The sequence below is a fragment of the Bactrocera oleae genome, chromosome 5 (assembly GCF_042242935.1).
Source record: "Bactrocera oleae isolate idBacOlea1 chromosome 5, idBacOlea1, whole genome shotgun sequence".
In the NCBI taxonomy this organism is placed as follows: Eukaryota; Metazoa; Arthropoda; class Insecta; order Diptera; family Tephritidae; genus Bactrocera; species Bactrocera oleae.
In genome coordinates, this window is record NC_091539.1 from 26117088 (window position 1) to 26251618 (window position 134531).

At 37.6% G+C, this 134531-nt stretch overlaps 2 protein-coding genes across 4 annotated transcripts; both read left to right on the plus strand.

Annotated features, from left to right (window-relative positions):
- The first annotated feature begins 15170 nt into the window (after positions 1-15170).
- Positions 15171-53613, plus strand: Dok (docking protein homolog). The gene is made up of 2 exons (XM_014243207.3): positions 15171-15390; positions 50829-53613. Exons 1-2 carry the CDS (start codon positions 15295-15297, stop codon positions 52605-52607), a joined length of 1875 nt encoding a protein of 624 aa, XP_014098682.2. The 5' UTR covers positions 15171-15294; the 3' UTR covers positions 52608-53613.
- A 454-nt stretch (positions 53614-54067) lies between these two features.
- Positions 54068-120348, plus strand: LOC118680364 (uncharacterized). 3 transcript variants are annotated; one of them, XR_011396741.1, is made up of 2 exons: positions 54068-54467; positions 113650-114593. XR_011396741.1 is itself a non-coding variant. In XM_070110664.1 (2 exons), the coding sequence occupies exon 2, from the start codon at positions 119418-119420 to the stop codon at positions 120036-120038; it is 621 nt and encodes a 206-aa protein (XP_069966765.1). In that variant the 5' UTR covers positions 54068-54467; positions 119412-119417; the 3' UTR covers positions 120039-120348. The 3 variants fall into 3 exon arrangements, 2 of the variants coding, with proteins under 2 accessions (XP_069966765.1, XP_069966764.1); XM_070110664.1 differs by lacking the exon at positions 113650-114593 and adding an exon at positions 119412-120348; XM_070110663.1 differs by lacking the exons at positions 54068-54467; positions 113650-114593 and adding an exon at positions 118734-120348.
- The last annotated feature ends 14183 nt before the right edge of the window (positions 120349-134531 follow it).

The window sequence follows — 134531 nt, forward strand, 5'->3', positions numbered from 1 at the left end:
CAATAACGATTCAGAAATGTCTTGAATCGGTGAAAATGAAAATCGAGTGCAGTATCGTGTTAATCTGTCACTCTCGGAAATGAATTTGGCAACACAAATATTTTTGCCTTTTATGTGCTTTGTGGTAACCTGTCTTGCGCGTGTAGCTTCTACAGGTGTAATTTGATTTTTATCGTCATTAACCATTTTTGTTTTGTTATTTATTACTATATGTGTCAAAGTTAATTAAAATTTTCTCAGTGTAAACTGATTTAAATGCAGCAATAAATGATAATTAATACCGAATACTATTTTACGTATATACGATTTTTTTTTTCGGACTAGATAAATATTAACTTGCGAAATAATTTTTTAATTTGTATTTTATTTTAAATATATATTTGTGAGCGTAATTTAAATTTTCTTAATTTAGTTATTAAGAATGGCACTTTTAATTTAAGAATACTTATTATATCCTTATGTTGATGTATTTAGGTACACCCTAATACACGGATTTGTTATTATATATTTATGTGCTCGTGAAATTGAGAGCTCGTTGAAGAGATCAATACACTTATACACAATACAAGTATGCACGGATTGTTTGTGCGTATGTATGTTTATTTTCTAATGCAATTGAGAGCTCGTTGAAGAGATCAATGTGCTTTTTTTTTGTATGCAATCCTGCTTGTTTGTTACAAGGGGTATTGCCGGATAATTGCCTATGAGGACTTTGAATATATGTAAAATTGTAAATATATATGTAACATATGAATGTAAGTATGTTGTTGGAAAAAATGATTTTTTTTTGTTTTTAATAATTTTAATATTTTATAAATTCGTTTATCATATATTTGTTTTATCGCCGTTTGATAATATTCGAAATTTATGATAATTTTTTCTTTTTTGAAATGGATATTAAATAACTTTATTAGGTCCCAAAGTAGGGTATAAAGTTACAGATATATTAATCGCCGTTTGTGTATATAAATGTGTATATATACGTATGCATGTAGGCTCGCACAGCGAAGAGAGCGCCAAAGCAAAGTAAATAATGTGCAGGTATTTGACCGTATGCACTTTGTAAATATATTTTTGTATGTATATATGTTTATTAAAAATATATATTTAACGATATATAGAGATGTGATATATAAGCGTTATTTCGATATGCATATATGTATGTTTGTTTGTTGTGTTTTTATTTGTTTCTCTGTCTTGTTTTAGATTTTCTATTTTGCCTTTGCTTATTTAATATGTGCAATCCTGCTTATTGCTTTATTAAACACAAGGGGTATTGCTGGAGAAATTTGCAAGTATATACTTGAATTCGTTTTTGATTTTTGTTTCTTGATGGTGTCTTTGAATACACGAAGCTAAGCATAAATAGGCATTGAATTATTGTTGTTCTTAATAATACATCTTTATGTTGGTATATATATATTATATATATATTTTACCGAACTGTTGTAGTTTGGTGAACGTATTTGTTATTACAGGTTCTATATATAATATATAAAACTGTAATCTTTACATACATATATGCATGATAAAATAAAGGAATAGGAAACGATACGACTCACTTTGGGGTCCACCAAGGGGTTTTGGGGACAATATTGTATACCATATGTGTGTATGGTATACTTGTGTGTTGCTTTTTCCGCTTGCGGCTCCCAATTTCTGCTTCGCAGTGCTGATTTAGGCTGGTGTGGTTGTTGTTGTGTCAATTTTGAGGTGATTATGTTTTTTTTTGTTAGTTTTGACTCGCGCCCGTTCTTGTTTTTTTTTTTTGTTAATTATGTATGTATTTTTGTTGTGGTTTTGTTGCTATTCGCGCTCGTATGAAATTTTGTGTTATTTCGCGCCCGTTTTTTTTTTTATAATTGTTGGTTTTTACCTCTTGTACATATGTTTGTGTCACTCCACACTTTCTTCTTCTTTTTTTGTTTTTTTAAATTAACTTTTTAACAATCTGTTTTTTTTCTTCTATGTGTATATGTATGTCAGTTCACTCCACAGCACTTTTTAGTCACTTGTTATATATATATATACATAGTTTTTGTTCGTTTGCATGTATATATTAACGTTTAGCCACTTCACTTTTTTTTTTTTTTTGTTACTCCATAGTGCCGCTCACTATGGCTCGAAGGACCATGAATAATTATGCTACAATGTTAGCACTCACGAAAGACATATTATTTCCCTTTTTTAATAAAACGCTCTTTTTATGTTTAAATTAAAAATGTTTATTTTTTTTTATTAAATGTTATTTTCACAACCTTTGAATTAAACGTTAATACCACGATTTTAAAAAGGGCGGTAGCGCAGATAGCGATTATACGGTGACGTTGCGCAAAAGAGATCGGAATTATTTCGAATGTGTTGAATTGAAGATCCAATCCCTCTTTTTATAGATTGTGTGGGGTGTCATCGTGTATGGTGGTAACTTCTGTGTTGACATCGTGTGCAGTGTGGTCTTTATGTTGTGAGTGCGTGTTGTGTTCCAAGGTGTGGTGTGTTGTATTAGGGTGTGACATTATTTACCCTGAAGAAGCGGTGTAGTTGGAAGGGGAGTTTATAGTCATTTAAACACTCTTGGTCAATTCCTTGACACTCTACATTAGTAGAGCCAAATGCTGGATCGAGGGGTCATTCGACCCGTGCCGAGGATCAACTTTGCTGGGGCCCCTTAATAGTCCAGTCTCGAACATAGTTTACGGATACCTGGCGCCCTCCATAATGAGATAGCCTTACTTCCCCTACAGTCATGGGTCCAAAACATGAACGAACTCAACAACAAAAAAGAAACAAAGGAATCCGGATCTCATATGAAAAAGCCGGAAGGGACTAGTTTCGAAAAGAGGGCAGCGTTTGCAACGAGCTTGAAACAGTGATGACGAGAGTTCGATTCAGACTTATAAGACCGCAATAGCCAAGGTTGGGGAGCCATACACCGAAGCCAGGCTCGTAGCGGTCGATAGAAAAGACATCCCATTCCGACTTAGAGCGAAGGTATGGATCCCGGCTGCAATCTCGCAGACGGACCAGATATTGCAGGTCATCAGAGCCTTCAACTCAAATTTTCCAACTATAGGGTGGAGATTCGTTAAAGCCTTCGAAGATCCCGTAGCAGAATCTGACGGGGAGCCTAAAGGGCAAAGACATTGACTTTTCGAGTGATATAGATAGCTTCTTCGTGGTCTGAACTTGTTGACAGACTCTATAAATTATATACTGAGAGCGAGCTTCTGAGCGACTCTCAAGAAGATGCAGATAAGACTATTGTTAATGGATATTCTTCAAATTAATCTCCACCATAGCAAGTTAGCTTCTCTAGCCCTAATTAACCGCATGGCGACAGAACAGTCTGAATTCATCTTCTTTCAGGTGCCATGGGTTAATGAAGGGCGCATTTGTGGACTGAGGGCACCAAACTACAAACTATACAAGGCTAATTGCGAAGGTAAGGTTAGGACATGTATGTTGGCTAAAAAAAACCTTAACGCTTTCTTGTCACAGGAGCCAAGACACCCCAGCCATAAGCTGAGAGATGGACACAAATAAATACTGCTGCTGGTGTCATGCTATATGCCATACAAAAAGGAGGAAGTACTATCGCAGCAGATTAAAGAGCTGGTACGAGACAGCGAATCATTCAAGTGCTCGATTATACTTGAATGCAACTCCAACGCACACCACACACTATGAGGTAGCACTGACATCAACGAAAAGGGTGAGTTGCTCTTTAATTATGGACAATATGACAACATTTATAACAAGAAATAGACCATGAAGTATTAGAAATAACACTTGTGTCGAAGAATGACCCATTGGAGAGTTCTTGAGGAACACTTCTTTTCGGATCACCGCTACAATGAATGTAAATTTGAAGAAAATGTAAGCAGGGTAGAAAATTTCAGGAATCATAGGAAAACCAACTGGCAAGTGCACTCATAAGAGCTGTAGAAACGTATTCCTATGATTCCCCTATTCCACCCCAAGAACATAGAGGACTTAAAAATCCTCATTGATCAATTCACCGTATCATGTTGGCAAGCGTGGAAAGAGAAGAATGAGATTAGAGAGCAGTTTAATCTAGCTAAAAAATAATTACACAATTGGTGAATAGCATTAGATACCTTCAGCCGGACCACAACTGGACGATATCCAGTGAAGAGTCGTTTGGCCTTCTAATGGATACCCACTTCCCAGGCTGCTCTGATAATCATTCGGTTGAGTATACACAGCACAGTGGAGTCGAGATAGATTCCTACAGATATAGTGTCAGAAAGCAATGTATATTGGGCAATAAGAAGTTTCAGGCCCTTCAAATCGACGGGACCAAACGGTCTATGCCCGGCACAACTAATGATGAACTTCATCAGAAGCACCGGATGGTTCAGAAGGTAGACAATAGAGTGAGAGGATATTAGTCCCGATGGTATCACAATCGGCCTAGAGCCAAAGTCAGGCAGCCACTCTACCAACCTACCTATATTGCTTTTGCGTATAAAACTTCGTTAAATGATTTTTTGCAAAAGCAGTTGTTCTATTATTTTCACTTTAAATCTCATAAATTTTATTTAGTTATTTCCACTTTCACTTAGGTTGAATATGTTTATAAAGGATTTTAGTTAAAATTTAACTTTCACTTATGTTTAATATTTATATTTTAGTCCAGTATGATTGTTTTATTTTATAAAATTTAAATTTATCGGAGGTAATTTTTATTTTCATGCTCAATGTCTATATTTTTCTTTTCCATACAACTTTTACTTTTCAAATAAAATTTTTTTACTTAATTTATTAATTTCCTTTTTTTCAATTTTAATGTTCAAATTTAATTTTTTTTTACAATTTAGTTTTTAAATTTATTTATGTTTCAAATTTCTTTCACTTAAATTTTAACTTGCATTAGGGAATTTGGTGTGGTCGCTTCTCCTGGTAACTCGGATTTGTCCCTATTAGGGATCCTGCAGAATAAACAAATGTAGAGGATGCCCTGCGGGCAAGACTGCAATCCACCTAGGGTCTCGTTCCTCCTGGCTTTAGTTGAAGGAGTCACTCCAGTAGTACGAGGGCTAGTGTGTGGGGCCGGGAAATTAATCCCCAAATCTAACTTAATGAGATTATGTCAATTTCACTAGTCCCTGCTCGGGTGCCTGTTAATTTTAAAATAATTGTGTATTCCTTTATTGTGTATAAAATTGTGACTGAACAATAGTTTCTTAAATTTACTCTAAACTAGCTGTGATTCAACGGCAGTGGCGTTGGAATTATGGGTGGCGGAGTTGAGCACTTTACTTTGAGGGAGTATAGAATGTTCGCTTACACCCGAACTTAATTAGCCCTTCCTTACTTGTTACGTGTTTATTTTTGTTTCTGTTTAAATCACTAGAAGAAAATTGTTTTGACTAGAATTGTTTAATTCCTGAATATTACTTGATTTGTATATATTCATTGTTGTCTAACTTAAATTTAAATTTTTTTAATCGAACATCCAAAAAAGATCGGTAACGCGCCAACATTGCAATCTCAAAGATGGTGAGGAAGAGCAATACATTTTTATTTTGAAAATATTTTTGAAAGTTGTCATTAATATATTATATTGCACTCTTTTCAATAAAATATCTGATCCCGAAGTGTATCAGTCTCAGCTGTGTACAAATTTTGATAACCATGAATTATATTGTAACGAATACGGATGCCAGAACAAACTATCATTCCTTTCACAGTAAGGAGAACTTTTCCATACCTGATGAAATAAAGTATCTAGGGCTAGGGCTAGATTCAGAGTAACCATTAATCTTGGGGCTTTATTAAGCCTCTTTTATATGACTGGGTTAAACGAAGTGGTGTGATAACAGGTCTCCTTATATCGTGCTGTTCCGATAAAATTAAGACTTAAAGTAGATGGCTCTTAGCAAGAAGATCCAGATTTTAAAAGTGTAATGCATGAAATTGAGTTCAACAAACGTACAAGGAGTGAAGAAATTGCGTCAGAAAGTCCAGTCGCAAAAGCATATTGAACAGAATATAGCAGTTTAAAGTTGGTGTGTGGTTGCAACAATAAAGGAAAGGTAGGTTGCCTAATTTTGTGCTTGGGGAGACCATTTACTTACATTGTCTTGTCGCCTCTAGGTTGTATTGCCTTGCAATTTGCAGCGATCCACTCTTTGCAAGAAGCATGTAGCGAAGGAGTACCCTCTGTCAGCCGAGGCGTTCGAATGTTTGGTTGGTGATATTGGAACGCGTTTTCAGCAGGCATTAGCCTCCCAAATGGCATTTACCTGTGCTCCGGATAAAACACTGTCATAGTTCTCATTTAATAACATTCATAAATTCACTGCATACATGCACATACATGCATTGTACTCGTAAATCTCTTTTTATTATTTTCTCAAACTTTGTAAAGAGAACAATATGTATATACTGAAATAAATCATTCGCTAATGAATTGCTAACAGGCGCATATCAATGTTCGTTATTCAGTCGGTCGATGGAAATATAGTACGGTTTTTCCACTTTGGTTCTTTTGCACGTTTTAAAAAAGCAAGGAAAACGTTGGAAACGCGCCCAACGTGGGGCATGTGGGTTAAACAACAGACTAAATTCTTGTGCAAAAGAAAACTGTGTAAAAATTTTAAAAACTTGATTGTGCTTATCGAACAATATATTGCATCAATTGCAGAGAAAGATACCAGTGTATTTTAAAAGACAAAAAATAGATTCGTGCATTAATTTAATTAAACCATAATTTGAATGCGTTAATATCATCTTTATGATCGCGTCGATAACAATTTATTAGTGTGTTGCTTTATATATTCGCAGTTGTTGGTAGTCCAGGTAGTGATTCCCGTTGAATTTGCACATTACTCTTTTGAAATCGGATGATTTGTCTGGTGAGATAATAAGGTCTTGTAGTGTTGCTGAGTTTACCGCTCACTGGAAAGCGTTCGAATAAAAACAAAATTACTTTATTAGCATACATATGTACGTCTACTCGTTTACATGCATACATATTCGCTACTTTACCGATTGGAAAAATTTGGTTTTCGGATTTGCCTTCGCTGCTTTTGTTAGAAGATAGTCGCATACTCAGCACAAATCACATTTCTCTGCCTACACTGCACTGCTCAGCTGAACGTTCGGAGCTCTACCGGCAATTGGAAACGTTACGCGCTTGACTGCTGCGCCGTCGTCGCTATTTTGCCAATTATAATTCTCTTCGCTTTACATTAAGCATATCCGAAAATATACGTAAAAAGGATAATGACTCTTGAACACTCCAAACCCAAACGCGCCAATATAAAACGCAACACTTGCCAAGGTTGTCGCTGCTTATCTTTAGCGAGAATTGTGCAGAATACAAAAATTTTATTGCATCTTTCACTCAACTTATCGCTCGTGAACCCAGACTTTCAAATATAGAACGATTTAATTATTTGTTGTCCTGTCTTAAGGGTTCAGCTCTGGAAACCGTACGAGCCTTCCAGGTAGGCAGCGAAAACTAACCAAAGGCTTTAGATAGACTCAGGGAACGCTTCGATAATCCCACTCTAATTTTGGAAGGTACTGCCTCGCTATTTATGCTGCAACCAGCCGATAAATCGAACAATTGCGTAGTTTGATTGACATGGCATCAGCTATATTTAGTTCGTTAGAATCGTTGGGCACAAGCGCTCCAATATCGCGGAAGCAATGCTGATTTACATTGTCATTGGCAAATCTGGTTAGCAAACTCGTAACAAATGGAACGAATCGCTGCACTACAAATCGCTTCCAACTTGGCTACAATGCACCCAAGTTTTAGAATGCTACTGTCAGTTTCTGCATTCATCCGACTAATTATTACGCCATAAGTCCGATTTCACCAAACAGATTCGTTACACTACCCGTGAACAAAACTCATCGGTCGCAATCACTAAGCTTTCTTGTGTTCTAGCGATAAACACAAAACGATTGGTTGCTCTCGACTTAACGACATGAATACAAATCAACGCATCTTCATTGACGGCATCAAACGTCAAGAAAGTAGCTCAGTGTGCGTCAAAACATCGCTATCAATGATTTGTTTCAAACTTCGTCGACATCATATTCAAACAAACTTCATACATACAACCAGCTAGCAGTCACACATTCGCATAAGAAGACATCGGACCACGGACAGGTCATTTAAGCAACAGCTTTAGTTCTAGTTAAAGATTCCATGTTTTCGTACAAACTTGGAAGAGCTCTTCTGGACTCTTGTTGCCAAGTGAACTTCATGAGTGAGGAATTCGCACAAAAGGTTCACCTTCGTTGAGAAAAGTATCACATTGGTATTCACAGCATAGGTCATTCCACCACAACAATTAAGTGACGCACATCAGCACTTCAACTTTGAAAATGAGACAGTAAACTGGAATTTGCCAGCCAACACAACTTTGGCCGACGAAAGCTTTTTCAAACCTCAACGCATCGATCTGTTGCTTGGAACAGAGGCATTTTTTGAGCCCTCGCTGTTGGTCAAATTGAACTTGGCCCAAATTTATCTACATTGCAATAGCATTATTTGGCTGGGTGGTTTCTGGAAGATACCAGCCCAAGCACTATACACCGTCAAAGTCATGTCTGCTGTTTAGCGAAGACTCTATCCACACAAATATGCAACGCCTTTGGGAGCTTGAAACTGTCGACTGGCCACCTAAACCTATTCAACCTGATCATCAGATTTGGGAACGTCACTTTATATCCACAACACATCAAGATACTACTGGACACATAATTGTGAGGCTGCCATTCAGGGATAATCCCGCTGTACTTGGAGCCTTATTCGACATCGCTCGTCGCCGATTCTTTCCAATCGAACGCCGCTTTTTTCATTCGCCAGATACTTATTCCCAGTATGTCTCGTTCATGGAAGAGTATGAACGGGTTGGTCACATGTCTGTAGTAAAGACGCCGAACTTAGATGAACAACACTATTACATTCCACATCAACAAGTATCCTTGAATATAAATTTACGTAAATTTCATTATATTCTCTGTCGAGCTTTTCCAGACGCAGATCTTCTCACATACCATCTCAGCACTGTAACATATAGCACTGCCTCAGCCTCATATCTAGCAGTACGAAGCCCTCACTACATAAATAGATATAAGATAAACATATGAGTGAAGTTCCAATAGGCGCTGCGGCTGTAAAGACTTCGTTTTGTGTTAATGATCTTCTTTACGGTGTGGATGATACTGATGCCTTACACACATTAAAGGCAGAAGTTATTGAGATACTTCGACGCGGTCAGTTTCCTCTATCCAAATGGCATTCCAATCATCCAGATTACATGGAAAGCCAAACTATGAAAAAGCTAAGTATTATCGATGATTCTATAACAACTGCACTTGACGTGACATAGAATCAACGCAACAACACCTTGTTGTTCACATTTACACCGAACCAAGTTCACAATTCTGTTACAAAGTGCGCAATACTGTCTATCGCTTCATCACTGTTCGATCCACTTGGAGTGCTCACCACTCGTGATAACCTCTAAAATCATGGGTCGCACCAGCAAAAAGGCAGTGTCTTCCAAAACTCGAACTTTGCCCTCGATCGCCTGTATGCTAAGGTAAAGGATATGTTCATTTCTGTTCCCGTAACTACTTTCTTTTGGACTGACTCGCAATTATTTCTACATTGGTTAAAACAACACTCTGTTACGCTGTCAACGTTCGTAGGCAACAGGGTATCTGACCTACAGGAACTGACAGCCAGTGGACAATGGAGGTATGCGCCTTCTAAGGAGAATTTAGCTTAACTTGTATCTCGAGGCTGCCCTGCTGCTGAGCTGAAATGTTCGCTATGGCTTTCTGGCCCTAAGCTTTTACTGGAAAACACACTAAAACGCGATATCGAGCTAGCCATGGACATTGTGAACGTAGAGAAACGCAAAAACACATTTGTTGTAGTTAAAGAGCCACATTACTTGATCGATGTCATTGATGGCATAAGCTCCTATTTTCATTGCCTGTGCCTCATCGCCTGGCTTTTTCGGTTCAATTATAAATGCAGACAAAAGCTTGCGGTAACCACCATATCGCCATCTCCTGAACTATGACGCGCATCATGTTACATTATCTTCAATATTCATCAACAAAATACTTATTTCAAACGACATTAAATTGCTTCGCAAAAACCAAGCTATAAAAAGTAACTTGAAGTTTTTTTTCCTGGATAACATAAACGGTTTTAAGTTTGTAAAGGTGGGTGGATGTCTGGATTATGCAGACATACCAAACTCCAAGCGATTCTCAATTTGTACTAAAGCACGTTTGATACCTACATTTACGAAATTTTCACGCAGGCCCAAGTTCATTGGTTGCCCTTATTAGATTAGAAGTTTGGATTTTTAACGCTAGAGATATTGTTCGTCGTATGGTTCGTTCCTGCGTACATTGTGTTCGTTACAAGCCGGTGCTGTTACAACAGGTAATGAGCCTACTACCAGCTACACGCCTTACACCTGCACGCCCATTTCAACGCTTCGGAATCGACTTTTGTTTACCGATAAACACGTATCTTCGAATTCTAACTAAAGCGGTGCTCATCGAGGTGGTCACCGATCGATCAACAAACGCATTCCTAAATGCATTGAAGCGAATGTGATATCTTTTGCGACAATGCTACCAATTTTGTGGACGCATGTAACCATTTAAAAGACCTCAAACAAGTCTTATTCAAGAATGAAACGTTAAATGAAATCTATAAATATTGTTCCTCTGATTTTATTAATTGTCATTTCATTCCACCCAGGGCTTAAGGGTTGTTAAATCACACATTGGCAAATACTAACATGTAACATTGTTATGTAACGGATTTCTCGATAAATCGTCTACCTTGTAACACACTCTTGAGTTCGATCACTGGATTGTTAAACAAAAGTCCCAATTTAATGCTATACATTATCTTTATATCTAATTCCAACAACTTAACACTTATTGCTCGTTATTCGGGTTTTCTTCTTACTTATATCTCAATTGCTCTGTCCCTGCTGCACAATCCGGCAGCCCTTATTTAGTAAATTTTTAACACAAGTTCGCTACTAGTACATTCTGGCAACTACGAATTCGTTGTCTAGTTGCTTCTGGCAGTTTATCGTCGATTCTGATTTGTTCTGGTATTCGTGTTCGCCACACTGCCCTCTACCTAAGTTTGATCGTCCCGATTAGACATATTTGCGGTACCAAACGCTGCAAGCCATTCCAGATGAACCACCTTCATTTTATTCCTTGGTCTTCCAATGGTCTGTATGCGATACACTACATCATTGAGTCGTTTAATAACCTCGTATGGTCCTTCCCAATTACGCTGTAATTTGGGAGATAACCCTTTCTTTCGTTGTGGGTTATGTAACAATACTCAATCGTCTTCAATGAAACACTCAGAGTTCACTTATTTTCATATTTTGCTTTAATTTTATCGCTCAAATTTTGGTGCGCTGTCTCACCATAGCACGTGTATCCCTCAACACGTCTTCTAGGATACTATTGACTTCCTTAGCATTCCTTCCTCCGTTAGCGTTAATATCAAATTTTAAATCAATCGGTTATCGAAGATCATTACCAAAAATCACCCTTGCTGGAGTCTGCCCTGTTGTTTCATGTACAGCAAATATTCTTCAAAAGTTCGATTTAATCGTTCTACCATGCCATCGTCAAAATTTCTCCCTTGGTCAGAATGTAATTCTATGTAATTCTTAGTTAGTAATTGTGTATACCTCTGGCCATTTGCTGAAATAGTCCATGACTACCAAAAGCCAGCTACATCCTCGGCAATTCGCTCAAACGGCGCTTCCGAATTTTACTGCTTCATCTGACAATGTCTCCTGGACCGCGACTTTTTAGCAGAGATGCACTCGACACAATTGGCGATTCACTCCGTAACTGATTGACGACAATCAACCCAATTAAATATTTCTTTTAATTTCTCCAAGGTTTTAGAAATACCCATGTATCCTCCACTTGGACCGTTGTGCAGCTCGTTGAGAACTTCGGGAATTCTTACTTTCGGAACAATCATCAGAGCTCGATGCAAGCAGCCAGACACTAACTTTAAGCTATTCTATTGTGCCCGTTGGACGTTTATTAATCTCCAATCCGTGTATTACCCTTTTCAAATCTGGATCTTCTTGCTGACATTTCCGTAGCTCCTCCGGATCCCAGTCTGATGTTATAGGAATTAATCGGACATCTATAAAGACTTTTTTAGTCTCAGCCTTTAAACAATGTCTGCATTCCAAATTACATGGACGGCGAGACATGGCATCAGCATTTCCATGACTGATCTTTGCGATGTTCTTTAAAGAAGTGGTAACTTTGGAGTCTCTCAATTCACCGTGTAAACTGTCTTTCTGGGTTCTTAAAATGTACAAGCCAATTGAATGTTGCATGATCTATCCTCACCCGAAATTGCTGGCCGTAAAGGTACTTATGAAAATGTTTGATGCACTTCACCAACGCCAGTAATTAACTCCGAGTAACACAATAATGTCTCTCTGCCCATCAATGACTTGCGATAGAACGCCTCCTACTGCAAACCCACTACGATATGCTAACATTGGCGTAATTCTTAATCGTTTCTTTGGAATTTGGAAAGCTCCTGTTCCCTATTCCAATCAAAAACTTTGTTATATTTCGTGAGTTCATGGAGGCAAAAATCGTCCATAATAAGTGCACAGTCCAAGGAAACTCCGCAATACATGTAAATTTTTAGTAGTCAATCGTTTACTGCCTCTGTCTTTTCATTGTCTGTGCAAATGCCCTCCGTTGCCACTTTAGGGCATAAAGGTGTTCATCGAAATTGTACCAAACAGGTTTTTCTGTATAATCCTTTTAATACCTGGTCCATAAGTCTCTCAAAAGTAGCAGGAGCGTTACAAAATCTAAAGGGCATTACGGTGAATTTTCATAGACCATCTCCAACGCTGAAAGCCGTCTTTTCTTTGTCTTCTTCGTTTACCTCCACTTGCCAATAACCACTTTTTAAATCAAGTGTTAAGAACCATTTTGTGCCTGATAACGAGTCCAGAGTGTCATCGATTCTGGGTAGAGGTTAACTGTGGTACTTTGTTTCATCATTCAACCTTTTATAGTCCACACAAAACCTCATGTTTCGATCTTTTTTCTTTACAAATACTACGTCTGAACCAATGGACTCGCTGATGGTTCGATTACGCCGCTTTCGGTCATATAACGTATGGTCTGGCTTACAACTTTATGTTTTGTAAAGGAACGCTTCGAAGAGCCTGGCGAATTGTTAATAAAATGTTTCACAAATTTGGTTCTTCCTGGTTTGGAATCGTCTTTATCAAACATGGATGAGTATTTCAAAGGTTGTTTAGCCTTGTTTTGATGATTTACCTTTAGTTCTTCGGTGCATGCGTTAATTTTGCTCGATATGCCGTTTTTGCCCATGGAATCTTCTTTAAGACTTATTTCGACTTTTGCGCTTCGCGGCTTGGGTGGTCGAAGGCGCTGCCCTTTCACAACCCTGCCTTGCGGCCCAAGTTGCGTTAACCGGGCGTTGGCTTCGATTACCGCTATTCCGTTTACTGCTGGTCACAGTATTGCCACCCTTCCGCTTCTCCGAGGCAGGGGAGGCATTGTTTCCCCTCACCATCTTACGCGCCAACTTTTCGGCTTCCTCCGGAGTTCTTCCCCCTTAAGGTGCCTCAGGTATCACTTAAGGCTGGCACCACTCATGCCTCTCCTCCTGGGATCATCCTGACCGCCTGGACTCCCAGTTGATTGTAGAGGGTGTAGTCTGCCTCCCCTCTTCCGTTTTGGTTTGCGAGCCCCCACGCTAGATGCCCGTTGTGAGTCATCCGAGTCCGAGCAGGTGATCCTGCTCGAGGGAGACTCGATGAGGTTCGCTTTATAAGCGCCGGCCGCAGTCAATTTCGCCTGCTGAGCGCCGCTGCATGAGGGCATGTCGTCGTCATCGTCCCTTCCACGCTTCTTGAACAACGCCCGCTTTTCTGGCGACAGGGCGTCCAGGAAGCTGAACTTCTGTTTAGCCCCTGAACCTCCCTTACCGGCACCGGTGCTTGTTTTATTGGCCTTGGCCTTGTCCGTTCGCTGTTGTTGTTGCCTTGTTGGTAGATGTTTGTTTGTTGTTATTCATCTTGTTCTTACGATCACGGGCTGGACGTGGCGTCCGGTCAACGTTTTGTAAGGGGCGCGCAAAATTCCACCGCGCCAAAGCCGCATGACGCGGTTAGGCCAGCGTTACTTCCCAATGCGGCCCAGTTTTGGGAAGGCTCCTTTGAAATAAAGCCGAATTTATCTTCTGGCTGCAAATCATCAAATGGGCACGGGAGTCGCATAACACCCTGGATTAGGAGGTGGCAGCTCTTGGTTGTCGCACGCATGCATCTTCTGACAACCTGTGTGAGAGGTGCTAGGCAGCACATCTCACCCCGGTTGGGAGGTGCCGAGAATGCCTTGCGACCAAAGCCCCTGCACCATGGTAAGGTTCCTGCCATGGCAGCCCTTATAGTAGATCTTTAACAAAACTTCTTCTCTAGAACATTCTGGCAACACAAATGCGCTGTCTAATTGCATCTGGCATATTATCGTTGGTTCGATTTTGTTCTATCATCCGAGTTGGTCACTTTATTATTATTACTTAACACTCCCATCTTAATTTTAGTTTAATATATATCTGAGATAAGTACCTAATATTCAAAAAAGCGTCAATAGCTTTACTTATTTAGAGTATCATTTCTGTAATGAGTGGAATATATAATAACATAAACAAAAGAATATTACCAAATAATAACATATATTATAACTTACATGTTTTGTATGCAACGCTTTCTTTAAGAGCAAACAAATGTCCTGCAACTGTGGGAAATATGAATATATTGTTTAATTCATGGATTGATATTAATATATACGTATTTCAATCCGTTATATTAATTATTTCATGCGAAATTTTCAATAATTTGAAGCGGTTTTAATGACGTCGGCATATAGAAACTATTGCTTATCAAGTTGCTTTTAGCCTACTACATGGCTGTTAGTCAGTTTAGTCGAATAGTTTTGGTATTAACCTGAAGCAAGTTTTTGAACGTGTAGCAGCAGCGTAATTCTCGTTTTAGCAATCGATATAAAGCTTCTTAATCGATACACAATTATACCCCATCTTCAGATGAACATTACATATGTATTTTCATATTAAATTTGTTTTCATTTTTAAGTATCTTAATAATATATTCAAGAAGTATAAAAAAATCTATGAATTTATTAATATTCTATGTATAGTTTTAAAATATGGAAGGAAAAATGGATTTCGAAGTTCCTGTTCTATCCGGATATCTTAATGTGCCAATGCAATCTAGTTTTTCTTTAAACCGAATTTCTAAAAAGGTTAGTGGTGCATATCAAATTCTTAATCAACCACATTCTTATAAAGTTAATAAGTTCTGAATTAATGTTATGATTATAACGAAAGTGGTCTTATTTTCTACAGAGAAAAAAATATAAATAAAAGGCTTATAAATCGAAGTGCTCGTACAAAATGTTTAATGAAAACTATCTTCAAAATTAAATATCATACCTGGTATATAATTTAAAGAATAAGAATCCCCGAATTCGTGGTTAAAAGCAGGAAAACTTTAATATACCATCCCACGCTTTCAGGGTTAAGAGAAGGGGTATAGTTGGATAGAGGATATTCTTTAGATCACGAATATATATAATTATTGCCGCCGGAAACTTATAGTTTACGAGATATTTGCATTTTAAGTTGAAAATTTTATCTTACAATTACCTATTCTTTTATATTATGCACTTATTATACATTAACACTTCACTACAATGTTTCTAAATATTTATTTTATATTAATTAATTTAATATTCGCTTTAAACTAGCATTTTATTTTAACATAATTTTTGTTATATGCACAATAACAAATGGGTTCCATACTGACAGAAAATAAGTGTTGCCATATCCAAATGAATGAAAGCTATCAAAACAAATGTAACAATATATGTTATAATTCGTTATAGAAAATTAAATTTGAAGAGAGTGATATACCCTCTGTAACCCGTTCCCACGACAGTCGGATCTACGTAACCGGAACGGACCCGGATTTATTCCGGCCAAGGACTGTCAACTCGGTAGAATTCTGCCGCTACAACAACAACAACAACAACCCTCTTTAACATAACTATTTTATGCCTATTTGCTTTGGCGGCCTTCGGGCGCGCTTCTAAAAAGTAACCCTAGGCGATCCAACACCGTGGTGGTCGTTCTCCTGTTCGTGTCCTATTTCTTTCTGCATTAGCGGCCTTCGGCTGCGCTTCAAAAAATATCACTTGCCAATCTAATACCACGGTTGATCAAGAGAAGGGAATGATTAAAATTATGGTTCATGTATTTGGTGTATAATCCTCTATTATTCATTTTAATTCGTTTGCAAAATATATATATATAAAATAGATATGGCAACACTTATTATCTGTCAATATGGAACCCATTTTTTATTGTGCATATAACAAAAATTGTATAAAATAAAATGTTTATTTAAAGCAAATATTCAAATAATTAATTTAAAATAAATATGTAAAAACAATGTAGTGTAATGTAAGTGCATAATATGAAAGAAAAAATAACTATAAATAGAGAAATTGTAAGATAAAATTTTCAACTTAAAATGATAATATCTCGAAAAATATAAGTTTCCGGCAGCAATAAATATATATATACGTGATCTGGAGAATCTCCTATATCTAACCATAATCGTGGGATTGTATAATAAAGCCGAACCTTGCAATTTCTCGATTTATAGCTAATTTTCCTGTTGTATAATTGGTAAATGTATAGTTTAGGTCCCCCAACGAGGAGGCATCGAAAATAAATTTAAAAAAATTAATTTTTACAAAAAATTACACACATCCTTTCTGCACTGGCGCCCATTGGCCGCACTTAAAAAAATTAACCCTGGTCGGTATAAAACCGGGGTGTTCATATTTCATTCGCGTCGAACTCATTTCAGCACGCAAAAGAATTATGGATACGCCGGTGTTGGACCGACCAGGGTTATGTTTTTTAAGCTGAGCCAAAGGCCTCCAGTGCCGAAAGGACTTCGGCGATCTCTTCTATTCGTCCATACCATCAGATTGCGACGTAAAAGAAATTGTGACTGCTACATTTCATCAGCATTTTTTTTCACAAGAGAATGTCTTTGAACGTGTAATTACAGCTAAGCGATCGGAATTCTACAGAATTCTGCTGCTACAATAACTAAGTTACTTAAAAAACATGTGCAAAGTGTGTTAAATATATATTTATCTAAAAGAATACATAAATTATTGAGGACCTAAATGATACTCTTATCATATAATTCACTAACACTACATTGTTTCTACTTATTCAATTTATATTAAGTATTTTAATATTATATTTGCTTTAAATAAGCATTGTATTTTTTACATAATTTTCGTTATATGCATAATAAAAGGGGTTGACAAGTAATAAGTGTTACCATATCCCCTTTAACATTACTTTTTTTTGTGGTGAGATTTACCTTATGCATTGGCTGCTGTTGTTGTTGTTGTTGTAGCGACAGAATTCTGCCTAGTTGACAGCCCTGGCCGGAATAAATCCGGGTCCGTTCCGGTTACGTAGACCCGACTGTCGTGGGAACGGTGCATTGGCTGCCTTCGGCCGCGCTTAAAAAAAATAACCCCGCGGGATTCTTTGTTCACATTTTTCAATTTATATATGTACTTAGTGAAATATTTCGAAAATATAGATTTATTGTGCTTTTTTAAGAGAATAAATATACTTTAAAAATTACTTGGCACATTAACAGTTTCAAGAGATTTGTGTGCTTACATTTATGACAAATACCAGTTCCACACTGCAGAAAGGAATTCGACGAAAAAGAACTATGGACATTCCGGTGTTGGACCGACAAGGCTGATCTTTTTGAGGCGCGGTCGAAGGTCGCCAATACAAAACGAAGTTCAAGGCGAAAGAACTATGAACACCCCGGTGTTTAAAAAACCAAGGTTATTTTTTTTAAGCACGCCGAAGGTCGCTAGTGCAGAAAGGGGTTTGACACAAAAGAACTCAACTCGCGCAAAAGTCGGTGCTACGATACCCTGTTTGAATCGGGAAGTAATAATACTGTCATTATTTTTACAGCAACGCCTAGCAGCAGGGTTGCTCCGTATCCTCCTGATCGGTGCTGGCATTGAGTTGAACCCGGGCTCGATAATGTTTCTGCTGCGTTTGCACCAGAAGGCTCTACCATAATTCTCCCTCTGTTAGATGTAATTCATGCAATGGTGCCAGCTTAAAACCTGTTTAGTCCTTAAGACATAAGGAGTGGTCCACACGTTATGTGGCGCCATGCTGCCAACGTACTACTGCGATGGTAATCTCTACGGCCGTGCAAAATGCACCTAGTTCGCGCAACGTTGCGCCGAGTGCAAACAAGGAACCCCTACGGTCCGACGGAGCGCAACTAAGTATCATGACTCCCAGTCTGATGAATCCAAGCCTTTTGAGATATGCTGGTTTCAACGTGCTACGTAACGATCGCTAGCGAGATGTTGTTGTTGTTGTAACGGTTATATAGTCCCTTCTTGGATGATAAGTAATAGTTTGGTTGTAGTCGAGGTCATCTAACGGGAGGCCCAAGAAACAAGATGTTTCGACGTGGTCGGACCATAGGGAAAAGGGTGTTAGATGAGCTGGGTTTGTTGGGCATGCAAAGTTGCTCCGTATCCTCCTGACCCGTGCTGGCATTGAGTCCAACCCGGGCCCTGAGGAACTCTTCTGAGGCATTTGTGCAAGAAGGTTCCATCCAAACTCCACCTCGGTTAGGTGTAACACATGCAATGGATGAGCCATCTTAAGAGCTGCACAAACCTTAAGTCCCATAGGGAGTGGACCACGAGTAACGTTAACCCATGCTCCCGACGCAATACTGCGTCACCAGCCTTGACGCCGTCTGTCAGACCGTAATACCCCGGAACGTCACATCAGTGCAATTCTTGTGCTGGCTGGTGTCACTTTCTGTCGTGTTCTGGTCTGGGTACCACACGTGAGTGGAGTGCGTCGTATGTTGCTCCGTGCTGTAGGAGTCTGCCCCCGCAATCCCATATAGTGGCGTCGCCAAACAACACCACAAGCCGGGAACGCGTATCGATAGCTGCGGTCCAAGAAACCAAGTTCAACAGCCGCTTTACGCAAGGATCGCGAGCGAGATAAAGGCGGAGTCCTAGCCTTCATACTGCACAACACCGTGCAATATCGTCCAATCGATGTTGACATCGACCGCACGAACACTACCCTTGAATGTCAGGGTATAGCTGTAAATTTAATATATACATCCCCCCAGTTACATGTTGACCAACAGGATATCACCAGAATATAGGTGCGCTACTTAGTGGTGAAAACCGTTTGGTGCTAGGTGACTTTAACGCGCACCACGATCTTTAGCACTCCTGCCTGTCAAACGATCCTAGGGGGATGGAGCTGGTGGAACAGATTGACGATTCGACATCCGGAACAATGAATGCCGAATTATGGGTGCCTGTAATAGCTCGCCAGATATTACCATCGCTAGCGGTGGTCTGATAAATAGCGTAACCTGGCGACCTATGCTAACTCTCGCATCAAAACATCTGTCCATAATTATCTCGATCGAGAAACCTCCCGACTTTATTTCTGTGGACAACCGCACCTTCATCAACTTTTAGAAAACTAACTGGGTCGGCTTCACAGAATTTACCGAGAGCACCTTCAACGCACTACCCATTCCTACGGACGTCATTGTTGGCGAGCGTCAATACCGCAAGGAGATACCTGCTACTTGCTTCATACCGGCTGGAAGAATCGCAGACTCCGCCTTAATTTCCCAGCCGAAGCAGCTGTGTTAGCAAACGAGCGCGACACCTCACGCCATGCCGATCCCTGTGATCCTCGAATAAGAGATCTTAATTTGGAGATTGGCAAATGGTAAATCAACATAAGCGGACAAAATGGATAGAGCACCTGAAGTCCTGCAATCTCTCCACCAATTTAAGTAAGCTTTGGACTACTGTCAAGGCCTTGTCTAATCCGAAGAGACATGACGACCGGGTTGAAATTCAATTCGATGGTCATGCCTCCTCGGACCCGAAGAAGTGCGCGAGCTATTTTAGCCGGCAGTTTACACTGCACGGTTGGACTGACAAGGCCAAACGATGTGTTACCCGACGGCTGCGCAAAATGCCAAAAGATTGCGCACCACTTACTTCACAGATGGGGAGGTTGAGAGTGTCATCAAAAAGCCTAAATCGTCTAAATCCATAGGCCCTGACGGAATAAGCATGCTGTTGCTAAAACATCTGGGCTCGACGGGAGTAAGCTACCTCACCAAGGTCCTCAAATTGTCGATGGCCACTCTTCAAATACCCGATGTGTGTAAAGTCGAAAGAGTGGTCTTACTACTTAAACCTGGGAAACTCGCCAACAAAGGGGAGTCTTATCATTCGATAACTCTCCTTTCCCCAGTAGTGAAGACACTTGAGGCCTTGCTACACCCAATATGCACTCACCACCTGAGTCTAGCAGACCATCAGCATGGCTTCCAAAAATTGCACAGCACCACCACATCACTTAGCGTCATAAATTCCCAGATAGTTCATAGCCTAAACCAGAAGCCACTCTGCGAGTAGACGATCCTCGTAGCGTTATACTTGTCAAAAGCTTTTGACACAGTCAATCACACAACGCTACTTTAGGACCTAGAACAATCATTGCTCCCTCCAGAGCTGAAGCGATGGACTATGAACTACCTGAGCGGTCGGTATTCATCCGTACTGTTTCGAGGTCAAAACTCCAAACTTAGAAGAATTAAACAGGGAGTTACGCAAGGTGTCTTCAGCCCACTACTTTTTAATTTCTACATTTCGAAACTTAACCAACCATCTGCAGGAATTTCCGTGAGTCCTACGCTGATGACTGCACGATATTGCCGTCGGGCAATGGAATCGATAGCATGTGTTCAAAAGTAAACAGCTACCTCTCCGACCTTCCTCGCTTCTTCTCTGCAGGGAGTCTGACACTCTCCCCCACTAAATCCACAGCGACCATATTCACAAACTGGACGAAGGAATGCAGACTGGATCTGAACATTTCAGTTGATGGCACAAAAATTCCGACAGTCAATAACCCTAAAATTTTAGGCGTTACATTGGACAGTCTGTGCTCCTTCACTCCTCATACGACCGCGATAACTGCCAAAGTACAGAGCCGCAACAAAATCCTCAAATCGCTTGCCGGCAGCTCTTTTGGCAATCAGGCGGCCGGTCTTATATTATGCTGCACCAATATGGTCGCCAGGATGTAGTGCAACGCAGACGAAGAAGCTTCAGACCTGTCAGAACACTGCACTCCGGACTATCACGGGATGCCTCTTGATGTCCCCAATCGAACAAATACACCTCAGTGAAGCCCGTATGCTTCCGGTTAAGGAACATACCGGGCTTCTCTCTAAGCAGTTTCTGCTGGGATGTTTTCGCAAAAATCACCCCCGCAGTCGTCTGCTTGAAGAGGAACCGCCTCCTAGGAACATCAAGAGGTCCCTTCTTGATTACGTCGACGGCATTAGACAGTACGCCGACCAGACTTCGGACGAAACGAACTTTAGACAAGCACTGACCGCCATTTACAGTGGAGCCATTAACACCTTCACCGACTCACTCTTAGTGAATGGCGTACTAGTTGTCAAACCACCACCCTTAACAGACATAGAGCTCGAGTTGCCTTGCAAATCCATAGTGACCCTCGCGCAACTTCGTTTTGGATATTGTTAGCAGGTTAAACTCTTTCTTATCCAGAATAGACCCGACATTCCAAACATATGTCCTGCGTGAAATGAGGCTCCGCATGATACTAACCACCTCTTTGCATGCCCAATAAACCCCACTAATCTGCACCCTTTCCCTATGGATTCCTTGCCCTCCAGTTAGATGACCTTGACGACAACCAACCTATGACTTATCACCCAAGCGGGGACTAGGTAACCGTTACAGCAACAACAATAGGTGCTAAACCAACTAGGGACGATGTTTAATATATTGTCAAAAAGATTTAACCTGCTTACCTGTTTTTGTAAAATAAAAATGAATAAATTTAAAAATAGCTCCCTGGCCTTGCCCCGTAAATTACTCAGAGAAATACTGTAAAATAATTCAAAAGGATCAGTGCAGTAGTGGACTGATGGGGGGAAACGCTTTTAAGTTTTATTTTATTTTATTTCATCAAAAAAACAAAACGCCAATCGGCAATACACATAAATATTAACATAACTATGTTCATTATTTCAAATAAAATGACACTGGTTAAAATAAAGTTAAAAACATTGGCTAAAGTTTGTAATATTTATGACATTGGTGAATAATCGAAAAAATAAAGTTCATAACGATAATTATTAAAATTCTGTTTCTTGGACCATTGCACACATATTTTTTCATAGATTTGAGAGTATCAAATAATCTGCTGCCTCAAACCCGGTCTAGAATTGCTAAAACCAGACCCATTCCCATTTTTCTAAGACCCATTATTTTAAGATTTGATGAGTTGATGTGATCATTAATAATTTTATAAAAAATCCACGCAGATAGTCTGCTAAACTTGATCTATGTTGCACGCTCTCTTACGATATGCAATGTATTTACATAGCTTGTATACTATTTTTTTTCGATATTGTGTACAAGCACATATGAGCAGCTGGATCAAATTGTGGAGCAGTATTCAAGAATCGGTCTTTCTAGTGCGTATTACAACTGTAAAAGTGACCTATTATTCTTGAAATCTGTCCCAGCTTTCAATATGTATCCCAACGTTTTGTAAGCTTGTGAGACTATTTTAGTGACGTCATATGAGAACGACACCAAGGTCAAAGATTACTCCAAGGTCCTTTATGCTCGATAAACATGCTAGACGGTAGTCCCCAATAAGATGGTTAGCACAACGCAATTGACGATTGCTGGAGACCGACATGATTGCGCACTTGTTGATGTTAAGCCTTAGCCTGTTTCTTGTACACCAGTCATGCAACATGTTGATGCCTTTTGGAGTAGGTGGGATTTTTTTTAAATCACTCCTTATCGCTCTAAGTATCTTCATGTCATCCGCATAAAGCAGATATTCCGAATTTAGGTATTTAGCTATGTTGAATAACGAGCTGACTTTGTATTCGACGGAGTTGTGGTCTACCATGTCAAACGCCTTATTGAAGTCGGTGTATAGTGCGTGAACCCCCGAGATGTAGTTCATTTAGTCGTATAAATTCATTATTGTAGATCTGCCGCTGATGAATCCGTGTTGCCGAGTTGATATAATCCCTTTAAAGGTAGGGGTGTGTGGTAGAATAACTTTTTTGAATCATTTAGCAATTGATTACTGACGGGTCTACAGTTATTTACGTCAAAACTTGATCTCATTTTATGAATAGGGCATATGTAGGACAACTTCCACGTTGAGGGGAAAGCGCTGAGCTGCAGTGATATGTAAAATAAGTGTGTAATTTGTTCACAGAGATTTGCCGCACAACACCTGAGGAGTCCGGCTCCTTTGGTAATGTTGAAAGAAATTTAGAAACTTCATCAAACGTAACTGTCAGTGGTTGAACTCACTAAAGTTTCTAAATGTCTTACCGCTGGTGGGGGACAGAAAAATACTTTCTTGAGTTGAGAATATTATTATTCTGGTTTTATTTTACTAAATTCTTGGCTTATATAATATATGTATGTGCACATGTGCACTTGTAATCAATTGCCTAAACATATACTTAGGTCAACAAGTTATCATATGAATACATCTTAACCTAATTAAATATGTTTGTATTTTTAATTGTTGAGTGCATGCGTATTGCATATAAATGCATTCGTGCCTCATATAAAGGTATGCGTGTTGCATATAACTGCATATACAAGGTGCGTTCCAAAGTAAACAGTAAAAAAGTAACAAAGTAAACTCTAGTGGCGCCATCTATATGTCGACTAGTGCGTTAGAATCTGCTATCCTTTATCGACTTCCAGTAAAAATTTCATGACATTTCATCTATTGGAAGTGAAGTTATTCCATTTTAAGTGTCAGTATGTTTTTGTCATCGGTGCAAAAATGAGCTTCGAACAAAGAGCCAACATTAAATTTTGTTTTAAAATTGGTAAAACTTTTACCGAAACGTTTTAATTGATGAAACAAGTTTATGGCGATGATTGCTTATCCCGTAGCAGAGTGCACGAGTGGTTTCAACGTTTTCAAAGTGGTCGTGAGGACATAAATGAGAAATGAGCCGAAACCCAAAAAATTGCGCCTGGAGAAGTCAAAAATGACGCCAATGTTGATTTGTTTTTATGATTCCAAGGGTATTGTCCACAAAGAATTTGTTCCACCCGGCCAAAACATTAATGCGATATTCTACCTTGGAGTTTTGTTGCACGATAATGCGCCGTCTCATCGATGTTGTTGTTGTAGCGGCAGAATTCTACCGAGTTGACAGTCCTTGGCCGGAATAAATCCGGGTCCGTTCCAGTTACGTAGACCCGACTGTCGTGGCAACGGCCGTCTCATCGAGCGACGCTTGTGGCCGATTATCTATCTTTGTGGACAATACCCGTCTCATCGATCGACGCTTGTAGCCGATTATTTGACCAAAAATCACATTTTAACAATCAACCACTCCCCGCATTCACCTGATATGGCATCGTGCGACATCTACCTTTTCGGAAAAATGCATTTGCCGATGAAAGGAAAGCGAAAAGGAGACTATATAAATAAAATTAATTGATTTTGCCGATAAAACCATTTGTTCTGTCTTTTTTTTTAAAAGTCCTGTTTACTTTGGAACGCACCTTGTATGTTTGTTTATGTATCTATGTCTGTTAAATATATTTGAACATACATATTTAAGATTAGTGGACTGTATTTGTTCTTACATGTTTCTTATCTTCTTCTTGAATCAGTCCATACATTTATTTATGTATGCATGCTTATTGCAATATAAATGCATATACTTTTATATTTGTTTATGTCTATACGAGTATGTACGTTTTGTGCTACCTCAGCATATAAATATATGATAAGCATGTTCAAAGATATTTGAACAGCCAGTGTCATAAGATTCTTTTCCACAACATTGTGTTCTCTGTCAGCATGGGGTAGAGGTGCAGTGTTGACGTCTGAGTTAATAAATACTTTCAAAGTATGATGCAAAAAGTGAGCTTACTTCTTCCCCGTTGCTAGCTGTGTTATCGTTCCATTTCATCGTGGATGGGATATCTAGGATATTGCGTTTCTTATTATTAACGAGCTTTTTAAACGGTGAAGAATCAGTCTGGATTAGGTTTTCGACTTTGCATAACTATGTATCATAGCATTCGGTGCTGACTTTCTTACATTCGTGTCTTAATTCTCTGAATTACTTATATGTTGCCTTGGCACGCTTCTTCTTATAATCGGCATGTGTCTTATTCTTAAGTTTAATTTTATGCTTTAGGTAGAGCTAGCAAGAGAAATCATGACTTTTATTTGTATAAATGGGTACAAATTGCGAAATACTTTCGTAGACTATTTCATAAAAGAATTTTTCATCGACTGATTGGAGCCTATAGATATCGATCCTGTTAATCTGTTTAGTTCGTGGTAATTTGCATTTTTAAACAAGTAGTATGGAATTATACTGCTTTAAATTGGCCTTATGATTCAGTTGGATATTTATTAATGGATGGTAATCATGTTCATTAATTATAGCTTTGTCTTTGTCAATGTGTACCTCTGTACTGAAACAAAGATCAAGTGTGGGACCATTGAGGTACTGAATGGTATTCTTTGGGTACAACCCAGCAGGAGCATTTCGTTGTAGAGTAATTCAGCTATGTTACCGTAACAGACAAAATATAACTATTGTTGATTGCAATAGAAGTTAGGAACTTGTTTAGTTTAGTTCTCAAACCTCTTGCATTTTGATAATACAATTGTAAGCACTTCCTTTCTTGGCTTCTATTTTACTTTAAGGCACACTATTGATAAATCGAATAGTTTTGGGTTGTTCACCACTTCTTGTTGCCTTATTAAGTTTAGCACGTAAGTCATTTAAGGGGCACTCCTAGTGGGACAGCCTAAAAAACGTTTATATTTGGGAATTAAAAAAAAAAATTTTCAGGGTACATGTTTCAAAAATACACAGTGAAATTTTTCAAAAACTATTTGAGATATCGATTTTATATGTTATTTCTAAAAGTATAAACTATCGATATATGAAAAAAATATATTTTTCAAAATTTCACGCTAGATGTGCCCCTTAAATGTCGTTTTAATCCTTAAAATCGTTTTAGCATCTTGAGGCGTGGGTGTATCAAGTATAAGAGGACGGATTTTACCTTCAACAGCCTTACCAAGTTGTCTCAACCTAATGTGAGGCATTATATGCGTGAGTTCTTACGGTAGAATCCCTTCAACCCTTCTACGGTCATCTGCTTGACGTTCAGTACCCATGATGATTTTATCTGCATTATTTTGTCTCTGGATCATCTCCGATATTAAATAATCAGATGTAACTGACTCACTACCAACATGTTTAAGTTTGTTCCCCACTGCACTGACTCTTTGTTCTAGTTGTTTAGTTGAAGCCTTATTGTCTTCTAGCTAAGTCAGGCCGGTCAATGAAGATTCAAATGTCTTGATTTTTTCGGTGAATGGATCAATATATTTTTTAAACAATGCCTAAGACACATCTTGTCGCTTTCCTCTCCTCATTCAGTATGTAATCCCATCACACTAACCTCTAATTGACATGACTGGCAATACCAATTACAAATGAAAAAATTAAAAAAAAATTTTTTAATAATTTAACTACTATAAATCATAACAAAATATTTATTATAGTTTTTATAATAATATTTGAAATTAAAATTATTAGTAAATTTAGTGCAATTTCAACATTAGAAATTAGAAAAATAATTATAATTAAAATGTATCGTTCAGCATCAGATATCATTAACAACGATTCTTTACTGCTGGACAACGAAATAAATATGATCAAATCAACGTTTACTGGTAATACCTTCTCACTGATACTTGCGGCCATTATAAAATCATATTGCATTGACAATTACTTCATCAGTCATTGTTGACACCTTACTTGTGGGTGGAGCCACTGTGTATTCAGTACTTAACTGACCTTTGAGTATACATACAAATCCGGAACAAAACAAAATTGCATTGTAGTTTTGAGAAAATGTAAAATTATTATCTAGAATGAAGTATTCAATTCAAGCTCTTGACAAGTCCCTGAAGTATCAGTTATTGCTACTGACTGATGATTTCAGATAAGTATTACCCGACATATGCCCTATGGCAAAGTGTCAATAAATTATGCCTTATTCTCAATAAGCTCGTTTAATTTCAAAAATATCCTTAAACTTCAGGATTCTCTGAAGAATTGTTATTGTAGATATTAGCAATGGTAAAATTGAATTCTTGAAGATACACAATATATTCGAGTCCCAAGAAATTGTTGCATCACGGTGGCTATCAAAGATAAGTTAATATGAGTACGTAGTAAAGTATCTTTCCAGATTTGCGACATAATTGTACTAATTATGCATGTTATTATCATCATTTAATGGTGCAATCAATTTCATAATACAACAACTAGTGTGTGGTAATAAAATTACGTTCGAATTAATTGTCAATTGTTTTGTTAATGCTGATGAAATTGTCAACTATCTTGTAGAGTTTTACAATTTACTGGCTCATCTGCAATTTTCTACCAAATTTAAATGCTCCGAAATTGTGTAATACTAGGAGACTAGTCAAAAAAAGCATTCTTGAAGGCACAATTTTGAGAGCAAAAATTCAAGGTTAAGTTGTATTCCTACCTCTAAAATTAATTCAGATTCACCTATGCCGTTTAAAAGCTTGCAATTTCTAAACCGCTTGGCAACAATGACAAGAGGTTGAAATATACAAATTAAAGAACTGTGTACGGAACAACGTCCGTCGGCGCCCCTTCTGTATAATTCATATTCAGTGTATGGAGCCTAGATCAGGTTTAGAGTTAATTATGACGACGAATAAGTATCATTTCTAATTTCAGCCCGATTAAGATTATAGTTTAACAAGGTCAGAGAAATATTTTATACCAATTTAGTGTAGTAGTTGCTTAGATAAGCAATTTGCCTAAAAGAAGTCAGATTTGTAGTGCAATTTTTACGGTAAAATTATTTTTATATATTGGTTGAGGCCCGATTGTACACATCTCCAATATAAACATTTCTAAATTGCCAAAGGACACATCCGCAAAGTTTTATCAGGAAATCATAATTTTTACTCAAGTGTATATTACATAAGATTGAAAATGAGGTAACTCTATATCAGCTATGCCAACGTCATCGTTACAATTTTGCGTATGTATTGAGTATGCTGCGTTGATACTTTCGCAAAAGTATCTTATAAAGGTGTTTTATAGTTTTTAAGAAGTATGTTAGCTTATGTTAGTCTGGAAGACTACTGAGCTACGCATAGGCCAGTTTTGGAGTAGTCCATGAGGAGTAGTCAACTTTTAGGTGCCAGTGCCCTCACTAACAATACATCTTCCAATGTCTCACGCCGTGTTGCCTCCAAATGCTTAAAATATAGCCTTGCCAATGCGGGACAAATTCACAAGAGATGCTTCATTGTTTCCTTGGTGCTTGGCTCTTGACATTTCATGCAGTCTTCTCGTTCTGCCAGCCTTAGACTGTGACCAGTGAGTATTCCTATCTTTGCCTACAGTCTTTCTATCGAATGATAGTAGGAATTTGGTATATTTCCGTTCTACCTTTTTCATATGATTTTTGCCGTTTTGCACCCAGGTAGATCAGTTTATCGATTTGATTTACCTTGCCATGCTCCTGTCCAAAACGTCGTATAAACAATGCATGGGTTAATCAATGTCACGTTTTTCAAAGTAACGTTTTCAGATTACAGCCATATAGCCACACTGTCCACTATTGTCTTGCTTTCCAAGACACTTCTAGCCGATATGCGAAACGAGGTTAAAGCCTTGATGATCTTGGCTGTCCATGTAGATGTTAAGTCTGGAGTTGTCTGCAGATGCATTAGAGGATAGGAGGACTTTTTCAATAGTAAAAAAATCTGCTTGATATATACAGATTGTGTTATGCCTAACTCCGGACAGTATATCCCCGCGACAACTCCGACTTGCATTTTCGAGCCATCCGTATAAATGTTTGATGTGTTACGTGCAGCTACCATGTTTTTATGCCAACCATCTCTTTCTAAGTTTACTATAAATCTTCTTTCCCTATTTATTTTTTGTTTAAACTCTTTACATTTATATAAAAATTACCAAATGTTACGGGTTTTGACTCAACATTTATTTTAACACTTAAAAAAAAATTTTCGCTCCACCCTAATGTATGGCAACACAATATAAAAAAAAAATTAAAATTGGACTCGAAAGCCGCGAAATTTTAGAATTCCCGGTATTTTCTGAAGACACCTCGTATAATATTCTTATTGTATTGAATAGTTTATTATACAAATATTTAATGTACCTATACCATGCTGTGGCTATGTACATATGTATGTATATATTTCAAATTATGCGAGTAAACTGTTTGATTCTGTATTCTTTCTTTCAGCCATTTTAGCATAAAATTTTGTTTATAAATCTTTATTGAGCTCATGGTAACAGAACAGTAAACATTTTTATGACTGTCTGCAAGCAAGTGTTGGGAAGGAGGTACACCCGTTACTGATCTACGTTTGTGGATAAGTTTCTTTATCCGTGTTAAGATTATATTAGGTCAAGTAAAAAGTTCCTTCGGTTTTTATCTAAGAGATGGCGTTATTGTCCATAGTACTAGGGTTACGTGTCGCATCATGTCATACTATACGGCGCTGAAAACGTGTTTATTCGCGCTAAAAGTTTGTCTTTGACAGTTTTTCGATTGATTTACTCAGTTCGTTGTGAGCGCTAATTTAGTTTATGGGCCCGATACTGTAAACGACCGTGTAGCACAAAAGTGATTTGCTAGGTTCCGTTCCGGTAATTTCGATGTCAAAGATGCACCACGCGTCGGGAGGCCTGTCGTCGAAAATTGCGATAAAATCATGAAAATAGTGGAAACAGACCGTCACGTGGGCACTTATTTAATTGCTGAGGAACTAAAGATAAGCCAGAAAACCGTTTGGAACCATTTGCATAACCTTGGATTCAAAAAGGAGCTCGATGTTTGGGTGTCACACGAACTAACGCAAAGAACATGAACTAACGCGATGAAAAATGGGTCACTTATGACAACATCGAGCGCAAACGGTCGTGGTCAAAGTTCGGGGAAGCGGCCCAGATGGTGGCCAAGACCTGATTGACGGCCACAGGAAGGTTTTGCTGTGTGTTTGGTGGGATGAGCAAGGAATCATCTACTGCGAGCTGCTCCCCTATGGCCAAACGCTCAATTCGGACTTCTACTGCCAACAACTGGACCGCTTGAAGGCAGTACTCATCCAGAAGAGGCCATCTTTGATTAACAGAGGCCGAATTGTGTTCCATCAGGACAACGCCAGGCCACACACGTCTTTGGTGACTCGCCAGAAGCTCCTGGAGCTCGGATGGGATGTTCTTATGCACCCACCTTATAGTCCGGACCTGGCACCAAGTGATTACCATCTTTTCCTGTCCATGACGAACGCGCTTAATGGTGAGAAGTTGGACTCAAGTGAGGCCTGTGAAAATTGGCTCTCCGAGTTTTTTGGCAATAGGGACGCAGTCTTCTACGAGAGGGGTATAATGAAGTTAGCAGTCTTCTACGAGAGGGGTATAATGAAGTTAGCATCTCGTCGGCAACAAATTTACGAACAAAACGGCGCATATTTGACTTAAATCGAAACCGAACGAATTTTTTACTTTACCTAATGTTATAATTTAAAGGCCCATCAGTTTCCTATTATGGACGAACAAATAAGGAGTCAAGGAATGTTCACTGGAAAGAAATTTACTAACAACGATGACGAAATCACCGTGACTGAGGCCTAATTTGCAGTTGAATTATTCCATAATCATACAATGATTACATTTATAAATCTCCGGATCTTATTAGTTTTTGTACCTAGCCTCGCAAATAATGTGTTTATAGCTGTATTCGTGAGGTTTGAAAAGAGATGGCTTAACTGGATTGTTATTCCTTTATTCCAATCTTCTGAAATCTGATCTTTCTTGGAAAGCTACTGCCCTTTTAAATCTTTTCGAGCATATATCATTCATTTGAAGCGTAAATAGCAGCATTTTTTTTCAAATATGCCGAACTTTGGGTTTTGTTTTGGAGTTTTTCAATACTCTTATAGGAACAAAACCTCAGCCGAAGGTCATTGTATTTTGGTGCAAGTTTATGGTGAATATTCCCTAGCTAAGCGAAATAGAGTTTGGGCGACTTAAAAGTGGAAATTTCGGTTCCCTGGGCGTGAGCCAAAAAAGTTTGAAGATGAGGGACTGAAAGCCTTACTCGATGAATATTATTGCCAACACAGAATTCGCAGAATATTTAGGAGTCACTCATGCATCCATTTTAAAATGTTTAAAATCAGCCGGATGTATTTAAAAGCAAAGCAGAATTGATGTTTGAAAAACAAGTCGATTTTGCTTCGAATTGTGATCGGCTATGAACTAAGATTTTCCTGTTGTCTGGCTATCACTTAGTATAAATATACGTTCCATGCAATAGAAGACTGTCCTTCATATGCGGACCAACTGTGAATACTTTCGGCCATTGACACACAGTCTGGTTCCGGTCCTACTATAGCGGCGCAAAAACCTTCCTCTGATTCCGTGTCATTGAATGGTTAGGCTAGGTTAAGAGGTCGATCCAAAGAGGGATCTCACTTGAACTGTTTAGAATGCCGGTTCATTGTGGTATCAAAAAATCTCCTATATGCTGGATCATAAGACCCTTACAAATTGACAAAGCACTTAGAGCCTATCACAAATTTGTTGAAGTTAATGTTACTTTCGGGTATGTCTTTGGCAAAGGCTGGATAATGGAGGAGAAAGTGCCTGGATGTTTCTACCTCACCATCCTCCATAAAACTTTAACAACTAGCGTCCGACAAGATTTTTAGCCTTACCTCATGAATGTTTAAAGGACAGTGTCCAGTAAGGACTCCTACGATTGCGGCTTTGCTCAATTCAAATTTTTTACATATGTATATACAGTATTTATTCTTTTCCCCAATCATTCACTCAATTATAATTTGTTAATCTGCATTTTTGTTAATGGGATCTGTTTTGCTGCTTTCTGAATTATGATATGTATGTATATTGGAAATGACTTTGTTTATTAAGGCATATTGTAAGTGGGTCGACGGGTTATTGTACGATAATGTATTTCGCGTTAAGAAATAACTATTAATTGTTTGCATTAAGCACTTGTTTAGCGGAAGAGTTTGGTCGGTTTTGGGTTACAATAAAATGGTTTGGCAATATTATGAACTATATAGAAAGTAAGTAGGTTTTTTGGAGCTCTTGAGTCGTTATATTTGTAATTTCAATGTGATTTATTTTCTTGTTGAGAAAGAGTATAATAATAAAGGCCGTTTAAAATTATTTGGTTTTTCTTATATGTATTATTTAGTTTGACATCTTTAAAAATTGTAAGTAATAAACTTGCTTCTCTTATTTCTATAACTTTTGAATTGTTATAAAAAGTTTTTAAACACTTTTTTATATGTTATTCATTGATTATAATATTTTCAGGTCCACGTTTTCTTTATATACTAATAAAGAATTCATAAATCTAACAAATTTTAACAAAGTTCTTTTTGCATCTATCTCCTAAAGTTATAGTTTTAAAAATAGGTAAATTAATTATATCTCTTCTTATTGGGAATATAATGCGCCCCCTTTTTCATCAATCAAAGTGCCTACTTTGATGTTTTGTAGGTTATTAAAGTCTACATTGAAATATTCAATTTCGTCATTTTTTAGCATCTTGCTGTGTGCGATATATTGTCTTGCAGAATCTTTATTTTTATCATGAAACTCGTTAGTAAATATGTTTTTGGTTTTCCTTTTCTTGTTTTCTGATAAAATTTACGGTTTTTATTATTAATTCCCTATCATGTTCAATTAATGATTCTAGTTTTGAATATATACTTATTTGTCGCTTGATTGTTTTAATAGTTTTGTGGTTATTAATTATAATTATGTGCAAATGTTCTTCCACTGTCTTCATCATTCATGGTTCCAAATATCCATTTTTTTGCCCTTCCTACTACGTTTATTAGACTTCTTTTGTGGCGATGAGGAATATATGTTACTTTTTTCTAATTTCTAATTGCATTTCTAGTGGTTGGGCTTTCTCTTTCTCTTCTGGTTGTTGTATATTGTTCTGTAGATTTTAAATACAGTACAGTGTCGTATGTGTCCGCATAATTCACGTTACCTGTTGTTATTTTAATATATCCTATCTCTTAATCTCCATACGTCCATCAATTGTTTTTACCGTTAGTAATATTAATATCATTAGGATTGAACATACCTGCAATTAATATATATTGTTATGGTGTATATTGTTAAGCGGTATCTTTCTATACCTAGATTCATATATACCTATGTCTAACTGCCTTATAGTTCTTAACGTATCCATCTTGTTCAGTATTTCTAAAGTTGTCTCTATTTTTATTAAATTTTTGGATAATGCGCATTTTATTATTAAAAAATTTTTCATGTATCATATTTTATCCTTCCTATTGGTCTTGCTCTTGTTGTTGAATGAATAGAATTATTATAGCATTTAATACTTTGAAAAACTTTTTCCTGGATTGTCAAGCATGGTTTTTCAATTTCTAATACTCTCACTAACTACTATGAAATCGTTCTATATCTGCATTACCAGTATGACTGTCTGGTTTGTTATGAGTCTGTATTTCCTTTTCGTTTAAAAAATGCTTAACATTAATATAATTTAATTCATTATCTAAAATCATTAGTTGTGGTCGTCATCTAATCGATATGTACTGTTTTAGTTTTTCTTCAATAGTTATGCTATTCCTGTCTTCAAGAATAAAAGCAATTGTTTTGAATGTTATGATAAATTTAATTTTTTCTTTTTGGCTATAAATATCAATAAATTTTTCTTGCAACCTATTATATTGATGGTGATTTAGTTCCGAATAAATTCCTACTTTTCCGGATTAATTATTTCGTCGAGGAATATCTGATATATCTTTTTCTTGGCTTAAGTAAATTATTTTATTTTTTTTTTCTCTGAACTACTTTTTTTGGAACGCAGTGCATGATGTCTCAAGTTCTACTCAATCGATTTACTTGAAATTTTATACAGAGCTTATTTATACATTATACAGTCGCACTACGAGAGGATTTTTTAAAAACCAATTTTTTTTATGTTATTAAAAAATTCCGAACGGAAAAAAAGGGAAGATTTTTCAAACAGCCGCCATTTTGTGAAAAAATATTTTTTTCCAAAATCCTCTCGTAGTGCTATAACTACGTCCTTCCTCTTTAAGGATAAGGAGTATTAAGTAGTCCTGATATCCTGAACACCAGGACACGCCATTTTTTCATCTGTCCCACTTTGCCGGCCTGGAACTTTAAAATTTTTTTTTTTTAATATTACAAATGATTTGTACTCATTAAATATCAATAAAAAACATATAAAAAAATGTATGCTAAAAATATTTCTTGTTTTTTTTTATCGAGTCCGAAAAAAAAACTAAAATTCGGGCTTCTAAAGCAGAATATTCCCTTAATTTGTTTATGTGTTGTTAGTAACTTTAGTTACAATACCCCTTTAACTTTCTCAGGGTTTGTCTTAACCCCTTTGGTGGTAAGTACATGTACTAAGAAGTTTGTTTCTTTGCAGCAAAAATTGTATTTATCTAAGTGTATTTTTAAACAGAGTTTTCTCCATTCGTTTACATTTTTCCTTTAACTCTCCACACGTTCTTGTAGTAAAGTACAATACAAAATATCAAAATATCATCAACCAAGGGGTTACATGGGTCTTGATACTTAAAACAAGGTCGTTTTTCTGGATTTGGTTTTTAACAATATTAGTATTAAATTTTTTTCTTGTACGTAAGTCAACATCATGTACAAAAATTTGCATTTGAAAATATTGTAAATTCTGTCGTTGACAGCGCTTTAATTAACCTCAGCGTTAGAAATGTGTCGGTAGTTACTGTAACTTAGGTAATTTTTATCTAAACTTCGACAAACCAAAGTTTTTCTTTTAGTAAGTGAGTATAGCAACTGCTTGAGCAAAGGATTTAAAAAAATTTTTTTGCAAATCATATGCACTTTTGAACAAAATTTGGCCACGTATTACCCTCTCAACTGAATTGTAAATGATGAAAAATCCTTCGTTCAAGCAGTAGTCAAACATGTTTAAAAGATGTATGCAAAATTTCAAGCCGATCGGTTCGTAAGTTATCGAGAAATTTTGACTACCCACTTCAAAGAAGCAGTTTTGAGAAAAACGCTTTTAAAGTTTCTGAGAGTCAAGGTGATTCGACCGTAACTACGAGCTTTAAATGTCTATATCTCTGGAAACTTGGCTCGGATCGGCTGGATATTTTCAGACAATATTCCTAATGAGTTGTACAATTGAATAATAAAAAAATGTTTTGAATTAAAAAGACGCATGTATCCTCTTAAGATATTTATGAATAGCACTTCTGAATAAAGTTTGTGCCTTTATTTTATATCCTCACACCATGGTTAAAAATATTATTTTCTGACAAAATCGACGATGATAATTCGTTTCACTATGCCAATAGTCAGAACCCCGCGCAGACGTCTAAATGGCCCTCTTCGGAGGGGTGCTGATAATGATGTGTGTGTTTCACCATAGTTTAACATCAGCGGACTCGGAAACTGCAGTATTGAGCTTTTCCCAGAGAATGTTAAAGGATAACAATAAAACAATGGTTAAAGTGGCCGCGATCCCAATTTCGAAGTTCTTATGCTAAAGACAGGATGGTTTCCGTACAATAATGTGTACTAAAATAAAACGTCTGTAAACCACGTATCAGCATAGTGACACACATATGGTTTTCTATAAGAGTTTGACACTCATTAGCTGATCCAAAAAATAATAAGTCAACTAAAAGATAACAAATATAAATCAGCAAAATGAAGCCAAAATGCTTATGACAATCTTAAAACATTTTATTACCTGACAAACATTTTACACTATCTCTATGGGCATTAAAAAGGAATATCAAGGATTAATTCCAAGAAATGGGGTTTGCAACATTCTTTCCTTTTTTTTTTAATTTTTTCGGGAATTTTGTGTTATATTTATTTTTTTTGTCAAAATGAGAGTAGGGATGGAAAACACGATTTCGATTCTACTCGAGAATAGATTTTTTTCATAAAATAATCGATTTTTCGGACTCGACCTTTGCCTTCCGAAATCGATTCGAAACCATGAGTTAGATTTAGAATGCAGTATACAAACTTCGCATAACCTATTTAGTAATCTGTGGTAATCTGACACTCATAACCTAACATAGCGCTAACGATAATTTTATTAAGTTTTTGATAAAGTTTGTTTTGTTTTAAAGACTAAGAAGTTTGTTGTTTGCTAATAAGTGTTTGTTAATCACGGTAAGTTCACAGCTTAATATCGATTTTGGGTAACTTTTGGTGACTACACAATATTAAAATTTGGTATACATGGTTAAACAGAAAATATAAGGGAGTAATTTTTTATTTTCAGTAGGATTTTCGTTTTTGAAAATGCCACCAAGCAGACGACAAACTTTAGGTACAATATATACAAAGGGTTGGCTACAATATTTATAACTTATGAACGGCTTAACCGATTTCACTTTAAATAGGTGAGGGGATAGCATAGAATCTTCTATTTTTAATAATTTGCTACTGTTGTTAATGTGAATGAAAACGTAAATTATTTAGATATACTCGGAATGCCATCACATAATCTTTGGTTGAAAATTATTCAGAGCTATTTCAATTCACCTCAATTATGCAACGGTACAACTTTGATAATCAAAAAGATTACAAGAAATATTATTGTAGCAACTATTTTGACTGGAAAATTTAATGGAGAAATGGCCCTCTTGCCACGTTTTCCAACTGTCAGAACGTACGATACAAATAGAGCTTAATTAATACAACAATTTATTACGCATTATCCGATAGTATAGTCAACTATGGAATTATTGCCTGGGGAGGTAGTTATAAGAATGTTACAAAATTGTTAATAAAAATACAAGATAAATTAATTAATCATTTATGTGATAAAAACGAGAGAACACCCGTACTGGGTATTAAAAAGAAGTTTATTTCTGAGTCACTATGTTATCATTATTCTGATTGTAGAGAGGTATTTAATGAATATAAAGGTAAGGCTAGAGCTAAACCGTTACAGTTACCAAAGATTAATAAAAATATATCTTACAAAGACTCGAAATATGTAGCAATTAAATACTACAATATGTTACCGCTGAGTCTAAAGTTGTTAAATATTGAAAATAAAGCAAGCAAAAAGAAAATAACTGAGTGGATTGTAGACACTGATATTTAAAAATACTATGTTTTCTTTTGTTTTTCAATTATAAATGACATTTGTTATTAATACATTTAGTACTTAATTATAATAAACTAATATTACCAGGCCTATGTACAGGTGTTTTGTAACACCTCTATAGGTGCATACTTTGTATGTAATATGTACTTTGTATCCTGGGATAAATAAATAAATAAATAAAAAATAAAAATAAAAAAAAATACTACAAATATTATTGTTAAAAATTAAGAAAGATCAACCTCTTTCATTATTTCCAACGTTGTCTACTAACAACTTTGAAAATTACTCATTTGTTTAATATTTTAATATAAAATTAATAAAATAAAAAAATCAACATATTATATTTTATGTTTATTTGTGTTTAATAACAAATCGAAGGAAATTAGTATTAACCATTTTCAACTTTGGAAGTGATCCGCTTGGTTATTCTTACAATGGAATTAACGTTTTCGTTTTCTTTCATAAATACAATTTTACTGTATTAATTAGTATGTAATTAATGTATACCTTAGTCCACTAGTTTATTATATATCTATAACTTTATATTATTGATGTTTTTAAATATAATCGATTAAAATCGAGAGAATCGATTCTTGTGCTCGAGTAATGTGTTAGGCTCGGAAAACATAAAATCGGAATCGAAAATCGATTCTTCATAAAATGTTTCCATCCCCAAATGAGAGAAAACATGATTCTGACAGAAGAGCATTAAACTTCGGATGTGTTCTGTGCAATCCATTGTGGTAACAGTGATAAATGGATGACCAACTTAGTCCCAGCTCACACACAGACTCTTTTATCGCCTAAACCGGTTTTATGATGGCGAGGGGACGACAATGAAGACGAAGGAATCGTGCCACTCGTGCTCGATTGGCACGCATTGAGTTCTTGTTCGTAACAGTTTACTGCTACGCAATTCAGCATTACTTTTCATTTTGAAACTCTTTTCATGGTTGCAATAGCGCTAGGTTTCAAATGAATATATCTTTTTTTGGATGAAATAGAATAATAGAAATATTTTGACAAAATGTGAATCAGGATAAAACTCTCAAAAATATTTAATTTAAAATTTTAATAAGATTTGACAGTATTATATGTAATAATATATACATACATATATAAATGAATTCTAATAAAAATGGAGTAACTTTTACTTATTTATAATTACATAAAATATTAAGATGCTTACATATTTATTCATTTTAACCGCAAATGATTTAGTTAGAAGAAATGTAATTACTTCATGAATGTTTTGTAATTAATAGAAAAAAAGTTGGAGTAGAACAAATACGGACTTTTAATAATTCCCGATAGATAAGGAAATTCTTGTCTTACATTTAGCCTTAAAAATATAATATTAATAGCGGGTATTTTGAATATTGTTATACCACTTTCATAATTCTTTATAAACAAAATATGAGACCACCATAGCAACATACAAATGAACTATGCAATATATTAAGTGTCGCGTAAAGGAACCACACACACATTTGCGAAAATTTTATGAAAAGGAATGACAGTAAAACTATACTCGAGTTGCAGGACTCTTTTCACTCGTGTGCAAGCACAAAGCGACACAAAAAGAGAATTTGCCTATAATGTGCCACAAAGTGTTAGAGCGCCTCAAAATTAGCGTTTTTTTTATAAAGTTGTAGTCAGATCATACAAAGTAATAATTTTTGAACATTTAAATGAAACACCCAAAAATTATTACGATTAAACATTATTATATATTTTTCGTTTAATATATGGAGAAATTCTTTAATTTTGTTTATGATTTTCTGTTATATTAAAACAACTATTTTGAACTTTCAATACTTATTAAGGGTGGGCTTTAGTTTAGCATCCCACGATTTCAGGGTTAAGAGGGTTATGGTTGGATAGAGGAGATTCTCCAGATCACGAATATATATAATTATTGCCGCCGGAAACTTATAGTTTTCGAGATATTTGCATTTTAAGTTGAAAATTTCACAAACTTCATTTTACAATTTCTTGATTTATGGTTATCTTTTCTTTTATATTATGCACTTATTATACACTAACTTTTCACTTCAATGTTTCTACATATTTATTTTATATTAAATATTTAAGTATTTGCTTTAAATAAGCATTTAATTTTTACACAATTTTCGTAATATGAACAATAACAAATGGGTTCCATGTTGTCAGATAATAAGTGTTGCCATATCTATATACCTATATATTTTGAAAGCGAATTAAAATGAACAATAAAAGAGGATTATACCCCAAATACATGAACTATAATTTTGTTCATTCCCTTCTATTGACAAATTATGGTATTGGATTGGCCAGGGTTATTTTTTTAAAGCACGGCCGAAGGCCGCCAGTGCGGAAAGAAGTTTGACGCGATTAAATTATGAACACCCCGGTGTTGGACCGACCAGGGTTATTTTTTTGAAGCGCGGCCGAAGCCGCCAGTGCAGAAAGAAGTTTGACGCGATTGAATTATGAACACCCCGGTGTTGGACCGACCAGGGTTATTTTTGTGAAGCGCGGCCGAAGGCCGCCAGTGCGGAAAGAAGTTTGACGCGATTAAATTATGAACACCCCGGTGTTGGACCGACCAGGGTTGTATTTTGAAGCGAGGCCGAAGGCCGCCAGTGCAAAAATGAGTTTGACGCGATTAAATTATGAACACCCCGGTGTTGGACCGACCAGAGTTATTTTTTTGAAGCGCGGCCGAAAGCCGCCAGTGGGGAAAGAAGTTTGACGCGATTGAATTATGAACACCCCGGTGTTGGACCGACCAGGGTTATTTGTTTGAAGCGCGGCCGAAGACCGCCAGTGCAAAAATGAGTTTGACGCGATTGAATTATGAACACCCCGATGTTGGACCGACCAGGGTTATTTTTTTGAAGCGCGGCCGAAGGCCGCCAGTGCAGAAAGAAGTTTGACGCGATTGAATTATGAACACCCCGGTTTTGGACCGACCAAGGTTATTTTTTTGAAGCGCGGCCGAAGGCCGCCAGTGCAAATAAGAAATCTTAACAAAAAAAAAGTAATGTTAAAGAGAATATATCACTCTCTATAAACTTCAAATTTTATTAAGGATAATTATAATAACAGTGAAGATTTTGAAAATTTGATATATGAATACATATGGCGTAAAAATATAGAAAATCAGCATCATGATCCATTTGTGAAATTATCAGATGCAATAAAACATACGTTTAAGCCATAAAACCTTTTTCTTTTATTAAAATGGAAAATTAAGTTCATAATATTTTGTAGAGGATGATTGGGTTTTTTATTTATTTTGATTGCTTTCATCCGTTTGGATATGGCAACACTTATTATCTGACAACATGGAACCCATTTGTTATTCTTCATATTACGAAAATTGTATAAAAATTTAATGCTTATTTAAAGCAAATACTTAAATATTTAATATAAAACCAATATGTAGAAACATTGTAGTGAAGTGTTAGTGTGTAATAAGTGCATAATATAAAAGAAAAGATAACCATAAATCGAGAAATTGTAAAATGAAATTTGTGAAATTTTCAACTTAAAATGCAAATATCTGGAAAACTATAAGTTTCCGGCGGCAATAATTATATATATTCGAGATCTGGAGAATCTCCTCTATCCAACCATATACCCCTCTTAACCCTATGCTAAATTTAAGTTTTCCCCTTATTAAAGTGACTTAAGCTTGTTAGCTCTCAATTATTAAATGGTTTTAATAATTTTCAATTCAAAATTAATACTATGATGCATCACATTACAAAACATTTTACCAAATACACTTAAATTTCGCACTTTCTTTAATTTTCATTGTTTTACATTTTTTCCTAGCGATATTGAACTGCGTCAAGTATCTCCGTTCACATATATATTTGGCAGAATTTCAATCTGGCCGTCCCAGTCGTTCCAATTGCGAAACGTCAAAACCTACCCGATCCAGTCAACTGTCACAGTCGGGTGGGTGAACTCACCATTTCCAATGACAGGAAAGTTGGGCATCTCATTATCTCTGGTAGCACATTACAGAACACCACATGATTTCAATGATTTCTTGAACACTATTGTAGTACAGAATTCCATTTGATTTGGAAAAAAGTTTAAAATATATATATCAGATCGCCTGAACGAAATCTGCCTTTTTTGACAAAGAGATGTAAATAAAAGGAATATGGTATAAGAACTCTTTCGTGAAGAGGTATTTGTTATGGAAAACATTAAAAAAAAACTCAAAAGTTTCTAAAATATTTTCTAAACAAAACTTTATTGCATATTTATTGCTTTTCCTTACCACCTCTGAGCGCGTTGCCGATTTTTTTTGAGTGTTCGATTCTCCAGACACTCCGCCGCGTTACGCCATATTATTATTAACAAAAAAAGATGATTTCTTAATTTTATTAAGGTAGGTACCTACCATCACTAATATATGAGGAGTAAGGTCAGCCGGATGTTTCAAAATCCTGAATATCAGTTTTATAGGGGTTAGGGAAAGTAAAGGAAGTATTGATTCGGTTCAATCCATATTTGGCCTACAAGTATAATATTATCAGGGAAAGACTTTCGAAATTCAATAACGTATTTCACAGATTGACCAACACTTTCGCGCAATACGAACTGGGGTTCACATATTCGGTAGCTGGGAAATTGAACAGTTGTAGCCCAATTTCGACAATTTTAGGTCATAAGGGCTCACAACTCAAAGGCACTTTTTGTGCACAGTTTTATCCGAGTACGTTGAATGGTACTTTATTTATATACTGGAAAGTGAACGAATCAGAGGGAATTTGTGATTGTGTTATATCGGAGGTGGTTGTGCTTTTGTCCGATGTAGCCCATTTTTGCACTGTAATGTAGAAAGGATAATATTACCTGTCGAATTTGATTGAAATCGGTCGAGTAGGTCGGGAGATATTGGTTTTGACTTAAATGTGGGCGGTGCCACGCCCATTGCCTTATTTAAAATTGGCTAAAGCCCTCTTGTATCATCTTGGGTGTATAATTTAATGTCTCTGACACATTAAGTTATTAATTTATTGCGCTTTTTAGTAGTTTTTACCAAAACAGTTATATGGGGAGAGGACGGGGTAATAATCCTAAGCTCGTAAGCTTCTATGCCCCCATTAATTTTCGCTGACGGAAGTAAACTATAGTAATAATATTAAGTGAGTCTATGACCTACAAAATAAGTAGGTAAGCGCTTATATATGAATTAATAGTTCTAAGGACTACGTCGTCCTCTCGGTTTTAATATATCATATTTATATTTTTCAACAATTTTGGATAATAGATCTCTCAATTTAGTACAATATTCCCTAATATTTTGGTTATTTGGAATACCTTCTGATAAAGGAAATGGTATGATGCCTTACTACGTCCAGTGCTGCTCCCTGTATTTTTATTAATTATTATTCTTTGGGACACATACGTCCACCGCCACCTTGATAGCAGCTACTTTTGCCTGAAAAACACTACAGTAGTCCGGTAGCCTAAAGCTAAAATTGACGGAGAGCTTTTTATAGAAAACTTCCTCTCCAGCATTCTCTCCTAACTTCTGCGAGCAGAGACAAAGTGGGCTCTGCGGCGCAGTGATACAATTTTGAAGGAATATAATATTTCGGCGTGTCCTTGTTCGGACCCCTTCATATACCCAACTTCCTTGAGCAGCATACACCTGCCGGCAATGTCCTCGGGAGCTATGTTTAAATTGGCATTAAGTGCTTTTGTTGGTGAAGTCCAATAGCCGCTTGTTGTTGTTGTAACGGTTATCTAGTCCCCGGTTGGGTGGTATGTTTCAGTTTGGTTGTCGTCGAGATCATCTAACGGGAGGCCCAGGAAACGAGCTGTTTCGACGAGGTCGGACCATAGGGAAATAGGTGTTAGATGAGTGGGGTTCGTTGGGCATGAAAAGAAGTAATTAGTGTCATGCGGAGACTCTTTACATGCAGAACATATATTGGGTATGACGGGGTCGATTCGGAATAAGTAGGAGTTTAACTTGCTACAGTATCCAGAACGAAGTTGTGCAAGGGTCACTCTAGATTCACGTAGCAACTCGAGCTCTACGTCTGCAATGGGTGGTGGTTTGACTCCTAGTACGCCATTTACTGAGAGCGAGTTGGTGAAGGGTTTAATGGCTCCACTGTGAATTGAGGTCAGTGCATGTCTAAGGTTCGTCTGGTCGAAGATCGTGGAGCGCGTTAAAGTCGCCTAGCGCCAAACGGTTTTCACCACGAAGTAGCGCACGTATGTTCGGGTGATATCCTGTTGGGCAACATGTAATTGGGGGGTGTATATATTAAATATCTCGAGCTCGACATCGTCTGACCGGACAGCTATACCCTGACATTCAAGGGTAGTGCCTCTCGCCTCATTCAGATTTTCACGTCTTCAACATATAAGAATATGGAGGCTAAATATTGGACAAACTCAATCCGAAAAATACCATAAAAACAGTCAAAACCGGAAGATGTGGTGTTAGTATGGGAGTGTCTGTCCAGTGCTGGTGTCGGAAACCTTGTTATAATCGATGAAATAAGGATCTAAGAGATTAAGCTTAATTTATTGAAAAATAATTTGTTGCGTGTGGAAAAAATGGGGATAAAGGAAGATTTCTACCTCCAACAGGACAACGATCCTAAACATACTTCACATATTGTCAAAATGTGGCTGATACATAAAGTACCTCACGTTTTGGAAACACCTCCACTAAGTCCTGATGTTGACGCAATTAAACATTTATGGAAATACTTAAAAGATAGAATTCGAAAACATGAAATACCATCAAAAACTCAACTGAAAAAAGTGATTATGAGAGAATGGCACAAATATCATCAGATATAAAAGAAGAAAAGTTAACCCACTTCATGCCAAAACGGTTAAAACAGGTTATTACACTTAAAGGATACCCAACGAAATATTAATTTTAAGTGCCATTGGAAATTTTATTTTCTCTATTAAAATTAAATACTTGTTCTTTAGCCGTACTAAGACATCATATTTTTAATGGACTTTGGGCATTTTTGTTGTTATTGAGAAATAAGTCATTTTGTTTTTATAAGAGAAATAAATAATTAAATAAAAAAATCCTAACAACTTATCCGGGTTATTATCGTTATTTTTTTAGTAATATTACCAAAAAGAGTGCAATCAACCAACCGTACCTTAACTTATGTTGTACACTGTTCGATTATTTTGAATGCGTGGCGGAAACAGTTCACAAAACCAAATTGTAAACACGCAAAACTATCTAAACGTCATGAGCCATGTATACATATTCAGACGAGGACTCGTTTTGAATTTGAGGAAAGATGAAGAGACCCTGCCGCTCGTTCTTGGTGGCACGCTTTGTGTTATTTTCCGTAACATCTCGCTGCTACGCATTTCGGCATTCCTTTTCATTTTGAAATTCCATTCATGGTTGCAGCAGTGCTCGGTTTCAAAGGAGTATTTACCTTATGTTTGGATATTTAAATGTTATTACTCTTTTTTGTATGTAATGTGCATATATGAATGCCTAACAAATAATGTTAATGATCGGAAAAAGAATCCTCGTCTGAACTCCGGCTATGTTTATAGATTTTACAGCTGAAATTGCTTGTTCTGGTAAGAAACTAACCCAGACTCTTTCTTTTGGTAAAGTTTACCAGAACTTAACTGACAGATGGTTGTTCACCAGATATTCGGAAAACCATTTTTCAACATGTTGCCGATAAAGTTCTCGTTAAGCGCTTAACCAGACATTAGAAAACGGCCTTAAACAAATGCGCCAAAAGCATTAAATTTCACAACCAAGATGGAAGTCAAGGAGCCTATGTTTCAGGAACTACCCGACCCACTTCAATAAAACGAAACGGTGCATAACATTAACCTCAGACTCTTATGTTACAGTGTAAAAATCGAACTACGAGCTTCCATATAACACAATTTTAAATTTCCACACTTTACTGTAGATACCATAATGACTGATTTATTAGCAAAAATATCGGTCAATCTATATTTGAATTCAGACAAAATCTTGTGCTTTTGTCAAAAATGGGTAAAATAAGGTGAATACTTCCCCTAGCCCCCATATACCTAATTTCCTAACTTCCGGTTGACTGTGAGATATCTTAGAAAAATTAAATACGGAAAATGTGCGAAATCGGTGAGCGAATTAACCCAGCTCCCATATACCACATTTTTAGATTTTCGATAGTCTAACCGACTTTATGTCAAAAATGGTGATCAGTAAGTGAATAACAAAATTGTGATAATTGTAATAAAATTGTATCTCGAGTATACTTGAATAATGCCAAAAGCTACTGCAACCAGTACAGACCTTCTCCTACCCTAATGTGCATTATTTAGTGATTTCCGACCTTTCAACTGACGTTAAACCGATAATGTTGATCATAATAGGTACATAAACTATGTTCGAACCGACATTGAAAACATGTTTCCGTAGCAAAAATTGGTTTCCGCCCTAAACTTGTGTTTTCATCCATGTAAAATCTGTCTAACGAAATTACAGTTTTCGCTGAAAACTAGTTGAATACCCACATTGCACTCATTCTAATCGGGCCTGTTCTAGTTTAATCGATATTATTGGAAGACATATTTTGCCCTCCCTAAATTGCCACCATTTATTTATTTTACATTTCGTATTGTGTTATAAAAAACATGGAAAAGAAAAAATAGAAGAAAAACGATTTCATGAAGGGAAGAGAGTAAAATTAGTAGGCTTCGCTAGCCAAGAAAAATAGTCACATCATTTAGGTAATTAAACAAACTTGGGGTAAAATAAAGTTTTCTTAATATAATATACCATATTAATATTATGGGGAAAACTTTAGTATAATGGGTATGGAGGGATAGAGGAGATCCTCTAGATCACGAATATATATATTTATTTCAATATTTAAATAGTACTTAAATTTTATTATTTTGACAATAACAAAAAGATTGGAAAATCTCAAATAACCAGTGTTACCTTATCGACATCTTTTGTAAATGAACTGAAATAAATGAAAACAGATTATAAATACAGGAATCCAAAACCTAGAAAAATAAAATATTAAGGAATTATTCCAATAAAATAAAACGTGTGTATTATTGCCTCAATCAATTTAACAAATGACTCCTCATGCTTATTTGCCATATTTTTCCGCCAAACATATTCAATAATCAAATCAGCAAAATTTTCTGGATTACTATAGTTATCCCTGGCGAAAAATCTTTTGATTACCCGCCACTTCTATCCGTTGGGTATGCGACCTGTGTTCCGCCACGAACGGATTGTCAGGATCGCTGTGGTTTACGCGACGATGCTCTTACCCGTGAGTATTGTGACAGGCGCAACATGTTTTTCAATTAGGGGTTTGAGCACCTCAGCAGACCTGACATTATCAGGACATACCTCCAACCGCAGTGACCTTCCACCCTCCTGCCTGAAATAAGAAAATTTTAAGTAATTATGTATTATTGTTTTGTTTTAATATTACCTTTGTTAAATTTCCTTTTTCCAAATTTGCTTTCATCAATCTGGACTATTTTGACAGGGCCACCAATTTTACCCAACTTCTCCTGCTGATCCACTTGGTATAATACTACAGCTTCACGGCAGTAGTTATACCAGTCGCGTATGGTAGCGCTGGATAAAATAGGTTCCCTGACAAAACTATTTTTACGCAACTCCTCATGCGACCAATGCGATGAAAAGCAAAACATTAGATAGAATATTTTATTTAAGGGTATTTTGAAATTCTCGAACCAAGTACCCTTAGACCTAGATATTGCCGAACGCATACGGCATGATCCTTTCCAGCATCTAAATGTTTCGACGATACTGTTCCCCGCTATAGACAACACCATCGGGATCTTATGCATGCTGCAAATCTTATGGGTTAGTATGAGCCCTTGCTCTTCAGCAAAGGCTATGCAGCTCTCCCGTGTTTCGAAAGTTTGGAATACTTTTCTCATGTTCCACATTAACTTCAACTAGGCCACGTAAGTACATTACTTCCGCGCATCACGCTACGGCTGGTCGATTGTTCTTCAAAATCTAAATTTTATTATTAATAAATATTTAAAAAAAATTTAGAAGTATAATAACTTACATCTTGAAATAGCACTCATTTATTTAATCAAAAATTTAATAATAATGATATGAAAAAATCTTTTTACACAATTTGCACTAAACACGTTTGAATTTTATTTGCCAAATATGAAATAAATAGCAAATGGAAAAAACGAATCGGTACTTTTCTTCAAAAGTAACAGTAATAAAATCCGTTAGAGAGCATTGATGTTAAGGATTATGCTATACCCTCTATAACAATGCTACTTTTTTGCGTAGAACTCCTTTTTGCGTTAGCGACCTTCGGCCGCGCTTCAAAAAAAATAACCCTGGTCAGTCCAACACCGGGGTTTATCAGGTGAAAGAAACTAAAATATTTATTAGTGTCCATCAACAATTATGGTTCCTGTATTTAGGGTATAATCTCTCTTTTTATTTTATTTTTCTCCGTTTCCAAAATATATTAGTATGGCAACACTGGTTATTTGATAGTTACAACCTTTTTGTTATTGTCAAAATTAATAGAATTGAAGAAATTTTTAAATTTTGGAATAAAGCTATTTTGCTTAGCGCTGTGCTTTCGACACATATTAATTACAACACGGCTTAGTGGAGGAAAGCTTTCAAAGTAAGAGATATGTGTTTTTTTTAAATTTAGTATGTTATTTATATTTGCCATGCATATGTACATTTTTAAAATGTAATACTTCAATGTCCAGTTCCACTAACTCCGAACCACTACGAATTTCGGTAGCATCGGCTGCGCCTTCTTAATTTGTTGCTGCATCTCCATTGCCATCACCGGTTTGTTTACCTTTGACCTCAACGATGATGATGTCGCCAACCGAGTCTTCATCATTGGCCATGTCGTCACCCAAGCCGTTAGAAATGTGCGAATCTGGAAATAAAAAAGGAATCATTTCCAGAGTTTAATTCTGAAAAAATTTTACAAAATAGAAAAACAACTGGAGAGGGCAAATCGAGATATATGAAACAAGGCGAAAATGGTGATAATGACAGAAAAATTAGTTGAAAACGACAATAAAAAACACAACAGATGAAAGAGTATATAAAGTGGACACAAAAGAAATAAATAACCTACTCCTTGATTTTCTAAAAAATAAAAAAACAAATTAAGAGGTTTTCTTTTGGGGTTACTACTTTATCTTTGTTTCACTATATATGAAATTTTGTAACATGTAAGTGCTGTACGTATCGTTTTTTCCATTAATTGGGTATTCAGATGCATATAAAACATGCCTGGGCTTTTTGGCGTCTAGACTCCAATTCTTCCAAGGCGCGTAACCGATTAGAGTATCGTTGTATAAAGTTGTCAATTACTTTTCCAATTAGTCAAAAGCGGTCCTTGAGATGTCCTAAAGCATTTTCAACAACTCTTTGTATTTTCGGAAGAGTGTAGTTGAATACCTTCTCACGATGAACTTGATTTACTCTAAATGGATACATATTCATTAGTTGTTTACTAAATCCAGAAGCCGAATTGCCAGTTATAAATACTGGCACATTTACGCCTGAAATTCCCCGGTCCATTTCGCTTGGTAAGGGATTCTCCATTTCTTTCTTAAGTGACGACGCCTCATAATTTTTAGAGTCATTACATCGCCCGGGACTCCCGACATTTATACATTGTATACATTATATATTTATGTATATGTATCTATATTGCGTTTCAAAACTTTACTTAGCATCAACTAATGCCATTAAAACGGTGGAATACCGCCCTATGGAATTATAATAATCCACAGTTTCTTCAGATCATGAGTGAACCTCAAAGTGGCATCCCTCTGTAAATAAATATTAGGTCATTGGCGTAAATTTAATATTTTATAACCAATTTTTCCTAAGCGTTGTGGGAATCCAAGTACTTCGAAACCCGTCATCAATTCTGTCATGCTTTCTCTAGTTATTGGCAACTTATTGAAACAGAATATTTGCCGTAATCTCCAGATTTCGTTGCAAAATTTTGCAAACCGTAGATTTTCCTACTTTGAACATAATAGCGATACTCCGGAGGATGTCGCATAATTTCTTAAATGAACTTCGGTTCATGCAAAAGAATTCTCTAGCAGATCCATTTTGTTGGCAATCGTGTTACCAAAAATGCTGCTTGCATTGCTGGAATTAAAATATTTAATTTAAAACTTTTGCAGTGGTAGGAACCTATACAAAGTTTTGTCCAACACGATTTAGTCGGCATCCCAATGTCCTTTGTTATACCTAGGATAATTAAACGTTGTTTTTTCAACTTCGCTATCTTTTTCGCAAGGGCAAGGTGCCTGCTGGTAATAGTCCTTATCTCTTCTCTTGCAAAATCGTCGCTTCGCAAATTATTTATTTGGCTTTAATAATGAAAAATTCATTGTCGGAATTCTATAAAACACGATCTTTATCAATAATTGAAAGCAAACATTAAGATTCCAAAACTGACCATTATCGTTGCCCAAAATATAAACAAACAAATAAATTTGTGAACTGTTAATGAAAACGCTGTTTGAGCTGTTTTAAGCTGAATATTAATGAAATTTTTCTCCCTTTTCCCCATCCCTTTTATCATGATTTACGATCATCTGGTTGACTTTTTCCTTAAATATCCAATTTTAAATCTAACTTCTTGTTATATTCCATTCATTCGATAAATTACTCATTTGAATATGTTTCCTTGCTTTCTAAAAAGTTTCATGTAACCCAATTAAAAATGAATTTAAAGAAATTTTTTCTAGGATTACTTAGCCGCTGTGCAGATAAAATTTCTAAACCACTCTTATTCTTTTTTTTACTTAAAACTCAAATATTTTAAACATTTTTAATGATATTGTAATAATGTATAAAACAAAGTAAGATCATATATACTCGAATCCTTTCTGTTGAACGTTATTAATTAAAGTAAAATCTGATAAATTATCACAAACAAAAAAACTTTATTTTTATTAATTTTTTTATATCAAAATTTTCCAATCAAGGGGTTAGTACTTGTAAAGGAAAAATTTACACATAGAATTTATAATTGATATTTAAGTATCCTAAATGTGAATCAAACTTCGGTATCTTGGTGTTTATACACATATAATATAATGTGTAATTCATATACATACGTATGAACAGATGTATATAATATTATTAAATGTATTTAACGGATTCTTTTATTTCCTTCCATTAACAGAAAAATTGCCATAGATATTGTCAATTATTCAATTCAAGTCGTCATGGTATTGAACGACTCGAAATTTGCGAATCTAAAGATGACAAGAACCCAAAAATAGTAACGCTCGAAAATTGCGTCAAGATAACACAAGAACCAGCTCCGGCCAATCACATACTAGTTATAAAGAAAACAGAGTCTCTGACATTAATCGCTTTATCAGAAGAAGACTTGAAAGAATGGACAAATGCATTACAAATGGTTGCTTTTCGAAATAAAAACAGTTTAAGCGTACCGCAAGCCGCGATAGAGGAAGATAATGATTTATATTGTAGCTCTTTTGGTGATGGGTTATTTGTTATCACACTTATTCCTTCAGAAACGTCGATTCGTTGTAATCTTGAATCCAAATCGTATATTCTTCATCTGACCGCAACTGAACTTCAACTAAAATGCACTGAAGATCCTAATGAAATAAGAGCTAGATGGCCATATCGATTTATTCGAAAATACGGTTACCGTGATGGTAAATTCACATTCGAAGCAGGTAGGAAATGTTGCACTGGAGAAGGAATATTTACACTTGATCATACCAATCCCCAAGAAATATTTCGTTGCATGGCCGCAAAAATGAAATCTATGAAGAAGTTAATAAATTGCGACAATCACAATAATGACATAAATGAAAACCATTGGACCGTTGCCGCAAATATGGAGGCGGGCTCTCGATGCCCCTTGACACCAAACAATCAACAGTGCATAAGTATCGAAAGCAATTCTCAAAATAGTGTTTCTTATAGAGAGTTTGCGACATCTAGTGATTCCCTTATCAGCTGCTTTACAAACTCTAATAACAATTCCATATCGACATTACCATTACTGCATCCCGTTTTAAAACAAATCCCGAGTAAGCCTCCCCGAAAAATACAATCAACAGTCCCCACTTCCGGAAGTTCTAATAAAGCACAAATGCTTGCAACAAACCTAAATTTTCAGCTAAATGCTGACAAATTGTGCAAATATCAGAATTATGAGGTAGTTTCGATAACAACATCAAGTGATCCCAATAAAACGATTGGGTCAACCCTTGTTATAAAGCCGAACTCTCCAGAGTGTATCCACAAACAAAGTCTAACATTTCTTAATAATGAAACTTTGGGAGCTGAACGAGACTATGAAAGCATAGAAACTGTAACTGATGCTTGGAAAACTCTTGGGATAGATGAAGTACAGCATAAGGAACGTGTTTTGACCAAACATTGCGATGAGGATTTTAAAGAACCAAGTTGGCAGCGTTCTGTCAACACTTGTAATCGCTCATTAAAGGATACATTTTTACCGTCTAAAGTGTCAAGAGTAATAGATATTGATATCGGAGAAGGGGGAGGAGGGAGTGGCAATTCAAGTACTTCAAGGTGTATTGATGATTCGTATGATCGTCTAGATTTTATGTCACCTGATAACAAAACATCCAGCGGTTATAACACAATTATATCTGTCATTTCGCCTATTCGTAAACGCTGTGATTCCCCCTCTCTGAGTGATTATGAATTCATAGGCAATCCGGAAATTGACTTATCCAAGAAAAACGATACAGACAAAACTGGAAGTATCCGACCTTTTAATCCCAATGTACCATTATGTCCAACTTCGATAGCATTAAAATGTAACATAGTTGGAGCAAATTATTTCGAACCGTCCGTAAGTCAACAAGTGTATCAGAGTGCAAACATATCACCTACACACGAAAATTATAGTGGCATAAACTATACGATAGTTAGTAAGCCTAAAAGAGTTTGATACTGAATTTTTATACAAAAATCCCCTTTCAAAAACTGTGATTGTCGTATCTGAATTAGAAATATCTTATTCGATCGATTTGCAAAATCTGTAAATCCATACTTATGTATTTGCGCCATATGAATATATCTACAATATTTAGATGTCTTATAAGAAATTAATAACAGTATAAAAAAATTTAAATGAAATGTTTTCATTTTAGTTTGAAAAAATATATTGTTTCTTTTAAATTAATGTAAGATATATATTTAACAAAACTTACACCGTCGAACAAGTAGTCTTCGCATCAATATTTTCTAGGACAGGTACATAACATTTAACGATTTCTCCGAAGTTTCAAAGAGTCAAATTCACTAAAAAATTGGTGGAAAAATTATACATATAATTTGATTAAGCAGATTTTTAATCATCACTATAATAGAAGTACAACAGTCATGTATTGGCATACCCAACCCAGAATATTTTTGGCGCACATAACTCAGGAATAAAGAAATGAAACAAATGGAGATACTAATATAGTAAATAATCGTTATTTTTTACGATACGTTCTAAATCGATATGGTCGAACCAAAATAGAAGAACGTAGAAGATAAGTTGGCTTGAGTGGGCTGATGTGGTTAGTGTCAGGTCGCGCTTTTAATATGCGATAAGAGGTTTTGCGACATCAAAAATTTCATTTAAAGAAAAATAATTTGTAAAGTCCTTTTTGAGATTATGGCTAACTTCGAAATGATACTACTGCAAGAACTGATGCAGTTTGTCTCTACTCTCAGTTGATGTCACGTTCCAATGATTTATAATGGTGGCAGAATAAACAGAGACGAACTTATAGACTTATTTTATAGCCCAAAATTAAACTTTCCTAACATAGGTTTGATTCACTAGTTAATATGCAACGAAGCTTAATAACAGTACTTTGTGTTTATTGTACATTCTGTCAATTTTTTCTAGACTATTTTGTTTCAGTTAAAGCTGATAAAAATAATAAAACTACTAATAAAATTAATTACCTCGGTTGTTGTTCACTGCGCACTAACTGCGGAAACTAATCATCGGAATCTTCAGACAGAGGAGTATTGGTGGTAGGAACACTCAGAAACACTCACGCTTATATGTGACCTGCGTATTGTGGTAACATCCACTTTTAGAAATTTCTCACAGCAGAAATCTCATTCGAGAAAATATACGCATTATTTAAAGGAACATAATTTATCTTTCTTTTCGTGTTCTCCAATTTAGCGACATTTTATGCTTTTTTTCGGTTCAACAGCGTATCGCGTATTATATTATTATTATTATTATGGCTCGTTATAACATCGGCCAATTCTTGGCATGTACACCAGTAATACAAAAAAAAAACCACTGCAAGTGTTTTCCCCACGTATCGAGCACACGGCTATGCAGAGAAACTTTTTAAACATTTTGCTTTACATTTCATTTATTTCACTTGCGTAATTAGCTCTTGTGATTCGTGTTTTCTTTTAAATAAAACAAAATCATGCCATGCTTTTATTATTACTTCGTTGGCTGATCCAAAAAGTCTATTCGTAAAATAGCAGCACAAATACATTTTAACGAAAGTCTAGTGTGACGTTTTATGGAAAAACTGAGAGGATGAAAGGTTCAGGAAAATAGGGAACACTTAAATAGCCGAAGTTCGAAATGCCGACCCATCAAAATACCTACAAAATTTAAATATACAGATAAATCGAAATACCAACAAATCAAAATACAGACAACTCGAATTGCCGACATATCAAAATATGTGTAATACACGATAAAATATTTTTGAAAATTATTTGCAAAATCAAGCTATCAAGCCGTAGATAGGTTTTTTGAGGGTTAATATCTTCACAAAAGGTAAGTAAAGTTGTAGTTAACAAAAAAAAAAAAGAAAGTAGTTCGACGCGAAATACATCTGAACGCCTCAGCGTTGAATCGACCAGAGTTATATTTTTCAAGCGCGGCGAAGGCCACCAATGCAAAAAATAGTTCGACCCGAAAGAACTCTGAACACCCCGGTGTTGGGTCGACCAGGGATATTAAAGTGCGGCCGAAGGTCGCCAATGCAGAAAGTGGTTCTACGCGAAAAAAAATTGAGTACATCCCTTTGTTAGCTCGACCAGGGTTATGTTTTTGAAGCACGGCCGAAGACAGCCAATGCAAAAAATGAGTTCTATGCAATAAAACTGAGTACACCCCGGTATTGAACCGACCAGGGTTATTTTTTTGAAGCTCGGTATTTCGACGCGGAAGAACTCTGAACACCCCGATATTTTAAAATTTTTCTGTCTTTATTTTGAATTGTCAGCATTTTGATTTGTCGGTATTGTGATTCTCGGAATTTTATATATCGAGGTTTGGTTGTCGCCATTATGTTATACACCCAGAAAAACAGATGCACTAGCTTAAGAGAAGACCGTTCTATCTTAAAAACAAGTTTACAAGGTCGATTTAAAAACGCAGCTGTATTGCAGCAATCCTTTAGTAATGATATTTCAACTCGGAACAGTTCAAAATCGGTTAAGTTGGGCTAAAAATAAACTAAAGTGGCCATCTGTAATGTTTCCTGACGAGTCGAAGTTCAACCTTATTAGACCTAATGGTTGTCAAACAGTTCGTCGTAGACTTGGTAGACGATTCGCAGAAAATTGTATTCTTTCTACTGTGAAACATTCTCCCATCCGGCTCGCATGTGACGCCAGTAGGTTGTGACTTGTCATTATAAAAACAACCGTCTTGTAGTCTTTTCGAGACTGTGTGAGTAAAAAGCCTGCATGTTTTTCTTCGGAGCTCTAACATATAATCTTAGCGATCCTGCTTATTAAGCCATTCCATCTCGCACTACTATTTTTAGTGACTTCCATATTTCCTGTTCGGGTTCGGTAGCCAGACGGATGACACTTTTGGCACCCTCATCATCTATTTTGTTTCACGAAATTCCTTTTTGACCTGAAACCCAGAATATATGCAGCCGCTTACTGGCAGCCACTACATTTATTGCCTCCCTGCTTCTAACGACATTCTTTGACGCAATACGGTGTATTTTCTTTATGTTGCTTTTTGCATTGTTGGCCATCTCAGCCGCTTTCCTGACCGCAAATACTTCCGCCTAAAAAATATAGCAGTATTCAAAAAGCTTGAAGAGTTGCCTGATATTCAGCTCTGAGTAATAGATACCGGCTCCCACTCCATTAGCCATTTTTGATCCGTCTGTTTAAATGTTCCGTTGGCAAGTCGCATGCTCCTGCGACATCCGTCCTATTTTAGTGTTACGTTAAACCTTCTCTCCCAAATGAAGCGTGTGGGTATGTCATGCTTATTTTGCTGAGCCTGAAGGTGCTTGTGGAGAAGTCACCTAGCTCCGCCAATTTTGCAGCTGCAATGTTGATTGGTGGTAGGTTGAGTAACCTTTTTGTGGTTCTAACCGTTAGAGTGGTTCTTAGCACTGCCGCTATGCAGAAAGCAGCGAGTTGCTGTACGATTTATATTTTGAATTTTTATTTGTTGAAATTTAAATTTAGATAGTGTGAATATAAGCATTTCAATAAAACTATTTTTTTTATTTTAAAATCATTTCAATATTCATCAAAGCGTATAGATAAGTGACTGCCAAAGAAATTTTTAGTAATTTATTAAAATTAAACAATATTCTTTGGAGAGTCTTATTGCATGATATTTTTAAAAAACGTGTAGTCATTATTTACTGAGGTTAACACAAGTATATATACGGTTATGTTATGTTCGATATGCTTAACGTCAATATGATGATTTGTTTAATTTTCATCAAATTTATAACCAAAATTATCAAAACTAATCTTTGTCTTACATAAAAAAAGTTGTTAAATAAAACAAAGAAAGGAAGAGCCGAGTTTGGATGGTGTCAAAAATTAAATACCCTTTACACCTGTACAAGTATAATAAGTTTTACATTAGTACCCGTTTCGCCAAAGAGTAGTGGATTATAACTGTCATTATGCGTTTGTTGTATACAGAAACACGATTGTTATTTAGGGAATGCCACAGAAGTTAGTCTAAAATAGTTAGATTTAGCAAATTGAATTCATTCTCGAAATTACTAAATTTCTCAGTGTTCACTCAGTTTTTTAAGCTGATAATATGGTCAATTTTAAAGAATCTGAAAAAATATTTCCGAACGGCAGGTGTACTCGCATATATGCGCAATAGTAATGATAGGCGGAAGGAAGTTGGGTTCAAGTTCTACATTAACGGGGTGAAAGCTGTGGATGCTTGTTTCGTAAAAAATTCTATGAAAATAAATAAACAATTGGTATTCAAATTTAATAAAGTTTTTAAATATAATGTAAAACAATATTTAGAACATTTGAAGTTCTTTTGATGACAGTTCAGTGGCTATAAAATTTTTTGTTTAATGAAAACGAACTCACTGGATGTAATTATGGGTGTATTAAACGGATGAACATTTTAAGAAGCTGATTTCCCTATTTTAAAGAATCTGAAAAAATATTTCCGAACGGCAGGTGTACTCGCACATATGCACACTCGCATATATGCGCAATAGTAATGATAGGCGGAAGGAAGTTGGGTTCAAGTTCTACATTAACGGGGTGAAAGCTGTGGATGCTTGTTTCGTAAAAAATTCTATGAAAATAAATAAACAATTGGTATTCAAATTTAATAAAGTTTTTAAATATAATGTAAAACAATATTTAGAACATTTGAAGTTCTTTTGATGGTGGCTATAAAATTTTTTGTTTAATGAAAACGAACTCACTGGATGTAATTATGGGTGTATTAAACGGATGAACATTTTAAGGAGCTGATTTCCCTATATATATTTTGGGGGGGCTGAAAAAATGTTCCATTACGATGTTTGTCTTCTTATTTAAATTATTATTGACATTCATAAAATTAATAAGACTAAAAGCATTCAAGTAAGGAAGGGCTAAGCTCTCACCAAACCGAACATTTTATACTCACGTAATTTGCGAGGTTCACAGATCATGGAAATATTTTCAGATGGTAGCAATACTGTATTATACTAAAGAATGTTGCGAAATAATTCAATATTAATTATAGCGTGAAAGGATTACAATCTTACTTGAAATCTTATTAGCTTATGTGTATTATAGGCCGTAAACTAACTTTTATTTCAAACTATATATGGGAATTGGATCCGCTACAGCCGTGACAAATTACTCAAATAGCGGACGCACCCGAATTGTACTACTTCATCTATTCATAATTCCTAAACCTCCATAACTGATTGGCGACAACCAACACAATAAAACATTAGATTTAACTTCTGCAAGGTTTTCGTAATTCCCATGTGGGCTCCGCTTGTACCGTTGTGCAGCTCATTGAGGACTTCGGAAAATCCTTACTTTCGGAACAATCATAAGAGCTTTCCCATACTCGATTCAAGCATCCAGACAACAACTTTGAACTATTCCACTGTGCCCAATATGGCTTTGCGACTGTACTTTCTGCTGTTATTTTTTCTTTCGTGGGACGTTTGTATAGCTGCACTCCATGCACTACACGTTTCAAGTGTGATTTTGAACTTGCATTTATGTGAAGTAGCCAAGTGAACTAATCTCTCCATCTCCGTAGCAAGCTCCTACAAAGACCTATTGCAACTTGATGTCGAAGATCTGCTTCCTGGGTCTTTTCCATATCGTCTTTCTACCACATCCATCAACGTCTTATAGTTTTCTCGATTCTCAATTGGAAATGGTTTGTAAGACTTCTACTTTGGATCCTTTTATTGCAACGAATAATTAGGCGACTTTATCTTCAGAGTTCTAACTATTTGCAGCTGCTGTTTTCTTTAACTGTGCCTTAAAAACATGGAACGGGAATGTCCCGTCATGATGGAGTTTTAACTTTTGCAGAGGTTGTTAACATTATTGGCCAATTGTAGCTCGCGTCAATTTTTCAACTCATCTACGTTAGATTTTATTTTAATTCTACTTCTCCGAAATCTGTGAAAACACTTCCGTTATTTGTGAAGTCACCCGCGTCTATATACGAGCCTCCTACTTTTTCAACTGTGAGGACACCTGTGTTTATATATTGATAATAACAATATAACCTTATTCTTGATGAAAATCTATAACACCTTTTTGAAATCTATAATAAAATAAGGTTTGTATTAATATCTAAATGTGCAGTTTATAAAGGTTTGATGAGTTATGTATTAATATATATTTATTTGTTTTGGTCATTAAAAGTTTTGATAACATCTCAAAACCAAGCGGTCGCACATATGCACATATGCTTTTTACAAGGAGGAAGCATCGAAAGCCTGAACTCTATGTCAGTGTGGAACTTTAATTCGAAATAAACCTCCTACTGTAATGTACTGATACCAGCGTTTTCTGATTTTTGCGGCTATTTCGCACACCGGATTTTACTTATTCTTGAATTCAATCATTTAGTCTACTAAATTTTCAACTGTTTCAAATGCATTCTTTAGGTATCGTGTTGCTCGTATTGCGGACAGTGGAACGACGTATGCTCTACATTCTCAATTGTATAGCCTTCGCAAATGCAAATGCCCCGTATGGCATCAGTCTCGTGTTTAAATCATTTCAAATATGCTTTTAAAGAGCCATGTCTTGTGATGATTTGGAGCGGCTATATCTTTATGATGGGGTTGGCTTTAGCATTACTTCGGGTTTCCGACAGATTTACTGAGATCAAGTTATCAGCTGATCAAGCGATTGAATGATTGGTGTTATTATACGTCGATCAGGTTATCGATGATTTTTGTTGCTCCGTCCATTTACTAGTTTCTGACGTCTTCGCAGCAACGTAAACAGCAATCCCTTAACGCCGTTGATGAGCAAAGATTCCTCGGGATAAGACTTCAGAAATTTCTCCTAAAGTGGGTGTTAAGTGTGTTAAAAGGAATTAGAAGAGCGGGACGGTAATACGAGCAGCTGAGAGTGGGCCATTGTATAAATCTACAAATAACCAATTCTAAGATCTTCACTAATCCACATGCAACAATGGCTCACTAGTTACGGATTGCTTCCAAAATTCTACTACTAAAGTCACACTTGGTACGGGCTGTCAAACAAATATTCTACTACTAAAACATCCAAATGACTCAAAACTCCTACAGTGTGTTGCATTCTTTTGTTTCAAAATTTATAACTTTAAGAAGGTATATAACATATTCAAATAGTTTTCGATTATTAAGATTCCTAAAGATTATATTTACATTTAATAAGTACATCGCTGTGGGTGATTTAGAACATTTTGTAAATATTATTTATTAATTTGTACATTGTTTTGCTTATTATTATTGTTGTTTCTGAATTGTACCTAATATTTTATTCTATTATTTTTGGTTTTGTTAAAGATTGTTTTCACTTTTATTTGTTCATGAATACAATTGAAGTACCTGAATTATATACATATATTTCCGTTTCTGTTTAAATCAAGTTGAACATTTCAACTTATATTGTTAATTTAATTAATATTCATGAGCCTGATTTTTTGTATATATCTTTTTGACTTATATATGTTACGAAAAGTAGACAGTTTTAGAATTGTATGTTCGCTTCTAGTAGCGAACTTTTGTTAAAAATTTACTATATAAGGGCTGCCGGATTGTGCAGCAGACACAGTTCTAATTACAGCGTGTCCGTGTAAAAATCAATTAAGCTATAAGCAATAAGTTGTAAACTCGAATATGGCGAAATAAGTGTTAAGTTGTTGGAATTAAGATATGTGTATAGCCATTAAATAGGGACTTTCATTTAACAATCCAGTGATCGAACTCAATAGTGAGTTACAGGTAGACGATTTATCGAGAATACCGTTACAATAGTATATGGGGGAATATAGTCCTCCTGGGGAACCGAACACCCAAAAAAGATCGGCAACGCACCTATATTGCAACCTCAGAGGTGGTGAGGAAAAGCAATACATAAATAATAACCTTTTGTTTCGAAAATATTCTTGTGAGTTTTCATATACAAATACATGTTCACAAACAATTTGTTAAACTACCTCCTTTTAATTACATCTCTGTGTCTAAAGAAGCAGATTCGATCAGGTGATCTCAGCTGTGTCACACACATAGGAAAACAGCTGGTTATTTGGTTTTGGCTTTTTACGCAATCCCTTTTCTGTTGCTTTCGCCCAAAATAAATAGATAGTGCCAGTTCACAACGGACTCTTTTGTCGCCCAAAACCAGTTTTTTTGTAGGCGAGAGGACGACGAGGGATCGTGCCACACGTGCTCGGATGACACGCTTTTTGTTCATGTTCGTAACAGTTCGCTACTACGCAAATCAGCTATCCCTATCATTTTGAAATTATTATCATGGTTGAAATAGCGCTCGGTTTCAAATGAATATCTACGATTATTTCTGAAATTTGAATTTTGCTATCTATTTTTTATAGTATATGCATAGTACAATAGAAATATTTTGAATAAGGATAATAATATACTCAAAAATATTTAATTTAAATATTTTATATCATTTAGCAGAACTAAATAAAAAGAGGACTCGCATGAACGCCGACATACTTAGCTTAATGTGTATTTTTTTTATATTTAACACATATGCATGCCCACATTTTCACTTATGCTGAGCAACAATACAGAAAAGTCTCTCTGAGTATATGACATAATCCAATTGTAGCAGCTCTGAGAATATTGAGCATATTTACTACTTTGTTGTTCTTTGTACGATCGTTTTGTATACATATTGTAACGGATTTCTCGATAAATCGTCTACCTGTAACTCACTCTTGAGTTCGATCACTGGATTGTTAAATAAAAGTCCCAATTTAATGGCTACACACTTATCTTTATTTCTAATTCCAACAACTTAACACTTATTGCTCATTATTCGAGCTTACAACTTCTTGCTAATAGCTTGATTGCTCTTATCACGACAACACTCTAACTAGAACTGTGTTTGCTGCACAATCCGGCAGCCCTTATGTAGTAAATCTGTAACAAAACATTGCTTCTAGAACATTCTGGCAACTACGAATTCGCTAACTACTTTACTACTAGAACATTCTGGCAACTACGAATTCGCTGCCTAGTTGCTTCTGGCAATTTATCGTCGATTCGATTTTGTTCTATCATCCGTGTTCGTCACACTGCCCTCCACCTAAGTCTGATCGTCCCGATTAGACATATTTGCGATACCAAACACAAAGCTTTTATGTCCCCCATCTCGGCTTCTAGGCTGGCGCTGACATCGTTAGCCGTCCTTCTCTTCTTGGAGTTAATTCCATCCGTTTTTCGGATACTCAGTTTCTGGTACATCCCTTGACTTAAAGCTGACTCGAGATTCCATTCTTGATCAGAACGTAACTCCATTGGAACACCGAATCTCGTTACCCACTTGTTGATGAATGCCTCCGCCACTGGTTCAGTCTCCTGGTTAGGAATTGTGTATACTTGTGGCCATTCATTGAAATGGTCCTAGACTACCAAAACATGACTATTTCCTAATTTATTGGTGGGGAATGGACCCATCTTCATACACGCCTATTTTTTCAACTGGCGCACGCGAATTGTGCTGTTTCATCTGCCCATGACTCCTGGACCTTGATCCTTTAGCTACAATGTTCTCAGCATATTTCGCAATCCTTTCTATAGCTGATTGAGAACCAGTCCAATAAAACCTTTGCTTCAAATGCTCCAAGGATTTCATGTCTCTCAAGTGCCCTCCTCTTGGACATTTGTACTGCACGTTAAGAACATCAGGAATTCCAACCCTTGGAACAACCATAAGTACTCGGAAGGTTTGCCCATTTTCGCTTTTCCATACTCGATGCAAGCAGCCATACACTAACTTTAAACTGCTCCGTTCTGCCCAATATGATTTTGTGACTGGCCTTCCTGTAGTTATTTCTCCAATCGTTGTACATTGGTTCAACTCTACCTTATGTAATGCCCCTTCCAATTCTGGATCTTCTTGCACAGAGTCATCCGTTTCAGGTTCAATTTTATGCTGATCTTCCACCTGTGATGGTATACACGCTTCCTGCTCTTCCAACTGTAAGGACACTTGTGCTGGTATCCAAGCTTTTTGCTCTTCTAACTGTGAGGAATCTTTTACTGGTTCACACGCTTCCTCCTCTTGCAACTGTGAGAACACCTGCCCTGACATACGCAGTTCCAGCTCTTTCGACTGTGAGGACCCTTGTACTGGTACACACGCTTCCTCCTCTTCCGACTGTGAGGACACCTTCGCTGGCATACGCCCGTTCAGTTCTTCTGGCTCCGAAGACACTTTTGCTGGTATACAAGCTTCTTGCTCTTCATACTGTGAAGATCCTGGAGACATGCTTCCTCCTCTTCCAACTGTGAGGATACCTGCGCTGACATATGCACGTCGAGCTCTTTCGGTGCTGACAACTGTGCTAAAAAACGTGCATGTTGCGCTGCGAACAGCTCTTTCAAATGCGTTGACCATCGCGTTTCTAACTGCGTTGACATCTGAGACATACGTGTATCCTGCTATTTAAATTGTGTCGACATTTGCGTTGACATCTGCGTCCCCATCTGCGTCCCCATCTGCGAGATTGCAGAAAAAAGCATGTTCATGTCCACCATCTTTGACGAGCATTGAGCCTCTTCCTTTTCTTCTATCTTTGTTGTCTCTTCTTCTAATTCCATGTGAAAGACATATTCCTCAACATTAATGTTTTCCGCCTCCATGGCCTCTCTCAACCGTGATTGTAATTCAGTTTTTAATCCATTTGTCGCCAAACCACGTTGTTCCAGCTCCTTTTTCAGTTGTGGAATCTTCAGATCGTTAAACTTGGCCTTTTTTAAATTATTATCTCCTTGGGAATTTATTTGACAATCCCACTTCTGACACCAATTGTAACGGATTTCTCGATAAATCGTCTACCTGTAACTCACTCTTGAGTTCGATCACTGGATTGTTAAATAAAAGTCCCAATTTAATGGCTACACACTTATCTTTATTTCTAATTCCAACAACTTAACAGTTATTGCTCATTATTCGAGCTTACAACTTCTTGCTAATAGCTTGATTGCTCTTATCACGACAACACTCTAACTAGAACTGTGTTTGCTGCACAATCCGGCAGCCGTTATATATTAAAACTGTAACAAAACATTGCTTCTAGAACATTCTGGCAACTACGAATTCGCTAACTACTTTATTACTATAACATTCTGGCAACTACGAATTCGCTGTCTAGTTGCTTCTGGCAATTTATCGTCGATTCGATTTTGTTCTATCATCCGTGTTCGTCACAATATGTATGTAAAAAAATACACAAGTAACCATGAGGTTGTGGAAGTTGTTGTTGTATATGTATATATGCTGTAAACAAAAGGGATTAAAAAAAATTATTAAATAGCAATAAACAGATTTATTTGTTAAATATTAGGCTTAAATAGTTGGTCTTATATAGTAACATGTATGTCTTTGTTTATATAAACCTGAATTTTTTCTCTAAAGTTAGGCTTATATGTACATATATGTATATAAATATGTGTGTGAATGGTTTTATTCAAACATAACTTACTATAAATTGTCTGTCATTTTAACAAAAAATATTTGATCGATATGTGTGCTAAAAATATTCTAAAACGAATAAAACAATTTTAAAATGTGTACAGCATACATAAAACACAACAAAATGTTAACAGTTTTCAATAAACAACGCTGAAACTCTAAAGATCAAATACCAACATACATAGGTACACTGGCTACTGATCATGTCCATTTGTTGTACTTGTCATTACTTGTTATGAGTTTTTTTTTACTTATACATTTTTTGATAAGTAGGACACCCAAAAGTCTATGCAACTCGAGCTCTTCTTCTGCAATGGGTGATGGTTGTACTGCAAGGAAGTCATTCATTGGGAGTGAGTCAGTGAAAGTGATAATAGCTTCACTGTGAATGTCGCTGACGTTTTAAAAAAATGTTCTCTTGATATTATAAGAAGCTGCAAGCAGATGCCTGAAGACGAGTTCGTTGTGTTCCTTAATTGGAGGCTTACGATGACCGACCGGCTATTTATCTTGTAAATTGCCAACAAAATGTTTTAAGAGACGGGACGGAGGGCGCGCAAACAGAAGAGGAAATCATTATGGATGAGATCTACAGGGGGTGTGAGTACCCCGCCTCATTGCATGTTTATACTTTGAGTCAGTTCTGTTGTTAGTCAACTGTAAGGACGAAAGGAGAGCAACCTGGCTAGCGGAGACCGATCCGAAACTCGAAGACACGAAAAGCCCAGTTCTTTGCACGAAGAGGGTTGAAAAAATTCCGTGCATGCACAGCATCACGGTGGAACTACCCTCCATACAGGAGCTCCTGGAAGAGCTGATGGATTGCGACAAAGATGACGAGGATTTATCCTTCATAGGTCCATTCAGGTGAACCTACACCACGCGACTGCAGCCTTGGCTGTTATCGCGAGTAGGTTTCACTCAGATAACCTGGACACTCTACTAATTTAGGAACCGCGGTCTTATAGAAGAGAGGAGGGGCTTCAATACAAGCATAATCAAGGTAATCTGGGATCTCTCTAGTGAAAGACGGACTGCAACCCGAGGGGTGAAACTCTTTTTGAATATAAGTGGCAATTTAAGCATTGAAAATGCGGGTTGCGAACCCACCTTCGTCACCAGCACTACAAAAGACATTCTTGATATCAGATCACAAGATCATATGGTTCGCATTGACAGTAGAGTTTCCTAGAAACACGAACTGGGATATGTGTGGGATACTTTATATCCAGATTTAGAGAGTGAGGCATGTAAGGAGCGCTGTTACGTCGCTTGAACTAGAGAGCAGGCTGAATATAATAAAGAAATTAGATCTGCTAAGATCAATAGTTTCAGGAAATTCTGTGACAACGTCTCCTCAGTACCTAAGGCAGCCAGGCTGCACAGGCTCTGCCTAGAGGCAAGACTGTGCTGTCAGTTAGCCGTAAAAAGATTTTATGGGACTTATACTACCAGCGCAGAGGAAAGGGCAATGGCACTCTTGATTGCACAGTTTTCAGAGACAGTACACGGATTGGACAGCTGCAAGGAATATATTAATCAATTGGCCACTTGCTTCCTACTTGAAATTAAGTCACAAGGGCGGATGGTATCTTGCCAGCAGATCTGTAACAAGGAAGGCCAGCTGTGTTGCCACATCTTGTTGGGCTGATACATCTAAAGTCCAGAATACGCTGGAAAATGGTGCTTTTGACAATGCATCCCACGGAAGTGTGACTAGCGCACTGAAGAAAAAAAGAATATGGCAGCTCCAGTACGCAGATGGATAGAGGCTGTATTGCGTACTAGGATGGCCGAAACTACTGTGGGAAGAGCAAATTTCGTCTTGGTACTATGAGAGGTTGACCACAGGGCGGGGTATTGTGTCCCCTTCTACGGAGCCTCATAGTAGATGAGCTTCTTGACTTGCTTGACACAATGGGACTCGGTGTCAAGGGTACGTCGACGACCCTTCATGTCATAAGGGCAAATTTGAGAATACTCTCTCCAATACGGTCGGGTTAAATGGCAGCAGAATTCAGTGGTACACGGCTCGGAGACATCGGAGGACATTGGAACAGGTATTGCAGGACCGCACACCAAGCTTTGCTTACCCATAGGATGTTTTCCGAGCATTTTTTATGTAAAAGTTTTTACTGTAATTCAGTGTGCAGAAATTAATCTCCAACGCAACCAGCGTATCGCCATACTCAGCGACAGTCGAGCGGCGCTAAAAGCGATTTTAGCCTCTGATATTAAATCGCTATTAGTGGAGGAGTGCATAGGTAGGTTGAACAGCCTATTGGTCTGCAACCGTGTACACGTCCTGGGTGCCGCGGCATTAAAGCAATGAGCTGGCCGACGAACTCGCCCATTCTGCTGCAGCTTCTAGGACGGTGATCAGAACCCTGCATTGCGGTGAGGACCACATCATAACGAAGCTACTCCGCATGGAGAGAAGAGTGGAAAAATAAATTTACTAGCGGCAAGAAATAGGTATGCACCATGCAAAGCTGCTATTGCGAGGTACAGACAGCAAGGTTTATAGACATGATTAACCTCCCCCGAGGCAAATTCCGTCTACTATTCGCACTCTATACTGGGCACTGCCTGCTCAAGAAACACTTGTCCAACGTGGGCATGGCTGCTTGTGCAACCGGCAGTCGTGAGCACTTAATTCTGGATTGCACTTGTAAACGCATGCTCAAAACTCTTCGATCCATTTATGTGGATAGAGATCACATCACCTCAATAGCGCCCAGCAAGTACTTGGAATTCATCAGAGTGCTGGGCCTTTGTGTATATACTTATGTGATAGAGGAGAGGGCACAATAGACCCATGGTCGCGGTGCGAACTTCAATTAAACTCAATTCTATCTTAGTCTTATCCCCAAGTGCTACCGACTAGCGACTGAGAATTTGTTGCGGTTTTGTGGCAGAGAAGAACCGAGAAAGGTTGAAAAGTTAGTTGTTAGTACGTCATCCATTCCATGGCCCGGCGTCAATATCGTGTAATCATCAGCGTATGAGCTGGTGGATATTTCATCTGATGGTTGGGGGAATGTCAAAATATAGTAATTAAAAAACAAGTAATAGAGGATACCACCTTGCGGTAAGGAGGTCCTAATTCGTCTAAACTTAGAATTTTTGGGTTTTGATCAGACTAGAAGTCATGATGCATAGTTGAGTATCTAAGAACCGTTGAAATCCTTGTCGGCTACTCGTTGTCGGTAGTATCGCAAATCGTAACAACATGCTAATTAAACTATAGTAGAAACGGTTGTAGCAGGGAAACGTAGCAACATGAGCCCAGTGATTGATTTAAGCCTAGGCCCGTGAAGCATAGGCCTAGGGCGGCATAATTATTATCTTATTCTTGAATTCAATCATTTAGTCTACTAAGTTTTCAAGTGTTTCAAGGAACAGTGGAACGACGTATGCTCTACATTCTCAATTGTATAGCCATCGAAAATGGAAACGCCGCATATGTCATCAATCTCGTATTTAAATCATTTCAAATATGCTTTAAAACAGCCATGTCCTGTGAGAATTTGGAGCGGCGATACCTTTATGATGGGGTTGGCTTAAGCATTACTTTGGGTTTCCGACAGATTCACTGCGATCAAGTTATCAGCTGATCGTATAGTTTTATCGGTCATATATTGTGCAGTTGGGGTAGCAGCGCTAAGCGATTGGATGATTGGTGTTATTATTCGTCGATCAGGTTATTGATGATTTTTGTTGCTCCGTCCATTTACTAGTTTCTGACGTTTTCGCTGCTACGTAAACAGCAATCCCTTAACGCCGTTGATGAGCAAAGATTCCTCGGGATAAAACTTCAGAAATTTCTTTTAAAGTGGGTGTTAAGTGTGTTAAAAGAAATTAGAAGAGCGAGACGGTAATACGAGCAGCTGAGAGTGGGCCATTGTATAAATCTACAAATAACCAATTCTAAGATCTTCACTAATCCAATAATAATAGGTACGGGTTGCCTCAAAAATTCTACTACTAAAGTCACACTTGGTACGGGCTGTCAACTAATATTCTACTACTAAAACATCCAAATGACTCAAAACTCCTACAGTGTGTTGCCGTGTTATGTTTTAAAATTTATAACTTTAAGAATGTCTTTATTACATATTCAAATATTTTTCGATTATTAAGATTCCTAAACATTAAATTTACATTTAATAAGTACATCGCTGTGGGTGATTTAGAATATTTTGTAAATATTTATTATTAATTTTTACATTGTTTTGCTTATTGTTATTGTTGTTCCTGAATTGTACATAATTTTTTATTCTATTATTTTTGTTTTTGTTAAAATTACTACATGTAGATTGTTTTCACTTATATTTGTTCATGAATACAATTGAATTGTACCTGAATTTTATATATTTATTTTCGTTTTTGTTTAAATCAAGTTGAACATTTTAATTTATATTGTTAATGTAATTAATATTCATGAGCCTGATTTGTGTACCTGATTTTATGTATGCATCTTTTTGAGTTCTATTTATTACGAAAAGTAGATTGTTTTAGAACTGTATATATTATATGGGTGAATATAGGCCACCTGGGGAACCGAAAACCCAAAAAAGATCGGTATCGCACCTATATTACAACCTCAGAGGTGGTGAGGAAAAGCAATAAATATTATATAAATAATATTTGTTTCGAAAATATTCTTGACAGTTTTCATAAATATTCTCCATTACAAATACATGTTCACAAAAAAGTTGTTAAACTACCTCCTTTTATTTACATCTCTGTGTCTAAAAAAGGCAGATTCGATCAGGGGATCTCAGCTGTGTCACACACATAGGAAAACAGCAGATTCTTTGGTTATTTGGTTTTGGCTTTTTGCGCAATCCCTTTTCTGAACCGAAAACCCAAAAAAGATCGGTATCGCACCTATATTACAACCTCAGAGGTGGTGAGGAAAAGCAATAAATATTATATAAATAATATTTGTTTCGAAAATATTCTTGACAGTTTTCATAAATATTCTCCATTACAAATACATGTTCACAAAAAAGTTGTTAAACTACCTCCTTTTATTTACATCTCTGTGTCTAAAAAAGGCAGATTCGATCAGGGGATCTCAGCTGTGTCACACACATAGGAAAACAGCAGATTCTTTGGTTATTTGGTTTTGGCTTTTTGCGCAATCCCTTTTCTGTTGCTTTCGCCCAAAATAAATAGATAGTGCCAGTTCACAACGGACTCTTTTGTCGCCCAAAACCAGTCTTTTTGTAGGCGAGAGGACGACGAGGGATCGTGACACACGTGCTCGGATGACACGCTTTATGTTCATGTTCGTAACAGTTCACTGCTACGCAAATCAGCTATTCTTATCATTTTTAAAATAATTATTATGGTTGAAATAGCGCTCGGTTTCAAATAAATATCTACGATATTTTCTGAAATTTGAATTTTGCTATCTATTTTTTTTATGCAATATGCATAGTACAATAGAAATATTTTGAATAAGGATAAAAATAACATACTCAAAAGTATTTAATTTAAATATTTTATATCATTTAGCAGAATTAAATAAAGAGAGTACTCGCATAAACGCCGACATACTTAGCTTAATGTGTATTTGTTTATATAATATTTAACACATATGCATGCTCACATTTTCACTTATGCTAAGCAACAACACAGAAAAGTCTCTCTGAGTATATGACATAATCCGATTGTAGCAGCTCTGAGAATATTGAGCATATTTACTACTTTGTTGTTCTTTGTATGATCGTTTTGTATACATATGTATGTAAGAAAAATACACAAGTAACCATGAGGTTGTGGAAGTTGTTGTTGTATATGGATATATGCTGTAAACAAAGGGGATTAAAAAAAATTATTAAATAGCAATAAACAGATTTATTTGTTAAATATTAGGCTTAAATAGTTGGTCTTATATAGTAACATGTATGTCTTTGTTTATATAAACCTGAATTTTTTCTCTAAAGTTAGGCTTATATGTACATATATGTATATAAATATGTGTGTGAATGGTTTTATTCAAACATAACTTACTTTAAAATGTCTGTAATTTTAACAAAAAATATTTGATCGATATGTGTGCTAAAAATATTCTAAAACGAATAAAACAATTTTAAAACGTGTACAGCATACATAAAACACAACAAAATGTTAACAGTTTTCAATAAACAACGCTGAAACTCTAAAGATCAAATACCAACATACATAGGTACACTGGCTACTTATCATGTGCATTTGTTGTACTTGTCACTACTTGTTATGAGTTTTTGTTTTACTTATAAGTCTAAAAATCAAATACAGCTACGACGCAATAGCAAATACGGATGTCAGTGGCTTCTCTCGCGTCGATTCTGGATAAGTAGGAGTTTAACCTACTGCTGTATATGTAACGAAGTTACGATGGTCACTCCTAATTCGCGAAGCAACTCGAGCTTTTCTTCTGCAATGGGTGATGGTTGTTCTGCAAGGAAGTTATTCATTGGGAGGGAGTCAGTGGAAGTGATAATAGCTTCACTGTGAATGTCGTTATAGGTACACTGGCTACTTATCATGTGCATTTGTTGTACTTGTCACTACTTGTTATGAGTTTTTGTTTTACTTATAAGTCTAAAAAAACAAATACAGCTACGACGCAATAGCAAATACGGGTGTCAGTGGCTTCTCTCGCGTCGATACTGGATAAGTAGGAGTTTAACCTATTGCTGTATATGTAACGAAGTTACGATTGTCACTCCGAATTCGCGAAGCAACTCGAGCTTTTCTTCTGCAATGGGTGATGGTTGTTCTGCAAGGAAGTCATTCATTGGGAGGGTGTCAGTGGAAGTGATAATAGCTTCACTGTGAATGTCGTTAACGTAATGCAAAAATGTTCTCTTGATATTATAAGAAGCTTCAAGCAGATACCTGGAAGCTAAGGATGACCGACCGGCTATTTGTCTTGTAAATTGCCAACAAAATGTTTAACGAGACGGGGCGGAAGGCTTGCGCAAACAGAAGAGGAAATCATTATGGATGAGATATGCAGGGGGTGTGAGTACCCCGTCTCATTGCATGTTTATACTTTTGGTCAGTTCTGCTGTTAGTCAACTGTAAGGACGAAAGGAGAGCAACCTGGCTAGCGGAGACCGCCTTCGCTGTTATCGCGAGTAAGTTTCACTCAGATAACCTGGACACTCTACTAATTTAGGAACCGCGGTCTTATAGAAGAGAGGAGGGGCTTCAATACAAGCATAATCAAGGTAATCTGGGATCTCTCTAGTGAAAGACGGACTGCAACCCGAGGGGTGAAACTCTTTTTGAATATAAGTGGCAATTTAAGCATTGAAAATGCGGGTTGCGAACCCACCTTCGTCACCAGCACTACAAAAGACATTCTTGATATCAGATCACAAGATCATATGGTTCGCATTGACAGTAGAGTTTCCTAGAAACACGAACTGGGATGTGTGTGGGATACTTTATATCCAGATTTAGAGAGTGAGGCATGTAAGGGGCGCTGTTACGTCGCTTGAACTAGAGAGCAGGCTGAATATAATAAAGAAATTAGATCTGCTAAGATCAATAGTTTCAGGAAATTCTGTGACAACGTCTCCTCAGTACCTAAGGCAGCCAGGCTGCACAGGCTCTGCCTAGAGGCAAGACTGTGCTGTCAGTTAGCCGTAAAAAGATTTTATGGGACTTATACTACCAGCGCAGAGGAAAGGGCAATGGCACTCTTGATTGCACAGTTTTCAGAGACAGTACACGGATTGGACAGCTGCAAGGAATATATTAATCAATTGGCCACTTGCTTCCTACTTGAAATTAAGTCACAAGGGCGGATGGTATCTTGCCAGCAGATCTGTAACAAGGAAGGCCAGCTGTGTTGCCACATCTTGTTGGGCTGATACATCTAAAGTCCAGAATACGCTGGAAAATGGTGCTTTTGACAATGCATCCCACGGAAGTGTGACTAGCGCACTGAAGAAAAAAGAATATGGCAGCTCCAGTACGCAGATGGATAGAGGCTGTATTGCGTACTAGGATGGCCGAAACTACTGTGGGAAGAGCAAATTTCGTCTTGGTACTATGAGAGGTTGACCACAGGGCGGTGTATTGTGTCCCCTTCTACGGAGCCTCATAGTTGATGAGCTTCTTGACTTGCTTGACACAATGGGACTCGGTGTCAAGGGTACGTCGACGACCCTTCATGTCATAATGGCAAATTTGAGAATACTCTCTCCAATACGGTTGGGTTAAATGGCAGCAGAATTCAGTGGTACACGGCTCGGAGACATCGGAGGACATTGGAACAGGTATTGCAGGACCGCACACCAAGCTTTGCTTACCCATAGGATGTTTTCCGAGCATTTTTTATGTAAAAGTTTTTACTGTAATTCAGTGTGCAGAAATTAATCTCCAATGCAACCAGCGTATCGCCATACTCAGCGACAGTCGAGCGGCGCTAAAAGCGATTTTAGCCTCTGACATTAAATCGCTATTAGTGGAGGAGTGCATAGGTAGGTTGAACAGCCTATTGGTCTGCAACCGTGTACACGTCCTGGGTGCCGCGGCATTAAAGCAATGAGCTGGCCGACGAACTCGCCCACTCTGCTGCAGCTTCTAGGACGGTGATCAGAACCCTGCATTGCGGTGAGGACCACATCATAACGAAGCTACTCCGCATGGAGAGAAGAGTGGAAAAATAAATTTACTAGCGGCAAGAAATAGGTATGCACCATGCAAAGCTGCTATTGCGACGTACAGACAGCAAGGTTTATAGACAAGATTAACCTCCCCCGAGGCAAATTCCGTCTACTATTCGCACTCTATACTGGGCACTGCCTGCTCAAGAAACACTTGTCCAACGTGGGCATGGCTGCTTGTGCAACCGGCAGTCGTGAGCACTTAATTCTGGATTGCACTTGTAAACGCATGCTCAAAGCTCTTCGATCCATTTATGTGGATAGAGATCACATCACCTCAATAGCTCCCAGCAAGTACTTGGAATTCATCAGAGTGCTGGGCCTTTGTGTATATACTTATGTGATAGAGGAGAGGGCACAATAGACCCATGGTCGCGGTGCAAACTTCAATTAAACTCAATTCTATCTTAGTCTTATCCCCAAGTGCTACCGACTAGCGACTGAGAATTTGTTGCGGTTTTGTGGCAGAGAAGAACCGAGAAAGGTTGAAAAGTTAGTTGTTAGTACGTCATCCATTCCATGGCCCGGCGTCAATATCGTGTAATCATCAGCGTATGAGCTGGTGGATATTTCATCTGATGGTTGGGGGAATGTCAAAATATAGTAATTAAAAAACAAGTAATAGAGGATACCACCTTGCGGTAAGGAGGTCCTAATTCGTCTAAACTTAGAATTTTTGGGTTTTGATCAGACTAGAAGTCATGATGCATAGTTGAGTATCTAAGAACCGTTGAAATCCTTGTCGGCTACTCGTTGTCGGTAGTATCGCAAATCGTAACAACATGCTAATTAAACTATAGTAGAAACGGTTGTAGCAGGGAAACGTAGCAACATGAGCCCAGTGATTGATTTAAGCCTAGGCCCGTGAAGCATAGGCCTAGGGCGGCATAATTATTATCTTATTCTTGAATTCAATCATTTAGTCTACTAAGTTTTCAAGTGTTTCAAGGGACAGTGGAACGACGTATGCTCTACATTCTCAATTGTATAGCCATCGAAAATGGAAACGCCGCATATGTCATCAATCTCGTGTTTAAATCATTTCAAATATGCTTTAAAACAGCCATGTCCTGTGAGAATTTGGAGCGGCGATACCTTTATGATGGGGTTGGCTTAAGCATTACTTTGGGTTTCCGACAGATTCACTGCGATCAAGTTATCAGCTGATCGTATAGTTTTATCGGTCATATATTGTGCAGTTGGGGTAGCAGCGCTAAGCGATTGGATGATTGGTGTTATTATTCGTCGATCAGGTTATCGATGATTTTTGTTGCTCCGTCCATTTACTAGTTTCTGACGTTTTCGCTGCTACGTAAACAGCAATCCCTTAACGCCGTTGATGAGCAAAGATTCCTCGGGATAAAACTTCAGAAATTTCTCTTAAAGTGGGTGTTAAGTGTGTTAAAAGAAATTAGAAGAGCGAGACGGTAATACGAGCAGCTGAGAGTGGGCCATTGTATAAATCTACAAATAACCAATTCTAAGATCTTCACTAATCCAATAATAATAGGTACGGGTTGCCTCAAAAATTCTACTACTAAAGTCACACTTGGTACGGGCTGTCAACTAATATTCTACTACTAAAACATCCAAATGACTCAAAACTATCTACATGTAGATTGTTTTCCGAGCATTTTTTATGTAAAAGTTTTTACTGTAATTCAGTGTGCAGAAATTAATCTCCAATGCAACCAGCGTATCGCCATACTCAGCGACAGTCGAGCGGCGCTAAAAGCGATTTTAGCCTCTGACATTAAATCGCTATTAGTGGAGGAGTGCATAGGTAGGTTGAACAGCCTATTGGTCTGCAACCGTGTACACGTCCTGGGTGCCGCGGCATTAAAGCAATGAGCTGGCCGACGAACTCGCCCACTCTGCTGCAGCTTCTAGGACGGTGATCAGAACCCTGCATTGCGGTGAGGACCACATCATAACGAAGCTACTCCGCATGGAGAGAAGAGTGGAAAAATAAATTTACTAGCGTAAAACATCCAAATGACTCAAAACTCCTACAGTGTGTTGCCGTGTTATGTTTTAAAATTTATAACTTTAAGAATGTCTTTATTACATATTCAAATATTTTTCGATTATTAAGATTCCTAAACATTAAATTTACATTTAATAAGTACATCGCTGTGGGTGATTTAGAATATTTTGTAAATATTTATTATTAATTTTTACATTGTTTTGCTTATTGTTATTGTTGTTCCTGAATTGTACATAATATTTTATTCTATTATTTTTGTTTTTGTTAAAATTACTACATGTAGATTGTTTTCACTTATATTTGTTCATGAATACAATTGAATTGTACCTGAATTTTATATATTTATTTTCGTTTTTGTTTAAATCAAGTTGAACATTTTAATTTATATTGTTAATGTAATTAATATTCATGAGCCTGATTTGTGTACCTGATTTTATGTATGCATCTTTTTGAGTTCTATTTATTACGAAAAGTAGATTGTTTTAGAACTGTATATATTATATGGGTGAATATAGGCCACCTGGGGAACCGAAAACCCAAAAAAGATCGGTATCGCACCTATATTACAACCTCAGAGGTGGTGAGAAAAAGCAATAAATATTATATAAATAATATTTGTTTCGAAAATATTCTTGACAGTTTTCATAAATATTCTCCATTACAAATACATGTTCACAAAAAAGTTGTTAAACTACCTCCTTTTATTTACATCTCTGTGTCTAAAAAAGGCAGATTCGATCAGGGGATCTCAGCTGTGTCACACACATAGGAAAACAGCAGATTCTTTGGTTATTTGGTTTTGGCTTTTTGCGCAATCCCTTTTCTGAACCGAAAACCCAAAAAAGATCGGTATCGCACCTATATTACAACCTCAGAGGTGGTGAGGAAAAGCAATAAATATTATATAAATAATATTTGTTTCGAAAATATTCTTGACAGTTTTCATAAATATTCTCCATTACAAATACATGTTCACAAAAAAGTTGTTAAACTACCTCCTTTTATTTACATCTCTGTGTCTAAAAAAGGCAGATTCGATCAGGGGATCTCAGCTGTGTCACACACATAGGAAAACAGCAGATTCTTTGGTTATTTGGTTTTGGCTTTTTGCGCAATCCCTTTTCTGTTGCTTTCGCCCAAAATAAATAGATAGTGCCAGTTCACAACGGACTCTTTTGTCGCCCAAAACCAGTCTTTTTGTAGGCGAGAGGACGACGAGGGATCGTGACACACGTGCTCGGATGACACGCTTTATGTTCATGTTCGTAACAGTTCACTGCTACGCAAATCAGCTATTCTTATCATTTTTAAAATAATTATTATGGTTGAAATAGCGCTCGGTTTCAAATAAATATCTACGATATTTTCTGAAATTTGAATTTTGCTATCTATTTTTTTTATGCAATATGCATAGTACAATAGAAATATTTTGAATAAGGATAAAAATAACATACTCAAAAGTATTTAATTTAAATATTTTATATCATTTAGCAGAATTAAATAAAGAGAGTACTCGCATAAACGCCGACATACTTAGCTTAATGTGTATTTGTTTATATAATATTTAACACATATGCATGCTCACATTTTCACTTATGCTAAGCAACAACACAGAAAAGTCTCTCTGAGTATATGACATAATCCGATTGTAGCAGCTCTGAGAATATTGAGCATATTTACTACTTTGTTGTTCTTTGTATGATCGTTTTGTATACATATGTATGTAAGAAAAATACACAAGTAACCATGAGGTTGTGGAAGTTGTTGTTGTATATGGATATATGCTGTAAACAAAGGGGATTAAAAAAAATTATTAAATAGCAATAAACAGATTTATTTGTTAAATATTAGGCTTAAATAGTTGGTCTTATATAGTAACATGTATGTCTTTGTTTATATAAACCTGAATTTTTTCTCTAAAGTTAGGCTTATATGTACATATATGTATATAAATATGTGTGTGAATGGTTTTATTCAAACATAACTTACTTTAAAATGTCTGTAATTTTAACAAAAAATATTTGATCGATATGTGTGCTAAAAATATTCTAAAACGAATAAAACAATTTTAAAACGTGTACAGCATACATAAAACACAACAAAATGTTAACAGTTTTCAATAAACAACGCTGAAACTCTAAAGATCAAATACCAACATACATAGGTACACTGGCTACTTATCATGTGCATTTGTTGTACTTGTCACTACTTGTTATGAGTTTTTGTTTTACTTATAAGTCTAAAAATCAAATACAGCTACGACGCAATAGCAAATACGGATGTCAGTGGCTTCTCTCGCGTCGATTCTGGATAAGTAGGAGTTTAACCTACTGCTGTATATGTAACGAAGTTACGATGGTCACTCCTAATTCGCGAAGCAACTCGAGCTTTTCTTCTGCAATGGGTGATGGTTGTTCTGCAAGGAAGTTATTCATTGGGAGGGAGTCAGTGGAAGTGATAATAGCTTCACTGTGAATGTCGTTATAGGTACACTGGGAGTGTGAGTACCCCGTCTCATTGCATGTTTATACTTTTGGTCAGTTCTGCTGTTAGTCAACTGTAAGGACGAAAGGAGAGCAACCTGGCTAGCGGAGACCGCCTTCGCTGTTATCGCGAGTAAGTTTCACTCAGATAACCTGGACACTCTACTAATTTAGGAACCGCGGTCTTATAGAAGAGAGGAGGGGCTTCAATACAAGCATAATCAAGGTAATCTGGGATCTCTCTAGTGAAAGACGGACTGCAACCCGAGGGGTGAAACTCTTTTTGAATATAAGTGGCAATTTAAGCATTGAAAATGCGGGTTGCGAACCCACCTTCGTCACCAGCACTACAAAAGACATTCTTGATATCAGATTACAAGATCATATGGTTCGCATTGACAGTAGAGTTTCCTAGAAACACGAACTGGGATATGTGTGGGATACTTTATATCCAGATTTAGAGAGTGAGGCATGTAAGGAGCGCTGTTACGTCGCTTGAACTAGAGAGCAGGCTGAATATAATAAAGAAATTAGATCTGCTAAGATCAATAGTTTCAGGAAATTCTGTGACAACGTCTCCTCAGTACCTAAGGCAGCCAGGCTGCACAGGCTCTGCCTAGAGGCAAGACTGTGCTGTCAGTTAGCCGTAAAAAGATTTTATGGGACTTATACTACCAGCGCAGAGGAAAGGGCAATGGCACTCTTGATTGCACAGTTTTCAGAGACAGTACACGGATTGGACAGCTGCAAGGAATATATTAATCAATTGGCCACTTGCTTCCTACTTGAAATTAAGTCACAAGGGCGGATGGTATCTTGCCAGCAGATCTGTAACAAGGAAGGCCAGCTGTGTTGCCACATCTTGTTGGGCTGATACATCTAAAGTCCAGAATACGCTGGAAAATGGTGCTTTTGACAATGCATCCCACGGAAGTGTGACTAGCGCACTGAAGAAAAAAGAATATGGCAGCTCCAGTACGCAGATGGATAGAGGCTGTATTGCGTACTAGGATGGCCGAAACTACTGTGGGAAGAGCAAATTTCGTCTTGGTACTATGAGAGGTTGACCACAGGGCGGTGTATTGTGTCCCCTTCTACGGAGCCTCATAGTTGATGAGCTTCTTGACTTGCTTGACACAATGGGACTCGGTGTCAAGGGTACGTCGACGACCCTTCATGTCATAATGGCAAATTTGAGAATACTCTCTCCAATACGGTTGGGTTAAATGGCAGCAGAATTCAGTGGTACACGGCTCGGAGACATCGGAGGACATTGGAACAGGTATTGCAGGACCGCACACCAAGCTTTGCTTACCCATAGGATGTTTTCCGAGCATTTTTTATGTAAAAGTTTTTACTGTAATTCAGTGTGCAGAAATTAATCTCCAATGCAACCAGCGTATCGCCATACTCAGCGACAGTCGAGCGGCGCTAAAAGCGATTTTAGCCTCTGACATTAAATCGCTATTAGTGGAGGAGTGCATAGGTAGGTTGAACAGCCTATTGGTCTGCAACCGTGTACACGTCCTGGGTGCCGCGGCATTAAAGCAATGAGCTGGCCGACGAACTCGCCCACTCTGCTGCAGCTTCTAGGACGGTGATCAGAACCCTGCATTGCGGTGAGGACCACATCATAACGAAGCTACTCCGCATGGAGAGAAGAGTGGAAAAATAAATTTACTAGCGGCAAGAAATAGGTATGCACCATGCAAAGCTGCTATTGCGACGTACAGACAGCAAGGTTTATAGACAAGATTAACCTCCCCCGAGGCAAATTCCGTCTACTATTCGCACTCTATACTGGGCACTGCCTGCTCAAGAAACACTTGTCCAACGTGGGCATGGCTGCTTGTGCAACCGGCAGTCGTGAGCACTTAATTCTGGATTGCACTTGTAAACGCATGCTCAAAGCTCTTCGATCCATTTATGTGGATAGAGATCACATCACCTCAATAGCTCCCAGCAAGTACTTGGAATTCATCAGAGTGCTGGGCCTTTGTGTATATACTTATGTGATAGAGGAGAGGGCACAATAGACCCATGGTCGCGGTGCAAACTTCAATTAAACTCAATTCTATCTTAGTCTTATCCCCAAGTGCTACCGACTAGCGACTGAGAATTTGTTGCGGTTTTGTGGCAGAGAAGAACCGAGAAAGGTTGAAAAGTTAGTTGTTAGTACGTCATCCATTCCATGGCCCGGCGTCAATATCGTGTAATCATCAGCGTATGAGCTGGTGGATATTTCATCTGATGGTTGGGGGAATGTCAAAATATAGTAATTAAAAAACAAGTAATAGAGGATACCACCTTGCGGTAAGGAGGTCCTAATTCGTCTAAACTTAGAATTTTTGGGTTTTGATCAGACTAGAAGTCATGATGCATAGTTGAGTATCTAAGAACCGTTGAAATCCTTGTCGGCTACTCGTTGTCGGTAGTATCGCAAATCGTAACAACATGCTAATTAAACTATAGTAGAAACGGTTGTAGCAGGGAAACGTAGCAACATGAGCCCAGTGATTGATTTAAGCCTAGGCCCGTGAAGCATAGGCCTAGGGCGGCATAATTATTATCTTATTCTTGAATTCAATCATTTAGTCTACTAAGTTTTCAAGTGTTTCAAGGGACAGTGGAACGACGTATGCTCTACATTCTCAATTGTATAGCCATCGAAAATGGAAACGCCGCATATGTCATCAATCTCGTGTTTAAATCATTTCAAATATGCTTTAAAACAGCCATGTCCTGTGAGAATTTGGAGCGGCGATACCTTTATGATGGGGTTGGCTTAAGCATTACTTTGGGTTTCCGACAGATTCACTGCGATCAAGTTATCAGCTGATCGTATAGTTTTATCGGTCATATATTGTGCAGTTGGGGTAGCAGCGCTAAGCGATTGGATGATTGGTGTTATTATTCGTCGATCAGGTTATCGATGATTTTTGTTGCTCCGTCCATTTACTAGTTTCTGACGTTTTCGCTGCTACGTAAACAGCAATCCCTTAACGCCGTTGATGAGCAAAGATTCCTCGGGATAAAACTTCAGAAATTTCTCTTAAAGTGGGTGTTAAGTGTGTTAAAAGAAATTAGAAGAGCGAGACGGTAATACGAGCAGCTGAGAGTGGGCCATTGTATAAATCTACAAATAACCAATTCTAAGATCTTCACTAATCCAATAATAATAGGTACGGGTTGCCTCAAAAATTCTACTACTAAAGTCACACTTGGTACGGGCTGTCAACTAATATTCTACTACTAAAACATCCAAATGACTCAAAACTATCTACATGTAGATTGTTTTCCGAGCATTTTTTATGTAAAAGTTTTTACTGTAATTCAGTGTGCAGAAATTAATCTCCAATGCAACCAGCGTATCGCCATACTCAGCGACAGTCGAGCGGCGCTAAAAGCGATTTTAGCCTCTGACATTAAATCGCTATTAGTGGAGGAGTGCATAGGTAGGTTGAACAGCCTATTGGTCTGCAACCGTGTACACGTCCTGGGTGCCGCGGCATTAAAGCAATGAGCTGGCCGACGAACTCGCCCACTCTGCTGCAGCTTCTAGGACGGTGATCAGAACCCTGCATTGCGGTGAGGACCACATCATAACGAAGCTACTCCGCATGGAGAGAAGAGTGGAAAAATAAATTTACTAGCGTAAAACATCCAAATGACTCAAAACTCCTACAGTGTGTTGCCGTGTTATGTTTTAAAATTTATAACTTTAAGAATGTCTTTATTACATATTCAAATATTTTTCGATTATTAAGATTCCTAAACATTAAATTTACATTTAATAAGTACATCGCTGTGGGTGATTTAGAATATTTTGTAAATATTTATTATTAATTTTTACATTGTTTTGCTTATTGTTATTGTTGTTCCTGAATTGTACATAATATTTTATTCTATTATTTTTGTTTTTGTTAAAATTACTACATGTAGATTGTTTTCACTTATATTTGTTCATGAATACAATTGAATTGTACCTGAATTTTATATATTTATTTTCGTTTTTGTTTAAATCAAGTTGAACATTTTAATTTATATTGTTAATGTAATTAATATTCATGAGCCTGATTTGTGTACCTGATTTTATGTATGCATCTTTTTGAGTTCTATTTATTACGAAAAGTAGATTGTTTTAGAACTGTATATATTATATGGGTGAATATAGGCCACCTGGGGAACCGAAAACCCAAAAAAGATCGGTATCGCACCTATATTACAACCTCAGAGGTGGTGAGAAAAAGCAATAAATATTATATAAATAATATTTGTTTCGAAAATATTCTTGACAGTTTTCATAAATATTCTCCATTACAAATACATGTTCACAAAAAAGTTGTTAAACTACCTCCTTTTATTTACATCTCTGTGTCTAAAAAAGGCAGATTCGATCAGGGGATCTCAGCTGTGTCACACACATAGGAAAACAGCAGATTCTTTGGTTATTTGGTTTTGGCTTTTTGCGCAATCCCTTTTCTGAACCGAAAACCCAAAAAAGATCGGTATCGCACCTATATTACAACCTCAGAGGTGGTGAGGAAAAGCAATAAATATTATATAAATAATATTTGTTTCGAAAATATTCTTGACAGTTTTCATAAATATTCTCCATTACAAATACATGTTCACAAAAAAGTTGTTAAACTACCTCCTTTTATTTACATCTCTGTGTCTAAAAAAGGCAGATTCGATCAGGGGATCTCAGCTGTGTCACACACATAGGAAAACAGCAGATTCTTTGGTTATTTGGTTTTGGCTTTTTGCGCAATCCCTTTTCTGTTGCTTTCGCCCAAAATAAATAGATAGTGCCAGTTCACAACGGACTCTTTTGTCGCCCAAAACCAGTCTTTTTGTAGGCGAGAGGACGACGAGGGATCGTGACACACGTGCTCGGATGACACGCTTTATGTTCATGTTCGTAACAGTTCACTGCTACGCAAATCAGCTATTCTTATCATTTTTAAAATAATTATTATGGTTGAAATAGCGCTCGGTTTCAAATAAATATCTACGATATTTTCTGAAATTTGAATTTTGCTATCTATTTTTTTTATGCAATATGCATAGTACAATAGAAATATTTTGAATAAGGATAAAAATAACATACTCAAAAGTATTTAATTTAAATATTTTATATCATTTAGCAGAATTAAATAAAGAGAGTACTCGCATAAACGCCGACATACTTAGCTTAATGTGTATTTGTTTATATAATATTTAACACATATGCATGCTCACATTTTCACTTATGCTAAGCAACAACACAGAAAAGTCTCTCTGAGTATATGACATAATCCGATTGTAGCAGCTCTGAGAATATTGAGCATATTTACTACTTTGTTGTTCTTTGTATGATCGTTTTGTATACATATGTATGTAAGAAAAATACACAAGTAACCATGAGGTTGTGGAAGTTGTTGTTGTATATGGATATATGCTGTAAACAAAGGGGATTAAAAAAAATTATTAAATAGCAATAAACAGATTTATTTGTTAAATATTAGGCTTAAATAGTTGGTCTTATATAGTAACATGTATGTCTTTGTTTATATAAACCTGAATTTTTTCTCTAAAGTTAGGCTTATATGTACATATATGTATATAAATATGTGTGTGAATGGTTTTATTCAAACATAACTTACTTTAAAATGTCTGTAATTTTAACAAAAAATATTTGATCGATATGTGTGCTAAAAATATTCTAAAACGAATAAAACAATTTTAAAACGTGTACAGCATACATAAAACACAACAAAATGTTAACAGTTTTCAATAAACAACGCTGAAACTCTAAAGATCAAATACCAACATACATAGGTACACTGGCTACTTATCATGTGCATTTGTTGTACTTGTCACTACTTGTTATGAGTTTTTGTTTTACTTATAAGTCTAAAAATCAAATACAGCTACGACGCAATAGCAAATACGGATGTCAGTGGCTTCTCTCGCGTCGATTCTGGATAAGTAGGAGTTTAACCTACTGCTGTATATGTAACGAAGTTACGATGGTCACTCCTAATTCGCGAAGCAACTCGAGCTTTTCTTCTGCAATGGGTGATGGTTGTTCTGCAAGGAAGTTATTCATTGGGAGGGAGTCAGTGGAAGTGATAATAGCTTCACTGTGAATGTCGTTATAGGTACACTGGCTACTTATCATGTGCATTTGTTGTACTTGTCACTACTTGTTATGAGTTTTTGTTTTACTTATAAGTCTAAAAAAACAAATACAGCTACGACGCAATAGCAAATACGGGTGTCAGTGGCTTCTCTCGCGTCGATACTGGATAAGTAGGAGTTTAACCTATTGCTGTATATGTAACGAAGTTACGATTGTCACTCCGAATTCGCGAAGCAACTCGAGCTTTTCTTCTGCAATGGGTGATGGTTGTTCTGCAAGGAAGTCATTCATTGGGAGGGTGTCAGTGGAAGTGATAATAGCTTCACTGTGAATGTCGTTAACGTAATGCAAAAATGTTCTCTTGATATTATAAGAAGCTTCAAGCAGATACCTGGAAGCTAAGGATGACCGACCGGCTATTTGTCTTGTAAATTGCCAACAAAATGTTTAACGAGACGGGGCGGAAGGCGTGCGCAAACAGAAGAGGAAATCATTATGGATGAGATATGCAGGGGGTGTGAGTACCCCGTCTCATTGCATGTTTATACTTTTGGTCAGTTCTGCTGTTAGTCAACTGTAAGGACGAAAGGAGAGCAACCTGGCTAGCGGAGACCGCCTTCGCTGTTATCGCGAGTAAGTTTCACTCAGATAACCTGGACACTCTACTAATTTAGGAACCGCGGTCTTATAGAAGAGAGGAGGGGCTTCAATACAAGCATAATCAAGGTAATCTGGGATCTCTCTAGTGAAAGACGGACTGCAACCCGAGGGGTGAAACTCTTTTTGAATATAAGTGGCAATTTAAGCATTGAAAATGCGGGTTGCGAACCCACCTTCGTCACCAGCACTACAAAAGACATTCTTGATATCAGATCACAAGATCATATGGTTCGCATTGACAGTAGAGTTTCCTAGAAACACGAACTGGGATGTGTGTGGGATACTTTATATCCAGATTTAGAGAGTGAGGCATGTAAGGAGCGCTGTTACGTCGCTTGAACTAGAGAGCAGGCTGAATATAATAAAGAAATTAGATCTGCTAAGATCAATAGTTTCAGGAAATTCTGTGACAACGTCTCCTCAGTACCTAAGGCAGCCAGGCTGCACAGGCTCTGCCTAGAGGCAAGACTGTGCTGTCAGTTAGCCGTAAAAAGATTTTATGGGACTTATACTACCAGCGCAGAGGAAAGGGCAATGGCACTCTTGATTGCACAGTTTTCAGAGACAGTACACGGATTGGACAGCTGCAAGGAATATATTAATCAATTGGCCACTTGCTTCCTACTTGAAATTAAGTCACAAGGGCGGATGATATCTTGCCAGCAGATCTGTAACAAGGAAGGCCAGCTGTGTTGCCACATCTTGTTGGGCTGATACATCTAAAGTCCAGAATACGCTGGAAAATGGTGCTTTTGACAATGCATCCCACGGAAGTGTGACTAGCGCACTGAAGAAAAAAAGAATATGGCAGCTCCAGTACGCAGATGGATAGAGGCTGTATTGCGTACTAGGATGGCCGAAACTACTGTGGGAAGAGCAAATTTCGTCTTGGTACTATGAGAGGTTGACCACAGGGCGGTGTATTGTCTCCCCTTCTACGGAGCCTCATAGTAGATGAGCTTCTTGACTTGCTTGACACAATGGGACTCGGTGTCAAGGGTACGTCGACGACCCTTCATGTCATAATGGCAAATTTGAGAATACTCTCTCCAATACGGTCGGGTTAAATGGTAGCAGAATTCAGTGGTACACTGACGGCTCGAAGACATCGGAGAACATTGGAACAGGTATTACAGGACCGCTCACCAAGCTTTGCTTACCCATGGGATGTTTTCCGAGCATTTTTTATGTAAAAGTCTTTACTGTAATTCAGTGTGCAGAAATTAATCTCCAACGCAACCAGCGTATCGCCATATTCAGCGACTGTCAAGCGGCGCTAAAAGCGATTTTAGCCTCTGACATTAAATCGCTATTAGTGGAGGAGTGCATAGGTAGGTTGAACAGCCTATTGGTCTGCAACCGTGTACACGTCCTGGGTGCCGCGGCATAAAAGCAATGAGCTGGCCGACGAACTCGCCCACTCTGCTGCAGCTTCTAGGACGATGATCAGAACCCTGCATTGCGGTGAGGACCACATCATAACGAAGCTACTCCGCATGGAGAGAAGAGTGGCAAAATAAATTTACTAGCGGCAAGAAATAGGTATGCACCATGCAAAGCTGCTATTGCGAGGTACAGACAGCAAGGTTTATAGACATGATTAACCTCCCCCGAGGCAAATTCCGTCTACTATTCGCACTCTATACTGGGCACTGCCTGCTCAAGAAACACTTGTCCAACGTGGGCATGGCTGCTTGTGCAACCGGCAGTCGTGAGCACTTAATTCTGGATTGCACTTGTAAACGCATGCTCAAAGCTCTTCGATCCATTTATGTGGATAGAGATCACATCACCTCAATAGCTCCCAGCAAGTACTTGGAATTCATCAGAGTGCTGGGCCTTTGTGTATATACTTATGTGATAGAGGAGAGGGCACAATAGACCCATGGTCGCGGTGCAAACTTCAATTAAACTCAATTCTATCTTAGTCTTATCCCCAAGTGCTACCGACTAGCGACTGAGAATTTGTTGCGGTTTTGTGGCAGAGAAGAACCGAGAAAGGTTGAAAAGTTAGTTGTTAGTACGTCATCCATTCCATGGCCCGGCGTCAATATCGTGTAATCATCAGCGTATGAGCTGGTGGATATTTCATCTGATGGTTGGGGGAATGTCAAAATATAGTAATTAAAAAACAAGTAATAGAGGATACCACCTTGCGGTAAGGAGGTCCTAATTCGTCTAAACTTAGAATTTTTGGGTTTTGATCAGACTAGAAGTCATGATGCATAGTTGAGTATCTAAGAACCGTTGAAATCCTTGTCGGCTACTCGTTGTCGGTAGTATCGCAAATCGTAACAACATGCTAATTAAACTATAGTAGAAACGGTTGTAGCAGGGAAACGTAGCAACATGAGCCCAGTGATTGATTTAAGCCTAGGCCCGTGAAGCATAGGCCTAGGGCGGCATAATTATTATCTTATTCTTGAATTCAATCATTTAGTCTACTAAGTTTTCAAGTGTTTCAAGGGACAGTGGAACGACGTATGCTCTACATTCTCAATTGTATAGCCATCGAAAATGGAAACGCCGCATATGTCATCAATCTCGTGTTTAAATCATTTCAAATATGCTTTAAAACAGCCATGTCCTGTGAGAATTTGGAGCGGCGATACCTTTATGATGGGGTTGGCTTAAGCATTACTTTGGGTTTCCGACAGATTCACTGCGATCAAGTTATCAGCTGATCGTATAGTTTTATCGGTCATATATTGTGCAGTTGGGGTAGCAGCGCTAAGCGATTGGATGATTGGTGTTATTATTCGTCGATCAGGTTATCGATGATTTTTGTTGCTCCGTCCATTTACTAGTTTCTGACGTTTTCGCTGCTACGTAAACAGCAATCCCTTAACGCCGTTGATGAGCAAAGATTCCTCGGGATAAAACTTCAGAAATTTCTCTTAAAGTGGGTGTTAAGTGTGTTAAAAGAAATTAGAAGAGCGAGACGGTAATACGAGCAGCTGAGAGTGGGCCATTGTATAAATCTACAAATAACCAATTCTAAGATCTTCACTAATCCAATAATAATAGGTACGGGTTGCCTCAAAAATTCTACTACTAAAGTCACACTTGGTACGGGCTGTCAACTAATATTCTACTACTAAAACATCCAAATGACTCAAAACTCCTACAGTGTGTTGCCGTGTTATGTTTTAAAATTTATAACTTTAAGAATGTCTTTATTACATATTCAAATATTTTTCGATTATTAAGATTCCTAAACATTAAATTTACATTTAATAAGTACATCGCTGTGGGTGATTTAGAATATTTTGTAAATATTTATTATTAATTTTTACATTGTTTTGCTTATTGTTATTGTTGTTCCTGAATTGTACATAATTTTTTATTCTATTATTTTTGTTTTTGTTAAAATTACTACATGTAGATTGTTTTCACTTATATTTGTTCATGAATACAATTGAATTGTACCTGAATTTTATATATTTATTTTCGTTTTTGTTTAAATCAAGTTGAACATTTTAATTTATATTGTTAATGTAATTAATATTCATGAGCCTGATTTGTGTACCTGATTTTATGTATGCATCTTTTTGAGTTCTATTTATTACGAAAAGTAGATTGTTTTAGAACTGTATATATTATATGGGTGAATATAGGCCACCTGGGGAACCGAAAACCCAAAAAAGATCGGTATCGCACCTATATTACAACCTCAGAGGTGGTGAGAAAAAGCAATAAATATTATATAAATAATATTTGTTTCGAAAATATTCTTGACAGTTTTCATAAATATTCTCCATTACAAATACATGTTCACAAAAAAGTTGTTAAACTACCTCCTTTTATTTACATCTCTGTGTCTAAGAAAGGCAAATTCGATCAGGGGATCTCAGCTGTGTCACACACATAGGAAAACAGCAGATTCTTTGGTTATTTGGTTTTGGCTTTTTGCGCAATCCCTTTTCTGTTGCTTTCGCCCAAAATAAATAGATAGTGCCAGTTCACAACGGACTCTTTTGTCGCCCAAAACCAGTCTTTTTGTAGGCGAGAGGACGACGAGGGATCGTGACACACGTGCTCGGATGACACGCTTTATGTTCATGTTCGTAACAGTTCACTGCTACGCAAATCAGCTATTCTTATCATTTTTAAAATAATTATTATGGTTGAAATAGCGCTCGGTTTCAAATAAATATCTACGATATTTTCTGAAATTTGAATTTTGCTATCTATTTTTTTTATGCAATATGCATAGTACAATAGAAATATTTTGAATAAGGATAAAAATAACATACTCAAAAGTATTTAATTTAAATATTTTATATCATTTAGCAGAATTAAATAAAGAGAGTACTCGCATAAACGCCGACATACTTAGCTTAATGTGTATTTGTTTATATAATATTTAACACATATGCATGCTCACATTTTCACTTATGCTAAGCAACAACACAGAAAAGTCTCTCTGAGTATATGACATAATCCGATTGTAGCAGCTCTGAGAATATTGAGCATATTTACTACTTTGTTGTTCTTTGTATGATCGTTTTGTATACATATGTATGTAAGAAAAATACACAAGTAACCATGAGGTTGTGGAAGTTGTTGTTGTATATGGATATATGCTGTAAACAAAGGGGATTAAAAAAAATTATTAAATAGCAATAAAAAGATTTATTTGTTAAATATTAGGCTTAGATAGTTTGTCTTATATATACATATATGTATATAAATATATGTGTGAATGGTTTTATTCAAACATAACTTATTATAAATTGTCTGTAATTTTAACAAAAAATATTTGATCGACATGTGTGCTAAAAATATTCTAAACCGCATAAAACAATTTTAAAATACTTAAAGCATACATAAAACACAACAAAATGTTAACAGTTTTCAATAAACAACGCTCAAACTCTAAAGATGAAATATCAACATACATAAGTACACTGGCTACTGATCATGTGCATTTGTTATATTTGTCACTACTTGTTATGAGTTTTTGTTTGACTTATACATTTTTTGTTAAGTAAGACCACCACAAGTCTGTGCAAATAAAAGCGAAGAGTGTAAAAAACAAATACAGCTACGACGCAATAGCAAATACGATTGTTAGTGGCTTCTCTCGCGTCGATACTGGATAAGTAGGAGTTTAACCTACTGCTGTATATGTAACGAAGTTACGATTATCACTCCTAATTCGCGAAGCAACTCGAGCTTTTCTTCTGCAATCGGTGATGGTTGTTCTGCAAGGAAGTTATTCATTGGGAGGGAGTCAGTGGAAGTGATAATAGCTTCACTGTGAATGTCGTTAACGTAATAAAAAAATGTTCTCTTGATATTAAAAGAAGCTGCAAGCAGATGCCTGAAGACGAGTTCGTTGTGTTCCTTAATTGGAACCTTACGATGACCGACCGGCTTTTTATCTTGTAAATTGCCAACAAAATGTTTTAAGAGACGGGACGGAGGGCGTGCGCACACAGAAGAGGAAATCATCATGGATGAGATCTACAGGGGGTGTGAGTACCCCGCCTCATTGCATGTTTATACTTTTAGTCAGTTCTGTTGTTAGTCAACTGTAAGGACGAAAGGAGAGCAACCTGGCTAGCGGAGACCGATCCGAAACTCGAAGACACGAAAGGCCCAGTTCTTTGCACGAAGAGGGTTGAAAAAATTCCGTGCATGCACAGCATCACGGTGGAACTACCCTCCATACAGGAGCTCCTGGAAGAGCTGATGGATTGCGACAAAGATGACGAGGATTTATCCTTCATAGGTCCATTCAGGTGAACCTACACCACGCGACTGCAGCCTTGGCTGTTATCGCGAGTAGGTTTCACTCAGATAACCTGGACACTCTACTAATTTAGGAACCGCGGTCTTATAGAAGAGAGGAGGGGCTTCAATACAAGCATAATCAAGGTAATCTGGGATCTCTCTAGTGAAAGACGGACTGCAACCCGAGGGGTGAAACTCTTTTTGAATATAAGTGGCAATTTAAGCATTGAAAATGCGGGTTGCGAACCCACCTTCGTCACCAGCACTACAAAAGACATTCTTGATATCAGATCACAAGATCATATGGTTCGCATTGACAGTAGAGTTTCCTAGAAACACGAACTGGGATGTGTGTGGGATACTTTATATCCAGATTTAGAGAGTGAGGCATGTAAGGGGCGCTGTTACGTCGCTTGAACTAGAGAGCAGGCTGAATATAATAAAGAAATTAGATCTGCTAAGATCAATAGTTTCAGGAAATTCTGTGACAACGTCTCCTCAGTACCTAAGGCAGCCAGGCTGCACAGGCTCTGCCTAGAGGCAAGACTGTGCTGTCAGTTAGCCGTAAAAAGATTTTATGGGACTTATACTACCAGCGCAGAGGAAAGGGCAATGGCACTCTTGATTGCACAGTTTTCAGAGACAGTACACGGATTGGACAGCTGCAAGGAATATATTAATCAATTGGCCACTTGCTTCCTACTTGAAATTAAGTCACAAGGGCGGATGGTATCTTGCCAGCAGATCTGTAACAAGGAAGGCCAGCTGTGTTGCCACATCTTGTTGGGCTGATACATCTAAAGTCCAGAATACGCTGGAAAATGGTGCTTTTGACAATGCATCCCACGGAAGTGTGACTAGCGCACTGAAGAAAAAAAGAATATGGCAGCTCCAGTACGCAGATGGATAGAGGCTGTATTGCGTACTAGGATGGCCGAAACTACTGTGGGAAGAGCAAATTTCGTCTTGGTACTATGAGAGGTTGACCACAGGGCGGTGTATTGTCTCCCCTTCTACGGAGCCTCATAGTAGATGAGCTTCTTGACTTGCTTGACACAATGGGACTCGGTGTCAAGGGTACGTCGACGACCCTTCATGTCATAATGGCAAATTTGAGAATACTCTCTCCAATACGGTCGGGTTAAATGGCAGCAGAATTCAGTGGTACACTGACGGTTCGAAGACATCGGAGAACATTGGAACAGGTATTGCAGGACCGCTCACCAAGCTTTGCTTACCCATGGGATGTTTTCCGAGCATTTTTTATGTAAAAGTCTTTACTGTAATTCAGTGTGCAGAAATTAATCTCCAACGCAACCAGCGTATCGCCATACTCAGCGACTGTCAAGCGGCGCTAAAAGCGATTTTAGCCTCTGACATTAAATCGCTATTAGTGGAGGAGTGCATAGGTAGGTTGAACAGCCTATTGGTCTGCAACCGTGTACACGTCCTGGGTGCCGCGGCATAAAAGCAATGAGCTGGCCGACGAACTCGCCCACTCTGCTGCAGCTTCTAGGACGATGATCAGAACCCTGCATTGCGGTGAGGACCACATCATAACGAAGCTACTCCGCATGGAGAGAAGAGTGGCAAAATAAATTTACTAGCGGCAAGAAATAGGTATGCACCATGCAAAGCTGCTATTGCGAGGTACAGACAGCAAGGTTTATAGACATGATTAACCTCCCCCGAGGCAAATTCCGTCTACTATTCGCACTCTATACTGGGCACTGCCTGCTCAAGAAACACTTGTCCAACGTGGGCATGGCTGCTTGTGCAACCGGCAGTCGTGAGCACTTAATTCTGGATTGCACTTGTAAACGCATGCTCAAAGCTCTTCGATCCATTTATGTGGATAGAGATCACATCACCTCAATAGCTCCCAGCAAGTACTTGGAATTCATCAGAGTGCTGGGCCTTTGTGTATATACTTATGTGATAGAGGAGAGGGCACAATAGACCCATGGTCGCGGTGCAAACTTCAATTAAACTCAATTCTATCTTAGTCTTATCCCCAAGTGCTACCGACTAGCGACTGAGAATTTGTTGCGGTTTTGTGGCAGAGAAGAACCGAGAAAGGTTGAAAAGTTAGTTGTTAGTACGTCATCCATTCCATGGCCCGGCGTCAATATCGTGTAATCATCAGCGTATGAGCTGGTGGATATTTCATCTGATGGTTGGGGGAATGTCAAAATATAGTAATTAAAAAACAAGTAATAGAGGATACCACCTTGCGGTAAGGAGGTCCTAATTCGTCTAAACTTAGAATTTTTGGGTTTTGATCAGACTAGAAGTCATGATGCATAGTTGAGTATCTAAGAACCGTTGAAATCCTTGTCGGCTACTCGTTGTCGGTAGTATCGCAAATCGTAACAACATGCTAATTAAACTATAGTAGAAACGGTTGTAGCAGGGAAACGTAGCAACATGAGCCCAGTGATTGATTTAAGCCTAGGCCCGTGAAGCATAGGCCTAGGGCGGCATAATTATTATCTTATTCTTGAATTCAATCATTTAGTCTACTAAGTTTTCAAGTGTTTCAAGGGACAGTGGAACGACGTATGCTCTACATTCTCAATTGTATAGCCATCGAAAATGGAAACGCCGCATATGTCATCAATCTCGTGTTTAAATCATTTCAAATATGCTTTAAAACAGCCATGTCCTGTGAGAATTTGGAGCGGCGATACCTTTATGATGGGGTTGGCTTAAGCATTACTTTGGGTTTCCGACAGATTCACTGCGATCAAGTTATCAGCTGATCGTATAGTTTTATCGGTCATATATTGTGCAGTTGGGGTAGCAGCGCTAAGCGATTGGATGATTGGGGTTATTATTCGTCGATCAGGTTATCGATGATTTTTGTTGCTCCGTCCATTTACTAGTTTCTGACGTTTTCGCTGCTACGTAAACAGCAATCCCTTAACGCCGTTGATGAGCAAAGATTCCTCGGGATAAAACTTCAGAAATTTCTTTTAAAGTGGGTGTTAAGTGTGTTAAAAGAAATTAGAAGAGCGAGACGGTAATACGAGCAGCTGAGAGTGGGCCATTGTATAAATCTACAAATAACCAATTCTAAGATCTTCACTAATCCAATAATAATAGGTACGGGTTGCCTCAAAAATTCTACTACTAAAGTCACACTTGGTACGGGCTGTCAACTAATATTCTACTACTAAAACATCCAAATGACTCAAAACTCCTACAGTGTGTTGCCGTGTTATGTTTTAAAATTTATAACTTTAAGAATGTCTTTATTACATATTCAAATATTTTTCGATTATTAAGATTCCTAAACATTAAATTTACATTTAATAAGTACATCGCTGTGGGTGATTTAGAATATTTTGTAAATATTTATTATTAATTTTTACATTGTTTTGCTTATTGTTATTGTTGTTCCTGAATTGTACATAATTTTTTATTCTATTATTTTTGTTTTTGTTAAAATTACTACATGTAGATTGTTTTCACTTATATTTGTTCATGAATACAATTGAATTGTACCTGAATTTTATATATTTATTTTCGTTTTTGTTTAAATCAAGTTGAACATTTTAATTTATATTGTTAATGTAATTAATATTCATGAGCCTGATTTATGTACCCGATTTTATGTATGCATCTTTTTGAGTTCTATTTATTACGAAAAGTAGATTGTTTTAGAATTGTATATATTAAATGGGTGAATATAGGCATCCTGAGGAACCGAACACCCAAAAAAGATCGGTAACGCACCTATATAATAACCTCAAAGGTGGTGAGGAAAAGCAATACATATTATATAAATAATATTTGTTTCGAAAATATTCTTGACAGTTTAAATATTCTCTAATACAAATACATGTTCACAAACAAGTTGTTAAACTACCTCCTTTTATTTACATCTCTGTGTCTAAAGAAGCAGATTCGATCAGGTGATCTCAGCTGTGTCATAGGACAGGAACAGCACATAGGAAAACAGCTGATTCTTTGGTTATTTGGTTTTGGCTTTTTGCGCAATCCCTTTTCTGTTGCTTTCGCCCAAAATAAATAGATAGTGCCAGTTCACAACGGACTCTTTTGTCGCCCAAAACCAGTCTTTTTGTAGGCGAGAGGACGACGAGGGATCGTGACACACGTGCTCGGATGACACGCTTTATGTTCATGTTCGTAACAGTTCACTGCTAAGCAAATCAGCTATTTTTATCATTTTTAAAATAATTATTATGGTTGAAATAGCGCTCGGTTTCAAATGAATATCTACGATATTTTCTGAAATTTGAATTTTGCTATCTATTTTTTTTATGCAATATGCATAGTACAATAGAAATATTTTGAATAAGGATAAAAATAACATACTCAAAAGTATTTAATTTAAATATTTTATATCATTTAGCAGAATTAAATAAAGAGAGTACTCGCATGAACGCCGACATACTTAGCTTAATGTGTATTTGTTTATATTTAACACATATGCATGCTCTCATTTTCACTTATGCTAAGCAACAACACAGAAAAGTCTCTCTGAGTATATGACGTAATCCGATTGTAGCAGCTCTCAAAATATTGAGCATATTTACTACTTTGTTGTTCTTTGTACGATCGTTTTGTATACATATGTATGTAAGAAAAATACACAAGTAACCATGAGGTTGTGGAAGTTGTTGTTGTATATGGATATATGCTGTAAACAAAGGGGATTAAAAAAAATTATTAAATAGCAATAAACAGATTTATTTGTTAAATATTAGGCTTAAATAGTTGGTCTTATATAGTAACATGTATGTCTTTGTTTATATAAACCTGAATTTTTTCTCTAAAGTTAGGCTTATATGTACATATATGTATATAAATATGTGTGTGAATGGTTTTATTCAAACATAACTTACTATAAATTGTCTGTAATTTTAACAAAAAATATTTGATCGATATGTGTGCTAAAAATATTCTAAAACGAATAAAACAATTTTAAAATGTGTACAGCATACATAAAACACAACAAAATGTTAACAGTTTTCAATAAACAACGCTGAAACTCTAAAGATCAAATACCAACATACATAGGTACACTGGCTACTTATCATGTGCATTTGTTGTACTTGTCACTACTTGTTATGAGTTTTTGTTTTACTTATAAGGCTAAAAAAACAAATACAGCTACGACGCAATAGCAAATACGGGTGTCAGTGGCTTCTCTCGCGTCGATACTGGATAAGTAGGAGTTTAACCTACTGCTGTATATGTAACGAAGTTACGATGGTCACTCCTAATTCGCGAAGCAACTCGAGCTTTTCTTCTGCAATGGGTGATGGTTGTTCTGCAAGGAAGTTATTCATTGGGAGGAAGTCAGTGGAAGTGATAATAGCTTCACTGTGAATGTCGTTAACGTAATAAAAAAATGTTCTCTTGATATTAAAAGAAGCTGCAAGCAGATGCCTGAAGACGAGTTCGTTGTGTTCCTTAATTGGAACCTTACGATGACCGACCGGCTTTTTATCTTGTAAATTGCCAACAAAATGTTTTAAGAGACGGGACGGAGGGCGTGCGCACACAGAAGAGGAAATCATCATGGATGAGATCTACAGGGGGTGTGAGTACCCCGCCTCATTGCATGTTTATACTTTTAGTCAGTTCTGTTGTTAGTCAACTGTAAGGACGAAAGGAGAGCAACCTGGCTAGCGGAGACCGATCCGAAACTCGAAGACACGAAAGGCCCAGTTCTTTGCACGAAGAGGGTTGAAAAAATTCCGTGCATGCACAGCATCACGGTGGAACTACCCTCCATACAGGAGCTCCTGGAAGAGCTGATGGATTGCGACAAAGATGACGAGGATTTATCCTTCATAGGTCCATTCAGGTGAACCTACACCACGCGACTGCAGCCTTGGCTGTTATCGCGAGTAGGTTTCACTCAGATAACCTGGACACTCTACTAATTTAGGAACCGCGGTCTTATAGAAGAGAGGAGGGGCTTCAATACAAGCATAATCAAGGTAATCTGGGATCTCTCTAGTGAAAGACGGACTGCAACCCGAGGGGTGAAACTCTTTTTGAATATAAGTGGCAATTTAAGCATTGAAAATGCGGGTTGCGAACCCACCTTCGTCACCAGCACTACAAAAGACATTCTTGATATCAGATCACAAGATCATATGGTTCGCATTGACAGTAGAGTTTCCTAGAAACACGAACTGGGATGTGTGTGGGATACTTTATATCCAGATTTAGAGAGTGAGGCATGTAAGGGGCGCTGTTACGTCGCTTGAACTAGAGAGCAGGCTGAATATAATAAAGAAATTAGATCTGCTAAGATCAATAGTTTCAGGAAATTCTGTGACAACGTCTCCTCAGTACCTAAGGCAGCCAGGCTGCACAGGCTCTGCCTAGAGGCAAGACTGTGCTGTCAGTTAGCCGTAAAAAGATTTTATGGGACTTATACTACCAGCGCAGAGGAAAGGGCAATGGCACTCTTGATTGCACAGTTTTCAGAGACAGTACACGGATTGGACAGCTGCAAGGAATATATTAATCAATTGGCCACTTGCTTCCTACTTGAAATTAAGTCACAAGGGCGGATGGTATCTTGCCAGCAGATCTGTAACAAGGAAGGCCAGCTGTGTTGCCACATCTTGTTGGTCTGATACATCTAAAGTCCAGAATACGCTGGAAAATGGTGCTTTTGACAATGCATCCCACGGAAGTGTGACTAGCGCACTGAAGAAAAAAAGAATATGGCAGCTCCAGTACGCAGATGGATAGAGGCTGTATTGCGTACTAGGATGGCCGAAACTACTGTGGGAAGAGCAAATTTCGTCTTGGTACTATGAGAGGTTGACCACAGGGCGGTGTATTGTCTCCCCTTCTACGGAGCCTCATAGTAGATGAGCTTCTTGACTTGCTTGACACAATGGGACTCGGTGTCAAGGGTACGTCGACGACCCTTCATGTCATAATGGCAAATTTGAGAATACTCTCTCCAATACGGTCGGGTTAAATGGCAGCAGAATTCAGTGGTACACTGACGGTTCGAAGACATCGGAGAACATTGGAACAGGTATTGCAGGACCGCTCACCAAGCTTTGCTTACCCATGGGATGTTTTCCGAGCATTTTTTATGTAAAAGTCTTTACTGTAATTCAGTGTGCAGAAATTAATCTCCAACGCAACCAGCGTATCGCCATACTCAGCGACTGTCAAGCGGCGCTAAAAGCGATTTTAGCCTCTGACATTAAATCGCTATTAGTGGAGGAGTGCATAGGTAGGTTGAACAGCCTATTGGTCTGCAACCGTGTACACGTCCTGGGTGCCGCGGCATAAAAGCAATGAGCTGGCCGACGAACTCGCCCACTCTGCTGCAGCTTCTAGGACGATGATCAGAACCCTGCATTGCGGTGAGGACCACATCATAACGAAGCTACTCCGCATGGAGAGAAGAGTGGCAAAATAAATTTACTAGCGGCAAGAAATAGGTATGCACCATGCAAAGCTGCTATTGCGAGGTACAGACAGCAAGGTTTATAGACATGATTAACCTCCCCCGAGGCAAATTCCGTCTACTATTCGCACTCTATACTGGGCACTGCCTGCTCAAGAAACACTTGTCCAACGTGGGCATGGCTGCTTGTGCAACCGGCAGTCGTGAGCACTTAATTCTGGATTGCACTTGTAAACGCATGCTCAAAGCTCTTCGATCCATTTATGTGGATAGAGATCACATCACCTCAATAGCTCCCAGCAAGTACTTGGAATTCATCAGAGTGCTGGGCCTTTGTGTATATACTTATGTGATAGAGGAGAGGGCACAATAGACCCATGGTCGCGGTGCAAACTTCAATTAAACTCAATTCTATCTTAGTCTTATCCCCAAGTGCTACCGACTAGCGACTGAGAATTTGTTGCGGTTTTGTGGCAGAGAAGAACCGAGAAAGGTTGAAAAGTTAGTTGTTAGTACGTCATCCATTCCATGGCCCGGCGTCAATATCGTGTAATCATCAGCGTATGAGCTGGTGGATATTTCATCTGATGGTTGGGGGAATGTCAAAATATAGTAATTAAAAAACAAGTAATAGAGGATACCACCTTGCGGTAAGGAGGTCCTAATTCGTCTAAACTTAGAATTTTTGGGTTTTGATCAGACTAGAAGTCATGATGCATAGTTGAGTATCTAAGAACCGTTGAAATCCTTGTCGGCTACTCGTTGTCGGTAGTATCGCAAATCGTAACAACATGCTAATTAAACTATAGTAGAAACGGTTGTAGCAGGGAAACGTAGCAACATGAGCCCAGTGATTGATTTAAGCCTAGGCCCGTGAAGCATAGGCCTAGGGCGGCATAATTATTATCTTATTCTTGAATTCAATCATTTAGTCTACTAAGTTTTCAAGTGTTTCAAGGGACAGTGGAACGACGTATGCTCTACATTCTCAATTGTATAGCCATCGAAAATGGAAACGCCGCATATGTCATCAATCTCGTGTTTAAATCATTTCAAATATGCTTTAAAACAGCCATGTCCTGTGAGAATTTGGAGCGGCGATACCTTTATGATGGGGTTGGCTTAAGCATTACTTTGGGTTTCCGACAGATTCACTGCGATCAAGTTATCAGCTGATCGTATAGTTTTATCGGTCATATATTGTGCAGTTGGGGTAGCAGCGCTAAGCGATTGGATGATTGGGGTTATTATTCGTCGATCAGGTTATCGATGATTTTTGTTGCTCCGTCCATTTACTAGTTTCTGACGTTTTCGCTGCTACGTAAACAGCAATCCCTTAACGCCGTTGATGAGCAAAGATTCCTCGGGATAAAACTTCAGAAATTTCTTTTAAAGTGGGTGTTAAGTGTGTTAAAAGAAATTAGAAGAGCGAGACGGTAATACGAGCAGCTGAGAGTGGGCCATTGTATAAATCTACAAATAACCAATTCTAAGATCTTCACTAATCCAATAATAATAGGTACGGGTTGCCTCAAAAATTCTACTACTAAAGTCACACTTGGTACGGGCTGTCAACTAATATTCTACTACTAAAACATCCAAATGACTCAAAACTCCTACAGTGTGTTGCCGTGTTATGTTTTAAAATTTATAACTTTAAGAATGTCTTTATTACATATTCAAATATTTTTCGATTATTAAGATTCCTAAACATTAAATTTACATTTAATAAGTACATCGCTGTGGGTGATTTAGAATATTTTGTAAATATTTATTATTAATTTTTACATTGTTTTGCTTATTGTTATTGTTGTTCCTGAATTGTACATAATTTTTTATTCTATTATTTTTGTTTTTGTTAAAATTACTACATGTAGATTGTTTTCACTTATATTTGTTCATGAATACAATTGAATTGTACCTGAATTTTATATATTTATTTTCGTTTTTGTTTAAATCAAGTTGAACATTTTAATTTATATTGTTAATGTAATTAATATTCATGAGCCTGATTTGTGTACCTGATTTTATGTATGCATCTTTTTGAGTTCTATTTATTACGAAAAGTAGATTGTTTTAGAACTGTATATATTATATGGGTGAACATAGGTCTCCTGGGGAACCGAAAACCCAAAAAAGATCGGTATCGCACCTATATTACAACCTCAGAGGTGGTGAGGAAAAGCAATAAATATTATATAAATAATATTTGTTTCGAAAATATTCTTGACAGTTTTCATAAATATTCTCCATTACAAATACATGTTCACAAAAAAGTTGTTAAACTACCTCCTTTTATTTACATCTCTGTGTCTAAAAAAGGCAGATTCGATCAGGGGATCTCAGCTGTGTCACACACATAGGAAAACAGCAGATTCTTTGGTTATTTGGTTTTGGCTTTTTGCGCAATCCCTTTTCTGTTGCTTTCGCCCAAAATAAATAGATAGTGCCAGCTCACAACGGACTCTTTTGTCGCCCAAAACCAGTCTTTTTGTAGGCGAGAGGACGACGAGGGATCGTGACACACGTGCTCGGATGACACGCTTTATGTTCATGTTCGTAACAGTTCACTGCTACGCAAATCAGCTATTCTTATCATTTTTAAAATAATTATTATGGTTGAAATAGCGCTCGGTTTCAAATGAATATCTACGATATTTTCTGAAATTTGAATTTTGCTATCTATTTTTTTTATGCAATATGCATAGTACAATAGAAATATTTTGAATAAGGATAAAAATAACATACTCAAAAGTATTTAATTTAAATATTTTATATCATTTAGCAGAATTAAATAAAGAGAGTACTCGCATGAACGCCGACATACTTAGCTTAATGTGTATTTGTTTATATTTAACACATATGCATGCTCACATTTTCACTTATGCTAAGCAACAACACAGAAAAGTCTCTCTGAGTATATGACGTAATCCGATTGTAGCAGCTCTCAAAATATTGAGCATATTTACTACTTTGTTGTTCTTTGTACGATCGTTTTGTATACATATGTATGTAAGAAAAATACACAAGTAACCATGAGGTTGTGGAAGTTGTTGTTGTATATGGATATATGCTGTAAACAAAGGGGATTAAAAAAAATTATTAAATAGCAATAAACAGATTTATTTGTTAAATATTAGGCTTAAATAGTTGGTCTTATATAGTAACATGTATGTCTTTGTTTATATAAACCTGATTTTTTTCTCTAAAGTTAGGCTTATATGTACATATATGTATATAAATATGTGTGTGAATGGTTTATTCAAACATAACTTACTATAAATTGTCTGTAATTTTAACAAAAAATATTTGATCGATATGTGTGCTAAAAATATTCTAAAACGAATAAAACAATTTTAAAATGTGTACAGCATACATAAAACACAACAAAATGTTAACAGTTTTCAATAAACAACGCTGAAACTCTAAAGATCAAATACCAACATACATAGGTACACTGGCTACTTATCATGTGCATTTGTTGTACTTGTCACTACTTGTTATGAGTTTTTGTTTTACTTATAAGTCTAAAAAAACAAATACAGCTACGACGCAATAGCAAATACGGGTGTCAGTGGCTTCTCTCGCGTCGATACTGGATAAGTAGGAGTTTAACCTACTGCTGTATATGTAACGAAGTTACGATGGTCACTCCTAATTCGCGAAGCAACTCGAGCTTTTCTTCTGCAATGGGTGATGGTTGTTCTGCAAGGAAGTTATTCATTGGGAGGGAGTCAGTGGAAGTGATAATAGCTTCACTGTGAATGTCGTTAACGTAATAAAAAAATGTTCTCTTGATATTAAAAGAAGCTGCAAGCAGATGCCTGAAGACGAGTTCGTTGTGTTCCTTAATTGGAACCTTACGATGACCGACCGGCTTTTTATCTTGTAAATTGCCAACAAAATGTTTTAAGAGACGGGACGGAGGGCGTGCGCACACAGAAGAGGAAATCATCATGGATGAGATCTACAGGGGGTGTGAGTACCCCGCCTCATTGCATGTTTATACTTTTAGTCAGTTCTGTTGTTAGTCAACTGTAAGGACGAAAGGAGAGCAACCTGGCTAGCGGAGACCGATCCGAAACTCGAAGACACGAAAAGAACAGTTCTTTGCACGAAGAGGGTTGAAAAAATTCCGTGCATGCACAGCATCACGGTGGAACTACCCTCCATACAGGAGCTCCTGGAAGAGCTGATGGATTGCGACAAAGATGACGAGGATTTATCCTTCATAGGTCCATTCAGGTGAACCTACACCACGCGACTGCAGCCTTGGCTGTTATCGCGAGTAGGTTTCACTCAGATAACCTGGACACTCTACTAATTTAGGAACCGCGGTCTTATAGAAGAGAGGAGGGGCTTCAATACAAGCATAATCAAGGTAATCTGGGATCTCTCTAGTGAAAGACGGACTGCAACCCGAGGGGTGAAACTCTTTTTGAATATAAGTGGCAATTTAAGCATTGAAAATGCGGGTTGCGAACCCACCTTCGCCACCAGCACTACAAAAGACATTCTTGATATCAGATCACAAGATCATATGGTTCGCATAGAGTTTCCTAGAAACACGAACTGGGATGTGTGTGGGATACTTTATATCCAGATTTAGAGAGTGAGGCATGTAAGGGGCGCTGCTACGTCGCTTGAACTAGAGAGCAGGCTGAATATAATAAAGAAATTAGATCTGCTAAGATCAATAGTTTCAGGAAATTCTGTGACAACGTCGCCTCAGTACCTAAGGCAGCCAGGCTGCACAGGCTCTGCCTAGAGGCAAGACTGTGCTGTCAGTTAGCCGTAAAAAGATTTTATGGGACTTATACTACCAGCGCAGAGGAAAGGGCAATGGCACTCTTGATTGCACAGTTTTCAGAGACAGTACACGGATTGGACAGCTGCAAGGAATATATTAATCAATTGGCCACTTGCTTCCTACTTGAAATTAAGTCACAAGGGCGGATGGTATCTTGCCAGCAGATCTGTAACAAGGAAGGCCAGCTGTGTTGCCACATCTTGTTGGGCTGATACATCTAAAGTCCAGAATACGCTGGAAAATGGTGCTTTTGACAATGCATCCCACGGAAGTGTGACTAGCGCACTGAAGAAAAAAAGAATATGGCAGCTCCAGTACGCAGATGGATAGAGGCTGTATTGCGTACTAGGATGGCCGAAACTACTGTGGGAAGAGCAAATTTCGTCTTGGTACTATGAGAGGTTGACCACAGGGCGGGGTATTGTCTCCCCTTCTACGGAGCCTCATAGTAGATGAGTTTCTTGACTTGCTTGACACAATGGGACTCGGTGTCAAGGGTACGTCGACGACCCTTCATGTCATAATGGCAAATTTGAGAATACTCTCTCCAATACGGTCGGGTTAAATGGCAGCAGAATTCAGTGGTACACTGACGGCTCGAAGACATCGGAGAACATTGGAACAGGTATTGCAGGACCGCTCACCAAGCTTTGCTTACCCATGGGATGTTTTCCGAGCATTTTTTGTGTAAAAGTCTTTACTGTAATTCAGTGTGCAGAAATTAATCTCCAACGCAACCAGCGTATCGCCATACTCAGCGACTGTCAAGCGGCGCTAAAAGCGATTTTAGCCTCTGACATTAAATCGCTATTAGTGGAGGAGTGCATAGGTAGGTTGAACAGCCTATTGGTCTGCAACCGTGTACACGTCCTGGGTGCCGCGGCATAAAAGCAATGAGCTGGCCGACGAACTCGCCCACTCTGTTGCAGCTTCTAGGACGATGATCAGAACCCTGCATTGCGGTGAGGACCACATCATAACGAAGCTACTCCGCATGGAGAGAAGAGTGGCAAAATAAATTTACTAGCGGCAAGAAATAGGTATGCACCATGCAAAGCTGCTATTGCGAGGTACAGACAGCAAGGTTTATAGACATGATTAACCTCCCCCGAGGCAAATTCCGTCTACTATTCGCACTCTATACTGGGCACTGCCTGCTCAAGAAACACTTGTCCAACGTGGGCATGGCTGCTTGTGCAACCGGCAGTCGTGAGCACTTAATTCTGGATTGCACTTGTAAACGCATGCTCAAAGCTCTTCGATCCATTTATGTGGATAGAGATCACATCACCTCAATAGCTCCCAGCAAGTACTTGGAATTCATCAGAGTGCTGGGCCTTTGTGTATATACTTATGTGATAGAGGAGAGGGCACAATAGACCCATGGTCGCGGTGCAAACTTCAATTAAACTCAATTCTATCTTAGTCTTATCCCCAAGTGCTACCGACTAGCGACTGAGAATTTGTTGCGGTTTTGTGGCAGAGAAGAACCGAGAAAGGTTGAAAAGTTAGTTGTTAGTACGTCATCCATTCCATGGCCCGGCGTCAATATCGTGTAATCATCAGCGTATGAGCTGGTGGATATTTCATCTGATGGTTGGGGGAATGTCAAAATATAGTAATTAAAAAACAAGTAATAGAGGATACCACCGTGCGGTAAGGAGGTCCTAATTCGTCTAAACTTAGAATTTTTGGGTTTTGATCAGACTAGAAGTCATGATGCATAGTTGAGTATCTAAGAACCGTTGAAATCCTTGTCGGCTACTCGTTGTCGGTAGTATCGCAAATCGTAACAACATGCTAATTAAACTATAGTAGAAACGGTTGTAGCAGGGAAACGTAGCAACATGAGCCCAGTGATTGATTTAAGCCTAGGCCCGTGAAGCATAGGCCTAGGGCGGTATAATTATTATCTTATTCTTGAATTCAATCATTTAGTCTACTAAGTTTTCAAGTGTTTCAAGGGACAGTGGGACGACGTATGCTCTACATTCTCAATTGTATAGCCATCGAAAATGGAAACGCCGCATATGTCATCAATCTCGTGTTTAAATCATTTCAAATATGCTTTAAAACAGCCATGTCCTGTGAGAATTTGGAGCGGCGATACCTTTATGATGGGGTTGGCTTAAGCATTACTTTGGGTTTCCGACAGATTCACTGCGATCAAGTTATCAGCTGATCGTATAGTTTTATCGGTCATATATTGTGCAGTTGGGGTAGCAGCGCTAAGCGATTGGATGATTGGTGTTATTATTCGTCGATCAGGTTATCGATGATTTTTGTTGCTCCGTCCATTTACTAGTTTCTGACGTTTTCGCTGCTACGTAAACAGCAATCCCTTAACGCCGTTGATGAGCAAAGATTCCTCGGGATAAAACTTCAGAAATTTCTTTTAAAGTGGGTGTTAAGTGTGTTAAAAGAAATTAGAAGAGCGAGACGGTAATACGAGCAGCTGAGAGTGGGCCATTGTATAAATCTACAAATAACCAATTCTAAGATCTTCACTAATCCAATAATAATAGGTACGGGTTGCCTCAAAAATTCTACTACTAAAGTCACACTTGGTACGGGCTGTCAACTAATATTCTACTACTAAAACATCCAAATGACTCAAAACTCCTACAGTGTGTTGCCGTGTTATGTTTTAAAATTTATAACTTTAAGAATGTCTTTATTACATATTCAAATATTTTTCGATTATTAAGATTCCTAAACATTAAATTTACATTTAATAAGTACATCGCTGTGGGTGATTTAGAATATTTTGTAAATATTTATTATTAATTTTTACATTGTTTTGCTTATTGTTATTGTTGTTATTGAATTGTACATAATTTTTTATTCTATTATTTTTGTTTTTGTTAAAATTACTACATGTAGATTGTTTTCACTTATATTTGTTCATGAATACAATTGAATTGTACCTGAATTTTATATATTTATTTTCGTTTTTGTTTAAATCAAGTTGAACATTTTAATTTATATTGTTAATGTAATTAATATTCATGAGCCTGATTTGTGTACCTGATTTTATGTATGCATCTTTTTGAGTTCTATTTATTACGAAAAGTAGATTGTTTTAGAACTGTATATATTATATGGGTGAATATAGTTCACTGCTACGCAAATCAGCTATTCTTATCATTTTTAAAATAATTATTATGGTTGAAATAGCGCTCGGTTTCAAATGAATATCTACGATATTTTCTGAAATTTGAATTTTGCTATCTATTTTTTTTATGCAATATGCATAGTACAATAGAAATATTTTGAATAAGGATAAAAATAACATACTCAAAAGTATTTAATTTAAATATTTTATATCATTTAGCAGAATTAAATAAAGAGAGTACTCGCATGAACGCCGACATACTTAGCTTAATGTGTATTTGTTTATATTTAACACATAAGCATGCTCTCATTTTCACTTATGCTAAGCAACAACACAGAAAAGTCTCTCTGAGTATATGACGTAATCCGATTGTAGCAGATCTGAAAATATTGAGCATATTTACTACTTTGTTGTTCTTTGTACGATCGTTTTGTATACATATGTATGTAAGAAAAATACACAAGTAACCATGAGGTTGTGGAAGTTGTTGTTGTATATGGATATATGTTGTAAAAGGGAATTAAAAAAATTATTAAATAGCAATAAACAGATTAATTTTTTAAATATTAGGCTTAGATAGTTGGTCTTATATTGTAATATGTATGTCTTTGTTTATATAAACCTGAATTTTTTCTCTAAAGTTAGGCTTATGTGTACTTATATGTATATAAATATATGTGTGAATGGTTTTATTCAAACATAGCTTATTATAAATTGTCTGTCATTTTAATAAAAAATATTTGATCGATATGTGTGCAAAAAATATTCTAAAACGAATAAAATAATTTTAAAATGCGTACAGCATACATAAAACACAACTAAACCCGTTGGGTGCCTGGGGCGAACCCACCTTCGTCAACAGCACTAGAAAAGAGATCCTTGTTGTCAGATCACTGGATCATATGGTTCACATTGAAAGTAGAGGTCAGGGATCTTGCGCCGACTCGTTTCCCTAAAAACACGAACTGGGATGTTTGTGGGATACTTTATATGCAGATTTAAAGAGTGAGGCAGGTAGGAGGCGCTGCTACGTCGCTTGAACTAGAGAGCAGGCTGAATATAATAAAGAAATTAGATCTGCTAAGATCAATAGTTTCAGGAAATTCTGTGACAACGTCTCCTCAGTACCTAAGGCAGCCAGGCTGCACAGGCTCTGCCTAGAGGCAAGACTGTGCTGTCAGTTAGCCGTAAAAAGATTTTATGGGACTTATACTACCAGCGCAGAGGAAAGGGCAATGGCACTCTTGATTGCACAGTTTTCAGAGACAGTACACGGATTGGACAGCTGCAAGGAATATATTAATCAATTGGCCACTTGCTTCCTACTTGAAATTAAGTCACAAGGGCGGATGGTATCTTGCCAGCAGATCTGTAACAAGGAAGGCCAGCTGTGTTGCCACATCTTGTTGGGCTGATACATCTAAAGTCCAGAATACGCTGGAAAATGGTGCTTTTGACAATGCATCCCACGGAAGTGTGACTAGCGCACTGAAGAAAAAAAGAATATGGCAGCTCCAGTACGCAGATGGATAGAGGCTGTATTGCGTACTAGGATGGCCGAAACTACTGTGGGAAGAGCAAATTTCGTCTTGGTACTATGAGAGGTTGACCACAGGGCGGTGTATTGTCTGCCCTTCTACGGAGCCTCATAGTAGATGAGCTTCTTGACTTGCTTGACACAATGGGACTCGGTGTCAAGGGTACGTCGACGACCCTTCATGTCATAATGGCAAATTTGAGAATACTCTCTCCAATACGGTCGGGTTAAATGGCAGCAGAATTCAGTGGTACACTGACGGTTCGAAGACATCGGAGAACATTGGAACAGGTATTGCAGGACCGCTCACCAAGCTTTGCTTACCCATGGGATGTTTTCCGAGCATTTTTTATGTAAAAGTCTTTACTGTAATTCAGTGTGCAGAAATTAATCTCCAACGCAACCAGCGTATCGCCATACTCAGCGACTGTCAAGCGGCGCTAAAAGCGATTTTAGCCTCTGACATTAAATCGCTATTAGTGGAGGAGTGCATAGGTAGGTTGAACAGCCTATTGGTCTGCAACCGTGTACACGTCCTGAGTGCCGCGGCATAAAAGCAACGAGCTGGCCGACGAACTCGCCCGATCTGCTGCGGCTTCTAGGATGATGACCAGAACCCTGCATTGCGGTGAGGACCACATCATAACGAAGCTTTTCCGCATGGAGAGAAGAGTGGCAAAATAAATTTACTAGCGGCAAGAAATAGGTATGCACCATGCAAAGCTGCTATTGCGAGGTACAGACAGCAAGGTTTATAGACATGATTAACCTCCCCCGAGGCAAATTCCGTCTACTATTCGCACTCTATACTGGGCACTGCCTGCTCAAGAAACACTTGTCCAACGTGGGCATGGCTGCTTGTGCAACCGGCAGTCGTGAGCACTTAATTCTGGATTGCACTTGTAAACGCATGCTCAAAGCTCTTCGATCCATTTATGTGGATAGAGATCACATCACCTCAATAGCTCCCAGCAAGTACTTGGAATTCATCAGAGTGCTGGGCCTTTGTGTATATACTTATGTGATAGAGGAGAGGGCACAATAGACCCATGGTCGCGGTGCAAACTTCAATTAAACTCAATTCTATCTTAGTCTTATCCCCAAGTGCTACCGACTAGCGACTGAGAATTTGTTGCGGTTTTGTGGCAGAGAAGAACCGAGAAAGGTTGAAAAGTTAGTTGTTAGTACGTCATCCATTCCATGGCCCGGCGTCAATATCGTGTAATCATCAGCGTATGAGCTGGTGGATATTTCATCTGATGGTTGGGGGAATGTCAAAATATAGTAATTAAAAAACAAGTAATAGAGGATACCACCTTGCGGTAAGGAGGTCCTAATTCGTCTAAACTTAGAATTTTTGGGTTTTGATCAGACTAGAAGTCATGATGCATAGTTGAGTATCTAAGAACCGTTGAAATCCTTGTCGGCTACTCGTTGTCGGTAGTATCGCAAATCGTAACAACATGCTAATTAAACTATAGTAGAAACGGTTGTAGCAGGGAAACGTAGCAACATGAGCCCAGTGATTGATTTAAGCCTAGGCCCGTGAAGCATAGGCCTAGGGCGGCATAATTATTATCTTATTCTTGAATTCAATCATTTAGTCTACTAAGTTTTCAAGTGTTTCAAGGGACAGTGGAACGACGTATGCTCTACATTCTCAATTGTATAGCCATCGAAAATGGAAACGCCGCATATGTCATCAATCTCGTGTTTAAATCATTTCAAATATGCTTTAAAACAGCCATGTCCTGTGAGAATTTGGAGCGGCGATACCTTTATGATGGGGTTGTCTTAAGCATTACTTTGGGTTTCCGACAGATTCACTGCGATCAAGTTATCAGCTGATCGTATAGTTTTATCGGTCATATATTGTGCAGTTGGGGTAGCATCGCTAAGCGATTGGATGATTGGTGTTATTATTCGTCGATCAGGTTATCGATGATTTTTGTTGCTCCGTCCATTTACTAGTTTCTGACGTTTTCGCTGCTACGTAAACAGCAATCCCTTAACGCCGTTGATGAGCAAAGATTCCTCGGGATAAAACTTCAGAAATTTCTTTTAAAGTGGGTGTTAAGTGTGTTAAAAGAAATTAGAAGAGCGAGACGGTAATACGAGCAGCTGAGAGTGGGCCATTGTATAAATCTACAAATAACCAATTCTAAGATCTTCACTAATCCAATAATAATAGGTACGGGTTGCCTCAAAAATTCTACTACTAAAGTCACACTTGGTACGGGCTGTCAACTAATATTCTACTACTAAAACATCCAAACGACTCAAAACTCCTACAGTGTGTTGCCGTGTTATGTTTTACAATTTATAACTTTAAGAATGTTTTTATTACATATTCAAATATTTTTCGATTATTAAGATTCCTAAACATTAAATTTACATTTAATAAGTACATCGCTGTGGGTGATTTAGAATATTTTGTAAATATTTATTATTAATTTTTACATTGTTTTGCTTATTGTTATTGTTGTTCCTGAATTGGACATAATTTTTTATTCTATTATTTTTGTTTTTGTTAAAATTACTACATGTAGATTGTTTTCACTTATATTTGTTCATGAATACAATTGAATTGTACCTGAATTTTATATATTTATTTTCGTTTTTGTTTAAATCAAGTTGAACATTTTAATTTATATTGTTAATGTAATTAATATTCATGAGCCTGATTTGTGTACCTGATTTTATGTATGCATCTTTTTGAGTTCTATTTATTACGAAAAGTAGATTGTTTTAGAACTGTATATATTATATGGGTGAATATAGTTCACTGCTACGCAAATCAGCTATTCTTATCATTTTTAAAATAATTATTATGGTTGAAATAGCGCTCGGTTTCAAATGAATATCTACGATATTTTCTGAAATTTGAATTTTGCTATCTATTTTTTTTATGCAATATGCATAGTACAATAGAAATATTTTGAATAAGGATAAAAATAACATACTCAAAAGTATTTAATTTAAATATTTTATATCATTTAGCAGAATTAAATAAAGAGAGTACTCGCATGAACGCCGACATACTTAGCTTAATGTGTATTTGTTTATATTTAACACATAAGCATGCTCTCATTTTCACTTATGCTAAGCAACAACACAGAAAAGTCTCTCTGAGTATATGACGTAATCCGATTGTAGCAGATCTGAAAATATTGAGCATATTTACTACTTTGTTGTTCTTTGTACGATCGTTTTGTATACATATGTATGTAAGAAAAATACACAAGTAACCATGAGGTTGTGGAAGTTGTTGTTGTATATGGATATATGCTGTAAACAAAGGGGATTAAAAAAAATTATTAAATAGCAATAAACAGATTTATTTGTTAAATATTAGGCTTAAATAGTTGGTCTTATATAGTAACATGTATGTCTTTGTTTATATAAACCTGAATTTTTTCTCTAAAGTTAGGCTTATATGTACATATATGTATATAAATATGTGTGTGAATGGTTTTATTCAAACATAACTTACTATAAATTGTCTGTAATTTTAACAAAAAATATTTGATCGATATGTGTGCTAAAAATATTTTAAAACGAATAAAACAATTTTAAAATGTGTACAGCATACATAAAACACAACAAAATGTTAACAGTTTTCAATAAACAACGCTGAAACTCTAAAGATCAAATACCAACATACATAGGTACACTGGCTACTTATCATGTGCATTTGTTGTACTTGTCACTACTTGTTATGAGTTTTTGTTTTACTTATAAGTCTAAAAAAACAAATACAGCTATGACGCAATAGCAAATACGGGTGTCAGTGGCTTCTCTCGCGTCGATACTGGATAAGTAGGAGTTTAACCTACTGCTGTATATGTAACGAAGTTACGATGGTCACTCCTAATTCGCGAAGCAACTCGAGCTTTTCTTCTGCAATGGGTGATGGCTGTTCTTCAAGGAAGTTATTCATTGGGAGGGAGTCAGTGGAAGTGATAATAGCTTCACTGTGAATGTCGTTAACGTAATAAAAAAATGTTCTCTTGATATTAAAAGAAGCTGCAAGCAGATGCCTGAAGACGAGTTCGTTGTGTTCCTTAATTGGAACCTTACGATGACCGACCGGCTTTTTATCTTGTAAATTGCCAACAAAATGTTTTAAGAGACGGGACCGAGGGCGTGCGCACACAGAAGAGGAAATCATCATGGATGAGATCTACAGGGGGTGTGAGTACCCCGCCTCATTGCATGTTTATACTTTTAGTCAGTTCTGCTGTTAGTCAACTGTAAGGACGAAAGGAGAGCAACCTGGCTAGCGGAGACCGATCCGAAACTCGAAGACACGAAAAGCCCAGTTCTTTGCACGAAGAGGGTTGAAAGAAGAGCTGATGGATTGCGACAAAGATGACGAGGATTTATCCTTCATAGGTCCATTCAGGTGAACCTACACCACGCGACTGCAGCCTTGGCTGTTATCGCGAGTAGGTTTCACTCAGATAACCTGGACACTCTATCAATTTCGGAACCGTGAATTTACAGAAGAGAGGAGGGGCTTTAATACAAGCATAATCAATGTAATCTGGGATCTCTCTAGTGAAAGACGGACTGCAACCCGAGAGGTGAGTCTCTTTTTGAATATAAGTGGCAATTTAAGCATTGAGAATGCGGGTTGCGAACCCACCTTCGTCACCAGCACTAGAAAAGAGATCCTTGATGTCAGATCACAGGATCGTATGGTTCGCATTGAAAGTACAGGTCAGGGATCTTCCGCCGACTCGTTTCCCTAGAAACACGAGCTGAGATTTTTGTGGGATACTTTAGATCCATATTTAGAGAGTGAGCTGAATATAAGATAAGAAATAAGATCTGCTAAGATCAAAAGTTTCAGGAAATTCTGTGACAACGTCGCCTCAGTACCTAAGGCAGCCAGGCTGCACAGGCTCTGTCTAGAGGCAAGACTGTGCTGTCAGTTAGCCATAAATAGATTTGATGGGAACTATACTACTAGCGCCGAGGAAAGGACAATGGCACTCTTGATTGCGCAGTTTTTGGAGACTTGACGTGATGGCTAAATTCCACCAGTGGTCGCACATAAGCCAGATCGCACGGATTGGACAGCTGCAAGGAATTTATTAATCAAATGGCCACTTGCTTCCTACTCCTGGTATCTTTCCAGCAGTTCTGTAACAAGGAAGGCCAGCTGAATTTCCATATCTTGTTGGGCTGATACGTCTAAAGTTCAGATTACGCTGGAAAATGGTGAGGTGGTGCTATGTTCCTACCTAGACATCGAGGGTGCTTTGAACAATGCATCCCACGGAAATGTGATTAGCGCACTGAAGAAAAAGAATATGGCAGCTCCAGTACGCAGATGAATAGAGGCTGTATTGCGTACTAGGATGGCCGAAACCACTGTGGGGAGAGCAAATTTCGTCTTGGTACTATGAGAGGTTGACCACAGGGCGGGGTACTGTCTCCGCTTCTACGGATCCTCATAGTAGATGAGCTCCTTGAGTTGCCTACAAACAATGGGATTCGGTGTCAAGGGTACGTCGACGACGATGTCATAATGGCAAATTTGAGAATACTCTCTGCAATACGGTCGGGTTAAATGGCAGCAGAATTCAGTGGTATACTGACGGCTCGAAGACGTTGGAGGATATTGGAACAGGTATTGCAGGGCCTCACACCAAGCTTTGCTTACCCATGGGATGTTTTCCGAGCATTTTTTATGCAAAAGTCTTTACTGTAATCCAGTGTGCAAAAATTAATCTCCAACGCAACCAGCGTATTGCCATACTCAGCGACTGTCAAGCGGCGCTAAAAGCGATTTCAGCCTCTGACATTAAATCGCTATTAGTGGAGGAGTGCATAGGTAGGTTGAACAGCCTCTTGGTCTGCAACCGTGTACACGTCCTGAGTGCCGCGGCATAAAAGCAACGAGCTGGCCGACGAACTCGCCCGATCTGCTGCGGCTTCTAGGATGATGACCAGAACCCTGCATTGCGGTGAGGACCACATCATAACGAAGCTTTTCCGCACGGAGAAATTCCGAAGCAAATTCCGTCTAGTAGTCGCACTCTATACTGGGCACTGCATGCTCAAGAAACACTTGCCCAACATGGGCATGGCTTCTTGTGCAAACTGCCGGTTTTGCGACATGAGACCAGATTCTCTTGAGTACCTGATTCTAGATTGCACTTGTAAATGCATGCTCAAAGCTTCGATCCATTTATGTGGATAGAGATCACATCACCTCAATAGCGCCCAGCAAGTACCTGGAATTCATCAAAATGCTGGGCCTTTGTGTATATACTTATGTGATCGAGGAGAGGGCACAATAGACCTTTGGGCGCGGTGCAAACTTCAATTAAACTCAATTCTATCTTAGTCTTATCCCCAAGTGCTACCGACTAGCGACTGAGAATTTGTTGCGGTTTTGTGGCAGCGAAGAACCGAGAAAGGTTGAGAAGTTAGTTGTTTCGAATATATGTCATCCATTCCTCATCCAACTAAGACGTGGAAAATAATTCTTAATATAATCTGAGAGAAATTTTGACCGGAAAAGACTTGTATTATTGTAAGAAACCCGTGTGAAACTTTGCGCCATATCGAGCTTACACTTTTTTCAATGAAGTAGTCTCAAAAATTTCTATAGTTTTAAGCCATTAAAAGAAAATGTAAATTTTTATTTTGAATCAGGCATTTTTTTAAACAATTTACTAAGGCTCTGAAATTAGTTTTTTCCGTTAACTCTGAGTTGCTTTCGAAAAAAATTTACCAGTGCAAAATATCGTAAATGAAAAGCAGAATATTAAAAAAAAAAAATTTACTGAAAGAAATCACACAAATACCTAATTTTATGACAAGCTCAACAAAATTTGTATGAATACAAATGATAAGTTGTGAGTTAGTATTTTGATGCAAATGTTAATAATTTTTCTTTGAGCATGCTGCTTAAAATTTAATTAGGAATAAATTATTTAAAGTTGTTAAAACAATTTTTTTCTAGCCGGAATTGGACAATTTCGCAGCACTCGATATCGAAGAAGTGCAATCAAATCCTTATTATTGCAAGATACAGATTTGAACGAAAGGAAGTTTTAATGAGGAAACGAAGTTACGGATGTAAAAAATTCAAGAAAATGTATAAAGTTAGAACGAGCTTTTGCTCTCAAATTTTATCGAACGTTCTTCGAAGAACGGAGAAATTTTATTTTGTATTTTGTACTCCACACACTTTTTCAACTATTTCCGAATTTTAGATACTTGCAGCATACACTTGGCAGGACATAAAAGTTCTTAACACAATCTCTACGAAATTTTTTTTACATATTGTGACGAACACAGATAATAGAACAAAATCGAATCGACGACAAATTGCGAGAAACAACTAGTTAGCGAATTCGTAGATACCAGAATGTTCTTGAAGCGATGTGTTGTTAAAGATCTATTACAGTAGGGCTGCCAGACTATGCAGCAAACACAATTCTAGTTAGAGTTTCGTCGTGTTATCTCACGATTTCAGGGTAAAAAAGGGTTTGGTTGGATAGAGATTCTCCAGATCAAAAATATATATGAATATAGCCGCCGGAAACTTATATTTTTCGAGATACTTATACTTTTAGTAAAAACTTTTACCAATTTTATCTTGCAACTTCTCGATTAATAGTTAATTTTTCTTTTATATTATGCACATATTATACACTAACACTTCACTTCATAATTTCTATATATATTTTTTATATCAATTATTTTCCTATTTGCTTTTGGTTAAATGAGTAATTCAACATAGCATCCCACACACATTCCACACCAACCCTATTATCACGATCACACCACACATGAAGACACACTACACACCACACCAAAGGAGGTAAAAAGGGGACGACGAACGACCACCAGGCGCTCTTGCGCAACGTAATCGTACCAATCGCTGCCTCCACTATCAACCGTCACAACCTGTTAATTATTTAAAATAATTATATTAATTTTTTGCGAAAATAAATTGTGAACTTCTTTAAAAAACATAAAACAAAACAATTTGTTAGTGAATATAAGATAAAAAGGTGAGTGCTAAACAAGGTGGCGCATAACTCAATCCATGGTTCTTCGAGCCTTACGGAAAGGCACTATTAGGAAAAAAAAAAATAATAATAAATAATTAAATAAAATAAAGTGCGGAGATCAAATACTTACATACAATACATATACCTAAATCAAAAAAAAAACAGTGTACAGTGAAACAAGCAAGTGCAGTACAAGTGAATATACATAAATAAAAAAAAGTACCGAAGACAATAATATACATATACAGTGCCGTAAAAATCAAATACATAAAAAAGTGCAACAAACCTTTCACATACTTTCAGTGAACAAACATAAAACATATAAAACACGGGCGCGAAACCTGTACAATAACACAAATTAAACGGGCGCGATTACTAAACATAATATACTTATAATACATACCAACAAAATTAAATAGTAACCGGGCGCGAAATCAAAAATAAAACACAAAAGTTTTATACAACAACCTAAGGAACATACCTACGGGACAAAGGACAACAAAAGCAAGCTCGGACAGCAGAGAGGAGGAAAGGATTTTTCTGCATTGGCACACGTATACCAACATATAAAACCCCAAATACCCTTGAGGCGGTACAAAGTGAGTCGTATCGATTCCTTTTACTTATTTATAATTTATTAGCATTTATGTATGTTGAAATTAATAAAATCGGGTTATTTTTAAATATAGCGGTTACGGTCAAACTGTTTTAACGTACGGATAATTTCGAGAAAACCGAATACAGTTTGGTGCATTATATACATCCATATATATATATATATATAAGTGGTCAAGTAAGTACTTGAAAAAAATTTTTTTTGTGTTTATTAAATTTGTGTTTGGATACACAAAGGTAAGCATGTATAGGCTTTGGTTTCTTTTAAATAAATATGTTTTATATATTCATATATATGTATATATATATATATATATATATTTGTTTGTATCCAAACACAAATTTAATAAACACTAAAAAAATTTTTTTCAAGTACTTACTTGACCACTTTTTCCGGCAATACCCCTTATGTTTAATAAATCATAAGCAGGATTGCGCAAAATAAGTAAGCAAGGCAAATTGGAAAAATAAATAAAATTCAAACGAAAAAAAAAGGAAGAAAAACATACATACATATCTGCACGGTTACTTGCCAAGTACATACAAATCTACATACTATATTACATTTTATATACGCTTATATATACGTAACTAACAAAGTTACGAAGCGAATAATTTTTTACATCCATATAATATATACACGAACGATACGAACTCAAAAGTGCGTACCTGCACATTATTTATTTTCTTTTCCCGCGTCATTCCTATAGCCAACCTAACAAGCATATACATACAAACACACGGCTTAAAATTTGCCTATGTCTGTATACCCTACACACATTGGGTACAATATTTAAAATTATTTTAGTTAAAATTATTGCTAATAATAAAAGACTTAAACGTAATAATAACAAAATTTCCGAACACTAAGCGTTGAGGTACATAAGTAGGAATTATTAATTTTTTAGACAGAATTAAAATTTATTACAATCGGTTTAACAAACGAAAAAGCAAAGACAAAGTTATACTTGGTGGGAATAGCGCATAACTAGTACACACACAGTAGTACATATAATATATTCAAAGTCCATATCGGCACTTTTCTGGCAATACCCCTTGTTCTTGTTAAAACACAAGCAAGCAGGATTGCAAACAAAACGTTTAAGCATATTACATATGCACATAAATACGCACATAACGTACACGCTTATATACAAAGGTTAATAACCTGATTTTTAAAAGCGGTAATATACACAATTAACATACATACAAACGAGTACGTAACATTAAATTATAAAATACAAAGAGAGAAAAAAAAAAACGGAACTAAATAAAACCCGAGACTAAGAAAAACGAAAAACGCGTTTGTTATTGGCGAAGTCCGGATACAACAAAAAAAACAAAATCCTATTTATCTAAAAGATAATCTCTTTATTTATCTAATATCATCAGTGTATACTGAGAGAAAAAATATATAAAATATATCTTAACAAAAACAAAAAAAAAATTTTTAATTTTTTTCATCTTTTAAATGAACGCAGATTCTAAGGAATCTAAATCAACTCAACATCTAAAAGTACCAAAAATGATTTCGGACGAAAAGAGTCCATTTACACCTGCAGAAGCTACACGCTCAAAGCAAGGTGCTACAAAACAAAAAAAGATAAAAGATATTTCATATACCAAATTCATTGCAGAGAGTGACAGTCTAATACGATACTGCACTCGATTTTCATCTTCGCCGATTCAGGACAATTCTGAATCGGTATTAGAAATTAAAAAAGACAATCTTGACAATTCTTGGACACGTCTCCAAGCTGCATATGACGCAATCGTAGAATCTGACGACTCAGATCTACCGGAAAATTTCACATCTTCGGCTTACGCCAAATACGAAAACTGCTTAGAGCAGTTCGAAGAAACAAAAGCAATAATTTCTGACCAATTAAAATTAATCAAAGCAATTGCACCTACTCCACAGCCAAGAGTAGAGCTGCCACAAATCCAATGCCAAGAGGCAATTTCAGGCATCCATCTCAAGGTGCCCACATGTGATACAGAAATCTTTCATGGTGGTTATGAACAATGGCCGTCCTTCCGGGACATGTTTACAGCCGTTTACATAAACCACCCAAAATTAACAAGTGCGCAAAAATTGTATCACCTCCGATACAAAACAAAAGGTCAAGCACGCGTCATAGTAAAACAGTTCGCACTAAATGACGATAATTTCAATATGGCTTGGGAAGCTCTTAAATCAAGATTCGAAAACGAAATAATATTGGTCGATAAACAAATATCGATATTAATGAACTTGCCACAAATTCAAAAGGAAACAAGTGAAGAATTTATCAAACTTCAATCCTCTGTTTCAAATTGTTTGTCGGTTTTATCGTCACAAAATATTCCCACAGACAGCTGGGACCCTATACTGGTAAACATATGCACTGCCGCATTACCAGAAAAATCATTACTTCTATGGGAGCAATCGCTCTCATCACGAAGAAAATGCCCCACGTGGCAACAAATGAAAGATTTCCTAACTACCCAGTACGAAATCGCAGAAAGGGTAGATAAAAAAATGGTCAGAACGAAAACTGTTCAACACGACCTAAATAGAAGCTTCCACAGGCCACAAGCCAGTAGCAACAACAATTTAAATAGAAGCTTCTTCAGAAATCAAACGTTCACATCCGAACAGTACAAACAAACGTCTTGCGAACTGTGTACAGGGGGGCATAAGCTCAAATCTTGCGAGAAATTCAAAAAAATTAATATTACCGATCGAAACAATTATGTATCTGACCAGTTTTCATACACTACAGAGTCAATATCAGCATTATCCGCCATAACAAAACGCCAAATTTTATCCTCTGTGGCAAAACTGTTCGACCCCGCAGGATGGCTTTCGCCAATTATGATACAAGCAAAAATCCTAATACAAGAATTATGGTTAGATGTACCACGAACAAGCAAAAGATGCGAACACAGATTATGGCAGCACATCGCCCGGAACGCTGCAACTTTGCTCTGCCTTTCTCCATCACAGGTGTCGATTTTGCTGGGCCTTTTCGAATAAAGGCGTCCATGTTAAGGTCTCCCACTCTGATGAAAGGCTATGTGGCTGTTTTTGTCTGTTTTACGACAAAAGCAGTACACCTTGAGCTTTGTACTAATCTGACAAAGGAGGCTTTCCTTGCGGCATTTGCTCGCTTCGTCGGTCGACGCGGCTTTCCATCGAAGATCATGAGCGATAATGGTAAAACATTTACCGGTGCTCAAAGAGCCACCGAAAAACAATTCGTAGACTTTATCAAACAAGTCTCACCTGAGATTGTACAAAAGTACGCGCCCCAAGGCATTAATTGGCAATTCATCCCCCCAAGCGCTCCTCATATGGGTGGTTTATGGGAATCAGCTGTAAAAAGCTTCAAATCCCACTTCAAAAAAGGAGCTGGAAATTACAAATTCAATTACGAAGAATTTACAACATTACTAATCCGTATCGAAGCCGTTCTCAATTCACGGCCACTAACGACACTCTCGCAAGATCCCTCAGATTTGACAGCCCTAACTCCAGGGCATTTTCTCAAAGGAACACCCATTCTGGCCATACCTGAGCCAGGCGTGGAGTCGCTATCCTTATTAAATCGATGGGAAAGAATCAAAATTCTCCATCATGACTTTAGCCGTCGATGGAAAGAAGAATATTTAAAGGACCTCCACAAGAGGTACCGCTGGAAAACTCCAGAAAAAGCGCCAAAGCTTGGAGATTCCGTCCCAATCCATGATGATTGTCTCCCTCCCACAGAATGGCGGCTTGGCCGCATAGAAAAGCTTCATTCCGGGTCCGACGGTCATATCCGAATAGTAGATCTCCGCACGCAATCGGGAACGCTAACCAGACCGATCGTAAAACTATGCTTCCTGCCCCCCGACCGTACTACCGAAACTAAAATGGTATTAAATTCAAATAAATCGAATCAATAAACCCGCAAATAAATAAAAATAAAAAACGTTAACAACAATTCCAAACCAAACAGAAATGGTCGATCAATATGCCGACCCACGCGTGCCACATCACGTGGCACAATTGCCCATATTCAATTATATGCCACAAACATATACTAAATCTAATCTTTTCATACAGATTAATATGGACGTGGAAATGCCGACAAATCCAACGCCAACCGTTCGATCGGCTATCAACGTGCCACGCACTGGGCCGATTCCAGCGCCTCGAGCCACCGCTGCAACAACTATCACAGCTGTCGCGCGGAACACAGCACAACCACCGCCAGCGTCGCCATTGGTGCCACCGGAGCCGCACCGCACCCGATGTCCGCTGTGTAGCCGCTCACACCGGCTACAGCACTGTAGCATCTTCAAATCCATGCAACCCAGTCAACGTCAGCGGGTAGCCCAGGCGCATGGACACTGCCTCAATTGCCTGAGTCTCACCCATACGACGCAAGAGTGTGACTCGGAGTGTTCATGTCAATTGTGTGGAAGGCTACACCATACGTTCCTTCACCGCAAATCCAGGCGCGATGTTCGGCGACCACCCGCACCACGTAGTCGCGGCGCTGTCAGGCGACCGCCGCCCAGCCACCCGATACAACATCAACGCCCAGCTGCCGCTCCACAGTATCGTCCAAGGAATGTAAGGAACGAAACACCTGCACGGCGCCGACGGCCCAAACCATCATCCCGCCGCCCCACTGGCCTCAGCAGTGTTGTAGCAACGTTGCAACAACTGCAGAATTTGCTACGCTAAATATTTGCCTAGGTGGGCCGGGATGGTTAAATGAGTAATTCAACATAGCATCCCACACACATTCCACACCAACCCTATCATCACGATCACACCACACATGAAGACACACTACACACCACACCAAAGGAGGTAAAAAGGGGACGACGAGCGACCACCAGGCGCTCTTGCGCAACGTAATCGTACCAATCGCTACCTCCAATATCAACCGTCACAACCTGTTAATTACTTAAAATAATTATATTAATTTTTTGCGAAAATAAACTGTGAACTTCTTTAAAAAACATAAAACAAAACAATTTGTTAGTGAATAAAAGATAAAAAGGTGAGTGCTAAACAAGGTGGCGCATACCTTAATCCAGCTTTAAATAAGCATTTTCTTTTTTACACACTTTTCGTGATATTCACAATAACACAAATAATAGGGGAATCTCCTCTTTCCCACCATACCCCTCTTAACCCTGAAATCGTGGGATGATATACTAAAGCCAACCCTAGAAGAGACATTAGGAAATGAATGTATTACCAAACTGTCAACTCAAAAATTACCTGCCAAACAAGGAACAAGCACATTTCGCATAAGACATAGGCAAAGTATTGCATTCTTAAAATCTTCGAGTAATCCATCTATCTAAGTATGTTTTTGAGTATTCTCGCTACGAATTGTTCAGGAGAAAGATTTTTTCCACCTTCCTATCCTTTTATTGCAACGAATAATTAAGCGACTTTATCTTCAGAGTTCTATATATTTGCAGCTGCTGTTTTCTTTAACTGAAAAACATGGAACGGGAATGTCCCGTCATGATGGAGTTTGAACTTTTGCAGAGGTTGTTAACATTATTGGACGATTGTAGCTCGCGTCAATTTTTCAACTCATCTACGTTAGGCTTATTTTAATCCTACTTCTCCGAAATCTGAGAAAACACTTCCGCTATTTGTGAAGTCACCCGCGTCTATATACGCGCCTCCCACTTTTTCAACTGTGAGGACACCTGTGTATATATATTGATAACCATTGATAAACATTGAATATCATCCTTGTCTTCTATCTTTGTTGTTTCTTCTTCTCATTCTGATTTAAAGACATTTTTCAACCTTAATGTTATCTGCTTCTCGCAACCGAAATAGTAATTCGGATTTTATGTATATGCCAAACCCGTTGCTCCAGCTTCTTTGTTAGTTGTGGAGTCTAATCGTTAAACTGTATGTTAAATTGGAAAAGTAATGTTAATTCCAATGTTAAGAAAGCGTACATTTCAGATTCGTTTATTTACAATGCGCAAACGACTTCATATAATTTATAGATATTCTCTTTATATTTGACATCAAAATACATAACTATATATGTACATATATGCGCAAATTAACCTAATTCTTGATGAAAATCTATAATAAAGTAAGGTTTGTATTAATATCTAAATGTGTAGTTAATAAAGGTTTGATGAGTTATGTATTAATATATATTTAATTGCGTTGGTCATTTAAAGTTTTGATAACATCTCAAAACCAAGCGGTCGCACATATGCACATATGTTTTTTACGAGGAGGAAGCATCAAAAGCCTGAACCCTATGTCAGTGTGGAACTTTAATTCGAAATAAACCTCCTACTGTAATGTACTGATACCAGCGTTTTCTGATTTTTGCGGCTATTCCGCACACCGGAGTTTACTTATTCTTGAATTCAATCATTTAGTCTACCAAGTTTTCAAATGTTTCAAATGCATTCTTTAGGCATCGCGATGCTCGTATTGCGGACAGTGGAACGACGCATGCTCTACATTCTCAATTGTATAGCCTTCGCAAATGCAAACGCCGCATATGTCATCAATCTCGTGTTTAAATCATTTCAAATATGTTTTAAAACACACATGTCCTGTGAGAATTTGGAGCGGATATACCTTTATGATTTCCGACAGATTCACTGCGATCAAGTTATCAGCTGATCGTATAGTTTTATCGGTCATATATTGTGCAGTTGGGGTAGCAGCGCTAAGCGATTGGATGATTGGTGTTATTATTCGTCGATCAGGTTATCGATGATTTTTGTTGCTCCGTCCATTTACAAGTTTCTGACGTTTTCGCTGCTACGTAAACAGCAATCCCTTAACGCCGTTGATGAGCAAAGATTCCTCGGGATAAGACTTCAGAAATTTCTCTTAAAGTGGGTGTTAAGTGTGTTAAAAGAAATTAGAAGAGCGAGACGGTAATACGAGCAGCTGAGAGTGGGCCATTGTATAAATCTACAAATAACCAATTCTAAGATCTTCACTAATCCACATGCAAAAATGGCTTACTAGGTACGGGTTGCCTCAAAAATTCTATTACTAAAGTCACACTTGGTACGGGCTGTCAACTAATATTCTACTACTAAAACATCCAAATGACTCAAAACTCCTACAGTGTGTTGCCGTGTTATGTTTTAAAATTTATAGCTTTAAGAATGCTTTTATTACATATTCAAATATTATAGTTTTCGATTATTAAGATTCCTAAAGATTAAATTTACATTTAATAAGTACATCGCTGTGGGTGATTTAGAATTTGTAAATATTGTTTATTAATTTTTACATTGTTTTGCTTATTGTTATTGTTGTTCCTGAATTGTACATAATTTTTTATTCTATTATTTTTGTTTTTGTTAAAATTACTACATGTAGATTGTTTTCACTTATATTTGTTCATGAATACAATTGAATTGTACCTGAATTTTATATATTTATTTTCGTTTTTGTTTAAATCAAGTTGAACATTTTAATTTATATTGTTAATGTAATTAATATTCATGAGCCTGATTTATGTACCCGATTTTATGTATGCATCTTTTTGAGTTCTATTTATTACGAAAAGTAGATTGTTTTAGAATTGTATATATTATATGGGTGAATATAGGCATCCTGAGGAACCAAATACCCAAAAAAGATCGGTAACGTACCTATATTACAACCTCAGAAATGGTGAGGAAAAGCAATAAATATAAATAATATTTGTTACGAAAATATTCTTGAAAGTTTCCATTAATATTCTCTAATACAAATACATGTTCACAAACAAGTTGTTAAACTACCTCCTTTTATTTACATCTCTGTGTCTAAAGAAGCAGATTCGATCAGGTGATCTCAGCTGTGTCATAGGACAGGAACAGCACATAGGAAAACAGCTGATTCTTTGGTTATTTGGTTTTGGCTTTTTGCGCAATCCCTTTTCTGCTGCTTTCGCCCAAAATGAATAGATAGTGCCAGTTCACAACGGACTCTTATGTCGCCCAAAACCAGTCTTTTTGTAGGCGAGAGTACGACGAGGGATCGTGACACACGTGCTCGGATGACACGCTTTATGTTCATGTTCGTAACAGTTCGCTGCTACGCAAATCAGCTATCCTTATCATTTTGAAATTATTATCATGGTTGAAATAGCGCTCGGTTTCAAATGAATATCTACGATATTTTCTGAAATTTGAATTTTGCTATCTATTTTTTTTATGCAATATGCATAGTACAATAGAAATATTTGGAATAAGGATAAAAACAACATACTCAAAAATATTTAATTTAAATATTTTATATCATTTAGCAGAATTAAATAAAAAGAGTACTCGCATGAACGCCGACATACTTAGCTTAATGTGTATTTGTTTATATAATATTTAACACATATGCATGCTCACATTTTCACTTATGCTAAGCAACAACACAGAAAAGTCTCTCTGAGTATATGACATAATCCGATTGTAGCAGCTCTGAGAATATTGAGCATATTTACTACTTTGTTGTTCTTTGTATGATCGTTTTGTATATATATGTATGTAAGAAAAATACACAAGTAACCATGAGGTTGTGGAAGTTGTTGTTGTATATGGATATATGCTGTAAACAAAGGGGATTAAAAAAAATTATTAAATAGCAATAAAAAGATTTATTTGTTAAATATTAGGCTTAGATAGTTTGTCTTATATATACATATATGTATATAAATATATGTGTGAATGGTTTTATTCAAACATAACTTATTATAAATTGTCTGTAATTTTAACAAAAAATATTTGATCGACATGTGTGCTAAAAATATTCTAAACCGCATAAAACAATTTTAAAATACTTAAAGCATACATAAAACACAACAAAATGTTAACAGTTTTCAATAAACAACGCTCAAACTCTAAAGATGAAATATCAACATACATAAGTACACTGGCTACTGATCATGTGCATTTGTTATATTTGTCACTACTTGTTATGAGTTTTTGTTTGACTTATACATTTTTTGTTAAGTAAGACCACCACAAGTCTGTGCAAATAAAAGCGAAGAGTGTAAAAAACAAATACAGCTACGACGCAATAGCAAATACGATTGTTAGTGGCTTCTCTCGCGTCGATACTGGATAAGTAGGAGTTTAACCTACTGCTGTATATGTAACGAAGTTACGATTATCACTCCTAATTCGCGAAGCAACTCGAGCTTTTCTTCTGCAATCGGTGATGGTTGTTCTGCAAGGAAGTCATTCATTGGGAGGGAGTCAGTGGAAGTGATAATAGCTTCACTGTGAATGTCGTTAACGTAATGCAAAAATGTTCTCTTGATATTATAAGAAGCTTCAAGCAGATACCTGGAAGCTAAGGATGTCCGACCGGATATTTGTCTTGTAAATTGCCAAAAAAATGTTTAACGAGACGGGGCGGAGGGCGTGCGCAAACAGAAGAGGAAATCATCATGGATGAGATATACAGAGGGTGTGAGTACCCCGCCTCATTGCATGTTTATACTTTTGGTCAGTTCTGCTGTTAGTCAACTGTAAGGACGAAAGGAGAGCAACCCGGCTAGCGGAGACCGATCCAGTTCTTTGCGCGAAGAGGGGTGAAAAAATACCGTGCATGCACAGCATCACGGTGGAACTACCCTCCATACAGGAGCTCCTGGAAGAGCTAATGGATTGCGATAACGATGACGAGGATTTTTCCTTCATAGGTCCATTCAGGTGCACCTACACCACGCGACTGCAGTCTTGGCTGTTATCGCGAGTAGGTTTCACTCAGATAACCTGGACACTCTACTAATTTAGCAACCGTGGTCTTATAGAAGAGAGGAGGGGCTTCAATACAAGCATAATCAAGGTAATCTGTGATCTCTCTAGTGAAAGACGGACTGCAACCCGAGGGGTGAATCTCTTTTTGAATATAAGTGGCAATTTAAGCATTGAAAATGCGGGTTGCGAACCCACCTTCGTCACCAGCACTACAAAAGACATCAAGCACAAGCTACATCAGATCAAATTGAAAGTAGAGTTTCCTAGAAACACGAACTGGGATGTTTGTGGGATACTTTATATCCAGATTTAGAGAGTGAGGCATGTAAGGAGCGCTGCTACGTCGCTTGAACGAGAGAGCAGGCTGAATATAATAAAGAAATTAGATCTGCTAAGATCAATAGTTTCAGGAAATTCTGTGACAACGTCTCCTCAGTACCTAAGGCAGCCAGGCTGCACAGGCTCTGCCTAGAGGCAAGACTGTGCTGTCAGTTAGCCGTAAAAAGATTTTATGGGACTTATACTACCAGCGCAGAGGAAAGGGCAATGGCACTCTTGATTGCGCAGTTTTCAGAGACGGTACGTGATGACTAAATTCCACCAGTGGTCGCACATAAGCCAGATCGCACGGATTGGACAGATGCAAGGAATATATTATTCAATTGGCCACTTGTTTCCTACTTGAAATTAAGTCACAAGGGGTGGATGGTATCTTCCCAGCAGATCTGTAACACGGAAGGCCAGCTGTGTTGCCACATCTTGTTGGGCTGATACGTCTAAAGTCCAGAAAACGCTGGAAAATTGTGCTTTTGATAATGCATCCCAGGGAAGTGTGACTAGCGCACTGAAGAAAAAAGAATATGGCAGATCCTGTACGCAGATGGATAGAGGCTGTATTGCGTACTAGGATGACCGAAACTACTGTGGGGAGAGCAAATTTCGTCTTGGTACTATGAGAGGTTGACCACAGGGCGGGGTGTTGTCTCCACTTCTACGGAGCCTCATAGTAGATGAGCTCCTTGAGTTGCTTACAAACAATGGGATTCGGTGTCAAGGGTACGTCGACGACGATGTCATAATGGCAAATTTGAGAATACTCTCTGCAATACGTTCGGGTTAAATGGCAGCAGAATTCACTGGTATACTGACGGCTCGAAGGCGTCGGAGGATATTGTAACAGGTATTGCAGGACCCCACACCAAGCTTTGCTTACCCATGGGATGTTTTCAGAGCATTTTTTATGCAAAAGTCTTTGCTGTGAGTCAGTGTTCAAAAAATAATCTCCAACGCAACCAGCGTTTCGCCATACTCAGCGACAGTCAAGCGGCGCTAAAAGCGATTTCAGCCTCTGACATTAAATCGCTATTAGGTGGGGAGTGCATAGGTAGGTTGAACAGCCTATTGGTCTGCAACCGTGTACACGTCCTGGGTGCCGCGGCATAAAAGCAACGAGCTGGCCGACGAACTCGCCCGCTCTGCTGCGGCTTCTAGGATGATGACCAGAACCCTGCATTGCGGTGAGGACCACATCATAACGAAGCTACTCCGCATAGAGAGAAGAGTGGACAAATAAATTTACTAGCGGCAAGAAATAGGTATGCGCCATGCAAAGCTGCTATTGCGAGGTACAAACAGCAAGGTTTATAGACATGATTAACCTCCCCCGAGGCAAATTCCGTCTATTATTCGCACTCTATACTGGGCACTGCCTGCTCAAGAAACACTTGTCCAACGTGGGCATGGCTGCTTGTGCAACCGGCAGTCGTGAGCACTTAATTCTGGATTGCACTTGTAAACGCATGCTCAAAGCTTCGATCCATTTATGTGGATAGAGATCACATCACCTCAATAGCGCCCAGCAAGTACTTGGAATTCATCAGAGTGCTGGGCCTTTGTGTATATACTTATGTGATAGAGGAGAGGGCACAATAGACCCATGGTCGCGGTGCAAACTTCAATTAAACTCAATTCTATCTTAGTCTTATCCCCAAGTGCTACCGACTAGCGACTGAGAATTTGTTGCGGTTTTGAGGCAGAGAAGAACCGAGAAAGGTTGAATAGTTTATTGTTAGTATGTCATCCATTCCATGGCCCGGCGTCAATATCGTGTAATCATCAGCGTATGAGCTGGTGGAAATTTCCTCTGATGGTTGGGGGAATGTCAAAATATAGTAATTAAAAAACAAGTAATAGAGGATATTACCGTGCGGTAAGGAGGTCCTAATTCGTCTAAACTTAGACTTTTTGGGTTTTGATCAGACTAGAAGTCATGATGCATAGTTGAGTATCTAAGAACCGTTGAAATCCTTGTCGGCTACTCGTTGTCGGTAGTATCGCAAATCGTAACAACATGCTAATTAAACTATAGTAGAAACGGTTGTAGCAGGGAAACGTAGCAACATGAGCCCAGTGATTAATTTAAGCCTAGGCCCGTGAAGCATAGGCCTAGGGCGGCATAATTATTATCTTATTCTTGAATTCAATCATTTAGTCTACTAAGTTTTCAAGTGTTTCAAGGGACAGTGGAACGACGTATGCTCTACATTCTCAATTGTATAGCCATCAAAAATGGAAACGCCGCATATGTCATCAATCTCGTGTTTAAATCATTTCAAATATGCTTTAAAACAGCCATGTCCTGTGAGAATTTGGAGCGGCGATACCTTTATGATGGGGTTGGCTTAAGCATTACTTTGGGTTTCCGACAGATTCACTGCGATCAAGTTATCAGCTGATCGTACAGTTTTATCGGTCATATATTGTGCAGTTGGGGTAGCAGCGCTAAGGGATTGGATCCATCCATTTACTAGTTTCTGACGTGTTTGCAGCTACGTAAACAGCGATCCCTTAACGCCGTTGATGAGCAAAGATTCCTCGGGATAAGACTTCGGAAATTTCTCTTAAAGTGGGTGTTAAGTGTGTTAAAAGGAATTAGAATAGCGAGACGGTAATACGAGCAGCTGAGAGTGGGCCATTGTATAAATCTACAAATAACTAATCCTAATATCTTCACTAATCCACGCGCAAAAATGGCTCACTAGGTACGGGTTGCCTCAAAAATTCTACTACTAAAGTCACACTTGGTACGGGTTGCCAAACAAATATTCTACTACTAAAACATCCAAATGACTCAAAACTGCTACAGTGTGTTGCCGTGTTATGTTTAACAATTTATAACTTTAAGAATGTTTATTTTTACATATTCAAATAATTTTCGATTATTAAAATTACTAAAGATTAAATTTTAATAAGTACATCGCTGTGGGTGATTTAGAATATTTTGTAAATATTGTTTATTAATTTGTACATTGTTTTGCTTATTGTTATTGTTGTTCCTGAATTGTACATAATTTTTTATTCTATTATTTTTGTGTTTGTTAAAATTACAACATGTAGATTGTTTTCACTTATATTTGTTCATGAATACAATTGAATTGTACCTGAATTTTATACATTTATATTTTCGTTTTTGTTTAAATCAAGTTGAACATTTCAATTTATATTGTTAATGTAATTAATCTTCATGAGCCTGATTTTATGTATGTATCTTTTTGAGTTCTATTTATTACAAAAAGGAGATTGTTTTAGAACTGTATATATTATATGGGTGAATATAGACCTCCTGGGGAACCGAACACCCAGAAAAGATCGGTATCGCACCTATATTATAACCTCAAAGGTAGTGAGGAAAAGCAATAAATATAAATAATATTTGTTTCGAAAATATTCTTGACAGTTTTCATAAATATTCTCCATTACAAATACATGTTCACAAAAAAGTTGTTAAGTTGTCCTTTTATTTACATCTCTGTGTCTAAAAAAGGCAGATTCGATCAGGGGATATCAGCTGTGTCACACACATAGGAAAACAGCAGATTCTTTGGTTATTTGGTTTTGGCTTTTTGCGCAATCCCTTTTCTGTGGTTTTCGCCCAAAATAAATAGATAGTGCCAGCTCACAACGGATTCTTTTGTCGCCCAAAACCAGTCTTTTTGTAGGCGAGAGTACGACGAGGGATCGTGATACACGTGCTCGGATGACACGCTTTATGTTCATGTTCGTAACAGTTCGCTGCTACGCAAATCAGCTATCCTTATAATTTTGAAATTATTATCATGGTTGAAATAGCGCTCGGTTCCAAATGAATATCTACGATATTTTCTGAAATTTGAATTTTGCTATCTATTTTTTTTATGCAATATGCATAGTACAATAGAAATATTTGGAATAAAGATAAAAATAACATACTCAAAAATATTTAATTTAAATATTTTATATCATTTAGCAGAATTAAATAAAAAGAGGACTCGCATGAACGCCGACATACTTAGCTTAATGTATATTTGTTTATATTTAACACATATGCATGCTCTCATTTTCACTTATGCTGAGCAACAACACAGAAAAGTCTGTCTGAGTATATGACGTAATCCGATTGTAGCAGCTCTGAGAATATTGAGCATATTTACTACTTTGTTATTCTTTGTACGATCGTTTTGTATACATATAAGTACAACATAGCTAATTATAAATTGTCTGTCATTTTAACAAAAAATATTTGATCGACATGTGTGCTAAAAATATTCTAAAACGAATAAAATAATTTTAAAATGCTTACAGCATACATAAAACACAACAAAATGTTAACAGTTTTCAATAAACAACGCTCAAACTCTAAAGATCAAATACCAACATACATAAGTACACTGGCTACTTATCATGTGCATTTGTTGTACTTGTCACTACTTGTTATGAGTTTTTGTTTTACTTACAAGTGTAAAAAACAAATACAGCTACGACGCAATAGCAAATACGGGTGTCAGTGGCTTCTCTCGCGTCGATACTGGATAAGTAGGAGTTTAACCTACTGCTTTACGATGGTCACTCCTAACTCGCGAAGCAGCTCGAGCGCTTCTTCTGCAATGGGTTATGGTTGTACTGCAAGGAAGTCTTTCATTGGGAGGGAGTCAGTGAAAGTGATAATAGCTTCACTGTGAATGTCGTTAACGTAATGCAAAAATGTTCTCTTGATATTATAAGAAGCTTCAAGCAGATACCTGGAAGCTAAGGATGTCCGACCGGCTATTTGTCTTGTAAATTGCCAAAAAAATGTTTAACGAGACGGGGCGGAAGGCGTGCGCAAACAGAAGAGAAAATCATCATTAATGAGATCTACAGGGGGTGTGAGTACCCCGCCTCATTGCATGTTTATACTTTTAGTCAGTTCTGCTGTTAGTCAACTGTAAGGACGAAAGGAGAGCAACCTGGCTAGCGGAGACCGATCCGAAGTTTGAAGACACGAAAGGCCCAGTTCTTTGCACGAAGAGGGTTGAAAAAATACCGTGCATGCACAGCATCACGGTGGAACTACCTTCCATACAGGAGCTCCTGGAAGAGCTGATGGAACAGGATTGCGACAACGATGACGAGGATTTATCCTTCATAGGTCCATTCAGGTGAACCTACACCACGCGACTGCAGCCTTGGCTGTTATCGCGAGTAGGTTTCACTCAGATAACCTGGACACTCTACTAATTTAGGAACCGTGGACTTATAGAAGAGAGGAGGGGCTTCAATACAAGCATAATCAGGGTAATCTGGGATCTCTCTAGTGAAAGACGGACTGCAACCCGAGAGGTGAGTCTCTTTTTGAATATAAGTGGCAATTTAAGCATTGAGAATGCAGTTTTTGGAGACTTGACGTGATGGCTAAATTCCACCAGTGGTCGCACATAAGCCAGATCGCACGGATTAGACAGCTGCAAGGAATTTATTAATCAAATGGCCACTTGCTTCCTACTCGAAATTAAGTCACCAGGGGCGGATGGTATCTTTCCAGCAGTTCTGTAACAAGGAAGGCCTGCTGAATTTCTATATCTTGTTGGGCTGATACGTCTAAAGTTCAGAATACGCTGGAAAATGGTGAGGTGGCGTTATGTGCCTACCTAGACATCGAGGGTGCTTTTGACAATGCATCCCACGGAAGTGTGACTAGCGCACTGAAGAAAAAAAGAATATGGCAGCTCCAGTACGCAGATGGATAGAGGCTGTATTGCGTACTAAGATGGCCGAAACTACTGTGGGAAGAGCAAATTTCGTCTTGGTACTATGAGAGGTTGACCACAGGGCGGGGTACTGTCTCCCCTTCTACGGATCCTCATAGTAGATGAGCTCCTTGAGTTGCTTACAAACAATGGGATTCGGTGTCAAGGGTACGTCGACGACGATGTCATAATGACAAATTTCAGTGGTATACTGACAGCTCGAAGACGTCGGAGGATATTGGAACAGGTATTGCAGGACCGCACACCAAGCTTTGCTTACCCATGGGATGTTTTCAGAGCATTTTTTATTCAAAAGTCTTTGCTGTAAGTCAGTGTGCAGAAATTAATCTCCAACGCAACCAGCGTTTCGCCATACTCAGCGACAGTCAAGCGGCGCTAAAAGCGATTTCAGCCTCTGACATTAAATCGCTATTAGTGGAGGAGTGCATAGGTAGGTTGAACAGCCTATTGGTCTGCAACCGTGTACACATCCTGGGTGCCGCGGCATAAAAGCAACGAGCTGGCCGACGAACTCGCCCGCTCTGCTGCGGCTTCTAGGATGATGACCAGAACCCTGCATTGCGGTGAGGACCACATCATAACGAAGCTTTTCCGCACGGAGAAAGGAGTGTTTTGCGACATGAGACCAGAAACTCTTGAGCACCTGATTCTAGATTGCACTTGTAAATGCATGCTCAAAGCTTCGATCCATTTATGTGGATAGAGATCACCTCACCTCAATAGCGTCCAGCAAGTACCTGGAATTCATCAGAGTGCTGGGCCTTTGTGTATATACTTATGTGATCGAGGGGAGGGCACAATAGACCCTTGGGCGCGGTGCAAACTTCAATTAAACTCAGTTCTATCTTAGTCTTATCGCCAAGTGCTGCCGACTAGCGACTGAGAATTTGTTGCGGTTTTGTGGCAGAGAAGAACCGAGAAAGGTTGAGAAGTTAGTTGTTTCGAACATATGTCACCCATTCTGATGGTCGGGGGAATGTCAAAATATAGTAATTAAACAACAAGTGCGAGAGGACACCACCGTGCGGTAAGGAAGTCCTAATTCTTCTAAACTTAGAATTTCTGAGTTTTGGAAAACAGCTGATTCTTTGGTTATTTGGTTTTGGCTTTTTGCGCAATCCCTTTTCTGCTGCTTTCGCCCAAAATGAATAGATAGTGCCAGTTCACAACGGACTCTTATGTCGCCCAAAACCAGTCTTTTTGTAGGCGAGAGTACGACGAGGGATCGTGACACACGTGCTCGGATGACACGCTTTATGTTCATGTTCGTAACAGTTCGCTGCTACGCAAATCAGCTATCCTTATCATTTTGAAATTATTATCATGGTTGAAATAGCGCTCGGTTTCAAATGAATATCTACGATATTTTCTGAAATTTGAATTTTGCTATCTATTTTTTTTATGCAATATGCATAGTACAATAGAAATATTTGGAATAAGGATAAAAACAACATACTCAAAAATATTTAATTTAAATATTTTATATCATTTAGCAGAATTAAATAAAAAGAGTACTCGCATGAACGCCGACATACTTAGCTTAATGTGTATTTGTTTATATTTAACGCATATGCATGCTCTCATTTTCACTTATGCTGAGCAACAACACAGAAAATTCTGTCTGAGTATATGACATAATCCGATTGTAGCAGCTCTGAGAATATTGAGCATATTTACTACTTTGTTATTCTTTGTACGATCGTTTTGTATACATATAAGTACAACATAGCTTATTATAAATTGTCTGTCATTTTAACAAAAAATATTTGATCGACATGTGTGCTAAAAATATTCTAAAACGAATAAAACAATTTTAAAATGTGTACAGCATACATAAAACACAACAAAATGTTAACAGTTTTCAATAAAAAACGCTCTCGCTCGCAAACTCAAAAGATCAAATACCAACATACATAGGTACACTGGCTACTGATCATGTCCATTTGGTGTACTTGTCACTACTTGTTATGAGTTTTTTTTTTACTTATATATTTTTTGATAAGTAGGACACCAAAAAGTCTGTGCAAATAAAAGCGAAAAGTGTAAAAACATATACAGCTTCGACGCAATAGCAAATACGGGTGCCAGTGGCTTCTCTCGCGTCGATTCTGGATAAGTAGGAGTTTAACCTACTGCTGTATACGTAACGAAGTTAGGAGGGTCATTCCTAATTCGCGAAGCACCTCGAGCTCTTCTTCTGCAATGGGTGATGGTTGTACTGCAAGGAAGTCATTCATTGGGAGTGAGTCAGTGAAAGTGATAATAGCTTCACTGTGAATGTCGCTGACGTAATGCAAAAATGTTCTCTTGATATTATAAGAAGCTGCAAGCAGATGCCTGAAGACGAGTTCGTTGTGTTTCTTAATTGGAAGCTTACGATGACCGACCGGCTATTTGTCTTGTAAATTGCCCTCAAAATGTTTTAAGAGACGGGACGGAGGGCGTGCGCAAACAGAAGAGGAAATCATTATGGATGAGATCTACAGGGGGTGTGAGTACCCCGCCTCAATGCATGTTTATACTTTAAGTCAGTTCTGCTGTTAGTCAACTGTAAGTACGAAAGGGAGCAACCTGGCTAGCGGAGACCGATCCGAAGTTTGAAGACACGAAAAGCCCAGTTCTTTGCGCGAAGAAGGGCGAAGAAATACCGTCCATGCACAGCAACACGGTGGAACTACCCTCCATACAGGAGCTCCTGGAAGAGCTGATGGAACAGGATTGCGACAAAGATGACGAGGATTAATCCTTCATAGGTCCATTCAGGTGAACCTACATCACGCGACTGCAGCCTTGGCTGTTAGCGCGAGTAGGTTTCACTCAGATAACCTGGACACTCTACTAATTTAGGAACCGTGGACTTATAGAAGAGAGGAGGGGCTTCAATACAAGCATAATCAAGGTAATCTGGGATCTCTCTAGTGAAAGACGGACTGCAACCCGAGGGGTGAGCCTCTCTTTGAATATAAGTGGCAATTTAAGCATTGAGAATGCGGGTTGCGCACCCACCTTCGTCACCAGCACTACAAAAGACATCATTGATATCAGATCACAGGATCATATGGTTCGCATTGAAAGTGGAAGTCAGGAATCTTCCGCCGACTCGTTTTCCTAGAAACACATACTGGGATGATTGTGGGATACTTTATATCCAGATTTAGAGGGTGAGGCAGGTAGGAGGCGCTGCTACGTCAGTTGCATTGTCTCCCCTTCTACGGAGCCTCATAGTAGATGAGCTCCTTGAGTTGCTTACAAACAATGGGATTCGGTGTCAAGGTTACGTCGACGACGATGTCATAATGGCAAATTTGAGAATACTCTCTGCAATACGGTCGGGTTAAATGGCGGCAGAATTCAGTGGTACACTGACGGCTCGAAGACATCGGGGGACATTGGAGCAGGTATTGCAGGAC

What these genes read in the sequence shown, in the direction of transcription:
- Dok (XM_014243207.3), top strand. Translation starts at nt 15,295, where the DNA reads ATGGAAGGAAAAATGGATTTCGAAGTTCCTGTTCTATCCGGATATCTT. An exon ending in TAAACCGAATTTCTAAAAAG is followed by an intron (nt 15,391 to 50,828) that starts GTTAGTGGTGCA and finishes TTCCATTAACAG; the next exon opens with AAAAATTGCCATAGATATTG.
- LOC118680364 (XM_070110663.1), top strand. Translation starts at nt 119,307, where the DNA reads ATGGTCGATCAATATGCCGACCCACGCGTGCCACATCACGTGGCACAA.